Genomic DNA, 144,179 nt, shown 5'->3' with positions numbered 1-144,179 from the left:
AGGAAGCTTAGCAGCGTGCGGATCGACCAGGGCTCGGGCTGGACGTGGACAGGTGTGAGGAAGAGTCCTAGCCATTACGGCAGTAGGGAAAAGAGCCCATGAACGATGGGACTCTTCCCAAGCCAACCGAGGATGCTGATGTGTGTGAGAGGAGTCACGGCCCCGCCATGGTGGTCAGGGCTGGGCTAGGATAGGTCTAAGGGTGGTCCAGTGAGGGTCGCGAGGGTGAGGGCTCAGGTTGTGGTTCGGGCAAAGGGTCTTTTTGATATAGAGTCCATAGGCACAAGATGAAGAACTCGCACAGGCTCTTGTTTTTTGTGCATGAGGTTGCAGCGGGCTAGGGGCTGGTTCAAGGGGTCAGGTCAGGGTTGGTCAGTAGGGTCCATAGGTGGTCTGGGAAGAGGTTGGCTCAAGGTGTCTCGAGCATGGCTCGATGAAACCGAGATTTGACTCGAGGTTATTGGCTAGGGTTCGGTTTTATGGAGTTAATAGCCTAAATGGTCGAACCATGGTCCACGAGGGTCGATTCATGGTTCACAAGGGTAATTTAGGAATAAAAAGTCTATGTTTAAATTTTGGAATTTAATACTAAAGTTTGAATTAATTCGAGATTAAAACGTTCTACGAATTAATAATTATGGAATTAAATCAAAAGCCATGAATTTAAGCTAAATAAAAATATAAGAAATTTAATTTAAGCTTAAAAAATTATTTGGGATGGTCTAGTGTCAACTAAAGTAGAAAAAGTCAAAATCGAGAAATTTTACGTCAACGGGTAAAACAGTTATTTTACACCTAAAAATTAGTAAACGTCCTGACAGTGCCCTGAATGCTGTAAATAATGATAATATGCTTATTTTAAATGTGTATGGAATTGTATTATGAAATGATAATACTAAAAGATATGTTGCATGCTAGGTTTAAAAGAAAAATGATTATTTTATGTTTGAATTTCTACAAGTGATGAAAATACGAAAAGTTGAAGGAGGTGACGTAATTGTGACTAATACAATGATACAATGATTATGATGATATGTAAGGCCAATGCTCAGTTGATGGGTGAGAGTGTCGCTGATGTCCCCACCGCCCAGTACTGTGGTTACACGTAGATGGATCCATCGACCTTCAGCTGATACGAAAGTCACAATTAACGATCTGAATTCAACAAAAAGGAAAATATATACGTATATGATGAAAAAGAAAATGTTTATGATGAAAGAAAAATGTTTAAGTTTATACATGTTCATGAAATATTATTTTACTATTGCATGTGAATATTTATGCATTACTTGTTACCAAGATTATGGTTTGCTGAGTCAATAGACTCACTAGGTTTGATATATGCAGGTGAGCATGATAGTGATGTGGTTGAGAGACTTGATGTTTGATCTTGCTGGACTGAAGGTGCACATTACCCGAGGACCAACGCTAGTTTTTCCTTATTTATGATTTAAAGTTTACGTTAAAGATTTTAATATTTTTATGATGCTTTTTGAGTGATTTTTTAGAGGATGTTAGAGTTGGCTTTATTTTGAGATATTGCTAAGTTAGGTTTGGTAAACGATGACGATTTAATGTTTTAAATTATTTCCTTTGGATTTTTAAATATAGTTTGTTGTTCTATTTTTAAAATGGTGAAATGTTATTATATGTGTATTAGTGCATTCGGCCGAAATTATTAGATAGGAAAAAAAAATTTCTAGTATTTTTAAGAAAAACGAGCAGTGGACATTTCATTCACGATTCGTTTTAAAACTTGGACCGGGTTACCGGTTTTAACCCGAATCAACCAGAACCTTAACCAAACTTTTTCAAATTTTTACCACACCTTAAACACACCCTACCAGACCCTAAACAACCAAAACCAGCCCAATTACGACCCTCTAAAGTGACTAAGTGGCTGCTGGAAAAATCGTCACCTTGCAACTTTCAAAACCCTAGGGCCAAACCATGAGCTACCCAAACCTATCCCATTCTAGACTAGACAAGCCCTGAACAGACCACCTTAGGACCATGAACAAGCCATGGACCCCTTCCTGGATGACCCAACCATGACCAAGCGATGCTGCTAGGCGTTTAACATGATTGGTTGGGTACTATCAGACTTGAGTTCTGACGTTCTTGTTATCAAGGTGTTGATAAGTAAGAATGGAGCAATTGGGGTATGCTCATATAAGGACATGTTTAGTCCGAATCACATGGAGATGTGAACCCACGGCTAGTTGTATCAATGAACCATTGAGGGCCACACAAGTACTAGCTTTCTAGATCCCGTTGAGAAGTAAAAATAGTTTAAACTGTTGAACGGCTTATAAAGGAGTTTATAAGCGTAAAAAATTAGAAGTATGACTTCTATAAAGGAGAAATTAGTTCAATGTGTTGAACGGCTTATAAATGAGTTTATAAGCTTAAAGGAAAAATATAAGTATTACTTCTATGAGAGAAATGTAAATTTTAATTTATGGAAGTGTTCCTAAATTAAAAGTTGGCCAAACAAATAATATATTTGAAAATTGTGATTTTCATAAACATTGTTATGGACTAAATTAAATTAATTCAAGTGTTGAACTAATTAAACACTAGTGGGCCTAGTAGAGTCCAAATAATTAAATTAATTCAAGTGTTGAATTAATTAAATAATATTGGGTCTTGTAGAGCCCAATTAAAAATAATTATTAGACTAGTGGGCTTGAGTAAAATCAAGCAATGGTTAAATGGTCTCAAATGTGTTTGGACATTTAAATATAAGTCCATGGGCTTCGTAATTGTTACAAACCCAAATAGAAAGGCATGCAAGGGAGGTGAAAGGTTGGGAGACAACTTTTTGTATAAACAAGGCTTGGCATGCAACTTTTTTACTTTAACTTTTCCCACAACCAAAAAAAAAAATGTCTCTCCTTCTCTCCTAGCATGAATAGTGGCCGAAAATAATATTTATCCTCTCCAAATTTTTTGTTCTTCAATTGTTGAAGAAACACTACACTTCTCAAAGAAAAATCCTCTAATTTTTCTAGTGCAAAATTAGAGTAGTTCTAGCTAGTTGGTGGTGGGCCTAATTTGAAGGAAAGATTCAAGAACAAGGAGAGCTTGTAGATAGTTTCTACAATTGAAGAGCTAAGGTGTTTACACCTTAGTTGGAGCCATACATCAATCCTTGTGATTGATAGGTATATTCTCTCAAACACCCTATGTATGATAGTGTTTGTTTTTGTATTTGCTACACAATTTATTCATGGTGGCCGAAATTTCCTTGTAAAATTTCGATTTTTAAACTTCCGTTGCGCTTCCGGTCACCGTAACCGATCCTCTTTCAATTGGTATCCGAGCTATGGTTACGATTTTGTGTAGCAACTACAAGATATTATATTGAGATCGATTTCTAACCGCATGAGTGTAATTTTTGCAACAAAAAACCGAGGCATTTTGTGAGGTGTTTCGGGCAGCATGTTGCTGCCCGTTTCGGGCAGCTAGGGCAGCCAGAGGGGCTGCCCGAACAGCCCCTATATTTAAAAAAAAAAAAAATTGTGGCCGGAATCTGGCGACGGAGCTCTGGCGACGGCGATGACGACTAGGGTTTCCAAAAGTGTTTTGGATTATCAAAGTGTCATGGGCCTTGAGTTGTTGGGCCATTGGATGGCCAACATATTTGTGAATTTTAAATGGGCCAAAATGTTTTTGGTGAAAAATAAGTTTTTGGGCCCTTAAGTTTAAAATTACAAAAGTTGCAAATTTTTCTCATAAAATAAATAATTGAAGTTGGACTTTAATTATTTATAGTAAATGATTTACAAGAAATTCGGTTATAAATAAATTAATTAGAAAGTAGACAAAGGTGTTTGTCTACTTTGTTAATTTAGTTTATAATCGTGGCAGTTAGTGATTGGATCAAGATATATAATATTAGATCAATTAATTTATTGTGATAATTAATTGATGATGTATGATATGTGATATTATGCATGAAGGATGATCAAAAGCCCAAGCCCAATTTGCTAGGTTTATGCTAGGATATTTTATGTTGAATGATTGTAATAATTATCAATTTATAAAGTGGGCTTGGTTTATGGCCCGTTCCCACCCCCATGAGATGTATCCCTATTTTCCATGGATATTTATTTGTAAATATTAGTATAGTGGATTATCAAGATTGGAAGATGGTGGCCATGATGATTATGAAAATCGAAGACATGTAAATATTGGAAGCTTATGTAATAGTTGCATTTGCATCCCGTGCATTTCCCTAGAATTGGACCTAGGCCCGTGTTTAGCTCACACGGTCCGTTAGTATTGGGGCGATTGATCATCCTTGTTTGTTTACTGTTTATAAAATATGCATGATATGTTATAAATAATGAGTATGTGCGTTATTATTATGATAATAACAAAGTTGCATGAATCCGGCAAACATACGATCAAACATGGCAAACTTTTAAAATAAAATTAATGATGAGACCTTTCAAAATTAAAAACCATCATTTTGAATAAGATTCAAAATTAATATCAAGCCCGAAAAGGGGAATTATAAATTTGTTTATAATTTTCTTGTCTTCCATCGACAATGGGTGCATGATGAACGCTACCCGTACTCGGGGCTCGGCTCATATTATTGGGGGAGCTTTGGGTGCCGGAAAGCTGTGACATCCATTGACATGGTGATGTGAACTACGTGGAACTCCCATGATTTCGGCTCATATTATTGGGGGAACTCATAGCGACCGTCCATTAAGGTTCAACATCGATGGGTAAGGCTTGACACGTGAAAATGAACGACGTCATATTATTGGGTCCTAATCAAACGTGAGACAAAAGTTTGCGTAGAGGATTGCATTGTGATGCAATTGGAAACTATCTTTTAGGAATTGTGATTGGCTGATATTATTCGGGATCATAATTCGCTAATTGGACCTTACGTACCTACTGAGGAAAGGAGTTTCCCGTTTTCACTAGAGGGTAGTGAAAGATGTCAAAACAGTGGGAGCAAATATTTATGAAGTAAAAGTCCAAACTTCATATCTTACTAAATATTTTAAAATAGTCATCAACATTTATCTGTTTTTTACTTTTCAGTACAAATTGACAATGTCTTCGATTCGCAATCCGATATCCGTAATACTCGACAAACACATATCAACTGGACCTAATTACCTCACTTGGCTAAGAAACCTGAAAATCGTCTTGAATTCGGAAAGGGTAGCACATACACTGACTGAGTCGCCCCCTGTTGAGGCTCCGACTAACTGCACTCCTGAGGAATTGCAGGCTTACAAGGAATTGTGTGACCATGACTTGATAGCCAGGTGTTATATGCTGACTTCTATGAATGATGAGCTGCAGAGGCATTTTGAGGATGCAAAGAGTGCTGCTGACATTCATTTGCATCTCAAGGAGCTCTTTGGTGAGCAGACACGGCCTCTTAGGCATGCTACCGTCAAAGAGCTGATCACTTTGCGCATGCGAGATGAGGCCTCGGTCCATGAGCATGGCCTGAAGTTGATTGGGCTCGTGGACAAGCTCGTTGGCATGGATCTGATCTTGCCTTCGGAGTTGACCACCGACGTGTTGCTGTTATCATTGCCTAGCTCATTTGATCCTTTTGTGGTGAACTTCAACATGAACAAGATGGAGCCGACCCTTGAGGAGTTGGTGAATATGCTTGTTACGTTTGAATCAACCATCAAGAAAGAGAAGTTGGTTTTTTATGTGGGTTCTTCATCTGGTACGAAGATTGATCCACATGGGAAGGGAAAAAAGCGTTCTTTCCAAGATCCCAAGAAGAACGTGCCCTTGTTGAGGCAATCTCCGAATCCCGTTGTGGCAGCCATACCAGTTAAGGCTGACAAGACTAGTGATGAATGTCATCACTGCAAGAAGCCTGGACATTGGAGGCATAACTGCAGGGAATATCTTGCCCAGAAGAGTTCTGGAAACGGTATGTTCTAAATTGAAGTAAACATTTCAATTAACTCTACTTCTTGGGTATTAGATACCGGTTGTGGTTCACATCTCTGTAATGAGTTACAGGTGATGGGAAGAAGTAGGAAGCTTAAGGAAGGTGTGACCTTCTAGAGGATGGGCAATGAAGCAAGAGTTGCTGCCAAGGCTATTGAATATGTTTACTTATTGTTGAACATAGTTTTAAGTTAATGAGATTTTTTTTTTGTACCTAATTTTGTGAAAAACATTGTTTCCATTTCTATGATGATAAAAATGGATATTCTTGTTTATTTTGCAAAGGTGTTTGCAACATTTACATGAATGAATGTTTGATTGGTACTGGTGAACTTGAAAACGATCTCTATAACTTAAAATTGAAAGATATTCCATTAAATGTCCATTCAATGGCAGACACCATATGAGATATGGATGAGCCTCCCAAATATTCTTATCTTAGAATATGGGGAGCCCTGCTTATGTAAAGCAGGTAGTGGGAGATAAATTGGATAGTCGATCCATTTTATGTTTCTTTGTGCGATATCCAAAGAATTTTGTTGGATATTATTTCTATCATCCCAAAGAAACAAAGGTGTTTGTTTCTAGGAATGCAACTTTTTTGGAAAAGGAAATTTCTATTGGATAGAAAAGGGGAGATGATAGAACTCGAAGAGGTTCGAGAGACACCCACAATTATAGAACCCACACCCGAAGAGCCAAGAGAGGAGATACAAGCTCCTAGAAGATCCGAGAGAGTCTCGAGACCACCTATAAGGTATGGTCTGCTTCTTGAAGAGGGCCATGATAAGCCTATCCATGGATGTGATCCAAGGACCTTCAAGGAAGCATTATCTGATGCCGATTCATCCAAGTGACTTGAAGCGATGGAATCTGAGATGAATTCCATGCATTCAAACCAAGTGCGGAATCTCGTGGATCCACATGAGGGAATTGTTCCCATAGGGTGTAAATGGATTTACAAGAGTAAACTTGGGGCGGATGGGAAGGTATTGACCTTCAAGGCGCGATTGGTGGCAAAAGGATATACTCAAAGACAAGGAGTTGACTTTGAGGAAACCTTTTCACCAGTTGCAATGTTCAAGTCTATAAGGATATTGCTAGCCATAGCTGCATGGTATGGCTATGAGATATGGCAGATGGATGTCAAGACAGCCTTTCTTAATGGGGATATTAAGGAAGAGATTTACATGTCTCAAACCTGGAGGGTTTACATCTATCGGAAGTGAGTATATTGTATGCAAACTTCAAAGATCTATTTATGGTCTAAAGCAGGCATCTTGGAGTTGGAACCTCAGATTAGACAGTACAATCAAAGAGTTTGGTTTTGATAAGAATCTTGAGGAACCCTATGTGTATAAAAAGGTCAGTGGGAGTGTTGTGACATTCCTGGTGTTTTATGTTGATGACATTCTAATCATTGGGAATGATGTAGGAATGTTGCAATCAACTATAATATGGTTAGCAAGTAAGTTCTCGATACAGGACTTGGGTGAAGCATCTTTTGTATTGGGAATACAGATCTATAGAGATAGATCAAGAAGATTGCTTGGTCTCGCCCAGTCCACATACATTGATACCATCGTGAAACGGTTCTCGATGGATGAGTCCAAGAGAGGACATCTACCAATGTGTCATGGTGTGTCCCTATCCAAGTCTATGTCTCCCAAGACTGATGCAGAGATAGCGGAGATGACAAGCATTCCTTATGCATCTGCGATTGGTAGCATCATGTATGAGATGATATCTACACGTCCTGACGTGGCTTTCGCACTAAGTGTAGTGAGTAGATATCAATCAAACCCCGGTCTTCCACATTGGAAAGCTGTGAAAGACATCCTCAAGTAGTTGAGAAGGACCAATAAATTGTTCTTGGTCTATGGGGTGGAGAACTGAAATTGGAAGGCTATACCGACTCTAGCTTCCAAAACGATTCTGGGTTTGTATTCATGCTCTATGGTGTTGCTGTCTCTTGGAAGAGTTCCAAGCAAGACAATACTGTGGATTCCAGCACAGAGGCCGAATACATTGCTGCATCAGATGCAGCAAGGGAGGCTGTTTGGATAAGTAATTTCGTCTAAGAGTTGGACGTCATTCCAAATGGAGTTGCTCCTCTCCCGGTGTTGTGTGACAACACGGGAGCTTTAGCTCAAGCAAAGGAGCCAATGTCACATCAGAAGTCCAAACATGTATTGAGAAAGTACCACATCCTCGGAGAGATTGTGGAAAGAGAAAGAAGTGTCTTTTGACATAGTCGGCTCCGCAGATAATGTTGTTGATCCACTAGCTAAGCCTTTACCTGGACCATTATTCGAGATGCATCGTGAATCAATGGGTTTGAAGCATATGGGTAGTTGGCTCTAGTGCAAGTGGGAGATTGTTAGAGTAGGTGCCCGTCGAGCCAAGTGTTGGCCGAGTGTTCACAATGAAACTTTATGTATAAGCAATCTTTATTTTAATAATATTTGAAATTATTGTTTTGGCAAATCTTTATCTGTATACCCATGCTAGTTGCATAGATAAAGACCTTGAATATACAAATAGTAGAAAGAATATGAGATGCTCATATGATGAGTATCATGAAACTCATATTTGGAATACTGTATATTCTAAACAGTTCCTAGTCGATTCAGCCGCCGCTAAGAAGGATATAGGCCGCTAGAGTTCGAGACTAGTATCTGCGATGTGAGTACCATGTTTCATTGGTAGGGGACATTGTGATGTCCAAGCATGCAGATAGGTGCTCCTCGTAGAGTGCACTGAACAACCCTCCATAAAAGGACTATCCAAGTGGTTCTCACTTAACGAGTGGAAAAGTCCTAGTTTATGGTTGTACACCATTAGTCCTTATGACCCGGGACAACATTGAGACTCTATGTGCTAGAATTACACTTTGACTTGTTTACCGACTCTCATGGGGTCATCAGGTGGCAAGGTTGGGTGTTCTGTCGAAACATATAGGAGTCGATGCATTGTAGTCGGGGATTCACCGCTTACCTTCGGGTATGGATATCCTATGCGTTCTCATGTATATGTTGGTTGAAATCTCTTATCGAGTATGGTGGTAATTATGAAAGGGATTTCATAGATTACACCATCGATGCAACTACGACATGACACATAGTATCGATTCATTGACAACTCTCGATAAACCAATGGTTGTCGAATCGGTCGGGATATATGAGTTGAAGGGACCGTACTGTACGCTAACCATAATAGAATGGTTTTTGCATGCACTATCATTTGATACCTAGGGAATCATGTAAGCGATGCTGCTAGGCGTTTAACATGATTGGTTGGGTACTATCAGACTTGAGTTCTGACGTTCTTGTTATCAAGGTGTTGATAAGTAAGAATGGAGCAATTGGGGTATGCTCATATAAGGACATGTTTAGTCCGAATCACATGGAGATGTGAACTCACGGCTAGTTGTATTAATGAACCATTGAGGGCCACACAAGTACTAGCTTTCTAGATCCCGTTGAGAAGTAAAAATAGTTCAAACTATTGAACGGCTTATAAAGGAGTTTATAAGCGTAAGAAAAATTAGAAGTATGACTTCTATAAAGGAGAAATTTGTTCAATGTGTTGAACGGCTTATAAATGAGTTTATAAGCTTAAAGGAAAAATAGAAGTATGACTTCTATTAGAGAAATGTAAATTTTAATTTATGGAAGTGTTCCTAAATTAAAAGTTGGCCAAACAAATAATATATTTGAAAATTGTGAATTTCATAAACATTATTATGGACTAAATTAAATTAATTCAAGTGTTGAACTAATTAAACACTAGTGGGCCTAGTAGAGTCCAAATAATTAAATTAATTCAAGTGTTGAATTAATTAAATAATATTGGGTCTTGTAGAGCCCAATTAAAAATAATTATTAGACTAGTGGGCTTGAGTAAAATTAAGCAATGGTTAAATGGTCTCAAATATGTTTGAGACATTTAAATATAAGTCAATGGGCTTTGTAATTGTTACAAACCCAAATAGAAAGGCATGCAAGGGAGGTGAAAGGTTGGGAGACAACTTTTTGTATAACCAAGGCTTAGCATGCAACTTTTTTACTTTAACTTTTCCCACAACCAAAAACAAATGTCTCTCCTTCTCTCCTAGCATGAATAGTGGCCGAAAATACTATTCTTCCTCTCCAAATTTTTTGTTTTTCAATTGTTGAAGAAACACTACACTTCTCAAACAAAAATGCTCTAATTTTTCTAGTGCAAAATTAGAGTGGTTCTAGCTAGTTGGTGGTGGGCCTAATTTGAAGGAAAGATTCAAGAACAAGGAGAGCTTGTAGATAGTTTCTACCATTGAAGAGCTAAGGTGTTTACACCTTAGTTGGAGCCATACATCAATCCTTGTGATTGATAGGTATATTCTCTCAAACACCCTATGTATGATAGTGTTTGTTTTTGTATTTGCTACACAATTTATTCATGGTGGCCGAAAATTCCTTGTAAAATTTCGATTTTTAAACTTCTGTTGCGCTTCCGGTCAACGTAACCGATCCCCTTTAAGCCCCAAGCAAGCGGTTTCACGCTCTTTCCCCGAAAATACCAAAACCGAACCCTATTCGCCCTCAATCTCCACATAGCCCGACACCAACCATGCACGAGCTGCTCCAAGCCGTGACTCAGACCCACCATGGTCCACTCCACGACCCTGGAGCGTCCCTTGCACCGCTACCCTCACCGATCGTTCGATCGAGCCTCAACCTACCCAAACACGAAAACTCGATCGGACAACTAAAAAGGCATGAACCAGCCTCAAGCTCGACACCTAAAAACCTACTGTGGAAGCTCATTCGAACTCCTGATCTGGCAGCAAATTCTCAACCGAATATGAACATGATGTTCATGAAAGCAAGAAACAGAGTTCATGGAGAAACATATGAAAAACCGATATAAAACATTAGTCTCGACATATAACGTGCATAATCCATTCAAAATACGTATTATGGTGTGAAAGACGGGAAAAGAAAGGAATTGGTCGCGCCTTTGCAAAAAAAACGAGCACCAGAGAGACAGAGAAGGATTTTTCTTGAAAACTTCTAAAGGATTCTCGAATGGCTGCTGATTTTCGAAAGAAAAATTGCTACTGATGAGAGGGAGGGAGCAGCCGAACCAATGGGGAGTAGGTTTAAGGTTTTGATGGTAGGTTTACATAAAATAATTAGTGTATATTGAGCCTTAATTAAAATATTTAAGTTTAAAAGGATTTTAGCCCCATTATACAATAAAATGAACCTGTCTATCCCAATAACACTCTCAACAAATATTTCGTTTAGGTACGTTTTTGAAAATATTGCCCGAACTCTCAAAAATTCCTCCAACTCGCTGAAATTTGTGTACCGGTTAAAATACGACCCGGCAAGTAAAAATATCCTACCAAGTCTCATTTTCAAAAATCACACTTAATTACACCATATATTAAATAATTAAAAATAAATATTTGATAAAAACATTTTTCCTGATTATCCACGATCTCCGTTCCTCGTTCGAGGGCGAAATACAACTAAAAGCCCTAATGCATGAAATATTAATAAACCATTAAATGACTTACATAATAATGCAATAATCATGCCTTTAAAGCTTATAATAATTAGACACATATTTTAGTAAAACCCCTAGATTGCATGCAGTCATATTACATATAGAGTTTGGCTTCATAGTCGATTTTGGGTTTTTTCCCGTAGGTTGGCGCCACGGTGCTACACTGCCAGCGTCAGTACTGTACAAGTATTTTGCAATATTTTGTGGATATTGCTCATCTTGGGGTTCCAGTAAGTTACACTGACATGTCTGTGGTTATAAATCTTTTTAGGTGATTAAAACATACGATTATGGCGACTTAAGGTTAAGTTGACTAATTATTTAAATTTTTGGAGGTTAAAATAACTTAGGGTATTTTAGGATTTATATTTGATAGAGGATCTTGAGTTAGTTAAATTGATTTTTGAGATCGAGAAATTTTTTATTTTTGAGATCGACCAAAAATTTTTTTAGTCAATTGGATTAAGTATGAAATGAATAAGTGAGCCTAAGCTTTACAATAATCAAGAATAAACGAATTTCGAGGAAAAAAATTAAGGGGGAGAAATTTTAGTGCCCAAAAATCATTACACGTAAACCACATATATAATTTAATAGGTTAATTAATTTAATTGATTTAAAAGAACTAAATGGTGAATTCCATATGTTTAATTTATTTTAAATATTTATATGTTTATTTTTATGAGATTTAAATGCATTTCTTGCGTTTGAGATTTTCAGGCGAATATTTGATGTTTGGCCGTCATTCGGAGAGCGGAGACGATTAAGGCGATAAAACTAAATGTTATATTTTATTTTAAGCCAAGAAAATTATTTATTTTAAATGATTATGAATTGTAGCATTTTAAAGTTCAATTTAAATTATTAGACGATTTATAAGATTTTAAGCGCTTTAAATGTAAATTTGGAATTTGGGGATTTAATCCTTACATTTGGTGTAAAATATTTTTATAATGAATTTATGCCTTAATTAAATTATTTAATTAGTATTTAATTTAAATTAAGATTTTAAGTACTCTATTTAATTATTTCGAAATTTGGAGATTTTAATCAAAAATTTGGTACTTGAATATATTATTAAATTTTTGATTGGGTCTAAATAATTAAATTAGTATGAGTTTAGCCTATTAATTTATTTTATTAGGCTTTTCCTAACCTAACTACTTATATAAATTACACACACCTACACCTAAACACACATGCGCTAACACACACACATACACGTTACTTTTGGAGGAAAAGCTAGGGTTGTGCCTCCCTTGGGTAGCAGCCTTTTGAGCACTCATCTAGCAATATTCTGGAGATTTTGGTGACTTTTTCTCAAGAAAAACGTCGAGGAATCGTCCTCCATTCATCCTCCACGTACCCTCGCGCCGGTATTTTTTTATTCGAGCGTTTAGACGCAAAGGCATGTCTAAGATTTTCTTTTACGCATCGATCTCATCATATTATGTATTTTTATGTATATTATGAATGAAAATTCATTCGTTATGTGCAAATATTGATGTGTTATAATTTAAATGATTTCTGAAAATTTTGAGTCACAAAACCAACCATTTTCTGTCATTTCGATTCTTATGGTTTATAGGTCCATTTTCTAGAAATGTTTTCAACATATGATTTGTAGCACTATGTGTTATCTTTGAATCAATAGCAAATTCGTAATTTTCTTATAAGAAACAAGGGAGATATGATTTTTATCGTAAAATCGCACAAGCTGTGAAATTTATGTTTCACAAAACCCGTCATCCTCTGTTATTTCAAATTTGGTGACTTATAAATTTGTTTTTTGGAAATGGTTTCAACATATGAATTGTACTACTCTGTGTTATCTTCGATTCGATAGCTAATTTGTAGTTTTCGGATAAGAAACGATGGAGATATGATTTTTATCGTAAAACCGCTGAATCTGTGAAATTTCTGTGTCACAAAACCCTTCACCCTCTGTTATTTCGAATTCTGAGACTTATAGGTTTGTTTTCTAGAAATAATTTTAAAATATGATTTGTAGCACTCTGTGTTATCTTTAATTCGACAATAAATTCGTAATTATATGATAAGAAACGAAGGAGATATGATTTTTGTCGTAAAATCGCACAAGCTGTGAAATATCTATGTCACAAAACCCGTCACCCTCTGTTATTTCGAATTCTGCGATTTTTAGTTTGGTTTTCTGGAAATTTTTTCAACATATGATTTGTAGTACTCTCTGTTTTCTTCGCGTCGATAGAAAATTCGTAATTTCTGATTAGAAATGAGAGAGATATGATTTTATCGTAAAATCGCTCAAGTTGTGAAAATTTGTGCATGTTTTACACGTTTTCTCAAGTATTGGTTGCAGGCTTCGTTCGGATCTCCCTGATCTTTGTTTATGTGGTTGGGGCAGCATGTCCAAAGTGTTCCAACGAAGCCCTCGTCGTTTTTAAGTATGATCGACGTGCAAAAATATTTTTTTTAAAGCATGACTAGGGATTTATGATTATGAAATTGGAAAGCGGTAAAGCATGACTGGGGACCTCTCCACCCGGTAAATTATGATCGGTGATTTATGTATGTGGGAGTGGAAATCCGGTCGAAAGGCTATGGTGATCCCTGCCAACCCGGTACTGTGGTTTAGTCTGATCAGGCGATTTATTTTATGGGCCACTGGCTTTGAGACATATTTCTACGCAAAATTATGTATGAATATGTATCATATGATGGAAGAACTTTAATGAAATTGATAGGATCGGTTATCACACTAAAAGTGTTTAGAAGGGGGGGTTGAATAAACACTCACACTTAAAATTTTTCTTTAAGAATATTTGAGTTCAGTTTAGTGACAAACTGAAACTCGGAATCTTGTTGGTCAATAACAATCAGTTAAACTGGAGTAGTTGCGGAAAGTAACTGACTGAAAGATAGAATACAAAAACTGAAAGAAATATGCAAGAGTTGTTTCTGGATGTTCGGAGAATTTAATTACTCCTACGTCACCCCTTATATCACAAGGATAGGATCTAAAAGACTTTGATCGAGTACAACACTTGTACAGACCCACTTCAGTTTGGACTTACAACTACCTAAACTGAAACTCTTAGTTATATACAATGTTTTCAGTACGTAACTGATATTAGCACAATTGAGTCTAACAACTTTTAGAGAGTGCTAATAAGCTCAGATTGTAGCCTTGATTTCTACGACTAATTCAAATGCGAGTGAGCTGAGATTTTGACAGAGTAACAGCAAGCTTAAGATTGAATGATTGTCACTTACTTCATCTGTTGTTCTTCAGTTATATTTATACTTCTTTTTCAACGGTAACTTTGATATGCATTTGAATTCTAGTATCCGTTGATTTGCCACTTCATCATTCTTTGGGCAATGTTCTCTTCATTGATTGTGATACGGCGTCTTAATTGCAATAGCCGAAAACACATTGTTCTATGTTGTAGTGATCGAGGTACGACGCTCTTGTAATTTGTTTGTCTCCTTTGGTCTTTCCCGAGATGTCTTCAGTTGAGAAGCTTTTAAGACACTCTGATCAGTTTCAACTGATCACTTTACTTTGTGTCAACTGTCTTCAGTTGCCTAATATGCTTGTGCGCATCAGTTGATTCATATTTTTTTAATTGATTGATTTACGTTTTGTCAAACTCCAGAATCTTGTTTCCAACAGAAATTGTTTATGCGGCTATGGCACGTCTATGTTTATGTATGCTCAGCTTTTACTACGTACGCGCTACTTTTCAAATGCATGAATTTTATTAATTTGTAGATTATGCATGTTGATTCTTTAGGCTCACTAGACTTGATCGATGTAGATGATGATGCTTTTGAGGAGGCAGGAGGTGCTGACTAGTGAGCTTGCTCAGACTGTGCAGTGCAAACTTGAGGACCATTATTGTTATGAAAAGATTTTATACACGTTAAACTTTTTAATCTGATTTTATTTATTCCAAATTTTGTAAGCAAAAAAGTATTTTCAAATGCTCGTTTTGGATAACGCTTTTACACTAGTGATGAATGATATTTTTTTATGCCATGAAATATTTTGTACTTGGATTATTTTAAAGAATTTAGTTGATCATTTTATTTAAATTCAGAAGGCAGGAGTTTACTATTCAAATAAGAAAAAAAATTATTTTCCGCAAATTTTAAAGTAGTATTAGTTATTTTAGCACGGGATGTTACATGAGGAGACTGGAGGCACTGAAAACTGAGTAGACGGAGTTGGTGGTGCACTGGATAACCCGAGGACCTGGCGTTTTTCCACATAATATGTTAATGAGACATGGGTTTGAGTAATATTGTAGGGTCCAAAAATTAAAACGATGTAATCCAACTGCATGTAAATCTAGGGAATATGAAAAATGAGTAATTAATTGATTTAATTACTTAATTGATTATGTGACATGCATGATTATATGTTAAATAAGATTTATTTTTCATGACGCATAAAACTGTATTTTTAAGGATTATTCAAGTTGCGATCGAGGGACGGAGACCGAGGGCTGAAAAACATAAATGTGTTTATTAAAAAATTATTTTTAATTGTTTGAAATATGCGTGATGCTTTTTCATATTTCTGAAAATAAGAAGTTTTGAAGTGATTTTTTATGCCGGGACGTAAATTTTATCGGTGTTGGTTTTTCAAAAAAAATACGAACTTAACTATCCTAAACAAAATAATTTAATTATTTAACTTAAGATTATTGGGCCTAATTTGAGGGCTTATTAGGCCTAAGACTTGATTAGTAAATAAATGAGTATATAATATATTAAACCCTTTCTCCCACCCACATAACACACGGCCACACACTTTCAAACAAACTCAAACTCTCCCCACCCCCTTATACATGATACACACTCAATACATGAAGAAGGATTTTCGGAATTTCAAAGGAACATCAAAGACATCGTCTCTCTGTCATCGTTCTTCAATTGCCAACAGTTTCTTGTGCGTTTAAAACGCAAAGGCATGCCATACATCTCCTTTTCTCGTCTATCACATCATAATATCGTTTTAAACATCGTTAGTATGAAAAGCATGACTTTCATGTTGTTATTTTCGAAATATAATTCATGCACGATTTATACTTATGAATTTTGGTTCGAAATAATGTTCTATATACGTGAAGGGGCTGCGATGATGTTAAGTAATGATCAAACAAAGGTTTTACACGAATTAGAGTCATAGACACACTACAAACTCACGACAATCACACAAGAATCAAACTGTAAGTGTTTTTGCAGTCTTGGAATCATGGGGTTCAGTTTTCTTGTATAGGGGCTGGCTGGGTCTTGGCTTGGGGTTAGGGCTAACCAAGGACTTGGTTGAGTCGAGGGAAGAGTCTTAGCCATGCTAGGACTCGAGTTAAGGGGTGGGGAAGGAGTCCTAGCCACGCTAGGATTCCCATCCGAGAGCTACATGAGTAGCGCGTAGGGTTCAGATGTTCGCGCAGGGATGTTGGCACGGTTTGGGGTTCAAGGGCTGGCTAGGGCGAGTCTTTAGGGTCCCAGGTAGGTGCATTAGAGGGTTCAGGTGCTGAGGCATCGGCTAGGTTCCTAAGCTCATAAACAAAGATTCCATGCAATATGGATCTCTCGGCAGTTGCATGATCTAGGTAAGGAAGTCACGTTTTCGAGTTTGGTCGGATCCTATGAGTTCCAAGGGTCCAGCAGGTTGTCTTAGGGTGTTGGTCAGGGTTTGTACTAGCTTGGCTCGAGGGTGGCTCATGGGAATCCAGCCATGGCTCGGGTCCAATCTTTAAGGGTATATTAGGGTTTCTTTTTGAGAAATTAATTGAAAGATGGCTCACATGGGTTGAGTCATGGTTCACGAGGGCTAAAATAATATAAAAAGACTAAGTTTTGAATTTAGGAATTTTATATTAAAGTTTGGAATTTTTCGAGATTAAAATGCTTTCATAACGACTAAGTTCAAATTAATTAAAAAGCCGCCTTGTTTTTAAGCTAAATAAAATTATGGGAATTTCATTTAAGCTTAAATAATTAATTGGGACATGTTAGAGGAAATGAAATCAAGAAAAAGTAAAAAAAGTTAAATGACACGTCCAGGGATAAAACGGTCTTTTTACACCTAAAAATTAGTACATGGCAGTGCTCTGAATGCGGTTTTTATGCTATTATGATTATTTTAAATGTTTATGAAATGTTACATGATTAAATTATGATTTTTAAATGTCCGTGGTTTTTTTATGATTTGAGGTTAACATTTAAAATATATGTTGCATGCTTGGTTTCAAAAGAAAAATGGTATTTGTGCATGATTTTATAAATTTGCGAAAATATGAAACGTTGATAAAAGTGAAGTAATTGTGACTAATGAGGATATGATTGAGGATAGGCCAAGGCTCAGTTGACGATTTTATGTCCCTGATATCCCGCCGCCCAGTACTATGGTTTCATGTAAATGGATCCATCGACTTTTGAGGATTGAGGAAAGTCACAATTAACGATTTGAATTCAATAAAAGAAAGGAAAATTTTTATGATCATGATAAAAGGTTTTATGCTATGTTATGTTTGAGAAAAAGGAAAAGGTTAAGATTTATGTTTGCATGTCATGAAAATGTTATTTTTACGTAAAAGTATTTTCACTGTTTCTTGTAATTTTTATACATATTATTTTTTTTAAATATTATGGTGTGTTGAGTCTTTAGACTCACTAGGTGTGATGGATACAGGTGATGTTGAGGGAGGTCTTGATGGTTGACCTGACTGGACTGAAGGTGCACACAACCCAAGAATCAGCGCTTCTACTTTTTTCGCACTTATGATTCATGAACATGATTTATTTTAAAATATTTTTAAGACTATTTATTTATGTTTTTGAGTGGTTTTTGAGAGGATGATACTTTTCACGTTTATTGCTTTATAGGTTGGTAAAACAAACGACGATTTCGGGTTTTGACTATTTCCTTTGGATTTTCAAATACTATTTGGTTGACATTTTACATTTAAATGATGCAAAATATTTTAATAAAATATTTTTATGTATTTTTGAGGGTTGGCCATTGCATGTTAGAAAAAAAAAAATAGTACTTTTTAAGCATTAAAAGGGCAGGCGTTTCAGTTGGTATCAGAGCAAAGGTCATGTAAAGGGTTGTGCCACCATCAGCGCCAGAAAGATCAGACATCAAGCCTCAAATTTGTAAGTTTTTACATGCTTTATATGATTCAGTATGATGTTACCTGCATGACGACATGAGTAATATGTTTACGTTTCATGTTTACTAGCTTTTGAGTATATATGCTTTCTATGCTTAAATTTCTAGATGAATAAGGATATGTCACATGAATAGAAATTTAGTTTTTAAATGCATGTTGGTTACGTTAGGATTTGGAAAACGTTCCGATAAATGCCTCCTAAACGTGCCCCTGTTAATGAGAATCCAGCCGAGAACAGTGTGAACCATCAAGGGAATTCACCCCCACCACCGCCTCCAAGGGATGCTGCTACCCGTGCTTTGGAAGGGATGGCTCGTCTATTTGAGCAACAGTTATAGCAGCAGCAGTTACAACTGCAGTTACATCAGTAGCAGTTACAGCAGGCACCTAGGCCACCACATGATATTTATGATCAGTTCCGAAAGCTAGGGCCGAAGGAATTTTCTGGCACTACCGATCCTTTTGCTACTGAGAGATGGATACATTCACTTGAGGTACACTTCCGTTATCTGAATATGTGGGATGCGGACCGTGTGAAGTGTGCCACTTACCTGTTTAGGGAGGATGCTTCTTTATGGTGGGAAGGAGCCGCGCACGGTGTTAACTTTGCTATTATCACTTGGCCTCAATTCAAGGAGATTTTCTATGAGAAATATTTTACTGTTGTTGTTAGAGGGCGACTAAGGAGAGAGTTTATGAGCCTTCGTCAGGGAGACTTGACTGTTGCGGTTTATGTGAAGAAATTTGATAGGGGTTGTCACTTTGTACCCCTTATTGCCAGGGATACTGCTGAGAAGCTTAGACACTTCATGGATGGTCTACGACCTACCTTACACAATAATGTTATGATGATGCATCCCTTGGACTATGCTACTGCTACCACTTGTGCATTCAGGTCTGAGAAAGATTTGAGGGACATTGAGTTTGAGATTCAGTGCAAGGGGCAACAGAACCATAATAATAATCAGCCAAACAAGAAACAGTATACTGTTCCTCCTATACCTCAAGGGCCTCAAAAGCCCCAAGGTCAAAACAGGAAACAAGGACAGCAAAGGCCACAAAATCCTGGAGCACCACAGCCTGCTGAGAGGAAACCATGCAAGGAGTGCAATCGCTTACATCTTGGCAAATATGAATGGGGGACATTCAAGTATTTCTACTGCAAGGAGAATGGGCTCAAAGCTGCTGATTGCCCGAAGATGAAAGCACCTATTGTGGGACGAGCTTATGTTATGAATGCTGAAGAAGCTGAGGAAGAAGCAGACACTACGCTTATCACGGGTAACCTAGTCATTTAACCTTCTTATATTGCTTATTATTGCATGAAATGTTAAATTGGTTATTATAATTGAATTGGGAACAAGATTTAACCTAGTGGAAATTAGGTTGCATATTCTACTTAGTCGGATTTAAGGCATGATTTTAGAAACCGTAGAAATGGGTAATGAATTTTGTGCCTTATTTTATGTGAAGGATGAAATAATTCCAAATAAAAAGTTTTGGGAAGAAAATCATAATTTAAGGATTTGAGAATTTCGAATTTTTTTGGGTCAAATGGGCAATATTCGAAATTAAGGGACTTCATTGAAAACTTCGAAATCTTGAGGACTTAAATGAAATTCTTGAAAGTTAAAGGACCAATTTGCAATCAACCAAAAGATAAGGGGCTTTAAGGCAATTACCGAATTCTTAAGGACCATGATGTAACTATCGAAATTTAAAGAGCTAAAATGAAAATTTTCGAAAATATGAGGGCCAAATTGCAATTATCCAAAAATTTGGGGAATAGAATGAAAATTTTCGAAGAGTTGAAGGGCAAAAATGCAATTTTTCAAGAAGTGATTAAGTTCAACACGCAATCTTCACATAACCTTGGGAAATTAATGATAGAAATTCTTTAAGCTTCAACACGAAAAGATTTAAAAGATGTTTTTGTCGCAGGGAGGGTTATCATTCAGAGGGTAACTACCTATGCTTTGCTAGATTCGGGAGCTACACATTCATTCATATCTGAAACCTTCATCAAAAGACTGAATATTACTCCTCTAGATATGGGTATGGGTTTCAAAATTTCTATTCCATCCGCGGATCAAATGCTCACCTCTAAAATTGTCAAGAATCTGGAGCTTCGTTTATACAAAGATGTGGTGCGGGCAGATCTTATCGTGCTTACTATGCCTGGATTTGATATTATACATGGTATGGATTGGCTATCAGTGAATGGAGCTTCGATTGATTTCTGACAGCGATCAGTATCTATTAGACCAACTAGTGGTAAAGCTTTTGTCTTCGATGCGGCAAGAAACAAGCAAAGGCCGCACATTATCTCTTGTCTATGTGCGAGGAAGATTATTAAGCATGGATGCCAAGCTTTTCTAGCATGTATCACTACCGCACATGCATCTATCAGTCAGAAGTTAGCAGATGTTGATATTGTCAGAGATTTTCCTAGAGTCTTTCCCGAAGACGTTTCTTGCATTCCACCCGATCGTAAAGTGGAATTCTCTATTGAACTAATGTCGGGCATTGTTCCTATATCTAAATCACCTTATCGTCTAGAACCTGCTGAAATGAAAGAATTAAAAGATCAAATCCAAGAGTTGCTAGACAAGGGTTTTATTTTCCTTAGTTATTCTCCATGGGGCGCACCTGTATTATTTGTGAAGAAGAAAGATGGTAGTATACGTCTTTGCATTGATTATCGAGAGCTTAATAGGGTCACTATCAAAAATAAGTACCCACTGCCAAGAATTGAAGATTTATTTGATCAGTTACAAGGAGCATCGATATTTTCTAAAATTGATCTTCGTTCTGGTTACCATCAATTGAAATTGAAAGAGGCAGATGTTCACAAGACAGCGTTTCGTACTAGATATGGGCACTACGAGTTTATGGTCATGCCATTTGGGTTGACCAATGCGCCTGCGATCTTCATTGATCTAATGAATCACGTATTTCAGCCGTATCTGGATCAGTTTATTATAGTCTTCATCGATGATATCTTAATCTATTCCAAGAGCAGAGAGGAGCATAGTCGTCATTTGAAGACAGCACTGCAAGTTCTACAAGATAGAAAATTATATGCAAAATTCAGCAAGTGTGAGTTTTGGCTTGATCGAGTGGCTTTCTTAGGCCACATCATTTCTAATAGTGGAGTTGAAGTGGATCCAAGTAAAGTTGAGGCAGTAAAAAAGTGGCTAGTACCGAAGAGTGTTACCGAGATTCGCAGTTTCTTGGGACTAACTGGCTATTATCGCAAGTTTATCTAGGGATTCTCATCTATTGCAGTACCTTTGACATCTTTGACTAAGAAGAATTTTGTAACGTACCGTATTTTGAACTACTTGAAATTTGCAGAAAAATAAAAATTTTCTTAAATACAAAAAACTTTCAATTTTCGTTCATAAATCAATTGTTCATCCAAAAATATTTGCATTAAAAGAGATCACCAATAAAATTTGCTAAAGAACAATACTTGTTTAAACCTTGTAAACAAAACGTGAAATCAGAGTAATTGAAACATTGCATAATTTCTTAAAAACATGGGCGGTCATCGGGTTTAGCCTCCTGCTCAGCCAAGCCGGCTCATTGGTCCCCACCCCTCGTCTCCTCAAAGTCATCATCACCTGCATCGATCAAGTCTAGTGAGTCTAAAGACTCAACATGTATAAACTGGTAATAACAAGTATTACGTATAAAACCACATGCATCTTTAAAATAAAACGTATATACTTGAACTTGAACGTAATAGCATAAACATACTTGAAACTTGAACGTAGTAGCATAAACGTACTGGAAACTTGAACGTAGTAGCATAAATGTAGGCGTGCCATCATCATAAAACTTTTTTTAAACATACTTGAGCATACATAACATCATTTTGTATGGAGATATGTTTCAAAGCAAGTGACCAATACATAAATGCACCTGATCAGACTAAACCACAGTACTGGGCTGACAGGGAAGATCCACTACCACATACATGAGATTCGCGTTCATAATTTAACGAGTGGATTGGTCCCAGGTCATACTTTACCGCTTTCCAATCCTGATCTAAACACATTCATAATTTAACAGGGTGGATTGGTCCCTGGTCATACTTTATCGCTTTCCTATCCCATACATAATTTGGTCACAAGACATTTAGTATACCTCAAAAACTTAAAAGTATTTCCTTTGCACGTCGAACATACTTACTTAGTGTTGAGGGATTCGTTTGATCTCGCTTGGGGCCACTTCTGCACATACTAACAATAATTCAAACACTTATCTTGCATAACTTAGACGTATAGTCAAGCTCACACCCAAAAGTGACAAAACGTTCTAAACCTCTCGAGACTTGACCTCGTTTAATCATCGTAATAAATCATAACATCAAACCCCAAAACAATCACTAAAAAAAGGAATTTTTATTTTTATTTTTATTTTTTTTATAAACGACACAAATAAACTGCACTCCAAAACAATCACTAAAAAAAAGGAATTTTTATTTTTATTTTTATTTTTTTATTGAATTTCAAATTTTTTTTATAAACAACTCTCCATGTCGGGGTCCGTGTAGGTACTGGAAAATCGAATTTTTGAGGAAAAACTGCACGGACCCCGTGCCAGGGTCCGTCTACAGGTCCGTGTAGGTGCTGGAATCGCGAACCAACGAAGAAACACTACACTTAAGGCATATTCCTCCTAACTCGATCATACGAACCATGAACCAATGCTTCGAGACCCATCCTAGGATACTATAGCACTTATTCAAACTCAAGAAAATGCCCCAAAACAAATACGCATCACAAAACAAATACGCATCACACTTATAGCACACTGTCAAATCGAAGGTATCAAAAAGTTATACGTTTTATATGTTGAAAGTGTTTCACGAAAACGAACGAAAAGTCGTAGTATTTAAAATGACAGCAAATTTTGAGTTTTCAGATCTGAAATCGTTTCAAAACCGATCCAAAAAATTTTTGCTCAAACTTTTTACCACATACATGGATTTTTACGCATAAGAAACATAAAAACAAATACTATGACGAGATCGATGCATAAACGAAAGAATATACATGCCTTTTGATATTTAAAAATACCGTAACGACGATACCAAAGCGGGAAAGATGCGAGAGACGATCCAGGACGAACGTGGCATGATTTATCTTGAAGAACAGGGCGAGAATTGCTGAAATCTTTGAAGGGAGGGGGACGGCTACTGAGTTTTCTCTATGAACCCTAGGTTTTTGCTCTCAAAAAAATTCTGAATTGATGGAATAAAAAGTGTGTGTATGATTTAACGTGTATGTGTGCGTGTGTTTTTAATAATTAGGGGATAAAATTGCTTAATTAAAAAGTAACCACTAATTAAATGTTAATCAAACACTAAATTTACTAAAAATCAATTAATTAAAATAAAATGCACATGTACTAAATCTTTAAAAGTTTAAAAAGCATAAAAATCACCTAATAAATAAATTAGGCTTTAAAAATGCTAACAACTTAATAAGTCATTCAAAATGCCCCATTCATAACTTAAAATAAAATACCACATTTTAAAATTGCCAAAATCCTCGCCGATCTCTTTTCCTTGATCCCGCATAGAATAATCGCCTGAAACATGAAACTCGAGAAAAAATTTAACGTACATCGCATAAACATAAATAATTTAAAATAATGTAATTTCATAAATATAATGGCCCGAAAATTCGCGTTTGAAAATTTGCGAAAAAATTTAAAAAGTTTCTTTTGAAAATAATTAAAATGTCGCATTCATAAAATAAACTGATAAATCAAGTTTAATGTTCAAAATAGCAGCGGAAGAAATTATTGTTCGCAATATAACAAGTTAAAGTAATCCAACAACTGATAAAAATGTTTGAGCATAAAAATTGTAAATGCTGTAAATGAGGTCCTCGGGTTCCACTACTGCCGACCCAAGCTAGCTCACTGGTCCCCGCCCTCGGTCCCGACCTCATCAGTACCTACAACAATCAAGTCTAGTGAGTCTAAAGACTCAGCATGCATATATCGTAAATAACTAGTAAATAATATAATAAAATTGCATGGGAGTAAAAATATGATGTCATGAGGCATAACATGAAAATAACTTATCATGAGCAATTATAATACTTGCATAACTGAACTGAGAATAATAGTGAAAAATTTTGCTCCTTGGAGCCCTGTAATGAAATAGCATGTAATAATTTTCTTGTGAGATTATGGTCTGCGCAAGTGGTCCCTGCACTGAACTGAACTGAACTGAACTGACCGGTAAGTGACCACTGAGTGAAGTGATGATCGTCTGATCAGACTAATGCCACAGTATACTGGGTGGAATTGAACTGAACCGGTAAGTGACCACCGGATGATACAATGATCCCATGATAGTGAAATGACCACAAGCAATATCGCATAAATCTCAAAAATGAATATTTTATATTTTTATGCACGTAATATAATCAAATGACATAATTAAATATCCTGTATTATTTTACCACATGGATTGGATCGTTCCCAGGCTCGCTGCGACCTAAATTTAACATGAAAAATATGAAAATCATTTTCTTGACGAAACTTTGTAATTGATACCAAAACGAGACAATTACGCACAATGACTTCGTATTTAATCATGACTCCTTGCCAACCCGAACCAACACCGAACCATCATTTAGTCATGATTAAAATACACTTAAAATGATGAAATAATGCTCCAAAAATGGTAAGAGCAAAAATTTTGGTGAATGGAGGCCAAAACATGAAACGCTCTTTCGATAGTCAATTTGGCACATCGCACCATAATTTCTTGTACGACCTCTAAACTGATCCGAATCACAAACGGCCAAAAACATGACCTTCCCAACTCAATGGGGCACTGTTCAGTCCAAGGCCATAGGCTAAAAGCCAACCAAGAACTCGAACGAGCCTCCGAACCGAAGCAGCAAGTTGCTATCCAGAAATTCCAGCAACCGCACCTGTACTTACATCGCTTCGTTTGCGAGACTATTGGCCATTGGGGCTTGAACCACCGACCAGAGCCTCTTCCCAACATCCTAATTTGTGGCTTGAACCATGGCTAAGGACCCTAGGCCAACCACAATCCTACCCAACAACTAGGACAACACCAAGCTTCAACCGAGAACTCAAAATCTGTACTGTGATGTTTCTGAAATTTTATTTTGTTGTTGTCATGCATCATACCAGTGGCCATTTGGTTGAATATGGCTTGATCTAGACATCATGGGGTATGGTGTGAACCAGGGCTAAGGGCCATAGGCCAACCAAGGTCCACTCCAAACCACCAAAACCGAGGGAAAAATGCAGAAATGAAATGGGGATCGAAGGGGTTGTTCTTGTTTTGATTTGAAAACCGATTCCACCATGGACCAAGCCTCAAAAGGGCGACTTGGTCATGTCCTAGACATGTCCAGGAGGGATTATAACCATGGCTACAACCCATAGGGCAGCCAAGATCAGAAACCACACCTTAGGCAAGAAAACAAGAATCGAATCATGCAAAATCTGCACTATGGGAGTTGCTGTCCATTTCGTCTTGCTTGCGGCGAAGAGACTCCAACCAATGGACCAGAACCTCCCTAACACATCCTATTTCATGTTTAAAAGCAGCCTTGAGCCCCTGGGAATCGAGCCAACCACCTGAAAACACCAATAACCAGCAAGCCGTAAGAGCACAAGGGGAGGTCCAAAATCTACATGTTCTTTGTCTGAAATTTCTTGATGTATTTCGGCTTTTACTTCATGATTCGAGCACACATGATGTTTTAAAATAATAATATGACTTGATTGAAGAGTCAATAAAAATATAAACATGCCTTGGTTCGTTTTGAAAGAAAAACGAACGAAACGACGACGCGGCGCGAAGGAGACGGAGTGATCTTCTTGTTCTTGCTTCTACTCAATTTTCTCTCTTGTTTGCTATGAAGCTCATGATTTTAGCTTTGAATCCTCTCTGAATTTTGGTGGTGAGGAGGGGGAATGATGGTTAGGAGAGATGGAGGGGAGTTGCAATATAAAAAGGATTCAAATGGCATGACTAAATCTTGCTCCCTTTTGAATTTGAAATAGTTTGATATCAAATATTCTTGGAGGGATTTAGGAGGTGCCAATGACCGATTCTACCATGTCATCTCAAGGCTAGGATAATGATTTATTATTATTAATTAATGGTGATTAATAAATGATAAGATTATCATGCTAATAAATGACAAGGAAAGGGTCAAAGGTGGTGAGTTGTCAAAGAATTGTTTAATCACCTAAGGGGTGGCCGAAAATTGCAATAAAAATGGAGGAGAAATATTGCTTAGTTAGTGTATTTTAAATTTTTAGAGCCTTACCTATCTTTTAAATAATTTAGTGAATTAACACATTAATTATGGAACCTAAATGAACTTATTTCCTACTTACCTCAAGTTACTTAAATAATTCCTTAAACCTCCTTTTAACTTAAATTAATTTAATAGTTAGCTAAAATAAACTCTGGGAATGTTTTTCTTAATTTTAAATTTTATCTCAAAACTCCAACTCTAATCCGGCCTCAATGAATTAACTGAAAAGATAAAAATTAAACTACTGCATAAAATAATTAACTTTAAATGAATGATTTAAATACTCATGCAATAAAATCATTTTAATTTAAAATACTAGAATTATGCATGGCTTATACATAGTCTAATTTACGGGTTCTATAATAAATCATGTATCTCAAAAATCATTTTAAACTTGATTAAATAATTTAACAATTAAATAAATGCATTGGTTTTACGTGTACTGATTTTGGGCTCTACAAATGCGAAGTTTATTTGGGGATCCGAGTGTCAAGACAGTTTTGACAAGTTGAATCAAGCCTTGATTTCAGCTCCAGTGTTATTTATGCCATCGGACAAGGGGAGTATGTTCTTTATACCGACGCTTCTAAACTTGGTTTGGGTGCAGTTCTGATGCAAAATGATCTAGTTATAGCTTATGCGTCGAGACAATTGAAAATTCACGAAAAGAACTATCCTACTCATGATCTTGAGCTTGCAGCAGTAGTTTTTGCACTTAAGATTTGGCGACATTACTTATACGGGGAGAAGTGTAAAATATTCACCGATCATAAAAGTTTGAAATACTTCTTCACCCAAAAAGATTTGAACATGAGACAGCGTAGATTGCTTGAATTAGTAAAAGATTATGATTGTGACATTAGATACCATCCAGGAAAAGCTAATGTAATGGCAGACACATTGAGTAGAAAGGCGGCATTTATCACTCAATTATCACTCCAAAGACCGTTGCAGTCCGAGATACAATGGTTTGAGCTTACAGTTTATGCTTTGGGCGAGGCCCCTAATCCTGCCACACTATCGGTACAGTCGACTTTGAGAGATAGAATTCGATATGGGCAGTCTACTGATGAGCAGTTGCAAAAGTGGAGAGCTAGAGATGAAGCCAAGGGCCGGAAGTTATATTCTGATGTGGATGATATAGTTCGATATCGAGATCGTTTATGGGTTCCTAGTGATAATTCTTTGACATATTTTATTATGAAGGAAGCTCATGGCACACCTTACTCCATCCATCCGAGAAGCACGAAGATGTACAAAGATTTGCAGTTATATTTGTGGCCAGGAATGAAGAGAGACATTTTGAGATTTGTATCCGAGTGTTTTACTTGTCAGCAAGTTAAAGCAGAGCATCAAAGACCAGGGGGAAATTGCAGCCACTCCCTATTCCCGAGTGGAAATGGGAAAATATCACTATGGACTTTGTTGTGGGATTGCCGAAGACTATTAAGGGATTCAATGCTATATGGGTGATAGTGGATCGTCTTACGAAATCAGCACATTTTCTACCTATTAAGACGAAATTCACCATGATTCAGTATGCAGAGTTATATATTCGAGAGATAGTTCGTCTGCATGGGATTCCCGTGTCTATTATTTCAGACAGAGATCCGAGATTTACGTCATCTTTCTGGAAGAGTCTGCATGCAGCGATGGGGACCAAGTTATTATTTAGTACGGCATTCCATCCTCAAACTGATGGTCAGTCTGAAAGAGTATTCAAATTTTAGAAGATCTACTTCGAGCATGCGTTATTGATTTCCAAGGCAGTTGGGAACCAAAATTACCTCTAGTGGAGTGCACCTACAACAATAATTTCCAATCATCTATCGGGATGGCTCTTTTTGAGGCACTTTATGGAAGAAAATGTAGATCTCCTATTCATTGGGATGAGGTTGGGGAAAGAAGAGATATTGGTCTGGATGTGATTGAAGAAACTGCCGAGCTTGTAGTCAAAATTCGTGATAGAATGAAGACTGCACAAAGCCGACAAAAGAGTTATGCGAACAAGAGACGAAAAGACTTAGAGTTTGCAGTGGGAGATCATGTATTTGTGAAATATCACCTATGAAGGGTGTTATGCATTTTGGCAAGAATGGCAAGCTTATTCCAAGATTTATTGGTCCGTTTGAGATATTGGAGAGGATTGAGACACTAGTTTATAGAGTGACATTGCCACCGACGCTTTCTAGAGTTCACAATGTGTTCCATATTTCGATGCTGCGGAAGTACATGTCGATTCCATCACATGTACTAAATTATGAGCCTCTACAATTAACTCCAAATATTACTTATGAAGAAAAACCTATCCAAATCTTGGCAAGACAAGAAAAGAGACTGCGAAACAAAGTCATTCCAATGGTCAAGGTCAAAGTGGTTGAATCACTCGGAAGAGGAAGCTACATGGGAAACCGAGAGGGACTTGAAGAGTCGCTAACCAGAACTATTCGGTAAGTTCTAATTTCGAGGACGAATTTGAGGACGAAATTTTATTTAAGGGTGGGAGAAATTGTAAGGTTCAAAAATTAAGACGACATAATCCAACTACATGCAAATCTAGGGAATATGAAAAATGAGTAATTAATTGATTTAATTGCTTAATTGATTATGTGACATGCATGATTATATGTTAAATAGGATTTATTTGTCATGACGCATAAAACTGTATTTTTAAGGATTATTCAAGTTGCGATCGAGGGACGGAGACCGAGGGCTGAAAAACGTAAAATGTTTTTATTAAATAATTATTTTTAATTTTTTAAAATATGAGTGATGCTTTTTCATATTTTTGAAAATAAGGATTTTTGAGGTGATTTTATACACCGGGACGTAAATTTTATCGGTGTTGGTTTTTCAACAAAAATACGAACTTAATGGCTACCCGGCTAATAAATTCACAAACTATCCTAAACAAAATAATTTTATTATTTAACTAAAGATTATTGGGCCTAACTTGAGGGCTTATTAGGCCTAATCCTTGATTAGTAAATAAATGAGTATATAATATATTAAACCCTTTCCCCCACCCACATAACACACGGCCACACACTTTCAAACAAACTCAAACTCTCCCCACCCCCTGATACACGATACACACTCAATAATTTAAGAAGGATTTTCGGAATTTCGAAAGAACATCAAAGCCATCGTCTCTCTGTCGCCGTTCTTCAATCACCAACGGTTTTTCGTACGTTTAAAACGCAAAGGCATGCCATACATCTCCTTTCTCGTCTATCACATCATAGTATCGTTTTAAACATTGTTAGTATGAAAAGCATGACTTTCATGTTGTTATTTTAGAAATATTATTCATGCACGATTTATACTTATGAATTTTGGTTCGAAATCATGTTCTATATACGTGAAGGGGCTGCCATGATGTTAACTAATGATCAAGCAAAGGTTTTAATCGAATTAGAGTCGTAGACACACTACAAACTCACGGCAATCACACAAGAATCAAACTGTAATTGTTGTTGCTGTTTGGAGTCATGGGTGTAATGCCCGATATTTTGATTTTGTTAATCTGAGATTATATATTATGAACTGATATGATTATAGACGGGCCATTCCGAAACCAGATTGGGCAAAACATATGAATTATGCTATTTTTGGATAGAAATATTGGCGCCCGAGCGGTAGATGTTCAATAAAAATATGTTTTGGGCAGAAGGTGCGGCGCCCGAGCGGTAGTTTAACACCGCCCGAGCGCCAATTGAAACTCAAGAAAATGAGACACGTTTCTCTAACATGCAAGCTGTGTGTGTATATATATATATATATATATATATATATATATATATATATATATATATATATATATATACTTTTAACCTTCATTTCCGTCAGACGAACAAAGGAAAGGAACGAGAAAGATTGTAAAATCTTTACGCCTTTATATTTTGATTTGTCCATTAGATTTTGAATCTGACTTCAATACTATGTTCCTACCAACGAGAGCTTCAACTGGACGTAAGTTTTGTTACGTTTTGTTATCATTTGAAATTATGATACTTCCATAATCGGATATGATTCATATATGGTGTTTCTGATATGTTAGACATCGTATAATAGAAATCGGATTGAAGAACGGATACCGTATAGAATTGTTATGATTTTCTGAGTTGAATTGATTGAGATGTTGTGGGGACCCGGACGCTAATCATCTTCTTAATCATCTTTGGGATTTAAATATATATTAAGATAAAACAGGGTCTAAAAATTTTTCTTTTTAAAATACAGTGCGGAAGGTAATGGCAATCTACATAAAATACATATCTGTATAAAACTACATCTCAGTAGAAAAGTACAATACTGTACAACCTAAATCTAAGGTTCAAAAACTAATTTCAAGTATTAAAATCAAATCTACTCTAAGTCCGGAATCACCACGCTAAACTCGTCTTCTCTCGTCGTCTTCTTGACCCTGATCCTGCCCCACCTGTTGTCATGCACACATACAAAACAAGACAACAGCCGGATAACTCCGGTGAGAATAAATCCCAGTATAAAACATGGTAAACATGTATATACACATAAGGATTCATGGAACATGCTGTCATGAATAAAAGCAAAGACAATAGTAATAGATTTCATCATCTATGAACTCTCATCTAACTAAACATGCAATTCAAATCAGATAAACATGCATGTAAATAGTCTGAATCATGAAACATGCTGTCATGATTGAAAGTAATAACAATAGGTTCCATAGTCTATGAACCCAATTCATCTACGCATGTTGTTCTAATCAAATCATGTCTAGACTTGACTCAACTATAACTCTAGGGATCCCGGGGTGAATAAGACGTCACTGGCTCTCACCTACCCAACCACTCGGGGCGACTGTACGTCTTATTCCTAGACTTCGGTCCGAGCTGTATCGACGGCTGGCAATAGGAGTAATGGCTACTCCTAAGTTGAGATACACCGAACGTCTAGAAGTCTGACAATGGCTGTCAAGACTTTCCTATCTTAAATGCAATGAATAACAATCTGTAAACAAAGCATAATCGTATTCATAACTGAATACCACCATTATCTTACATGCTTGAATACAATTCTATAATCAAAGCATAATCAGGTAACAATATAAACAATAATCTAGTATGTGATTTTCATTGGGAAACTCAAATTAATCTAATTTGAGTTATGCTTCCCGAATATCACATGAATTATACCTTTGTCGTCCCTGTCTGATGAAGACGATGTCTCCAATCTGTCCATATCAAGTCTGAAATGAGAATATCGAATACACTGTATCAGTGACTAACTCAATACACAATCATGTTCTGATCAATACTCAACTCTGTATATAATCTGATCAATATCGAAACAGATACAATCTAATCCATATCAACAATATCACAATACAATTGAATTCATTTCTGAATCTAAACAATCTGACTCAACTGATGTTTCAACGGTACACAATACAGTCTTGATAACCCCAGTCAATTCAAACATCACAGATATAATACTGGAACTCCTAATCTGTGTCAATAGAATTCATACTCTGAATACTAACACAATTCTGATATCAAAATATCAATCAATATCTTTCACAATTCATAACAATTGCATAACCAGTCTATTCTGAAATCTGACTTCGATTATACAATTTATATGGTAGCAGAAACACCATATCTGAATCATATTAAATTCTAGCAACATCATATTCTCAAAACATCTCAAAACGTAACGAAACTTACGTCCTTGTGTAGCTATAGAAGGGAGGAGCACGCTACCGTGTTCGAATTTGAATTCTGATGCACGGATTCCTCACAAATCAATTTAGAACCTCACGAAGACAAGTTTTCTCTCCAACCTTCGATTTCTGCTTCTTCCTCCTCTGAAAGACACGAGTTCCACTGATATATATACTACATGCAAAGCTGGGAAACGTGGCTTATTTCTTCATGCAACACGCATGACCGCGGGTGCGGTGAGCGTAGCAGCGCGGGTGCGCTCAAGCGGTGATCTATATCCAAAATGTTCGAAGCAAAGACCGCGGGTGCGCTGCCTACAAGACCGCAGGTGCGGTGTCATCAGCGCGGGTGCGCTCCATCTAATACCGCAGGTGCGGTGTGGCTACGGGCTTTGCACTACATTTTCTGCACACGCACCGCGGGGGCGGTCGTGCTAGCACCGCGGGTGCGGTCGTGCAAACTTCTAAATTCTAGTTTTCTGATCATGCCACACCTGGTTTCTCAAGTCTTTCCTTCCCTCATTGCATGTCATGCATTCTCATATCTTCCGAGCCTCCCGTTAATGAAGATTAATAATCTTGGTTTAACAATTCTATAATTCTCGGGCATTACATTTCTCCCCCTCTTAGATCTGAGTTCGTCCTCGAACTCATAACAATCAATTCAGAGATATCAGAAGAAATGCATAACAGATTTTAATCAAAACTCAATATCTGATTCCAGTCTGGAATAAGAATTCACTAAGTATAATGTCATAATACTTTTCCAATTCCTTCTGACATAATCAATCTTATCTTACTGGCTATACAACATCCGTATATGTCAATCCATAGTCTATAATGATCTAATACAGCCAACCATCGTTAAATCTGCTGCTCTCGATCTAGGACATATTCAATCCTCGACCTCAAATACCAATCATCATCATCCGATGTTGGTTTATAACATCTGTTCTTTCTGAACTATCTTCATCTTCTTTCGAATTTTCTTCAAAAGAAATTTGTAGTATTCACCGTATACTGTCTTGTCTATAACTATCTCATTACCCATCTGATAAGCTGAGAGTTACTGTCACGCAGTGATAATAAGTCATATCAATTAGTGCTAACATCCAGCATCACAGTTATCTGGATATCTTCCAATATCTGGATAATACACTCTGACTGTCTGGCAATCTGTGAATAATCTGCAAAATAACTTATGGTATGGTCTGCCATAATTGCAAACTTAGTCAAAATCACAATCTGATATAGTCTACTTCTACATTCTAGTCACTCTGACTATGTTCTGACATCAATCTGTGTCATTTGGTTCTGTTTGTACATCATCTTGTACAAACTGATAGATATAGATTGAGAAATCTGTCAATCATAATCATATCATATCATAATCTAAAGAGAATGACGGTAATTTCATTACAAAAGCCATAGAAATGTACTTCCATTTCTATTCAGAAATATACAAATTCTGTAATAATCTTCTGATTTATATCTTTCTGGCTTCTTCTGTTAGCAATTCAGACTTATCAGTACAATTTCTGCCATAACTGCTCTCATCTGTCTATAACCCAACTGTCTGTTCGAATATCATACATTCTCAGTCACAAACATGACAACTGAAGTCACAACAGCGCATTTCTGACCTTATCTGTGATTTCAACTTCGAACTACTGGCATAAACAAATCAGTTAATAACATAATTTTAAAGAAGAAATACCTACCTGGTATTCGGCTCTGACTATCAATATCAAGCTTTTGATGTACAATTCTGACACATCTGACAACCCAAGATAATCAGTCTCATACAAAACGCAAAATCACATATCTGTTACTCTACTTTGACTACTAAAATCTAGTTCTGAACATTCTGAGCACATTTCTGAATAGCTGTACCTTTCGAAAATAACTCTGATACAATTGAACTGTATATATTCTCAACGGTTCACAACAATCTGTATCATATACGGATTCAAAACACAGTAATATCAAATCAGATACAAAATATCAGTAACCTATACAGATCTAGTGAGTTCAGCGAACTCATAACACAATGATTTCTGATAAATATCTTCATGTCATTCTGATCAACTGTTATATCGCATCTGCAACTGAAATAGGCTCCCAAAAACAATATAAGATATCTCAAATACTGGTTTAGAGCAATAATAATACTCAGCAGATATAAAGCAACAGTCGAATAAAATACTCTGCCAAATCGGACAAGCTACATCTTTGACATTTCTGACATTTCTGGAATTTCTGATCTCTCTGATATCGATATTTTATCAATCATTGATTGCAATCTCAACTGTATCAAAATCAATCTGTATACTAACTTCAGATAATGCATATTCTGAATACAATCTGTTTCAAGCAAGATTCTTATCTGAACAATTTCTGTATACAATCATTACAGTTCTCTGAATGTTCAATAAAATCTTCAGGTATTCTATTCAATCAATCAAATGCTGCAATTATATCAAAATCTCATAGATATAACAAGCATAGAATCATCAGAACATCTTTGAATATACTGACACATACCAAAGAGAAACACTAAATCAGATGTAACTCCTGGTCAGTATTCTTCTACTGATATTTCTAATTCATTCTGTATCATTCTATACACTCAATATCATTCTGTACTAAATTCTAAAACAACAATCAGTATCTGATCTGAATTCAATTCTGAAATCTATCTTTCTGATATAAAGCAATTCTAAAATCTTATCTAGGCAAGCATCAGCCAATTCGTATATCATTGGCAAATCTGCCAATGCTAGGCTCGTTTTCAGTGGATCTACTGAATACATAAGGATGCAATCTGCTCCTTTCTGTACTAATCGAGTCATGTACAATACAAATATTAAAGGAACTCTAAATCTAGAATCCTTACTGTGGTATTTCCACTAATCAGTCAACTCTGATCTGAATCTTACCATTTCTGGAATAAGTTCTACAATATTTCTATCTTTCTGTACTTGTTTATCATATAATTGTCAATAATGCATTCAAATTAGAAACACAAGTACCTCACACTCTATCTCGATCTCATTCTTATCTTACTGTAGTAGACAACATATACAGAAATCTCTGATAATAACATTTTCCTTACAAGTAAGGGAATCAATACTACAGTATAATCAGATCCAACATATAATGCATATCTCCATGCAACTCAGTCACAGATACTCATAACGAATGCATTAGTACATATCAATACATATGCAATATAATCATAGAGAATAGTACCTGTTGTAAATTCTGGGTAGGTTCCTCCATTAAACTCTGTTCCCTAAAATCTTCAGGAACGCTTCTGGGGACAGACTTTAGCAAAGTGTCTCGACTGTCCACAAATATTGCATCTACCAGTCACTCCCTGGCATTGCTCGATAGGGTGTCTCCCTCCGCAACTCCTACAATACACTCCAGTATGGCTTGGACTGGAACCACTTGAGCTAGAGGAACCACTTCCTAACTTCTTGAATGGCTTCTTTCGAGCTTTTAGCATCTCTTGCTTCCCACTCGTACTGCCGTGATCATATCGAAGAGGGGATTGCTGTGTCTGAAGTGGCTTCACACACAACCTTGTCAATTGTCTAATCAGACTCGCCTCCGCTCTCTTCGCTTTACTCAAGATATCAGCAAAATGGTAAGGTCGCTGCAAATTCATAAATGCAACTACTTCCGAATTCAACCATCTGATGAACTGATTCACTATAGCTTCATCATTTCCAGCTAAATCAGGAGCAAAACGCAGTAAGGAAGAGAATTTAGCAGCATATTCGTCAATATTCAATTGACCTTGGCTCAAATTCTCAAACTCCGCTTTCTTGTCCTCTCGGTAGGAAACTGAGAAAAATATTTGATAGAATTCAGCTTTGAAGACTTCCCACGTGATCACAATACCACGTTGTGCTAGTACTCCTTTAATAGTAATCCACCAACTTCTGGCAGCATCTTGTAACTGGAGGAATACTAATTTAACTTTCTGTTCATCTGTACAGTCAAGTAGATCAAACAATATTTCTAGGTCGTCTAACCAGTCCTGACAATCTGCAGATGTCTCGATACCACTCAGAATCGGCGGCTGAAATAGCTGAAGTTCTGCCAACTTTACTTCTATCTGAGTTTCTGATGTATCTATCTGTTCAGAAGAAGTACTACCCCTTTCTGGACGTCTCCGAGGTGGTATATCTGAATATTAAACAAATCAATACACAATCTGTATAATCTGTCTCAGCCCTCCTCTGATCATATACCTCTGATTCAGACTCGGTTCTGATTCAGTCTTGATAATTACATGCTGTAGTCAACTCAAATAACAAACAACATGTAATAGGGAAAGCAATAAATCATGCTAGCACACATAATGTAAATCAACATTGCAATAAATCTCATGCTAGCAATCACATGCAAGGAAAGAAAATTCAATCTACCCCGCTCATTTTCTTATATCTCAGTTTAAAGAATCTATCAACTCTGACTATCTCAGTCTAAAGGATCTATCGCTCTGATTATCTCCTCCTAAAGGATCTATCGCTCTGATACCACCTGTTGTGGGGACCCGGACGCTAATCATCTTCTTAATCATCTTTGGGATTTAAATATATATTAAGATAAAACAGGGTCTAAAAATTTTTCTTTTTAAAATACAGTGCGGAAGGTAATGGCAATCTACATAAAATACATATCTGTATAAAACTACATCTCAGTAGAAAAGTACAATACTGTACAACCTAAATCTAAGGTTCAAATACTAATTTCAAGTATTAAAATCAAATCTACTCTAAGTTCGGAATAACCACGCTAAGCTCGTCTTCTCTCGTCGTCTTCTTGACCTTGATCCTGCCCCACCTGTTTTCATGCACACATACAAAACAAGACAACAGCCGGATAACTCCGGTGAGAATAAATCCCAGTATAAAACATGGTAAACATGTATATACACATAAGGATTCGTGGAACATGCTGTCATGAATAAAAGCAAAGACAATAGTAATAGATTTCATCATCTATGAACTCTCATCTAACTAAACATGCAATTCAAATCAGATAAACATGCATGTAAATAGTCTGAATCATGAAACATGCTGTCATGATTGAAAGTAATAACAATAGGTTCCATAGTCTATGAACCCAATTCATCTACGCATGTTGTTCTAATCAAATCATGTCTAGACTTGACTCAACTATAACTCTAGGGATCCCGGGGTGAATAAGACGTCACTGGCTCTCACCTACCCAACCACTCGGGGCGACTGTACGTCTTATTCCTAGACTTCGGTCCGAGCTGTATCGACGGCTGGCAATAGGAGTAATGGCTACTACTAAGTTGAGATACACCGAACGTCTAGAAGTCTGACAATGGCTGTCAAGACTTTCCTATCTTAAATGCAATGAATAACAATCTGTAAACAAAGCATAATCGTATTCATAACTGAATACCACCATTATCTTACATGCTTGAATACAATTCTATAATCAAAGCATAATCAGGTAACAATATAAACAATAATCTAGTATGTGATTTTCATTGGGAAACTCAAATTAATCTAATTTGAGTTATGCTTCCCGAATATCACATGAATTATACCTTTGTCGTCCCTGTCTGACGAAGACGATGTCTCCAATCTGTCCATATCAAATCTGAAATGAGAATATCGAATACACTGTATCAGTGACTAACTCAATACACAATCTGTTCTGATCAATACTCAACTCTGTATATAATCTGATCAATATCGAAACAGATACAATCTAATCCATATCAACAATATCACAATACAATCGAATTCATTTCTGAATCTAAACAATCTGACTCAACTGATGTTTCAACGGTACACTATACAGTCTTGATAACCCCGTCAATTCAAACATCACAGATATAATACTGGAACTCCTAATCTGTGTCAATAGAATTCATACTCTGAATACTAACACAATTCTGATATCAAAATATCAATCAATATCTTTCACAATTCATAACAATTGCATAACCAGTCTATTCTGAAATCTGACTTCGATTATACAATTTATATGGTAGCAGAAACACCATATCTGAATCATATTAAATTCTAGCAACATCTTATTCTCAAAATATCTCAAAACGTAACGAAACTTACGTCCTTGTGTAGCTATAGAAGGGAGGAGCACGCTACCGTGTTCGAATTTGAATTCTGATGCACGGATTCCTCACAAATCAATTTAGAACCTCACGAAGACAAGTTTTCTCTCCAACCTTCGATTTCTGCTTCTTCCTCCTCTGAAAGACACGAGTTCCACTGATATATATACTACATGCAAAGCTGGGAAACGTGGCTTATTTCTTCATGCAACACGCATGACCACGGGTGCGGTGAGCGTAGCAGCGCGGGTGCGCTCAAGCGGTGATCTATATCCAACATGTTCGAAGCAAAGACCGCGGGTGCGCTGCCTACAAGACCGCAGGTGCGGTGTCATCAGCGCGGGTACGCTCCATCTAATACCGCAGGTGCGGTGTGGCTACGGGCTTTGCACTACATTTTCTGCACACGCACCGCGGCGGCGGTCGTGCTAGCACCGCGGGTGCGGTCGTGCAAACTTCTAAATTCTAGTTTTCTGATCATGCCACACCTGGTTTCTCAAGTCTTTCCTTCCCTCATTGCATGTCATGCATTCTCATATCTTCCGAGCCTCCCGTTAATGAAGATTAATAATCTTGGTTTAACAATTCTATAATTCTCGGGCATTACAGATGTGATATCAGATTTGTATTATTATTGATTATGAGTTGAGGAAATTGATATCTGTTGATGTGTATTGCTGGGTATATTGAGATTGTGCAGTTATGCCGTGGAAACGGAATTTGATTCAGTTATGATTATATCCCGTATTGATCTGAGTTGTATATTGATATGATATTCTCGATATTGTCATTGTCAGATTGAGTATTGATAGATTCAAATCCGAGACTTCGACAGAGTTAGATCGACTGAAAGAAATGTATAAATCAATGTTGATTTGGGATTGCACAAATCGAGTTCGATTTGACCTGAGTTTCCCTAAATCACATACTTTTTTTCATTGCATTGATATCTGCAATTATGAATTTGATATGTGTGGTCTATTGATTCATAGACAGAGTATGTATTGAGTCATAGGCTGATTTGCCTAGTCATTGGCTGATACGCCAAGTCTTCGGTTGATTCGCCAAGACACTGGATGTTTGGTTTATATCGATGTCTCTTAGGAGTTGATTCATTCCTATCGCTGAGATTCGATATATGTGACAATATCCAGGAACCGAGATCCCAAGATTAGAGATGAGTCGAGTCTGAGATGACGAGTCGCGAGTGATTTACAGTGTTATATCATTTCATGTTTTCCGATTTTGATACATGTTATTGATATGTGGTTCATGCTTTTATATATGCTTTTATATGACTGCATGTTTACATTGCTTATATTGGGATTATATTCTCACCGGAGTTATCTGGCTGTTGTCTTGTTTGTATGTGTGCATGACAACAGGTGGGGCAGGATCAGGATCAGGACGAGGATGAGAAATTACAGTTAGCGTGGAGATCCGGGCTTAGAGTGGATTGATTTCAGTACTTATGTAGTGACTGGATTCTAGATTGAGAAGAACATATGTTGTACAAGATTAGTACCTTTGTATGGATATGTATATCGGATCGAGTACATTACGTTTCCGCAGTTGTTATTTTTTAAAAAAAATTTATGTCCCACATTTCTTAATTTTTATATTGATCCTTAATAATAATTAAGAAAACGAATTAGGTTCGGATCTCCACAATGGGGTTCGGTTTTCTTGTATAGGGGCTGGCTAGGTCTTGGCTTGAGGTCAGAGCTAGCTAGGGACTTGGTTGAGTCGAGGGAAGAGTCTTAGCCATGCTAGGACTCAAGTTAAGGGGTGGGGAAGGAATCCTAGCCACGCTAAGACTCCCACCCGAGAGTTACATGAGTAGTGCGCATGGTTCAGATGTTCGCGCAGGGAAGTTGGCGCGGTCTGGGGTTCAAGGGCTGGGCTAGGGCAAGTCTTTAGGGTCCCAGGTAGGTGCGCTAGAGATTGGTTCAGGTGCTGGGGCGTCGGCTAGGTTCCTAAGCTCACAAACAAAGAGTCCATGCAATATGGATCTCTCGACCGCTGCATGATCTAGGTAAGGGAGTCACGTTTTCGAGTTTTGGTCGGATCCTAGTGGGTCGAGTCATGGTTCACGAGGGCTAAAATAATATAAAAAGACTAAGTTTTCAATTTAGGAATTTTATATTAAAGTTTGGAATTTTTCGGGATTAAAATGCTTTCCAAAAGACTAAATTCGAATTAATTAAAAAACATTGTTTTCTAGCTAAATAAAATTATGGGAATTTTAATTTAAGCTTAAATAATTAATTGAGACATGTTAGAGGCAATGAAATCAAGAAAAAGTCAAAAACGTAAAATGACACGTCGAGTGGTAAAACGGTCTTTTTACACCTAAAAATTAGTAAAGGTCATGATAATGCTCTGAATGCGGTTTTTATGCTATTATGATTATTTCAAATGTTTATGAAATGTTACATGATTAAATTATTATTTTTAAATGTCCATGGATTTTTTATGATTTGAGGTTGACATTTAAAATATATGTTGCATTCTTGATTTAAAAAAAAAATGGTATTTGTGCATGATTTTATAAAGTGGTGAAAATATGAAACGGTGATGAAAGTGAAGTAATTGTGACTAATGAGAATATGAGGATATGATTGAGGATAGGCCAAGGCCCAGTTGACGATTTTATGTCGCTGATGTCCCCGCCGCCCAGTACTATGGTTTCATGTAGATGGATCTATCAACTTTTGAGGATTGATGAAGGTCACAATTAACGATCTGAATTCAATAAAAGAAAGGAAAATTTTTATGATCATGATAAAAGGTTTTATGCTATGTTATGTTTGAGGAAAATGAAAAGGTTAAGGTTTATGTTTGCAAGTCATGAAAATGTTAGTTTTACGTAAAAGTATTTTCACTGTTGCTTGTGATTTTTATACGTATTATTTGTTATAAAGATTATGGTGTGTTGAGTCTTTAGAGTTACTAGGTGTGATGGATGCAGGTGAGATTAAGGGACGTCTTGATGGTTGATGTAACGTCCCGAAAATTTGGAAGTCCACGGGAACCACATGCATACAACTTATTAAATTTTTTGGTATTTTATTAAATTGTTTTAAAGCAGTAAATGCATGTTTATTTCATTAATTATGTGTTCAATTATTTTTGTGCATTTTATACATAATTCATGCATGATATAATTTAATTCATGAAATTTATGCTTTAAGATTTCTAGATGCATTTCACGTTCGAACGAGAATCGGAGACCGGAGAATTTTCAGGAAAAAACTATTTTATTACATGATTAATTTTTATTAATTAAAATAAGATGTTTTAAAGGTATTTTTCAAGAATTAGGATTTATTGGGTATTTTTACCCGCATGATTTTATTTTTAACAGTACGCAAATTTTATCGAATCGGGGGACGTTTTGAGGTTTCGGCTAATGTTTTCAAAATCTTTCCAACACGAAATATTTTTCGGGAGTACGTTTGGACTTAATGGGCCTACTTTTAAGCTTGTTGGGCTTAATTAGATTTTAAAACCTCTAATCGTTATTTTAAAGCCCATTATCTATGTATCTATTTAATTAACTCTTAAGTACCCATTAATCTAAACCTACCCCACTCCGATAATTGAACCAGCCGACACCAACCACTCATATCCTTTTCCCATCAGTTTCCTCACAAGCAACCTCAAGGCTTCATCGGTCTCACCATTTCTTCAAAGGAAAAATCATCCCGGGTCTCCATTGCATCGTTCTTGTTCTTCAATCGTTAAGGCACGCATGTATCACCCTTTTCTCTTCATACACGCTAATAGTATACTGATCTTTATGAAAATTCATGAAAGTTTATTGATCCAGCCTTGTACATGCACGATTTTCGGTTTTTCTGTGAGTGTTTGCATTTTTCGGTTGTTGCTCATAATTTTGATGATATGTTGTGCAAAGGGCTGCCATTTTCTTACTGAGAAGGGGCTGTGTGAAGTGGGTTTAGTGCTGTCAATATTGCTGGATATCTCGATCTGTTCCTGTTGGTGTGTAGGGTCGATGGTGTGGTGGCTTAGAGTCACGTTTTTTGGTAGGGAATGGGGGAGAGGCCGAGCCGACGGTGTGAGGGCTGAACCAAGCCTTGGACCAGGCCCTGCTGGGTTTGAGACACGGTTTAGTGAGGCTTGAGCCATGCTGAAAACAAGGGAACGATCGAACAAGCTAGGGAGAAGCATTTTGGTCTCGGTAGGAAGCTTGTTGCGTCTTCTTAATTCCTAGTGGTTGGGAGCGTGCAGGGGGTCACTGGATTGGTTTTGTTAGGTGCATGAGGGTCTGATCGAGGTCCTTAGTAGGCTGGTTCATGGCTGGAGAATCGATTTAGCTTGGGACGTGAGTTGTTGGGAGATAAATGCACATGAGGTGTGGTAATGGGATAGGACCGAGAGTTACTGTCAAGTTCTGAAAATTTTCAGCCATGGATTAACATCTTAATGACATGGTTTTGGGACCTATTAAGTTTTTTTAAAATATGGTAAAAAGTAGGAGAAAATTTGGTTAGATTTTGGGTCGATTCGGGTTAAAACCGGGACCCTGGCCGAAGTTTTAAAACGAATTAGATAAGTTGTGTTATGGGCTCAAGTTTACGTCTAGGAATGCTTATAATTACGTTTTTGGGACATTTTAAGGAGTTTGGTTAGTTTCGGGTCAATTTTAGAAGTCTAGGGGTGAAACGATAATTTTCGGGTTTCCAAGGGCAAAATGGTCATTTTGCACCCGGGGTGAGATTTTGGTCTTGGCAGCGCCCTATGCACAAATATATGATATTTTAAATGTTTATGCATCGTTTTTATGATTTCTACTCAATTATGATAAATACGTTGTATGCTTGGTTTAAAAGAAAAGTTAAGCATACGCATGTTTTCTTAAGTGATGAAAATGATGATATTTTTTTGAATGATGGGAATTGGTTGTGACTGACGATGTATATGTATACGATGACATGAGATATGATGAGCTGAGGCCCGGGCTCAGTGGGCGGGTAATGCTGTCGCTGATGTCCCCCGCCGCCGGGTACCACGGTTTTTATAGATGGATCCATCGATAGAGCTGATACGATAGAGCTGATACGAAAGTCACAACTAATGAACTGAATTCAATTAAAAAGAAAATGTATACGTATATGATGACATGAGATGACATGCTTTAATACGATATGATTTTACACGACACGTTTAAGTATATGATAACATGCGATGACATGTTTTGACACGTATATGATGATATGAGATGACATGATTTGACACGACATGATTTTATAGGACATGTTTATAGTCATGTTTCAAAGTTCATGAAAGGTGTGTTGGCATTATGATTTTACACGAAACTTTTACGTATATGATGACATGAAATGCTTTAATACGATATGATTTTACACAACACGTTTACGTTATGCTTTTAAAGTTCATGAAAGATATGTTGAGTATGATATTTTTCACTGCTGTGTGCTATGTATATGTACTTGTTATTCCTGGTACAGGCGTGTTGAGTCTTTAGACTCACTAGGCGTGTGTGATGCAGGTGAGCTTGATGATGAGGGGACTGGAGGTTCCGAACTCTGAGTAGGCAGACCTGGTGCGGTGACATGACCCGAGGACCACATGTTTTCCGCATTACGATTTATGAGATTGAGAGGAGATGAATATTTTCATACGTTAATGATTTTAAATATTTTAATGTTAAAAATAAATATGATTATTTTAAAGGATGAATTTGATTATTTTTAAACGACGCTATTTTTATGGTCGAATATTCTGGACTGAAGGTGCACACAACCCGAGGACCAGTGCTTCTACTTTTTCCGCACTTATGATTCATGAACACGATTTACGTTAAAAGATTTTTACGACTATTTATTTATGCTTTTGAATGGTTTTTGAGAGGAGGTATTTTTCATGTTTATTGCTTTTTGGTAGGTAAAACAAATGACGATTTTAGGTTTTGACTATTTCCTTTAGATTTTCAAATACTAGTTGGTTGACGTTTTACATTTAAATGATGCAAAATTTATTTTAATAAAATATTTTGAAGTATTTTTTAGGGTTGGCCATTTCATGTTAGAAAAAAATAAAAATAAAAAATTTTAGTACTTTTTAAGCATTAAAAGGGCAGACGTTTCAAATATGGTTAAATATTTCGAAAGGTATTGAAATCTTGTTACGTTGTGGGCTCGTCAGACTTCTGGTATCTGTTCGAGTTTCTCTTTTAAATCAGTAGATCGGGAGGTTGCGTTTTTAATTGATCGTAGTTATTTTTATTCACAGATTGAATAAATTTTTAAAATGTATGGTCGACTGCTTTTATTCGCTTGCATGTGTATGAGTACTTTTCGATCATAACTTTAAAAAAAAAATGTTTCAATAAATTTTTAAAACGCCCAGATGCTACATTACCGAGCCTCCAAAAGTCCTTGTTTTTGTCAAAAATTGATTATCGGTTTAAAATCGACTCGACACATAAAAACACCTCAAAAAGCATCATTTTCGAAAAGACAATATAGAATATACCATATATTAAATAATTAAAATATTTGTTTAATAAAAATATTTTTTCTTTATGGTCATGGTCTCCGTTCCTCGATCGCGTATCGAATAACCTTTAAAAACACAGTTTTATGCATCCTAGTAAAAAACTATATTTTAAATATGTAAAATCTTTAATAAATGCAATTAAAATAATTTAATTAGTCTTTTATTATTCCTAGATTTACATTTAGTTATATTATGTTATCTTATTTTGTACTTTACAGGTGATGTATGGTATTTATAATTACAAAGAATATAATTGTCCATAAACCGTGGGATTGGACATATACCATGAACCTCGTTGCTTTATGTTAGATTAATGCAGTAGGCCATAAACCATGGTATCTAGAACATGCCACAAATTAAAATTATAAATAAATCTGTATAAATATTTAATATAAAAATACATAAACCGATTATTTATAACTTATTGACACCATAGTCTCAAATTCGAAACAAATCTTGGATTCTGAAGCCAAATATGATTAGCGTATGTTTTCGTGAGACAGTTTCATAAATTTATGTTCGTGAGACTGCTTGATCCAATCTATATGTAAGGTCCAAAATTAAGACGATGTAATCCAACTGCATGCAAATCTAGAAAATAGATAATTAATTGATTTTAATTGCAAAATTGATTATGTGATATGTTTATATGATGTTTTAGTAGTTTTTCTACTTTAATGCATTAAAATGTAATTTTAAGGGTTATTTGAGTTGCGATCGGGGAACGGAGACCAATGGCTGAAAAATGGAAAATAATTTTTATTAAATTATTGTTTTTAATTATTTAAAATATAGTTGATGTTTTTCTTATTTTTTTGAAAATAAGGAGTTTTGAGGTGATTTTATACGACGAGGCGTAATTTTTATCTATGTTGAATTTTCAACAAAAATACTAACGTTTTGACAATTCAAGCAATAATTTCACAAACTTTCTTACGCGAGATGTTTTAATTATGCATCATTGGGCTTAATGGGCCTAATGTACCATGATAATGAGCCTAGTCTTGTACACTTAATAATTAGCCACTATTTAAAGTACAAAACCTACTTCATAAAAAACACAAACTCACACCCCACTCCCCTTAACCCTTAAAACTCCTTTCTTTAATAATACACAGCACACAAAAGGAAAAACCAAGGGAAAAGCATCGGCTTTTTGTCAAGTAATTTCGCCTAAGGCTTCATGTCATCTTTTTTCGATTCGTCAACGTAAATTTGTGCGTTAAAAATACAAAGGCACGCCATATTCTTTCTTTTACTCATCCATCACACCATAGTATTTATTTAATTATTTATTGCATGAAAAACAAGTTGCACTTTGATATATTTCTTTTTTATGCAAACATGAACTTTTAAAGCATGTTTTTTCATCCAAAACATGATTTATATGTTCTTAAGAGACTGGCATGATTAGGGTAAGGATCAAGGGTTGTTTTACACGATTTTTAGAGTCTTAGAACACACACAACATGCTGAACATGTTGAAGAACAAAGCTGGAACCTAAACATGTGTTGTGTCTTGGGGGCTCAGGTTTAAGGGTGTTTTGTTGCATGTCTTGGCACGGCTGGTACCAGGGCTGGCTTGGGTCATGCTTGAGTCAGGTAAGGAGTCCTAGCCACACTAGGACTTGACGGTCACAGCTGGGGAGGAGTCCTAGGCTAGGACTCCTCCCGAGAGCCTTCGAGAAGGGCTGCGCTCGTGCAGCAGCGCGCAAGGTTTAAGGGCTTGGCTAGTGGGCTTTGAGCTGGGCTAGATTGAGTCAATAGGGTCCTAAGAGGGTGCACAAAGGTCTGGTTCAGGGGCTGGTACAGTGGCTAGAGTCTTAGGCGCATATCAAATAGTCCTTGTGCATGTAGGTTACTCAGTCGTTGCTTACATCTGCTCTTGAGGCTTTGGTTCGAGCTTGGGGTCATGTCCTAAGGGTGCTAAGGGTTCAAATGGGTCCATGGTAGGGCTGGTTCAAAGTTGGCTCAGGCAGGCGTGAAAGTGGCTCGATAAAAACGTAAGTATGGCTCATGGTTGGTTAGTTGGCACGAGACTTAGGGTTTTATTTCTTTGTTTAAATTCAAAACATGGCTCACGGGAGTCGAGTCATGGTTCACGGGGGCTAAATAAATATTAAAATTCTAAGTTTTAAGTTTGGGAATTTTATAATAAAGTTTGATTTAATCCATGTTTAAAACGCAGTAATATGTTATAATTAAAGAATAAATTGAAAAGTCATCGATTAAGCCAAATAAATATACTAGAAAATTAATATAAGCTTAAATAATTATTTGGGATGATCTAGAGTCAACGGAATTAAGAAAAATGTCAAAAACGTGAAATTTTACGTCTAGGGGTAAAGCGATAATTTTACACCCGAAAATTAGTAAATGTCATGGTAGTGCCATGAATGCTGTAAAATATGTTAATACGTTTATTTTAAATGTTTATGAAATTTTTTGATGAAACGATAACGTTAAAAGACATGTATGTTGTGTGTTTGGTTTAAAAGAAAAACGTTATATGCATGTTGAATTTTTATAAGTGATGAAAATACGAAATGCTGAAGGAGGTAAAGTGATTGTGACTAATATGATGATATGTCAATATGTTGGCCAAGGATCAGTTGAAGGGTGAGAGTGTCACTGATGTCCCTGCCGCCCACTACTATGGTTACATGTAGATGGATCTATCGTCCCAATACGAATACGAAAGCCACAATTAACGATCTGAATTCAATAAAAATGAATACGAATATTAATATGATGAATATGAATATGTTTATGAGGATATGAAAATATTTATGTTTAATTTATGCATGATCATGAAAATGTTATTTTATGTAAAAGTATTTTCACTGTTGCATATGACATGTATACGTATTACTTGTTATCAAGATTATGGTTTGCTGAGTCTTTAGACTCACTAGGTGTGATTGATGCAGGTGATTATGATAATAATGATAATGGAGGTCTTGATGGTTGACTTTGCGAGACTGAAGGTATACATAACCCGAGGACCAACGCTAGTTTTCTACACTAGTCTTATGTTTATGATTTGTGGTTTTTAGGATTATGTTAAAGATATTTTTACGACTTTTATTATGATTTTGAATGGTTTTTGAGTGGTTGTTAGTTTTAGCAATTTTGCTAAGTTAGGATATGCAAACGATTGACGTTTTTATGTTTTGAACTATTTCTTTTGGATTTTTAAATATAGTTGGTTTATTATTTTTAAAATGGTGTCAAAAATATTTTATACATGTTTATATGTGTTCGGCTGATTCATGTGAGGAAAAAAAATTTCTAGTACTTTTTAATAAAACGAATAGTGGACGTTTCAGTTGATATCAGAGCAATGTTCTTGTGAAGGGTTGTGCCACCATCAGTGCCGGGAAGCTCAGTCGTCAAGCCTCAAATTTGTATGTTTACATTCTTTATATGATTTATATGATGCTACCTGCATTATTACATGAATTATATGTTTACGTCGCATGTTTAATAGCTTTACGAGGGTACATGTTTTATATGCTTAAATTTGCTAACATGAATTAGGATACATCGCATGATTAGAAAACTTAGATTTAAATGCGTGTTGGTTATGTTAAAATTTGGAAAACGTTCAGATATAATGTCTCCTAGACGCGCACCTAGTACTTATAGGAAGACAGAGACTACTGAGGATCGTAATGTTAATGCACCCCCACCTCCTAATGGGGATGCTGTTACTCGTGCATTTGAGGGGATGGCTCGTTTCTTCAAGAAGCAGCTACAACAAGCTCCTATGCCACATCATGATATTTATGATCAGTTCCGGAGGCTAGGACCAAAGGAATTTTCTGGCACCACGGACCCGTTTGCTGCGGAGGCATGGATTCGAGCACTTTAGGTGTATTTTCTCTACTTAAATATGGGGATGCTGATCATGTGAGGTGTGCTATTTACATATTTAGGGATGATGCTTCTTTATGGCAGGAAGGAGCTTAGCACGGTATCAATCTTGCTACACTTACTTGGTCTCGATTCAAGGAGATATTCTATGAGAAGTACTTCACTGCTGATGTTAGAGAGCGATTGAAGAGGGAGTTTATGAGCATCCGTCAGGGAGACTCGACTGTTGCTGAATTTGTGAGGAAATTTGATAGGGGTTGCCACTTTGTACCTCTTATTGCGAGGGATGCTACGGAGAAGCTTAGACACTTTATGGATGGTCTACGACCTACTATACGACATAACGTGATGATGATGCGTCCCTTGGATTATGCTACTACTACTACTTATGCATTTCAATCTGAGCAATCTTTGAAGGACATCGACTTTGAGATGCGGCGCAAGAGACAACAACACTAAAATAATTCTCAGCCAAATAAAAAGCCATACTCGGGACCTCCTAGATCTCAAGGGCCACCAAAGCCCCAAGGCCAAGTAAAGAAGCCAGGACCACCAAAGCCAACACAACCTGGAGCACCGAAACCTGTAGAGGGACCACCGTGCAAGAAGTGCAATCACCAACATTATGGACAGTGCGTGTGGGGTACTACTAAGTGCTTCATATGCAAGGAAGAAAGGCACAAGGCTGCTGATTGCCCAAAGAAGAGAGCACCTACTGTGGGTGCGAGCTTACGTTCTGCATTCCGAGGAGGCTGAAGAGGAGGCAGACACGACCCTTATCACCATTAACATAGTAATTTAACATTTTTATATTGCTTTTATTGCACGAAATGTTAAATTAGTTATTAGAATTGATTTGTGAATGAGGATAACCTAGTGGGATTAGGTTGTATGCTCTATCTTAGATGAAATTAAGGAATGATTTTAGAAACCATAGAAATTGGTATTGATTTTGTGCCTTAATTTATATAAAAGATACAATAACTCCAAATAAATTTTTTATGGCCAAAAATTGAGAAGAATCCAAATCAAGGACATATAGGAAGTTTCGAAATTTTGAGGGTCTAATATGTAATTTCCGAATTTTTGGGGCAAGAATACTAATTCTCGAAAATTTAAGGACCAAAACGAAAAAATTTCGAAAATATGAGGACCAAAATGTAATTAACCGAAATCTAGGGGTTAAATTGTAATTTTCAAAATTTTATGGACTAAATTGGAATTTCCAAAAAGTTCAGGGACCAAATTGTATTTACCAAAAATTCAAGGACCAAAAAAAGTAATTTTCAAAAATTGAGGGACCAAAATCATAATATCCGAAAATTTAAGTGGTCAATTTGCAATATTCGAAAATTTCTGGGGAATAAAATGAAAATTTCAAAAATTTGAAGGTTCATATGACAATTAATCAAAAATTAAGGGGGGAAATTAGGAATTGTCCTAGGAACAATAGCATCCAATCAATCTTCTTCATGAAATTTTGGGAAATAAATGTTACAAATTCCTTAAGCTTTAACACAAATAAGATAAAACGTTTTCGCTGCAGGGAGGATATTCATTCTAGGTGTAGCTACCTATCCTCTGTTAGATTCGGAAGCTGCATACTCTTTCATATCCGAGACTTTCGTCAAGCGACTGAATATTATTCCTGAGGATATGGGATTGGGATTCGAGGTTTCTATTCCTTCTGGTGACCAAATGATCACGACCAGTATTGAGAAGAATCTGGAGCTTCTTTTATATAAAGATGTGGTTCGGGCAGATCTTATTGTACTTCATAAGCTTGAATTTGACATCATACTCGGTATGAATTGGTTATCAGCGAATGGAGCTTAGATTGATTTTTGTCAGAGATCAGTGTCTATTCGACCGCCTAATGGGAAATCTTTTGTCTTTGAAGCGGCGAGGAACAAGCAAATGACACACATTATCTCTTGTCTATGTGCGAGGAAACTTATGAGACGAGGATGCCAAGCTTTTCTAGCATGTGTCACTACAGCACATGCTCCTATCAGTCAGAAGTTAGAGGATGTTGATATTGTCAGACTTTCCTTGTGTCTTTCTCGAGGAAGTTTCTGACATTCAACCTGACCGTGGGGTGGAATTTTCTATTAAGTTGATGCCAGGCACAGTACCTATATCTAAATCACCTTATCGTCTAGCACCCGCTAAATGAAAGAATTAAAAGACAAAATCCAAGAATTGCTAGACAAGGGTTTTATTCGCCCTAGTTACTCCCCGTGGGGCGCACCGGTATTATTTGTGAAGAAGAAGGATGGTAGTATGCGACTCTGTATTGACTATCAAGAGCTGAATAGAGTTACCGTCAAGAAAAAATATCATCTACCAAGAATTGAAGACTTATTTGATTAGTTTCAAGGAGCATCGATATTCTCGAAGATTGATCTTCGTTCTGAATACCATCAGTTAAAAGTGAAAGAGACGGATGTTCATAAGACATCGTTCAGATCTCGTTATGCATTATGAACTTATGGTCATGCCATTCGGTTTGACCAATGCGCCAGCGATCTTCATGGATCTCATGAATCGCGTATTTCAGCCGTATTTAGATCAATTTGTGATGGTCTTCATTGATGATATTTTGATTTATTCGAAGAGCAAATAGGAAAATAGTCGTCATTTGATGACAACACTGTAGTACTGCAAGATAGAAAGTTATATACAAAATTCAGCAAGTGCGAGTTTTGGCTTGATAGAGTGGAATTCTTAGGCCACATCATTTCTAGTGACGGTGTTGAAGTTGATCCAAGTAAAGTTGAGGCAGTGAAAGAGTGGCCAATACCGAAGAGCGTTACCGAGATTCGCAGTTTCTTGGGACTAGCTGAATATTATCGCAAGTTCATTCAAGGATTCTCATCTATAGTGGTACCCATGACCGCCTTGACAAAGAAGTATGCCAAGTTTAATGTATGGGGATCCGAGGGTCAAGACAGTTTTGATAAGTTAAAGAAAGCCTTGATATCAACGCCAATGTTATCTATGCCATTGTGGCAAGGAAAGTACGTTCTCTATACCGAAAGTTCTAAACTTGGGTTGGGTGCAGTTTTGATGCAAAATTACCGAGTTATAGCCTATGTGTCGAGTCAGTTGAAAGTTCATAAGAAAAACTACCCTACTCATGATCTTGAGCTTGCAGCGGTGGTTTTTAAATTGAAAATTTGGAGGCATTACTTGTATTGGGAGAAGTGCAAGATATTCACCGATCATAAAAGTTTGAAATACTTCTTCACCCAAAAAGAATTGAATATGCGACAGCGAAGATGTCTTTAGTTAGTGAAGGACTACGACTGTGACATTAGCTACTGTAGTGGCAGACACATTGAGTCAAAAAGCAGCAGTTATCACTCATTTATCACTTCCGATACCATTGCAATCCGAGATACAGCGGTTTGAGCTTACATTGTATGCTAGGGACGAGGTCCCTAATCTTGCCACTTTGTCAGTACAGTCGAATTTGAGAGATAGAATCTGTGAGGGACATTCTACTTACGAACAATTGCAAAAGTGGAGATTGAGAGATGAAGCAAAGGTCCAGAAGTTATATTCTAAAGTGGATGGTATAATTCGTTATCGAGATCGTTTATGGGTTCCTAGTGACGACTCTTTGTGAAACGCCTGCTATTCGTTTTCTTAAAACGTGCTAGAAATTTATTTTTTAAAAACCTCACTTAGCATCGGCCGAACCATAAAATATTTTTGACATCATTTTAAAAATAAAACATCCAATTTCCATTTAAAAATCCAAAGGAAAATATTTTAACGCATAAATCGTCAACATTTTACCAACCTAAAAGCATTATTTGAAAAGTTTAGCCCATACTAAACATCTCAAAATCTCTCAAAAAGCATAAAATAAAATGTCGTAGAAATCTTTAACTTGAAATCGTAAACTTAAATGCAGAAATAGAAGCGCTGGTCCTCGGGTTATGTGCACCGACAGTCCAGCAAGTCACTCGTCAAGACCTCCAATATCATAGTTATTTATATCACCTGCATCATACACACCTAGTGAGTCTAAAGACTCAACATGTCATATTCTTGATAACGAGTAATACGTAATACAGTTAACATATAACAGTGAAAAATACTTATATTTAAAATATCATTTTCATGAAGATGCATAAACATTAAACAATAACATTTTCCTAAACATTTTCGTGATGCATAAAAACTTTAAATATAAACATTTTCTTGAACTTAATCATATCATCCTCAACATATTCATATTATCATCAGCATATACGTGTTCCTTTTTCCTTTCGTTGAATTCAGATCGTTAATTGTGACTTTCGTGTTCGTCTACGTCTACGTGTTGGGCGATGGATCCATCTACATGTAACCACAGTACTGGGCAGCGGGGACACCAGCGACACTCTCACCCGTCAACTGGGCCTTGGCCTTACGTATTAACATATCATCGTATACATCTACATATCCGTATCCAAGGAAACACGATCGTCGGGCTCCCACTGGGATCATAACCCTCACGAAATTTCCAACATATCATCGTATTAGTCACAATTACTTCACTTCCTTCAACGTTTCATATTCTCATCACTTTAAAAAAAAATTAAACATGCGTATAACGTTTTTCTCTTAAACCAAACATGCAACATATCTTTTAATTGTCCATAATTAAACCATAAAATCCATAAACGTTTTTAAAAAAATACCATTTTAACATATAAATAACCATGAACATTTAAAGTAACAATTTAACATTTTAAATCATAAACATTTGAAATAAATCTTTCGTCCTAAAAATCCCTAAATATAAAAAATTCCATCAACATTTAAAATAATCATATAAAACCCCATAAACATCCATAACCATTGAAAATAATCATATTAGCACATAAAACAGCATTTCGGGCACTGCCATGACGTTTACTAATTTTTAGGTGTAAAATGACCGTTTTACCCCTGGACGTAAAATTTTATTAACTCTAACGTATCCTAAATAATTATTTAAGCCTACATTAATTTTCTCATTTTTTATTTAGCCTAATTCGATGACTTTTAAATTAATCTTTAAATGTGACGTATTAATGCGTTTTAATCCCGAATTAAACCAAACCTTAATATAAAATTCCCAAATTAAAAACTTATACTTATAATAATTATTTAAGCTTAACCCTAATTTTTCATGATTTTATGAAGCTTAAAACTAAGCTTTTCAATTAACTCGCTAATTAGCGTTTCGTGCGGCGATTAAATTCTGAATAAATCCAAAACTCGTTATTTTGATCCCAAATTTTAAACATAACCTTTTTATGATTTATTCTACCCTTACAAGTCGTGAGCTACCCCCGTGGACCCTTGGAATCAATTTTTGTTCTTTAATTTTCGAAATTGACACCCTAACAAACCCACCGAGCCATCTCCCAATTTACTCGAGCCACGCCCGAGCCACCTTGAACCAAAACCTACCCAACTCACCTACGGACACTACTGTGCAAGCCCAGCCCGTAAAACAAGCCCTAGCCAGCTCAAAAAGCTCCTGGAACTTGACCCAAAAATCTGTGGTGTTGTGTGTGTGCTTCCTTGTATGTCTAGGACACCTAACCCAACTAGGGCTCTTCCAACCAAGCCCCCACTGAGCCCACACGACCCTAACCTTCCCTGGACCACGCCTAGACTCGACCCACACCAGTCCCAAGCCCTGGAACACATGCACAAGCCTCCTGAATCAGAAGCACACCTGCGCCACTTCCTTCTACCTCACGGGTTCCTCTTTTCCCTCGAGCCAGCAGCGACAAAGCCACTCCAGCACATAGCCCGACCCTAGACCATCTCCCTTAGACCCCGTAGGACCCCCTTGGCTCGCCCCCAGGCCAGCCGTGAGCCACCTTCATCAGTAAGTTCAGAGACTTGCTCTCGCGCGAGGAGTCCCTTCTGCATGGGACTCCTCCCCAGCTGCGCTCCAGGGATCCTAGCCCTGCTAGGACCCTTCCTGACCCTGACCCACAACCATAACGAGCCCCCCCTCAGGACCTGGTCGAGCCCTCATTCCCCATGCTTAGTGATCGAGGCAACAAGACACATACATGCCATTAAATGTAGGTTGTTCCAGCTTCTGTTTATTCACGTTTGCAGTTATTTAGTGTGTTTCTAGGACCCTAAACTTTGTATAAATCATCCTTAATTATATCCTAGCCATGACAGCCCCTTAAGCAACCACAAAAACATGTTTTTGGTGCAAAAATCAAACCTTAAAAATCACTTTTGATGCATGAACGAAAATAAAACAAAGTGTCCCTTCTTTTTCATGCAATTTGAAATATAAATGCATAATATGGTGTGATGATGAGTAAAGGGAGAATATGACGTGCCTTTGCGTATTTTACGCACGAAAAACCCGTTGACGATCGCGAGGAACGGACGAGAACCGTGGCTACAAACTCCCTTAGCTTTCACCGAAGGTTTCTTCTCAAAATTTATGTGTGTGCCGTGTGTTTTCTCAAGTGTTTGGAAGAGTTTTGATGGCACAAAATACTGAAAGTGGCGTGAGAGAGTTGGCCGAATGGTGTGTGGGGTTTGTGGTGGGAATTACTTATTAAATACCTAAAAATCAACTAATTAGGCCTTAGGCCCTTTAAGCACCAATTAGGCTCATTAGTCTTAATTAGGCTTTAATTAAAATATTAAAATAGTTTTGGTAAAAATAAGTTTGTGAATTTAATAACCGGGTTGCCAAAAAGTTCGTATTTTTGTTGAAACACCAACACCGATAAAATTTACGTCCCGGCGGATAAAATCACCTAAAAACCCCTTCTTTTCAAAAATAAGAAAAACCCACAATCATATTTTAAATAATTAAAAAAATTTATTTAATAAAATCATTTTTCTATTTTTCAGCCCTCGGTCTCCGTTCCTCGATCGCAACTCGAATAACCTTTATAAATACATTTTAATGCAACCATGTAGAAAAATATATTTTAAACATGTAAACATGCACATCATAATTAATTTATGCAATTAAAACAAGTAATTTAAATACAAGAGCATTTAATAATTGCATGCATGTGGTTTTCGTGGACTTTTAAATTATTGGGGCGTTACACTTTGAGGGATCTCATTATGAAGGAAGCTCGTGACACACCATATTCCATTCATCTGGGAAGCACGAAGATGTACAAAGATTTGCAGTTATATTGGTGGTCAGGCATGAAGAGAGATATCCTGCGATTTTTATCTAAGTGTTTGACATGTCAACAAGTAAAAGCCGAGCATCAGAGGCCAGCGAGAAAGCTTAAGACACTTCCTATTCTCGAGTGGAAATGAGAAAATATTACGATGGACTTTGTTGTGGGATTGCCGAGGACTATTAAGGGGTATAATGCTATATGGGTGATAGTGGATCATCTTACGAAATCAGCGCATTTTCTACCTATCAAGACGACATTCACCATGACACAGTATGCAGAGTTATACATTCGAGAGATTGTTCGTCTGCATGGTATTCTTGTATCTATTGTTTCTGACAGAGATCCAAGATTCACATCATCTTTTTGGAAAAGTTTGCATGCAGTGATGGGGACCAAATTATTATTCAGTACAACATTACATCCTCAAACCGAAGGTCAGTCCGAAATAGTTATTCAAATTTTAGAGGATCTACTACGAGCTTGTGTCATCGATTTTCAAGGAAGTTGGGAACCAAAATTACCTCTAGTGGAGTTCACCTACAATAATAGCTATCAATCATCGATTGGGATGGCTCTTTTCGAGGTACTTTATGGAAGGAAATGTAGATCTCATATTCATTGGGACGAGGTTGGCAAAACAAGAGAATTGGTCCGAACTTGATAGAAGAGACCGCCGAGCTAGTAGTCAAAATTCGAGATAGAATGAAGATTGCACAAAGCTGACAGAGACGTTCTGCTGACAAGAGACAAAGGGACCTAGAGCTTACAGTGGGAGACCACATATTTGTGAAAATAGCACATATGAAAGGTGTTATGCGATTTGGCAAGAAAAACAAACTTAGTCCAATATTCATAGGGACATTTGAGATTTTGGAGAGGATTGGAAACTAACCTATAGAGTGGCATTGCCACCGATGCTTTCTGGACTTCACGAACCGGGGCAACAACGGACTTATTAGAGCGGTGATGACAACATTTACCACCAGTTTTTTCTACCGCTTTAATTGGTCCTAGCAACGGTGGCAACAAGTGCGCGTGGGAAACCGTTGCAATATTTATAGGAGCGGTGGAAAACCGCACCTACAGGTCAAATAAACCGTTCTGATAGCTTCTTTTTTTTGTAGTGAAAGTCATTCCAATGGTCAAAGTCAAGTGGCTGAATCACTCGGAAGAAGAAGCTACTTGGGAAACCAGGAGGGACTTGAGGAGTCGCTACCTGAAGCTATTCCGTAAGTTATAATTTCGAGGATGAAATTTTATTTAAGAGGGGGAGGAATTGTAAGGTCCAAAATTAACACGACGTAATCCAACTCCATGCAAATCTATGAAATATGGAAAATAGTTAGTTAATTGATTTTAATTCCTAAATTGATTATGTGATATGTTTATATGATGTTTTAGCATTTTTTATACCTAAATGCATTAAAATGTAATTTTAAGGTTATTCGAGTTGCGATCGAGGAACTGAGACCGGGGGCTGAAAAATGGAAAATAATTTTTATAAATGATTTTTTTAATTATTTAAAATATGATTTATGCTTTTACTTACTTTTGAAAATAAGGAGTTTTGAGGTGATTTTATACACCAGGACTTAATTTTTATCGGTGTTGGATTTTCAACAAAAATACGAACGTTTTGACAACTCGGCTAATAATTTCAAAAACTTTCCTACACGAAATGTTTTAATTATGCACCATTGGGCTTAATGGGCCTAATGTACCATGCTAATAGGCCTATGCTTGTACACTTAATAATTAGCCACTATTTATAGTACAAAACCTACCCCATAACAAGCACAAACTCACGCCCCACTCCCCTTAACACTTCAAACTCCTTTATTTCATAATACATGACACACACAAGAAATGTCAAGGGAAAAGCATCGGCTCTTTCTCAAGGAATTTTGCCCAAGGCTTCATGTCATCATTATTCAATTCGTCAACGTAAATTCGTGCGTTAAAACCGCAAAGGCACGCCATATTCTTTCTTTTACTCATCCATCACATCATAATATTTATTTAATTATGTATTGCATGAAAAACAAGTTTCACTTTGATATATTTTTGTTTTTATGCAAACATGAACTTTTAAAGCCTGGGTTTTCATCTAAAAACATGATTTCTATGTTCTTAAGGGGCTGCCATGATTAGGGTAAGGATCAAGGGTTGTTTTACACGAATTTTAAAGTCCTAGAACACACACAACACGCTGCACACGTTGAAGAACAAAGCTGGTACCGAAACTTGTGTTGTGTCTTGGGGGCTCGGGTTTAAGGGTGTTTTGTTGAATGTCTTGGCACGGCTGGGACCAGCGGTGGCTAGGGTCGTGATTGAGTCAGGGAAGGAGTCCTATCCACGCTAGGACTCGAGCGTCACGGCTGGGGAGGAGTCCTAGACCCGAGAGCCTTCGAGAAGGGCTGCACTCGTGCAGCAGCGCGCAAGGGTTAAGGGCTCGGCCAGGGGGCTTTGGGCTGGGCTAGGTTGAGTCACTAGGGTCCTAAGAGGGTGCACAAAGGTCTGGTTCATGGGCTGGTCCAGTGGCTAGAGTCCTAGGGCATATCGAATAGTCTTAGTGCATGTAGGTTACTCGGCCGTTGCTTGCATTTGCTCTTGAGGCTTCGGTTTGAGCTTGGGATCATGTCGTAAGGGTGCTAAGGGTTCACGACAGTCCAGTGGAGGGCTGGTTTGAAGTTGGCTTAGGCTGGCTCGAAGGTGGCTCGATAAAAACGTAAGTATGGCTCATGGTGGGTCAGTTGGCTCGAGACTTAGGGTTTCTTTCTTTGTTTAAATTCGAAACATGGCTCACTGGTGTTGAGTCATGGCTCACGAGGGCTAAATAAATATTAAAAGTCTATGTTTTAAGTTTGGGAATTTTATAATAAAGATTGATTTAATCTTGGATTAAAACCCAGTAATATGTTATAATTAAAGATTAAATTGAAAAGTCATCGATTTAAGCTAAATAAAAATACGAGAAAATTAATGTAAGCTTAAATAATTATTTGCGATGGTCTAAAGTCAACGGAATTAAGAAAATTTCAAAAACGTGTAATTTTACGTCTAGGGGTAAAACTGTAATTTTACATCCGAAAATTAGTAAATGTCATGGCAATGCCATGGATACTGTAAAATATGTTAATATATTTATTTTAAATGTTTATGAAATTTTATGATGAAACGACAATGTTAAAAGACATGTTGCGTGCTTGATTTAAAAGAAAAACGTTATATGCATGTTTAATTTTTATAAGTGATGAAAATACAAAATATTGAAAGAAGTGAAGTAATTGTGACTAATACGATGATACGATGATATGTTAATATGTTGGCCAAGGCTCAGTTGACGGGTGAGAGTGTCGCTGATGTCCCTGCCGCTCACTACTGTGGTTACATGAAGATTCTATTGCCCTAATACGAATACGAATACGAAAGTCACAATTAACGATCTGAATTCAACGAAAATGAATACATATATGAATATGATGAATACGAGTATGAATATGATGAATATGAATATGTATATGACGATATGAAAATGTTTATGTTTAAGTTATGCATGATCATGAAAATGTTATTTTACGTAAAAGTATTTTCACTGTTGCATGTGATCTGTATACGTATTACTTGTTATCAAGATTATGGTTTGCTGAGTTTTTAGTCTCACTAGGTGTGATTGATGCATGTGATTATGATAATAATGATAATGGAGGTCTTGATGGTTCACTTTGCGGGACTGAAAGTGCACATAACCCGAGGAACAACGCTAGTTTTCCGCACTGGTCTTATGTTTATGATTTATGGTTTTTAGGATTATATTAAATATATTTTTACGACTTTTATTATGATTTTGAGTGGTTTTTGAGAGGTTGTAAGTTTTAGCAATTTTGCTAAGTTAGGGTATGCAATCGATTGACGTTTTTATGTTTTGAACTATTTTCTTTGGATTTTTAAATATAGTTGGTTGGTTATTTTTAAAATGATGTCAAAAATATTTTATACATGTTTATATGTGTTCGGCCGATTCATGTGAGGAAAAAAAAATCTAGTATTTTTTAAGAAAACGAGTAGTAAATGTTTCACTATATCTACCATGAAAGTAATAATTTGAAACAAAAAATTATTTTTTAATGAATCAAAACGAATATGATCCAACTAATTATATATATATATATATAATTATAAAAAATTAGTTATATATATAATTATAAAAAAAATTAGTTATATATATATAATTATAAAAAAATTAGCGCAAAATAATCTAATATCTCCTAATCTAATGTTATTTGGCGACTTTGCCAGCCACTTTGGCACACCCTGGAAAACGATTGTTGTCCGTACATTACCAGAATCTTTCTCCGGTTTCCTCTCGGACTGCCACCCCACAAACTCTCCGCATTTTGACTTTTTCCCTTCTCCCCTGCATTCACTCCCGCTCCCACATTTTCCTTGATCCCAATACCAACAACATTGATGATTGAATTTTTGCCAAGGAGAAAATCACCCCCAGCGCAAGCCCATCTCCGGAAATGGACGAACGTCTAGAGGAAGATGATAAGACGGCGTTGGAGGAGTTGTCTCTGGCGCCGCCGCACCGAAAAGCCCACTCGTACAGCCACCAGCTGAGAACAAACACCGGAACCCACAAGCACCGCCACCACCAGGTCCGCAAGCATAGCCTCGATGAGAATCAGATTATGATAAACCATGTCACCAGTAAGAACAACGTGTATAATGACGGCGACGTTAATTCTTCTGATGAAGATGATTTTTTTCCGTATTCCACCGGTAGTGGGAATTCTGGTGGTGGTGGAGTCGGGTCTGTGAGCGAGCGTCACGTAGATTATATTGGTTTGAGCCAGAGGATTGAAGGAATCGCGTTGAGAGATGGTGGCGCGTGTGATGAAGGCCAGAGGCTGCCACAGCAGCCGCTGCCAGAGTTTGTGGGGAGTGGTGGTGACGTGGGAGTATTCAAGGCGCCTACCAGGGCGGCTGTGCACCCTTCCCGGCCAACATGTTTGGAACTCAGGCCACACCCCTTGAGAGAAACTCAGGTAGGATTCTTTCATTTTTTTTCCATTTTTCAATTTTAAAGTCTTGAAATGTTCTCGAAAGAACAAAGCAAGAGGGAAGTAGAAATTTGTAATATTTTTCGTTCTATGTATTGATTTCCTTGACTGCATCCCTTCGGAAAAGTATGCACAGTGCTATTCCAAACTCGATGGATATAATACACGCAGTGATGGTGTGAATCCATAAGTGTTTCTTATGGTAAGTTAGGATTTATCTTCATAAAAGTCCTCATAGAGAATTTTTGTCTCCACTTAAGAATCATGGGATCCTTTTTCTTGTTCAAATGATTTAAATATTCCGTATCCTGTCAGAAATCTAGTTTCAAAGCTACTATACCTATCAAATTTTTGAAGAAGCATAGAAAGTTGAAACCTTGACACTAGATTTAGCATATATGAAGCCTCATGAAATTTGAGAATTATAACTTCAATGTAACAATATAACTTCACAAGAAAAAAACATGTACAAATGGTTTTTGATTTGTGTTAATTTATTGTTGAAGTTCTGTATGGACCGACGTCGTGTCAATATTTGAGGAATCATGTGTGGTGTAGTAAACCCTTGAAAAGTGGTTGATGTCTTGCAGGTTGGAAAGTTTTTAAGAACAATTGCTTGTACAGAAACACAATTATGGGCTGGGCAAGAATCAGGCATCAGAGTATGGTACTATTCTGATGCATATAAGCCTGGAATCGGGACAGGGGGGAGGGCACGGAGAGGGGATGAGGACGCTGCTCCATTTTATGAATCGGCAAATACATCGCCGGCAATATGCTTGATGGTTGATCATGGGAGTAAGTTGGTTTGGAGTGGGCATAAAGATGGTAAAATTAGATCTTGGAAAATGGAACAGAATTTCTCAGACGAGACAGCTTTCAAAGAAGGTCTATCTTGGCAGGCACATCGAGGACCTGTTCTCTCCATGGTGATTTCTTCTTATGGTAAAATCCTATCTCTAGCAAAATGTTTTCTAAATTCGCATTAAACAATGATGGTTATTGTATCATTTAGTGCATGGGAAATGGTATCTTTTAATCGTTTGTAAAAAAGTGTTTGGTTGGAGAAGCCAAAGAACCAAATGCACTTTTTTCTTAAAAATAATATTGTTTTGTTACGAAAGCAATTTTAAAAAATCACTTATTTAAGTGCTTTTTCAGAAGCAGATTTTTTTGTTTTTGGGCTTTATTTCTTTTTAAAATGAAAACAAAAGCACTCTTTGCATTTATCCAAAGGTTGAAACCATTATGCCCTTTTTAAGAAAAATACTTTAAGAGTTGGACTTAGTTTAGTGCTTTTTTAAGTTACTGTTTTTGTATCCAAACTCGCCCTTGCGAACTTAAGTTCCTTATATGCTTAATTTGTTTGCAAAATTCCTTGTGCTGACTTATTGCTTCATGCAGAACTTGAAATTAGTTTGAAACGTTATTTCTTTTTGAATCTTGTCATAATGTTTAATTTGTTAATCTTTATCAATCTTGACATGTCCTTGGTTGTTAACTTATTTTCTTTTTGGTTCCAGGTGATATATGGTCGGGATCTGAAGGTGGTGTTATAAAGTTCTGGCCATGGAAAGCCATAGAAAAATCTCTCTCTTTAACTTTAGAGGAAAGACATATGGCCGCGTTGTTGGTCGAAAGATCATTCATTGACCTCAGAAGTCAAGTCACAGTGAATGGTGTATGTAATATATCTTCCTCAGATGTGAAGTGCTTGTTATCTGACTATGTCAGAGCTAAAGTCTGGGCTGCTGGATCCTTATCTTTCTCCCTATGGTATATTCAATTCCGAAAAGGAATTTCTTTGTTATGTCTGACTTGTGGAATCTCCACATTATTGGACAAATTTTATATTTCCATTTATGTTCAGCAAATTGTTATTCATACGATAATTGTTTGGTGAATCGTAGGGATGCTCGGACAAGAGAACTTCTGAAAGTATTTAACATAGAGGGTCAAATTGAGAATCGTGCCGACTTGTCATCAACCCAAGACCAATCAGTCGAAGATGAGATGAATGTTAAGTTTGTCTCCAAGTCTAAAAAGGAGAAATCCCAAGGGTTTTTGCAGCGCTCTCGTAATGCTATAATGGGTGCTGCAGATGCAGTTCGCCGTGTTGCAACAAAAGGAGCCGGGGCTTTTGCTGACGAAAATAAAAAAACAGAAGCAATAGTTCTTACAGCTGATGGAATGATTTGGACTGGATGTTCAAATGGCTTGTTGATCCAGTGGGACGGAAATGGCAATCGTTTACAAGATTTCACTCATCATCCTTGTGGTGTTCTGTGCTTTTGCACTCACGGGGGAAGAATATGGGCTGGCTATGTAAGTGGCATGGTCCAGTTACTGGATCTTGAAGGAAATTTAATCGCCAGTTGGGTTGCACATAATGGGCCAGTTATAAAATTAGTAACAGGAAATGGTCATGTTTATAGCTTGGCAACTCACGGGGGTATACGTGGATGGAACATCTCATCTCCAGCGCAGATTGATAACATTTTACGTCCAGAATTAGCTGCAAGAGAAGAATTGTATACAAGACTTGAGAATGTTAGGATTCTAGTTGGCACGTGGAATGTCGGCCAAGGAAGAGCCTCTCATGATGCTCTTATGTCATGGTTAGGTTCAGCAGTTTCTGATGTTGGTATTGTAGTTGTTGGGCTGCAAGAAGTGGAAATGGGTGCAGGTTTCCTTGCAATGTCAGCGGCAAAAGAAACTGTAAGTAGTTAATGGGTTTCTTTTTATGTATATACATTTACAATGTCTAGATCTCGAGGAGAAGCAAACAATTAAAGCTTGAATATCTTGCTTGGAAAATGTTATATACATTAAATCATCATAGATTTTTCTTATGAATTATATTTTTCACTTACTCTAATTACTATTTATATTTTAGGTAGGACTTGAAGGCAGTTCAATTGGGCAATGGTGGCAAGACCACATTGGAAAGGCTTTAGATGAAGGGTCAACATTTGAACGCGTAGGGTCTAGGCAGTTGGCTGGCTTGCTTATAGCAATCTGGTACAATTTTATCTTGTGCATTATTGAGCTCTTACATTGTATTGTTTGTGCCAAAAAACACTTGCCGATCTTCTAAAGAAAGGATTTTTTAAAAAATTGATAATATTATAGAGCGTAATTTTGATCTGTACTGGTTTCATTCTAAGGGTGAGAAAAACGCTCAGAACTCATGTTGGGGACCTGGATGTTGCAGCAGTAGCATGTGGATTAGGCCGCGCAATTGGTAACAAGGTACTGTATCTTTTACTCTGTCAACTTTTCAATATGATCACAAGTAGAACTCAAAATATTTTTGTGGTTAAATTGCATTGATATTCTCCTCTCCATAGACCCTAAGATTTCTTCTAGATGCAGAAATGTCATTTTATGTCTCAGCAACTGCAACAATAGTTTGATCCCACTTGAATTTGATATTTACACCCCTTCCTATTTGTCAAATGTATTAATACTATCAGATTAATCAAAAGTTGAAAAAAAAGTAAGTAAAAATCAGGTTATTCTCATAAATTAAAATATTGAAATATGAAATGCAAGTCATATAGATAACATTTTTAAAACATAAAGCTATTTCAGTAATTCAATTAGCAGATAGAAGGTATATGTGAAGTTGGCATTGTTAACTATCCACTCTGAAATGTTTTTGTTGCAACCACAAAATATGCTAATATATCAACTATAATTGACTAAAATAAAGATGAATGTAAGCTGTAATATGATGGCATAAATTGAAAATAAGGTTACAAGAGGTAATCCTCTGTACAAGGGAATTCAACTCCCCCCATAGCCAAAGCTTTTCCCTAGCACAAGCTACTCTCAAAACTTGAACAAATTAACCGAATGAGTTCTAATCTCCTTCCCCAGTACATTTTATTTATCACTCCCCCATTTCTACTTTCTAGATTCTTCCAAGAATCAAATTTGGCTCAATATTCTTGAAGCCCATAATAATATTCAAGTACACGACAGTTTTCATCTACTTATTAATTTAATTACATAGATAAAAGTCCCCAAAGCTTCTCAGAAAAAATCATATTGCTTTCATATGTTCGGATAATAATGTTTATGGAATCAATTGTAAGATCTAATTCCTTGTTAATAATTAAATAAAATAATCTTATTTTTATGAACTGTATTGGTGACGTACCAAAGAGATGAAAAATATCTAAGCTGCTCATACATAGTATATCGTATAGAAATACATAGATATTTTGTCGATGTGTTTGATATATTGATGGTATATGTGGCTAAATCTGACATGCAGGGAGGTGTTGGTTTAAGGTTGAGAGTATTTGATAGGATCATATGTTTTGCAAATTGTCACTTTGCTGCACATTTGGAAGCAGTTAATCGTCGTAATGCTGATTTTGATCATATATTTCGAACAATGACTTTCACTCGGTCTTCAAACCTCCTAAACAATGCTGCTGGTATGCCGCGAATCCTGTTTTTGTCTTGCTGTATTGTCTTCTCTACATATTTATTCTGGCTGCTTTATTCTTTTGGCTTGCCATGGATTGCCTCTGTTGCAGCTGGTGTCTCATCTGCTGCTCAAATGCTTCGTGGTCCTAACGTACGCACATAAGATTATTTAGTGAATATATTTTTGTTTCCCAATTGTATTCTTTTATTTATTATTATTTTTAATGATAACAATAGGTCGCAACAGTTAATCCTGATGAGGGAAAGGGAAAGCCCGATCTTGCTGAAGCTGACATGTTCATATTTTGTGGTGATTTTAACTATCGCCTTTTTGGAATATCTTACGATGAAGCAAGAGACTTTGTTTCCCAAAGAAGCTTTGATTGGCTGCGAGAGAAAGATCAGTTGCGAGCTGAAATGAAAGCTGGTAGAGTCTTTCAAGGAATGCATGAGGCACTTATCAGATTTCCTCCAACTTACAAGTTTGAAAGAGGAAAATCTGGTTTAGGAGGTATATACATTTCAAAGAATTATGTCTCTTTTACAGCCAGTTTTGATGAATTTTGCTACTAATTTACGTGCTTAATCTGATTCACAGGCTATGATTCGGGTGAGAAAAAAAGAATCCCAGCTTGGTGTGATAGAATTCTATATAGAGATAGCAGGGTTGCTTCAGGACAAGAATGCAGTTTAGAATGTCCTGTCGTTGCTTCCATACTGTTGTGGGTTACATGGATTTAATTATTACCTTCTTCTTCTTATTTATTTATTTATTTATTTATATATTTGTTAAACTTTGTCTATTTCTTGATCTTTTTCGAAAAGGTACGATGCTCGTATGGACGTGACTGAGAGTGATCATAAACCTGTACGATGCAAGTTGAATGTGGACATTGCTCATGTTAATAGATCAATAAGGAGACAGGAATTCGGAAAAATACTCGAATCCAACGAAGCAATCAGATCTAGCCTTGAAGCACAGCGGTTTGTTCCAGAAACAGCTGTCAGCACCAACCAAATCGTGCTGCAGAACCAAGACACATTCAATCTGAAAATCACCAATAAAAGTGGTGAAGACACTGTAGTTTTTCATATCATCTGTGAAGGTCAATCCAGCATCAGAGAAGATGAGGTCCAGTCAGATTTCCGCCCAAGAGCTTCCTATGGTTTACCACTCTGGCTCGAGGTAAACTCTTAAATTTTCTACAAATTAATATATTTTTATCAAAATAGGATTTTGTCTCACCTACATAAAATCTGTGGGTAATTACTTGTGAGGTTGGCAAAGGTCAATAGTGACGGCAATAAATGCATTGATTTACTGGGCATATGATTGTCAAAATAAGCCGCAAGAAAATTCAGAAGAAAATAACGCGTTTTTATACGCGTCTTCCCACGTACAAGATGCTCTATAAATAGTGTTTCTCCTTTCACTCTGAAATCATCCTTTTTTTAAGTGTTCCCTCTTGAGGGTTTAGTTCTATAATATTTTTGAGGTGATTTGTTATCCTGTATTAAGATAGTGTGTTTTCTCTATGGAAACACAGTGAGTGTGTTGTACACCATAAAATATTATAATAGAATTCTTTTCATTTTGCCCGTGATTTTACCCTAATAATTTTTAAAGGATTTCCACGTAAATCTCGGTGTCTAATTTATTCTTTATTTTCATATTTATTATCTCAAATTACCGCACGTGAGACCAAGTATCAGAGTCTTGGCTTAAATTTCTTAAAATTCTAAGTATGTTCTGTGGTTCCAGCCTAGACTGATCTTCCATATTAGAAAAGTTTTTTTTTGAGATTTTTTTATTAAGGCGGGATTATTTTGTCGAGTCTAATAAATTGTTGTAGACATAATGCGGGCATGTACGAGATAACAAAGTTCAATGGAAGCAATTTTATGCTATGAAAAAGAAAGATACAATCAATTTTAAGAAATGAGAATTGTTTGGCGCCTATTGGAGATAGACCATTGGAAATTACAGACGATGGAAAGTGGAATGAGATGAATGACAATGTTTTTGTCAATTTACACATGGCTATAGCAGACTAAGTATTGTCAAGTATCTTTGAGATAAAAATGGCAAAAGTTATCTGGGATACTCTGACAAAGATGTACCAGGTCCGGTCGCTACACAACATGATTTTCCCGAAGAAAAAGGTTTTATACTCTTCATATGGCGGAATCCTTATCGATGACCGACCATATCAAAACACTAAATATTTTATTTGTCTAACTCACTTCTATGTGACATAAAATAGAGGAAAATGAACTTGCCGAACTTTTACTTCAATGTTTACCAGATTCATATGATCAACTTATCATCAACATTACCAAAAATATTCTTATAGGCTTTCTAAAATTCGACGATGTCTTAATCGCGGTTTTCAGAGAAGAAATCCGGCACAAGAATAAAGAAGATAGGTTGGTAACTTCGAAGCAGACATGGGCTTAGCCGATGATAAGAGAAATATTTATGGACCGTAACTCCAGTGGGAGCCAAAGACGAGGTAGAACACAGTTGAGTAGTAAGAAGAAAAATATTTACTGTTTTAAATATGACGGTAAAGGGCACTTCAAGAAAGAGTGTACGAGTATCGACAAGAGTTCTCAAGGAAATGTGGCCAGTGCTTTAGACGGTGGTGAAATATTATCAGCGAAGCAACAACAGTTGCAGAAGGCAGACATAAATTTTGTGACACATGGATTATGTATTCAAAAGCGACGTGGCACATGACGTCTCAGAGAGAATGATTTGATCATTATGAACCAGTCTCAGGAGGATCTGTATTAATGAGAAATGATCCTGCCATGTAAATCACTGGGGTTGGTATTATCAAAATAAAAATGTTTGATGGCACTATTCGCACCCTACAGGAGGTACGACATGTGAAGGGACTGATGAAAAATCTTGTCCTTAGGGCAATTTGATGACATTGGGTGCAAAACTCGTATCGAGAACGAGATCATGAAAATTGTGAAGGGTGCGCTTGTGGTTATGAAGGTGAAAATGGTTGCTACAAATCTGTATGTAATTTTGGGATAAATACAAAAAGAGTTGAAACTAGCTGTTGCATCAATTGGTTTAGGAGAGAAATAACAGTATTATGTCATAGAAAGCTCGAACATATATCAGAACAAGAGAATTCTCTCAAAACGGAAGCTGCTGCGAGGACTTACAAAAGTGTCACTGCCCTTTTATGAGCATTGTGTTACTAGTAAACAATACAGATTAAAGTTTGGTACTTTTATTCCCAGAAGCAAAATTTTATTGCAGCTGATTCATTCGTATGTGTGGCAAGCCCAGTTGTATCCCTCATTGATGATTTCTATAGGAGATGTAGTACGGTGTATTCAATCAAGAAGAAATCAGATGTTTTCCAGATCTTCAAAGAATTCAGAGCGCAGGTTGAACTTAATTCAGAAAATAAAATCAAGTGTTTGATGACTGAAAATGGAGGAGAATATACCAGTGACGAGTTTGATGCATTTTGTCAACATGAAGGCATCAAAAACAATACACGACGGCTTACACACCTTAACAGAATGGAGTGGCGGAACGGATGAACAAAACCTTGTCAAGGTTGTAAATGGCGGGAGGCGGCGGCGGGGCGGTCGGTGACCGCCTACCGCCTCGGCCGCCTAGGCAGTGCCCAGGCGGTGCCTAGGCGGTTGAAATTTTTTAAGTAATTTTTTATAGATAATCATGCAATATAATCATTTTTATGTAAAATGTGCAATTAAATAATGTTTAAGCACAAAATATAATATCATCTAGATAATGTTCCAACTCCGGTTGTTTATCTTTTTCTGCCATTAATCTTCAACAATAAATCAATAATAAAATAATAAATTAATAATAGTAAAAAAATTGATTTTTGAAATCACAAAATCTGAAATCTTATAAAAAAAGTATGATAAATAATAAATATGCAATGCTTAACCTAAAATCTAAATATTCTGACTTCCGGCGGCGGCGGCGAGCGGCGGGAAGTGGCAGATTGTGTGTGGACTGTGGTGGTTGAGAGTTGAGAGTTGAGAGATGAAGTGAAAATAAAAAATAAAATAAAGAAAGAGGTGTGTTAGGGTTTTAATATTTAAAACTAGTTGACTTTGACTTGGTTTTAAAATTGTTGACTAAGTTTTAAAAATTGTTGACTAGGTTTTTTAAAATTGTTAACTACTGCCTCGCCCGCCTGCTGGCCGCCTCGCCCGCCTCGACCGCCTGCTCGCCGCCTCGACCGCCTGATGGCCGCCTCGACCGCCTGATGGCCGCCTCGACCCGCCTACTCGCCGCCTCAACCCGCCTCGACACCCTCGACCCGCCTCGACAGCCGCCTCATGCATAGGCGGTGCGGTCGAGGGCCGCCTACCGCCTAGGCACCGCCTAGGCGGCCGCCTCGACCGCCATTTAGAACACTGAACCTTGTTGGACAGAACAAGAGCTATGTTGAGTAATGCGGGTCTAGACAAGTCATTTTGGGCGGAAGCAGTCAAAATTAGTTGTTATATTATCAATCGTTCTCCTTCAATGTCGATTGATCTGAAGACTCCGATGGAGATGTGGACCGGGAAACCGACAGATTATTCTCATTTGCATATGTTTGGAAGTCATGTGTACGTTCTGTATAATGAGCAAGAAAGATCAAAGTTAGATTCAAAATCCAGAAAATTTATCTTCTTCGGATATGTTGATGGAAATAAGGGGTATCTCTTGTGGGATCCTACTGTTCACAAGCTTATCATCAGCAGAGATGTTATCTTCGAGGAAGATAAAGTAAAGAGAGATAAAGATATACTGAATTCAGAAACTATTATATTTCAGGTGGACAATAAGACGGACGAATGTCAAATTTCTTGTGAAGCAGTACCAGAGCACGAAGAACAAGAACATGTTGAGTCTGAACCTTGTGGATGCTAGCAATGCATGAAGAATTGGAGGCATTAGACAAGAATAAAACTTGGGATCTTGTTACACTACCACGAGGGAAGAAAGTCATTGGTAACATATGGGTTTACAAGATCAAGCGTGATGGCAATAACCAAGTGGAGCGGTATCGTGCTAGATTTATGGTAAAAGTGTATGCTCAGAAAGAAGACATTGACTTCAATGAAATATTTTTTCCTGCAGTTCGGCTTACAACAGTCAGAGTAGTGTTGGCATTGTGTGCGGTGTTTGACCTACATCTAGAAAAACTAGATATGAAAATGACATTTCTTGATGGAGATCTTGAAGAAGAAATTTATATGCTCTAGCCAGAATGTTTTGCGGAAAAAAGAAAAGAGAACTTGGTTTGCAGATAGAACAAATCTCTGTACGGTCTCAAACAGGCACCGAGGTGTTGGTACAAGAGATTTGATTCCTATATCACGAGTCTTGGATACAACAAACTGAGTGCAGACCCTTGTACATATTTCAAGAGGTCTGTGATAATTGTATCATTTTGCTGTCGTAAGTGGAAGACATGTTGGGAGCAGCCCCAACAAAGATCGAGTCCAAAGATTAAAGTCACAGTTGGCTACAGAATTTGATATGAAGGACTTGAGACCAGCAAACAAGATTTTAGGGATGTAAGTTCACCAAGATAGAAGTAACAAAAAGATTTAGCTTTCTCAGAAAAATTATTTGAAGAAAATCTCGCAACGCTTCAACATGCAAGATAGTAAATCAATTTCGACCCCTCTTCTTTTTAACTTCAAGTTATCCTCCGAGATGTGTCCTAGTAGTGAAGTAGAGAAGATGAAGATGTCTCGAGTATCATATGCATTAGCAATGGAAGTTTGATGTTCGCTATGATCTGTACAAGACCGGACATTGCTCAAGCAGTGGGAGCTGTTAGTCGGTATATGATGAATCCTGGACGATAGCATTGGGGCATGGTTAAGAGGATCCTTAGATACATTAAGCGTACCTCAAATGTTGCATTATGTTATGGAGGATCATATTTTACACTCAGGGGCTATGTCTATTCAGATTATGCAGGTGATCCTGATAAGAGGAAATCTACTACTGGTTATGTGTTTACGCTTGCAGAGGGAGCAGTAAGCTGAGTTTCAAAATTGCAAACAGTTGTGACGTTTTCTACAACGAAGGCAGAATATATGGTAGCTACTCAAGCTTGCAAGGAGGCAATATAGATTAAAAAGTTATTGGAGGAAATCGGGTACAAACAACATAATGTTCCTTTGTTTTGTCACAGTCAGAGTGCCTTGCACACTGCAAGGAATCCAGCTTTTCATTCCAGGACTAAACACATTGGAGTTCGATTTCATTTTGTTCGGGAAGTAGTAGAAGAAGGAAGTGTCGATGTGCAAAAGATCTATAAAGATAACATAAGCTGATTTTCTGACCAAGCAAGTGAACATTGAAAGGTTTGAGTGGTGTAGATCCTCAAGCGGCCTAGCGGAAATATAAGCAGCAGGTAGTGACAAGATTGAAAGGATGTGTGGAGATGTGTTTGATTTTCAATCAAATCTTCAAGTGGGAGAAATGACGACAATTAATTATGAGATTGGCAAAGGTCAACAATGACGACAATAAATGAATTCATTTAGTGGGCATATGATTGTCAAAATAAGCCACATGAAAACTCAGACGGAAATAACGCGTTTTTATACGCGTCTTCACACGGACAAAAGGCTTTATAAATTGAGCTACTACCCTCATTCTGAAATCATTCATTTTTCGATTTTTCTCGCATCTGATAGCATTTTAATACTTAGTTCTATAATACTTGTGAGTTTTGTTCTCCTGTATTAAGAGAATGTGTATTCTCTTTGGAAATATAGCGAGTGTGTTGTACACCATAAAACATTATATTGGAATTCTTTTCAGCTTGCCCGTGGTTTTTATCCTATTGATTTTTAAGTGTTTTTCACGTAAATCTCGGTGTCCAATTTATTCTTTATTTTCATATGTATTATATCAAATTACCACACGTGGGACCAACAAAATCTCGGATCCTATTTGACATCAGTCTAAATATATCAATCTTTTGGAAATTTTCACAAATAAGCTCATGTTGTTACCATTCCCTTTGTCTTTGTACATAATTATTTAGGTGATACCTGGAGCTGGAATGATAAAGCCGGATCAAGTAGTGGAGATATCGATACATCACGAAGAATTCCACACGTTGGAAGAGTTTGTCGACGGCATCCCACAGAGCTGGTGGTCTGAAGACACCAGAGACAAGGAAGTGATTTTGTTGATAAACATAAGAGGCAGCTGTTCAACTGATACAAAAATGCATCGAGTGCATGTACGGCATTGCTTCTCTGGAAATTCAGTTCATCCGGATAAAAAGTCTAATGCTTCCTCAAGACATGGACCAAGTTCCAACCAAAAAATCACTCCTAAACATGCTGAGAATGGGTACCCATAGGTGTAGATTTTTAGATAGTTTTGGTCTTCATTTTCCTTTTTACCACAAAGTACATAGTTATTCATTGCGTACATAGTTATTCATTGCCATCTTTTGCTAACGATTGATAGTCATATAGAAAAAAATTCAATACCTTTGTGTGCATCTTTTTTATATGATATGCTAAAGCCTTCGATTGATTTTGTGAAAACTAGGACAATAAGTTCTTTTAATGCGTTGGTATGAAAATTAAACTAGCCAATGATTGTTTCAAATGTCATTTGCCAGTTTAAGGGAAATATTTTTGGCATTTTATCTGATAACTTGTCGAATTTTGATTTCCGTATGCTAACATGGATTTTTTTACGGTTTTGGTCGTCTTTGGATGGAGCTGCATAATTGGCACGGCAGAAACGTAACTAGAAATTTTTAATATGGTGGACAAAATTTATTGCATATATGTTAAAGCAATTTGTAAAACATTATCTTAAATTAAGAGACAAAAATGAAAATTTTTAAAACTATACAGTAAAAAAAAAAAAAAGAATCTTATTTTTAAGTCAAGACATGAAAATTTCAATTAAGTCATATGATTAAAAAAATAATCGACATGGAAATTGAAATATATTATTGCAACAGTGCTTCTCCAAAAATTCAAATCTAGTCTTGTGACTTTGCAATTGAAATTCGTAAGATATAGTACTTGAAATATATTCGTGGATAATTTGGGTAGGTACTGAGATTAATTCGATTATTTTGAATAATTTTCAAATAAATTTTATATGATTCTAAATGGCAGTAATTCGTTTTAAATAGTTTATAAGTAGTAAGTTCAACAAAACCAACTCCTAGTATAAAATCCAAAGATACACATTCCTTCACAGGACGGTATTAATATTTTACATCGGAGAAACATCCCTCGTATGATATCTTATTTACAGACAATTTTCGGGTAAAATAACACCGAGGACGGTACTACCACCAATGTTGTTGCAAGATGATTGTGCCTTGGTTGTGTTCAAATAAGTGAGTTTTATGTCTTGTAATCTGATGGCAGTGCATGGATTGGTAGGGCTACAATCAAATATCATGGCTACTTGTGTTGCTGATGTTCCTTGGATGTTTTCATACGTGACTTGCTCTATTTTAATTCCAGAACTCTGACACAATTCAAAAATTCACATTAATCAGTTAGAAGAACGAACAATAATATGATATAATAAGATCATTATTTCACATTCCAACTTGTTTAATCTATCTATCAGTATATATGTCTGACATTTTCAGTATCTTGATTTTGTTACAACTGAGTCACGAACTTAATATGTCGTCCGAACGTAATATAAAAGCTTAATGTTATAACGTTCGATTGTTTTTTTTCGAAATGTTAGGTGAAAGACAACTGTATTTGGACGACTCACATGTCAAAATATATTTGATGATTAAGTTTCTAAAATATTATTATTTTAAAAGTTGGAAACATCATGTAATGTATGTACTACACATCAAATATAATAAAGGGATAAAATTTTTTTTTTTTTTGAGTGATAAAAAGTTAAGTGTAGACATTAATGAAAATCTAGAAGAATATTAAAAAAAAAATTATGTGAAGCAATAATATTGATAAACATTTTATAAAAAGAAAAATAAAAATAATTTGTTGAATTTGAAGCATACCTGCCCAGGGCAGTCATAGTTGTGAGGGCAGTAATTCTGGTCAATAATAATTGGGTTCTCGACATTCTGCATAAAGATATTTTGATAAGTGACGTTTCTGACAAATCCAGTACTGGGCCTAGCCCAAGTCTTAATCCGAAGCCCATTATCTGATCCATTGACCACTGAATTTGTAACTGTTATATTTTGAACACCTTCCTCCTCAAATTTTCGGCCCAAACTTCCAATACTGGAAAACAAATCATAATAATTATTATTAATACACATTCTTCCTCATATATGAGATAATTACACCTATCCATGATTTTTATTCTATTAATAAAAAAACTCAATTATATTTGTATTTTTCTTACATTAAAAAATACTATCAGTCAAGCTCAAAAACTTATTCATCAACGTTATCGATGCCAAAATCTGTAACAAGTCATGATTCTACAAGTTAATTGGTTGGTTTGGCTCGACTCGACAATTACCTGAAACCGTTTCATATGAAATGAATTACCTAATTCCATGTCCGGGACCACATCGTATCTGGTCGATCCACAAGTTCGAGGAGCCCGGCCCGATCGATATACAGTCATCGCCGGTCGATATATTGGTGTTTCTGATGGTAACATTAGTCGAGGACTGGACATGGATGCCGTCAGTGTTGGGGCTCCATTCTGGCGCAGTAATACTCAGATCACTGACGCTTACATCGTTGCAGCTATTGATCACCACGTGAGTCAGTTGGCTATTGATCGAGGTTAGGCCTTGGAGTTGAGCATCGTTGACCCAATTCAATGTTATTGTCTGAAAAGTCAACCTCTACGTATTTAGAGTTTTAAGAGCTACAATTAGGGATGAGCAAAATATTGGTCAAACCGAAAAACCGAAAAAATTTAGAAATTCGGTTCGGTTTAATCGGCTTAATCGGGTTATTCGGTTTAGAAATTCGGTTTAATCGGTTTATTCGGTTCGATTCGGTTTTCTTGGGAAAAAAATCGGCTAGACCGATAAAACCGAATATATATACATATATATATATATATAATATATATGTTGGGTCTCAAATTTGGATAGGATGCATTTTTATTTCTACTGGGCTTTTTACATGATGGAAAGTTGGAAACCCAATTCTATTGAAATAAACCCAACTATTGGCTCCGTTTTCTTAATTGATCAAACTTAGGCTAGGTGAATTGATTATCTCTGTATATTTGAATAATGTATTAAATTCAGTTGTAGTTTTGTGTAAATATGTTTAAAAAGTTTATTTAATAAAAAAATCGGTTATTTCGGTCGAAAACCGAAATAACCGAATTTTTATCGGTTCGGTTTTCTCGGTTTTCCTTTCAAAATTCGGTCGGTTCGGTTTTCCAAAAAAAAATCGGTCGGTTCGATTTTCCAAAAGTTCGGTTCGATCGATTCGGTTCTGACCGATTGCACACCCCTAGCTACAATAGCCGTAGAGTCAACTTGCTTTGGATACTACAAACTGCCAAAGGAAGATACCATTCCCGCATATAAAAACATTGTAATTAATATTTATTTTTGTGCGGTATTGAATCATGAGATAATTTTATAAAATATGAGTGAAAGTATATTTTATAAAAAAAAAAAATTACTCGATATATTAAATTGTGGATGCAATTTTAAAAACACACTGTTGTTTTTATGGAAAAAGGGAAAATATAGAATTGTAAGTGAACTTTGGAATTTAGTTTTAATCACTTTGCGTTATAAATTATAATATAAAATATAAAGTATGTAAGTGCATACATATAAAACCGTCCCCAAAAAAAAAAAAATCCATAATTGTATATAAAAAACGCAATTAAAAAACCTCTGATAAATAATTCAATAAAAAGTGTGAATATTTCTATTAAATTTTAAAAATTTCAATAACTTTTTTAAAATGAGTCAAATCTTACTTAGGGAAAACAATAATATGTTTTGTAATAATCAACCACGATCCCAAACTAATGGCGGATGGGGCAAAAATTTAATAAACCATGTTTATAATTTTTGAGATGACACGAAAATATGATATTAATCCAAATTAGAAAATCTTGAAAATTTTCACATTAAAATTCGTCACATATAATAATAATAATAATAATAATAATAATAATAAACAGACAAATTTACCCTTGCTCCAACCGTACAATTCTGACCTGAGATCCTGCATGCCCAAAAACCATCACCCTTAGCATCAAGAACTCCTCCAAGGATCGAAAGCCGATCGACCTTAACAAACAAAATCCAGGAACTCGAATTTCCTAAGTCTTGATAATCATTCGGAGCCACAAGAGTCCCGTCAATGCGAACCATTGTCGTATTCTTACATGGACCTCGAAACTCGACTGCTTTGATCAGATAAAGCCCTTGAGGCACGTACATCGTGGACATGCTCTTATCGCCGCATGCCAATGCCCAAGCGCTATGGAATGGTCCAGTTGAATCGGTCGTCCCACCCGGTATGGCACCAAAGTCCATCACATTGTAAGTTGATGAACCTTGTCCATTACAAATTTGGAAAGGTAATAGGATGCAACAAAGGAACAAAATGCAAGACACCAAGCTGGAAACCATTGTTTTTTTCCTTCAAAATTTCATTCTAGTTCTGGACAAAAATATTGTGAAGAAATAAGAGTCAACCATATATTTACGTTGCACGAGAATTATATATATTCAACGGTTATTTCAGTTTTCAGTTATAGCCTAATACTTCAGGTTCATAATTCAGTACCCTATATACCATATATTTGACTTGTAGCATATAAAATACAGTAAAGTAGCTATAAAAATAAGGCATGCTAACAACATTTCAACTCTAGTGTAGCTCGACTTTCTATAAATAATATAGGAATGTGTTGAAAATTATAAGTTTTAGAGTTTGACAAACTGATCAGTAACCGAACTGAAGACCAGAATTGAACATTAACTGAACTGAAAGCACGTAACTGATATCAGAACTGAAGAAGACTTATCAGAATGAAATGGACCAAGTAGAACTGAAGTAAATAAACTAAAGTTCTCAAAAATATTAATAAGTTTCAAAACTGATGATTTGAAGATTGACAAACTGACGGATACAGAATTGAAGAGCAGAACTGAATGTAAAGTGATATAAAATAATTGAAATATTCAAATTGAATCTAACAGAGCGTTCAAACTGAAAGGACGTTAGTTAGAACTGATTATCGAGTATAGACCAGCTGAACTGATCATGCGATCAGTTTGCCTCCTCATCAGTTAGCCACGTCATCAATCACAAGTTTGAATCTCAACGGACAAACTGACATTCCTTACCTGAACAGATCAATCTGCGCACAACAGTCTGATACATCGTACCATTGTCAGAAAAGGATGTCTACACATGGACTAAAAGACGATTCAACGGATATTATTCATTAAATACATTCAATGTGACTGTTGGAATCGAAGACTATATATAGCTGAAGAGTTTGGTTGTGGAAAAGGTTAACATTATTACGAAAAACAATAACAACGAGAACAATCAGTTTTCAAGCCAGTTTCGATTCATTTTCAAGCATACATCTAGTTTCACTACAACAAAATAGGCATTCAACAACACATCAAAAACAATGATTTTTTTTTTATTAAAACTGTTGTCTTTTTTCTTTGTACAACGGTTTCAACAAAAACCGTTGTCGTAGCCTAAAAAAACCCGCTCATAGACAACATTTTTTTTTTAAAACCTTTGTCTTTGATGCATCTACTAGAAAACCATTGTCTTTTAGCGCTTTTTGGGGGTCAAATAACCGTTGTCTATTATTCTGTTTTTTTGGACAAACGACAACGGTTTTTAGAAAACCGTTGTCTTTTAGCGTTTTTTTGGGGGTCAAAGTAAAACCGTTGTCTATTTGCGTGTTTTTTAGACAAACGACAACGATTTTAGAAAATCGTTGTGGATTAGCATGTTTTTTTGGAGAAACGGCAACTTTTTTAGTGAACCGTTGTGGATTAGCGTTTTTTTAGAAACGACAACGATTTTAGTGAACCGTTGTTAAAATGGCGATGGTATAAACAAAAACCGTCGGTGATAGCCACAGTTGTTAAACCGTAAACCGTCGCTAATTTAAAATTGCGAAATTTAATTAAACCATCGCGATTTTTCAATTAGCGACAGTTTTTTAACCGTCGCTATTTTAAAATTTGCGACGGTCGTCGCCAATAGCGAGGGTCTTTTTATAAACGTCGCTAATAGCTACAATTTAATAAACAACCGTCCCTAATAGCGACGGTTTTTGCTTAACCGTCGCTAATGAAAACAATCTTTGCTAATGTAAAACCGTCGCAAATTGTCTGTAAATACTCGCATTTTCGGTCTATTTTCCTCCACACTTTCCACATCTACAATACATTTTCCTCTCTTGTACGATTTTAGTTTCGATTTAGAGTAAGTTTTTTCGCTTCAATTCTTAGTAAACTTCTAAGTGTTTGTCAAGATCATGAATTTTATTATCATAGAAAGATAGTAAGTTTTTTTGTTAGATTTATTAAATTATAAAAATAATTTTTTATTTACTTAAAAAATTAAAGACGAATTATGTCTAAACCATCGCTAATTAGCGTCGGTGTTTTTTAAACCGTCTCTAATTAGCGACGGTTAAGTCAAAAACCAACGCTAATTAGCGACGGTTGAGAATAAACCGTCGCTAATTTTATTGATGGTTTTTTACTAAGCCGTCGCTAATTAGCGACAATTAAAGTTATACTGTCGATTGTACGGACCATGAACCGACACCCCAAGACCCATCCTAGCATGCCATAATATCGAACTAAATTCGCACAAACACCCAAAGCAACGACATCTACCCTATGACACATACAATTCCAAAAACGTGGCAATTGACACCAACTCGTTTCCTACGACTTCTAATGCATTCGAATGCCTATCGACACTAAACGACATATCAAATAACATCTCAACATCATACTAAGCATACCTAGACGCAACAACGATCACCCGTTGATCCCTAACGAACCCTGCAACAAATAAACTTCAAGAACGAATCAATACATAATTTCCTGAAAAATGCAGTTTGAGCAGTCCCACGAAAAATCTCATAACTCATTCAATTTTTATCTAAATATTTCGAATTTACTGTCAAATCGAAGGTATCGAAAAGTTTTATAATCTTTATGTTGAATGTTTTCTCAGAATCGTGACTGAAAAATTGCAGTATTTAAAAAGACAGTAAAAACGAGTTTTCAGATATAAAATTATTTCAAAACTGGTCCAAACCATTTTTCGCTCAAACGACGAACGTCACACATGAATTTTTTACGAATAAAATATAACACAACACATAATATGACGAGATCGATGCAGAAATAACAGAATATACGTGCCTTCGATATTTAAAATACCGTAACGACGATGCCGAAGCGGAGATGGCGTGAGGATTGATCCGGGACAAACGTGGCGCTAAAATCTTGTAATAAAATTCACGAAAAGTTGCTGGAAATTTTCAGAGAGAGGGGCGGTTGCTCTTGGTTTTTAGAACCCTAGGATTTTCTCTTTCAAAAAAATATAAAATCTGAGTGTGTGTGTGTGTGTTATACGGTATTTAGTGTGTGTTTGTGTGTGTGAGTGTGTGTGTGCGTTTGTTTGGGTAGGAAATAAAGGAGAATTTTTCTTAATTACTTCCTTAATCAAAATAATTAAAGTATTATCTCTCTACTAACCTCTAATTAAAACCCTTAATTAAAATAACACACACCAAATGCTAACTTTAAAAGTTTCAAATGCTTAAATCACTAAATAAATAAATTAGGCTTTAAAATACCAACAACTTAATAAATTAATTAAAATGCCCCAACCTCAACTTAAAATAAAACACCACATTAAAAATCGCCAAATCATCACCGGTCTCTTTTCCTCGATCCCGCCTCGAACAATCGCCTGAAACATGAAATTTGAAAAAAAAACATTTTAACGTGCATCACATAAACATTAAAATCATGCTATTTAAATAAATCATGCATCACTAAAATCATTTCAAACTTAAATAAAATATTTAACAATTAAATAAATGCATGAGTTATACGTGTACTGAATTTGAGCACTACAAAAATATATCAATTAAGCGCATCGGAAGTTGCACCAATAGAAAATATGATAACAAAAATACAAACTATTACATTCCTATAAACAGTTTTTACACAAAAGCGTCCCAAAAACCAGCAAATGCACCAAGATATATTTTGCAAATAGGTTCCATTAACACAGAGATTTTTAAGAGAGAATCCCATGAAAAAAATGGGGAAGTTAACATAGGTAGTTTATCACACAAAAAACACAAGTTTGCCACCAAATAGCATCAAATCCTCTCTGATAATTTGTAATACAAACATCAAGGTGACAAGGCCATTTGGGCATGGAGAGGGCAAATATTTACATAAATTTACTTCTTTTTTAAAAAACTTCCTTTCCCTTTCTTGGCCTTATTTTTGTTGTTCTTCTTTCCTTCACTCGAGTTTGTGTCAAGCACAGTTGATAAAAAGTCTTCTAGTCGAGGTCTTCTGGACTCCAAGCTCTTCAAAAGTTCTCCCATCTCAGACAAGTCTTGACCAACCAAGTCACTGCATTAATGCCAGATCATCATTACCGTGGTATCAATGAGTTCATGAAAAGACTGTGTAGGACAAAATATGGAATAATAAAATATTTTGTGTGTTTTTCAATGTGTAAGTGTTTTCCAATTGGTTCCGACAACTAACCACGTAGTTAGCGAAGATGATAGCTTCTTCAATTCCTCGATGGTGTCTTTGACTTCACACATGTTCTCATCTGTTACACGAGAAGGAGATTCTTGCTTAGTTAGCTGAGACACTGCAGCTGCAAAGAAGTTCATATGCTCCTGTACCTGAAAATATTGCAAATTTACGAAATCAGAAAATCCTTATCAGCAAGAAGCCATGAGATAAAAATCATTTTAGAGTTACCTTATTTTGTAGGCCAATGACTTTCAAATCTCTCTCATTTTCACTTCTATGAGACTGTAACATGTCCGATATGTCCTTGAGAAATCCCCACTTCATTTGGAGGTCAGTTTTTGGCCTCCATTCTGAAGGTTGAACAGCAGGTTTCTTACCTTGATTTCGACCAACTTGAGGAGGAACACTGCCAGACTCAGTTGTTCTTGGAAATAACACATTAATTATGTCATTTTTGCATGAAAACAACCTGAGGTCCAGAAAAATGACATCAGGAGACACAAACTTGAAATTATTTTCTCTGAAGCTAACAAGCACAACAGGATCCTCAATAGCTTTCAGTGCTGCAGCAACTGTCGCTGCACGTGATTTAATATTCCTCTGTCCACATAAGAGAGCATCATAAAATTCTTTTTGCTGATGGGATCTTATTTGAGGTCTGCGCAACAGCTTAAATAGTTTATTAAGGGGCTTTTCAGAGTTCAGATACGCCAAACATAGAATCACTACCAATCTTTGTACTAGCACTGGAAAATAGTAGTCATAATCGATGTTTGAAAGCCTAATCCATTCTCCTGTGTCAACAATGTTTTCGTAAAGAAAATGGTGAACCACATTGATTGTGAAATCAATGATGCTTTCCGTGGAGGATCCCATGTCTGTATCTAAATTGGCACTTGGATTAGAATCCGACTGTAGGCATACAACCCACTCTACAAATGATGATTTTGAGGTGAAAAAACAGCCACGAGGGTGAGGTGCTAGAATCAAAAGGCGCTCCAAAAGATATAAGAAACAATTTGGTGATATATAGTTGGGTACCCTCCAGTTGGACATATAAGTTTCTTCAAGAGCTTTGACAAATACATGACTCAGAGATTCCGTGGAGCTGCTTGATGTAGAATTATGCAAACTTCCTGATTGTATGATTCCATCCCCTAAAGTGGTATCAGGAAGAACTTGTGGTGCCAGATTGCTCGAGGCAGACGCCATTGGAGATTCCGGCTTAATGATGTCCCCAAGGATCTCGATGAATGCTTTCCAATACGAGTTTTTAGGTAAACTTTTGGCCATCATCTCACAAAGATGGTGTTTCGGCTTGCCAGACCCTAGCCAAATCATAAACACTTCTCCAATCTGCCCATAGGTAAGATCACAGTTTTTGCTGATATTTAGAGAGAGGACTTCTTCCAGTAAAGTCTTTGAAATTTGGGTCTCCCGAAGAAAGATCATGTTTGCTGATAAAGACTGTCGAGGGTCTAGGGGGAAAACAATTTCCGAGTACTTGGTAGATAGTTGCAAGAATTCCTGTAGTTTTGAGTGTTCAGATTTATTCACGTCGAGAGTTTTTGGCTCAATCAAGGACTTAGTTATATCAAAAATGAAAGTTAGGCATATGCCTTGGCAGTATATGGACGAGGGTTTCACCACAAACAATGAATGAAGTGCCTCCAAAACTCGAAGTCCGACAGAAACCAACTCTTGGCGCCAGTATTTTTGTGTTGCTGACACAAAATGCCGAGCATGAAGAGTTGCCACCTTTCTCTTCTGATGCATAAATGTCTTATGCACATTATCAACCCATTTAGCATCATGGTTCATCAAAAGACAGGTGACACTTGAATCTTGCAACAACCTCACACCAAAGTAATGCAAACAGAACTCTATGGTACCTTTAAATTTGTGGGTGTCGCCTATTTCCAGATAATCAAGACATTCTATGATCTCCAAAATGTTTTTCTTCCACAAGTCCCAAATATAAACAAGAGTTCTGACGGAGACTTGGTTCATCAAAATTTTTGCCTCCCAACCACTTATTAGATCAACTGGCAATTCATGATCCAATTCATATTTTGCTGCATGTATTCCAAAATGCACGTCTAGTAGTCTTCTACAGGAGAGAATTTCAGCTGTGCGATTTTCATCTCGTTTCGAAGTAACGAAACATCGCATCAAGTCATCCAAGTTCATACGCTCGTGTGACAAAATTTTGATATCTGTACAAATGGATGCATGAAAATTTCCCGAAACCTTCTCGGCAAAGGAATTCAATTTACTTAGGAGTTCCTCCTTCTGAGGAAATGACTTCAAAGGCCAACCTTGGGTTGTTGATGTCCATATAGAGTTCGAAAGAACGTATGAAAGGATGAGCTTGGAGGAGCCGGCCAAATTCCCAGCCTTCGCAAGCAGATCAACCTCAACAAGAATATCTCCCATCAGCTTCACAACATCTGCTGCCTCTTCAAAGTTTCCAGACTCTTTCTCCAAAGTTAAAAGCTCTTCAAGGCAATCTAAAGACCTCAAGAAATTGCGTTTGGATTCCATGGTACCAAAAGCTCGAATAAATTTCATAAACAATAGATTATTCTTTTTGCTATAATATTCCAAAGCACCACTTTCTAAAAACTCCTGCGCGATTTTGTCAATCTCCTTTAGTTTAGTCATAATTTCAGCATTACAAGGTGCTTGCTGTCTCCAGAACTCTATGTATTGCAAACCCATATCAAAAAGTTTTCCTTTAGTGCAAGCTGACAAGCACTCGATGAACAAATTTCCCTTGGCACACACATCTGCTGCAGCGTCATAGCACCCAGCTAATGTGAAACAGTCACCGGCTTTTCTTAACTCTGATGTACCACATTTGTGGAGGTAAATCATTCCTGGAGAATGGTTTTATAAATATACATCATAACAGCAAAAATTCAACAACAAAAAAAGATCGAGTACTAGAATGGGAAATTCAACAAAGCAAAAGGTGATTGCTTCACTAAAACTGTATCCCGGAAGTTGGATATGGTAGATTTATTGGTAGTAGATCAGGAGGACATAAAACTCTCATACCTGCTTTTTCATATTCCTTCAAATCACAGAAACATTCAGCTGCAGAAGCAGCTCTTCCAATTGAATCAAATAATTCTGCAGCCTCTCTAATCATTATGCGTGCCTCCGTGGGATTCGGTATGCGAACAGCTGATGCTCTAAGCCCAGAAGCCTTGGCTCTTTTCTCCCATGTTGCTTCTCCTGCTCTTTCAAAGCACGTGGTTGCCATCTCGTAGTTTTTTTCCCAAAAGAGCTACAAAAGCACAATATATCAACTTCGCAAGATAATGGAATAAACGGACCCAAAACATGGTGAATAGAACCCCAACCTTGATTCCCTGTGATTTCCACTCCTCTGGACTGCTTGCCCTTGGCATTCCTTCGGCAAGAGAATCATCTAGTTTCCTAACTAGCACGAGACCCAATCGCTGCCAGTAGTTAAACATAGGTTTGGAGATCTCTGCATTGTTTTCGCAGATCCATAATCTTTGTCTCGTTCGTGTGATTGCCATGTATAATTGCTTCAGTTCGGAACACAAGATACTATGTTGCCACAGGCTAAAACTTGGAAATGACTTTGCAAAGTTTGGATCTAACAGATCTTTTTGCTTCAAGAACTCGTACAATACTCTCCACTGACTTCGTAGAGGTGAAGAGCCAAAAAAGTTGTATAGCAGCACATCCTAGCATTCAAAATTAAGGAATAAAATAAACGAGGAATGAAATGAATGTGAGTTCCATCAAAGACACTTGTTAACAAAGATCTTGATATATCCAAGCAAAAAATTATAGAATTCAAATATAATCATCTGGATTACCTGAAATTCAAGGCCCTTACACTCTATTATAGTGAGAACCAGAGCTTGACTACCGATATATTTAGAAATTTCCTTTCTCGCTGAGTCATCACGAACTAATATGACTTGCTCAGCACCGAAACCTACTGGTTTCTCACTCGCACTTCCGCTGCATCCAAAGATTGTGACGATTAAGCTTTCATTGCCGTCAGGCTCTAGTACAATGGGTGACTCACCATGTATAAAACTGGTCTCAGGAGCCAATGCATCCACAGATTGTGGGAAAAAATGGTAAAGAAGATCAATGACACTCTGTGCTAATCTAAAAATTCCAGTATGAGCATGAAAAGTCTGGCGCATTCTAAAAATATCTGATACAAGGCCTTTCTCCTCTCTTACTGCTGATGAAGAATTTTCGGATTTCATAACAAATTCATTGTAAAACAAAGATCGAATATCTTCAAAACTAAAGTCAATCCCTCTGGCAAATGTTTGTACTGTATCGCCAGAAAAAACAAATCCTTCATCAACATTTTTGCAGATATGTCTGAAAAGAGCAATTTGACTCATACTAAGGTCATGCACTTCATCAAGGTAGACAAAATCCATTTTGTCACCCGCTAAATTCTCCTTCCCTAGCCGAATATGTAAGTCAATTACAAGATCAGAAACATCAAACTCGCCGCGCTCCATCTTCATTTTCTCGTAGTCCTGATATATATCATAGATTAGCTTTCTCTTATTGGCACTTAAAATGGATACCCTGCTCTTGGATAATGAAAGATAGTCCTGCCTGTTTCTCTTAACATCACATGCTTTCCCTGTTTGTAGACCACCTTTGATATGAGACATAATCTCAGTAAACACTAGACAAGGATCAAGGTTTTTTGTTAGCTTTGTAGGGATATGTGGCCAATACAAGGACGAGAAACGGTCATAAGTAACCTCGTTTTTCTGCATGAGAGTCTGGAGAGCAATGGATCTGAAACTTCTACCTTCATAATGAGAGGAATCTTTTACATCGTAAAATCTCTCAAAATATGAATTGCCCAGAGTACCATCAAGCATCATTAAAAATTTATGAAATGTGATAATAAGCGGGAACTTTTCGGGTTGAATGCCAACAAATGTGTCTGGAATATCTTTAAATTCAGCCATTTCTTCTATATCATCAGTATCAGTGAAACTGCTATTGGCAGAAAGGTCTTCGCTGGCAAAACTGTACAAAAAATATGCAAGAATGATACTGGTGACTTTAATAGAAGTAATACTTACAAAGTCACTGGAGCATGCCAGTAAAACGAGAGGAAGATATTTTGGTACTAAGTAATATCTTTAAATTCAACCATTTACACTTAGTTAAGATTAAAAAAAAAAACAAGTTATGGCCAATAACAAAGAGCAGGAAATGGAAGATAGGACAGGCGTCCTCGAGTTTTGCACTTGTCGAGTTTATTTTTGACTAAGACTTGACACAAGTTTTAAAAATCATCTCGAAAAAACAAAGTTAAGATTAAGATTTCTTCTATTACTATACTAGCATGCCATCTACAGTAAAAATCAAATCGATTCCATTTCTATCAGTTCCACTAAAATCATATGAACAACAAAACGTGCAGCAGGATTTACAGAAATATGAATGAAAGGAAAACACAATGACAAAGCCAGTTTCAGAATACAATGCACCTCTTGAGCTGAGCCACGTGTCGTTTGACTGCATGACAAAGTTTTGGACTCACGGTGACAAATAGCTGACGCAAGGTGGATTGACCCTGGCACTGAGAGTCATCAACTGAAGCAATGCAGTACCGCTGTAGCTTCTGGAACAGCTTCATAGTCAAAACTGGTGTCGTTCCAGTGCCGGATCTACCTAGAATGAAGCTGCTTCTAGGAAACATTATTATCTCTCGCTCTTCTTCAGTGACTTCAAATGGGAATTCAGCTTCTCCACCCTCGTGATCAGAAAGCAAATGCTTGATAGAACCGGAAGACAGGGAGTAAAATTTCATTAAAAGAAAGCTTTCACTCAACACGGAATTTTGAACATAACTTCTGCTATCAATGGCCGAATCCATGCTGCATTCCGTGCCATCGAGATTCTTAAATCGGACAACAACATCAGAACTAGACCAAACCTTTGGTACTTCCAAATTTCTGAAACAAAAGTCAATTTTGTAGAATTAAGTTCGTTTACGAAAATGTCAAAAATGGAACCAACATGAAATGAAAAAACTAGTGCAAGATGTACAATCAAAACCCACAAGCTTGATTTTGAAACTGATCTAGCACATGGTTACCATTTCTTGTACAAAATAGTAAGCAGATCACAGAACTTAAATATCTAACACAACAAAATACAACCAAAACGGCATACCCCTCTATGCGTTTTTCCTTGCAGCGATAAATAAAATCGTCTGTCTGCATGGCAAATATTATATCAAGTGGTTTCAACAATTTTGGGATCTCCTCCGGAGGCAGTATGTCCCAAACTCTCAGAAATTGTGTCCAGATGGAGTCCTTCATTATACCAATGGAGCACAAAATATAGTATCCTTCGACTTTGAATTGTTTCACAACACACGAAGAGCTCTTGCATCTCAAATCCACTTCAATGTTCTTGGGTCGCCACCCATTGGCAAGCTTAAGCAATTTACGTACGACCAACTCCTTTATGCGTGATGATTTCAGTTTTGCGAAAGATTTTCGGAAGTTATCACTGAATGTTACCTGAAGGATGGAAGATAAAGCATGACGGAAGAATCTTTCTTACCGGTACAATTTGTTTGCCTATACAAAGTTAATACATGAAAGCAGAGTTTTGGTGATGGAGACTCTCTACTAAATTAATGCAGCAAATAAATTGTCAGTAGATTCCATGAATACTTTTTGTTGCCAACATTTGAAACAAAAATATTCAATAAATAAATAAAATAATCATGCTTGTCAAGTTTATTTATATAATTAAATTAATTAAAACCATATAAATATATACAAGAAAATTGAAGAGTTAAAAAAAGTAATATAAAGAAGTTCACAAAATTTATCAGTACTGATTTTTAAAATGAATATCTGATATAATTTTATTGTTGGAATTTTTGGGGCTATAACTGTAATTATAAATATTTAGATGTCAGTCATAAACTAAATGATGATCGATGCATGCGTCTGTTGTGTGGGAATGCAAATCAATTAACTACTTTGGTTCCAAGAGTTTCATGATTTCAATTTGTTGACATTAATGGTCAATGAGTAGGGATGTAAATGAATCAAACCGTTTGCGAACTATTCGAAGCTCGGCACGATAAAAAGCTCGTTTGAGTTTGTTTGTTAATCATATCAAACCAAGCCCAATCTCGATTTTGAGCTTGAAAATTTAATCAAACAAAACTCAAGTCTAAGGATATTCGGCTCGTGAGCTCGCAAACATGTTCGATAATAGGCTCGTGCAAGCTCGAGCTCGGCTCGTTTAGGTGGCTCGCAAACATGATTTTGGAATGTTCAATAATATACTGATTTATGTTTTTTTTTAGGTCTGATTTGTGTCGTTTTGGTTATTTATGAATGAATTTACATTTTTATATCTGATTTAAAATTAGTTTATAGATATATTTAATTTTTAACAAGCTCGATTCAAACTAAAACTCGAGCTCAATTATATGCTTATCAACGAGACGAGCTCAAGTCAGGCTTGTTAAACATACTAAACGAACTATTAATGAATGAAGCTCAAGCCTGGTGATACCCCTATAAGGGCCCGGGTCATGGATGACCCAGGAAGTTTCATTGGGTAGCCCGTATAGAAACCAAGAGGGCGATTATTACCTACACGACTGGGCACTTCATGCATAGCCGGGTCTTTACTTACCTCCCGGGCAGCTAGGGACCGGGCTTTCATGCTAAAGCCGAGGGCTCAATACCCGAGTAACTTACTTAGAGGATCTTATAGATTATAGGGAAGAAAGCGACTGGGCGGGAAGTCAACGTCTTTAGCCTGAACGTATCCCCGAAAATATTGAGAAGAAAGGGACTGGACATGCAGTCAACGTCCCTTATTCTTGGAGTACCCACGAAGCTATCGGGAAGAAAGGGACCCGACAGGCCGTCAACGTCCGAGGGTACAAGTAGTAGGTGAGCACACGCATCAAGGTAACCCTAGCTTCCCCTCCTATAAATAACAGGTATAATTTTCATTTACAGGGTCTAGAATCTCTTCATTCGCAAGCATTCATACATATTTACTCAAGTTTTCTTCCTTGACAACCCTGCTGACTTAAGCATCGGAGTGGTCACACCGGACACCCCTCCGGCGCCCATTCACGAGTTCCTTTCATTGTTTGCAGGTCACAGTGGAAGCCATTTACCTTGTTCAATTTCCTAAACAACACTATAAATTTTTGATTTGATCCGGTGGAGCACCCGACCCTGCTCATCCATTTCATCCGGATCGTATCATTGGCGCCGTCTATGGGAAATTGAGACTAAGGCGTTGATATGGCTCACACGAGGAAGACTAACCAGAATAATTCCCGGGTTCAAGGAGCCGACGCAAATCATTCAAGACAAGAGGATGCTCCCCCTGATCTTATTACTATGACTCCAGCGGAGTTGGATAAGCGTATTAATGAAGCTCTAGAGAAAGCTATGGCTAGGCGGGAAGCTTCCCACCATAATATACCACTCGAGAAGGAACCAGAAAAAGAGCAGGAGCAGCAGCAGGAATTGAGGGAGGAGGAGAAGAGGGGAGAAGTGGAGGAATCCTCTGCTGGATCTAAGTCACCAACGATAGTCGAGGAGATGTTGGAGTTAAAACAGAAAATGAAAGTCTTGGAAGGACAGCTGGAAAATCGTGGAACTTCTCGAGCGTCTGTCAAGGGACGCCCGTTTGCCGAGGCAATTATTCGGGAACCTCTTCCTGGAAACTTTAAATCTGCTAAAGTAAGGGCGTATGATGGAAACGAGGACCCGGAAGAACACTTGGCCAGGTTCGAGAATATGGCTATGCTGCACTGTTACACCGATAGGATCAAGTGTAAAGTGTTTTTGACTACGCTGGTGGACTCAGCTCAGAGATGGTTTGATGGGTTGGCTCCATTGAGTATTAAATCATTTGAGGATTTTCAGAAAGCCTTCTTACACCATTTCAGCAGCAATAAGAAGTATAAGAAAACTGCTTTCAGTTTGTTCGAGGTGAGACAGGGGCCGGAGGAAAGTTTGAGGATGTATATCAAGAGGTTTAACAAAGTGGCTTTGGATGTGCCTACTTGTGCTGCAGAGACAAAAACTACTGCCTTCACTCAAGGCTTAAAAGAGAGTGAGTTTTTCAAGTCATTAACGAAAAAAGTGCCTGAAGACTTTGAGGATTTGCTGTCTCGGGCAGAGAAGTATATCAACATGGAGGAAGCCCAGAAACAAAAGAGGGAAGCCATCAGGAAGGAAAGAGGGGACCGGGCACCTAAGCCCGAGGAGAGAGGACCACGGCGGGGTAATCCAGAGCACTTTTCCCCGCATGTGCCTCTGAAAATTATCCGTGAAAGAGAAGTGCAGGAATGCAGTAGGGATCCGGTTCCCAGTCATCAGCTGTCCCAACCCGAGAAAAATGGATTTTGCACCAGGCATGGTGTGTGTCAGCATAGCACCGAGAATTGTAAAGTTTTGAAAAGAAGTTATGTCCCACCCACCAATCAGGGGCACGACCAGTACACCAAGAGGTCGAGAGGTCCACCTTGGACCTCCCGGCCACCAGTACCTAATGCTCGAGTAGACTCAAGAAACAACCCGAGAAACGATATGGGTAGGAATAGGGAGCCAGAACCCGAGAAGAGGAGCCCTTCGTCCCCTGCTGCTGGACTGATTAAGATGATATCGGGAGGATCTACCGATGGGGATTCAAATCGGGCCAGGAAATCAAGAAGTAGGCGGGAGTGTCTGGAGGTGGAAGGATCTAGGAGGAACGAGGCCGTGATCAGCTTTGGCCCGGAAGACCTAAAGGGAATAAACATGCCCCACAATGATGCTTTGGTTATCCAAGCCCGGGTGGCCAATTACGACATTCTGAGAGTCTTTGTGGATTCCGGCAGTTCAGTCAATGTTATTTTCAAAGATGCCTTAGTGCAGATGGATTTGCAAGGGTTTAAGTTGGAAGTTGTGGAGACTGCCATTTTTGGTTTTGCTGGACATGCGGTTTATCCGGAGGGAGAAATTGTTCTGCCGCTCACTCTAGGCTCCCAGGACATCAAGAAAACGGTCATGACCACCTTCACCGCGGTGGACTCCCCATCATCTTACAATATCATTCTGGGGAGGCCGGCCATGAATGAGTTGAGGGCAGTAGCATCTACTTATCATCAAAAGATCAAATTTCCAGTGGGAAGCCAGGTGGGAGAAGTTCGTGGAGATCAACCCTCTTCCCGAAAATGTTATGTGGAAGGTATCCGGGCAGATCAAGGCAAGTCGAGAAAGGAGGGGAAGAAAGCCAGGGTGGAGTAAATTTGGAAGGGCGGAGTGAAGAAAGGAGAAGTCCACTTTGTGGCAGAGGAAGAGCAGGAAGCTGTGGAGATAGGACCAGGCCAACAGATCCGGGTGGCCCGAGACCTCGATATATCCACACGGGTCAGTTTACTTAAATGTTTAAAGACTAATATTCATGTGTTTGCCTGGTCCCAGCAGGAACTAACAGGGATTTCACCCCTGATATCTGAGCATCAATTAAACATTCTCCCGGGAGCTCACCCGATCAAACAGAAGAAGAGACACTTTGGTCCCGAGAAAGACAAAGTTATTGATGAACAGGTGAAAGAGTTGCTGCAAGCCGGCCACATCCGGGAGATACAATTTCCTACCTGGCTCTCGAATGTGGTGCTGGTACCCAAAGCCGCCGGGAAATGGAGGATGTGTGTTGATTTCCGGGACCTCAATAAAGCCTGTCCAAAAGATCATTACCCATTGCCCCGGATTGATCAGTTGGTGGATTCCACCTCAGGCTTCGAACTGCTCAGTTTCATGGATGCCTATCAGGGATATCATCAAATTCCTTTGGCAAAAAATGATCAAGAAAAGGCCAGCTTTATCACCTCGGGAGGTACATTTTGTTATGTTGTGATGCCTTTCGGGTTAAAAAATGCAGGGGCCACATATCAGCGTTTAATGGATAAAGTCTTTGAGAAGCAGCTGGGAAGGAATCTGGAGGTTTATGTGGATGATATTCTGGGAAAGTCAAAGGAGGTGATGGATTTTATTGCTGATTTGGAAGAAACCTTTACCACTTTGACATCTTATGGAGTCAAGCTCAATCCTACTAAATGTATTTTCGGAGTCAAGAGTGGTAAGTTCTTGGGCTTTATAGTGACAGAGCGGGGAATCGAGGTCAACCAAGAAAAAGTGAAGTCCGTCTTATGTATGCCTTCTCCCCGATCTGTCAAAGAAGTGCAGAAGCTGACCGGGAGGATTGCCTCTCTATATCGGTTTATATCTCGGTCAGCCCACAGAAGTTATCCTTTCTTTCAGGTTCTCAGAAAAGCCCAAAAGTTCGGATGGGATGACAAGTGCGAGCAGGCTTTCCAAGATCTTAAAAAGCATCTGGCCGAGCTCCCAGTTCTGGTAAAGCCTGAGCCCGGGGATAAGTTGTTTGTCTATTTATCCACTACTGAATATGCTGTCAGCTCTGTTTTAATAAAGGAAGAAGGCTCGGATCAAAAGCCTGTCTATTATGTCAGTCACGCTCTAAGAGGTCCCGAGCTGTGGTATAGTGAAGTGGAGAAGATGGCACTGGCTTTAGTTGTGACTGCCCGGAAATTGCGGCCTTATTTTCTATCACATCCTATTATCGTTCTTACTAACAGCCCGCTTGGAAGAATTATGACTCACTCTGAAGTATCCGGGCGGATGATCAAATGGAATGTGGAATTGGGGGAATACGATATTGAGTATAAGCCCCGGGTGGCCATAAAAGCGCAGGCTTTATCCGATTTCCTATCTGAGATGATTCAACCTGCTGAGGAAGAGAGATGGAGGGTGTTTGTAGATGGGGCTTCTTGCCTGGTTGGATATGGAGTCGGAGTCGTGATAATCTCCCCATCGGGAGAAAAGATTAAATTGGCAGTCAAAATTGATTCCCGGGTAACAAATAATGAAGCAGAATATGAGGCTGTTCTAGCCGGCATCCGAGCTGCCCGGGAAATTGGAGCGGCCAGGATTATATTGTATTCCGATTCACAGTTGATTACTCAGCAGATCAAAGGCGTGTATGAGGTCAAGGACGACAAAATGCTCAAATATTTGCATCTCATCAAAGCCCAGGCAGTCGTATTTGTGGATTGGAGCATCGAACAGATACCCCGAGAAGAAAATGGAGAGGCTGATGCCCTAGCAAAAATGGCTGCTTCTTTGTCGGAAGACAGCACCCGGGAGGTTTTGTTTGTTTCCCGAGTAGTTTTAACTATTGAAGAAGAGGAAATGTTGACAATACCCGAGGATTCTTGGATGACCCCTCTGATCAAATTCATCCGGGACAATGAATTGCCCGAGGAGAAAGCTCGAGCACAGAAAATAAAAAGACAAGCCCCCAGGTTTGTTCTCTTAAATAATATCTTATACAGGAGATCATTCCAGGGACCATTATTGAAGTGTTTGAGCGGGAAGGAAGTGATTTATGTTCTTCAAGAGATTCATGAAGGATGCTGTGGTGAGCATTTGGGGGGAACATCTTTAGCTCGGAAAACGATGCTAGCCGGGTTCTGGTGGCCGACTCTTCACCATGATTCGGCTCGAGTGGTCCGGACTTGTGAAGGCTGTCAGCATCATTCAAACTTTCAACACAGCCCAGCCACTCCTATGAAGCCTATTTGGGCATCTTGTCCTTTTGATCAATGGGGTATGGATATAGTCGGTCCATTTCCGGTTGCTCGGGCTCAGAAAAAATTCTTGTTGGTGGCTGTGGATTATTTCTCTAAGTGGGTGGAAGCCGAGCCCTTGGCTAAAATCACCGAGCAAGAGGTTTTAAAATTTTTATGGAAGAATATAGTATGTCGCTTCGGCATACCCCGGCGATTGATCTCGGATAATGGGAGACAGTTTCAAGGAAAGGAAATAACATCTTGGTGCCGGGAAATGAAGATCACCCAGTCCTTCACTTCTGTTGCGTACCCTCAGGCCAATGGGCAGACAGAAGTTGTAAACAGAATCATTGTGCAGGCTTTAAAGACCAGACTACAAGGCAAAGGAAAGGACTGGGTAGAAGAATTGTCTAGTGTACTATGGGCATACATGACTACTCCCCGGGTACCTACTCAAGAAACTCCGTTCAGCATGGTATATGGATCTGAGGCCATCCTTCCTGTTGAGATCGGTCAAACATCTGCCCGGGTAGAATCTTACCCGAGCAACAATGAGGATAGCCGTGCATTGGAACTGGATCTATTAGAAGAAAAGAGGGATCAAGCCATGATCCGGATGGAAGCATATCGAAACCGGGTCATGAAATCCTACAACAAAAGGGTCCGAGTTCGAGACTTGCAGATAGGGGACTTGGTTATGAAGAAGGTTAATCCAGCTGGGGACGTGGACAAGCTCGAAGCTCGATGGGAGGGGCCTTACAAAATCATTAGGAGAGTTAGTTCAGGATCTTTTTACCTGGAAGATGCTCAGGGTAAACTTCTTAAGAGACCTTGGAATGTACTTCATTTGAAGAAATATTATGCTTAGCCAATGTACAGATGTAATTTTCACTTTGAAGAAATAATAAAGGATCGCTTTCCTCATACTTTTGCCTACTATAAGTGATAATGCGGAAAACTGAGGAGACATAAGCCCAGGATACTACTCCCTGGCTCGGGGCTCCGTACCTCGACCATCCCAAAGTCCCGGGACCTGTTCCCCGGCCTAAGGTTCCGCACCTTAGTCTTACATAAGCCCAGGGTACTACTCCCTGGCTCGGGGCTCCGTACCTCGACCATTCCAAAGTCCCGGGACCTGTTCCCCGGCCTAAGGTTCCGCACCTTAGTCTTACATAAGCCCAGGGTACTACTCCCTGGCTCGGGGCTCCGTACCTCGACCATTCCAAAGTCCTGGGACCTGTTCCCCGGCCTAAGGTTCCGCACCTTAGTCTTACATAAGCCCAGGGTACTACTCCCTGGCTCGGGGCTCCGTACCTCGACCATTCCAAAGTCCCGGGACCTGTTCTCCGGCCTAAGGTTCCGCACCTTAGTCTTACATAAGCCCAGGGTACTACTCCCTGGCTCGGAGCTCCGTACCTCGACCATTCCAAAGTCCCGGGACCTGTTCCCCGGCCTAAGGTTCCGCACCTTAGTCTTACATAAGCCCAGGGTACTACTCCCTGGCTCGGGGCTCCGTACCTCGACCATTCCAAAGTCCCGGGACCTGTTCCCCGGCCTAAGGTTCCGCACCTTAGCTCTTCATAACCCCAGGGCACTACATCCTGTTAAGTGTCCGTTCGTTCCAGGCATTTACATCACAGATATCCATTTAAAGTGCGGAAGGCTAATACCCGCTCACATAATTTGGTATCTTAGTTAGTTCTCAACACTTGGAAAACTGTGAGATTTGTTAGAACAAGAATATCCTGATCATATAAGGATCGAATGCGAAATTCAGGGAGGCTGGATAACAATTCATTCGGGTCCGGGAGACAAATCATCCAGGCGTGACATCTCCTCTACGGGATATTTGAAGGCTCCGATGCTATCATACACCATGAATTATTTCGCACCAATCGGGACAGCGAGTGAGACTCTAGCCCGACTATTTTAGGGATGGGTGGTGATACCCCTATAAGGGCCCGGGTCATGGATGACCAGGAAGTTTCATTGGGTAGCCCGTATAGAAACCAAGAGGGCGATTATTACCTACACGACTGGGCACTTCATGCATAGCCGGGTCTTTACTTACCTCCCGGGCAGCTAGGGACCGGGCTTTCATGCTAAAGCCGAGGGCTCAATACCCGAGTAACTTACTTAGAGGATCTTATAGATTATAGGGAAGAAAGCGACTGGGCGGGAAGTCAACGTCTTTAGCCTGAACATATCCCCGAAAATATTCAGAAGAAAGGGACTGGACATGCAGTCAACGTCCCTTATTCTTGGAGTACCCACGAAGCTATCGGGAAGAAAGGGACCCGACAGGACGTCAACGTCCGAGGGTACAAGTAGTAGGTGAGCACACGCATCAATGTAACCCTAGCTTCCCCTCCTATAAATAACAGGTATAATTGTCATTTACAGGGTCTAGAATCTCTTCATTCGCAAGCATTCATACATATTTACTCAAGTTTTCTTCCTTGACAACCCTGCTGACTTAAGCATCGGAGTGGTCACGCCGGACACTCCTCCGGCGCCCATTCACGAGTTCCTTTCATTGTTTGCAGGTCACAGTGGAAGCCATTTACCTTGTTCAATTTCCTAAACAACACTATAAATTTTTGATTTGATCCGGTGGAGCACCCGACCCTGCTCATCCATTTCATCCGGATCGTATCACCTGGCTTGATTAATATGCTAAACGAGCTTTTAATGAGCCGAGCTCGAGCTTTTCTCGAGCTCAGTAATTTCAATAGAAACCGAGCTCGAGCCTGAAAATAGGAGCTCGAGCTCGAGCCTCAAACAATTCTAAATAAACCAAAGTCAAGCTTGATACTGTTTGGTTTGGTTTGGATCGTTTACATCCCTATCGCTGTCTGATATTAAAGCCCTCATTTTGCCTCAAAATTTTATTTCAATTCATTAAGTTTAATCTTTCGGGTAAAAATATTTAATTTAATTATTTTATAGTACTAGATTTTTTTTAAAAAAATTTCATGGTTATATTAATATTTCATATTTCAAATGAAATTTCAATTTTATATCACCAAAATGACTAGTATTAATATTTGTTATCTCCGGGACAACTTGTTGGACCTTTATTTCAACGATGCAGATGAGGAATACTAATGTGGTGCTAGCTTGCGAGGATGGACGGTTCGTGGAAGATAGCACTTATCCGAGTCATTTTAGTTTTTCGCAAAACAGATTCTTTTTAATTGCTTTATTTGTCGCGAGGAATATGTTTATGCTAGAACCTTAATAAATTTGTTTGTTCAAACTTCAAGAATATGTTGAGGAGTATTGTTTGCTTTTGACAAGTGAGGATAGGATGTTTTTTTATTTTCTATTTTTTATGTTAGTGGAGATTATTACGTATTGTATTTTGAAGTGATATTTTGTGAGATGCTACTGAAATTTTATGCAAAAAATTTACATTTGAAATTCTTGGTTTCACCCATTATGTTTAAAACAAAAACTTTCTAGGACGTTTCAACTAAAGTGTCCATTTGACGAGCACCTCTAATGATAAGGTCTAGAAAAGAAAGAATGAGACTGCTAAAGGTTCATATGCAAAGAAATACCAGTAAGATAAGGACAAAAAATATTGTTTCTTCGGTGACAAGGATGATCATGTAAATAAAAATGTCCTAAGTAGCATGCCGTGCATGCGAAAAAGGTATTTTTTAAAATTTGGTATGTTCTGAAATAATTTTAGCTTTATTTGTGAGAACCCAAATTTTTGGGCATGTAATTAATTAAATATAGACATGTATAAGAATTTATTTTCTAGTTTTAATAAATTTGAAAATATTAAATAATACATGGTATTGGAAATTTTATGTCAATAAATACATGAGATTCAAAATTCAGTACAAACCATGTATTAATTTCGAAATAAGACTGAATATCAATCAAATTGGAAGGAAATATTACATACAAGACAGTTTTTCTCAAGAAGGAATCATATCAATAATTATGGAAGGAGTATCTCGATATTTATGGAAGGAGCATCTCCCAATTTTGGAAAGAATATCAATCAATTATGGTAGGATTTTCACTTCACCCCTATAAATAGGAGAGACCTCTCATTCAGAATTTACACTGTAATTTTCGAAATTTCCTCTCCAATTTTCGAAATTTTCTCCCAAAAATTATGCACAAGTCATCAAAATTCTGTCCAGGTTCAGAAATTCGTTTCTCTCTCCCGGGTGCCTGGAATCCGATCTCAACCGTTCAGAATATGATTTCATGTGTTTTGTACAACATATTCAAATTTCAGCAAAATCCAACGGTTAGTTTTTTGTTTATAACCTTTGCAAGAAAACTGCTTAGATTTTAGGCGAGAAACAGCATACCTACGGTTTTTCGTCAATAATCAGGTTAAAACGACTTCAAACTCGATCTCCACCGCTCATAGTTTGGTTAACGTACTTGTGAACGTACTGTAAAATTTTGAGTCCGATCCAACGGTGCAATAAGGCGCAGTGAATTTACAAGGTGACTGATTTTTCGGTAGAGGTGCTGTTGCGTTTTCGAAGCATAATTCTTCTATGATTTCCGAGTTCTTCACGTTTTCTTCCAATCTAAGGTAAGTGGGCTTGTTTTAAAGATTAAATGTCGTTATGCATGTTTCTTTGGTTTTTTGAAAATACGGTCGAGTACGTTCTTCTTCTACTACATTCTTGTGTTTGTTGTCATACGGTTTTGGGCACTGTGAGGATTCAACTGGATATGGGTGGGAATCCCAACCATGACGTACCCTTACGCGGTGGGGGACATAACCGCTATACGGCCTCGCCCCCTTAGAGGAGTAAAAATTAGGGACTGATATCAGTAAACCATAGAAAGTGGATGAATCTCAGGGCTGGTAAATGTTATGCATGTGATATGAATGATGTTATGCAAGTGCAAGTCATGTGATTTTCGAAATTATGCATGTTGTTATATTGTGCTCGAACGGCCCCCACTTGCTGAGTATTTCCCAAAATACTCACCCCTTACTCTACCATCCCCAGATAAATCAGAAGAAGAAATAGAGAAAGAAGAATCGGACACCAGTTTTTGGACTGATAGTGGACGCATGAAGAATTTTAATTATGAATAGGTTCTTGTGAGTTTTTAATTCAAGTTATAAACGCTTCCGCATATTTTCATCATTTTAAGAATCTATGTTGTAAAGACAATCTTTTGATTGATTATGAGTAATAAACTGGTTTTGGTTTATACTGTACTACGAGGCTTGTTGTTGAGCAATTATGTGATTGTTGAATAACGCCGGTGTCGACTAACTCCGGTCTCGGGGCGTGACATTATTACCTAGAAACACTTGGTGGTTAGATTCAAGTGCTAATACAAACACGAGTATTCCAATGAAGAGCCAAGTAATACTGAAAGTTACATTTAGTAGATGATGACAAGTAGGTCGAAGTGGAAGCAATATGGCATACTAGATTGTTATTAAGCACAGGTTATTATTTAGACTTATGGATTCTTATGTTGCACCATCATTTAGACGGAATTTGTTTTCTGTTTCTAGTTTGGAAAAATTAGTTTACAGTTGTTCATTTGTAAACAATCATTTTATTTTATCTATGAATTCTAATATTGTTGGAACTAATTCACTTATTATTTATGACAATTTATATATGCTTGATATAAATGTTCTTATATAACCAAACTCTAAATATAGAATCGTATTGTACAAGCGTAAATTTAATAATAAAAACTTAGGTGCATTATGATGCAAACGATTAGGACACATCTCTAGAAATAGATTTGAGCGACTTGCATTGGAAGGAATTTTAAACTTCATCCATTTTACAGACTTAAACATTTGTGTTAAATGCATCAAGGTCAAACAGTCCAAAAGAAAGAAAGAAAGTGCATATAGAGCCACAAAAATAATGGAATTGATATTTGTGGACCATTTCCAACACCTTCCCCGAAATATTCAATAATATTTTGTCTCATTCATTGATGATTAATCTAGATATGCATACATGTTTCTTATTCATGAAAAATAAAAAATTTGGATGTTTTCAAATCATTTAGAGCTGAAGTCGAGAATCAACTAGACGAAAGAATTAGAAAGTCAGATCTGACCATGGTGACGAATACTACGATGAGACTGATAGTTTAGGTGAACAAAATGTCCAAGACCTTTTGCTCAATACCTTCCATAATACAAAATGTCAGGCTCACCAAGCATGAATGGTGTAGCTAAATGACGAAATCAAACTCTTAAGGATATGGTAAAGAGCATTGTCAGCCATTCAACTTTACCAGAGTCATTTTAGGAAGAAGCACTAAAAACAAAAACTTATATTCTGGATAAAGTACCAACTAAATCAGCTATCAAAACACCTTTTGAGCTTTGGACATGCCAAAATTCAAGTCTAAAATATTTTCATATATGGGGATATCCAAATGAGGCTAGACCATATCGACCACATGACAAGAAAATAGACTCTAGAACAATCAGTGTCTATTTTATTTGGTATTTTGAGCAATCATGAGACTATAAATTTTATGATCTCAAGGTAAACACAATCTTTGAGTCGGAAATTACAATATTTTTCGAGGATATTGAGTTTGGGAGAAAGAATAAGGTTGAAGATTCTATCTTCGAGGAGGAATGTGTTCCTACCACTCTTCCAGAATAAATGGTTCAAATTCCCACCATTGACAAGAAATATAAGAACAAGACATTGTCAAGTCAACTTGATATGAATCTGGTCGGGCATGACGTTCTATATCTTGCAATTCGAAGCTTCAAAGAATTCGGCATGCATAGCAATAAAGTCAGGAGATATTTCAATTCTATCAAGTGCTAAATTATGAAGAAGATGCTGAATCGAGACTCCGGACCCGAGAGCCACGCGCTAGGGCGGTCAAATATTACTGTCCCAGCGCCAACACCACTGTCCAGAAGGTGAAGTCCAGAAACCTCCACGCTAGGGCGGTCAACTATACCGCCCCAGCGCGCCCAGTCCAGAACATTCTATATGCATGAATAATTTCCTAGTTTAGAGTCCAAATTAATTAGGCAACTAGATTTTTGATTTGGTTTTGTAAAAAGTATATACACGAATTATATTCATTGTAATGAATTAAGAATTAAACATTGAGTTTTAATAGATTCGTGAGTTTTTCTCTCAATTTCAAAGCTTGGCTTTGTATACACCTTTGTGTGTTTCTCAAATCAAACTTATCAAAGTTTAACACTTTGTGGTGTTTGTCGATTATTCTTCACTCGGATTGTCAAAAACGAGTTCTTTGAAGGTTCTCTTGAGATCGATTGTTATCTTCGTTAATATTTGTTGCTAAGTTCTTCATAATTTAGAGGTGAATATTACACAATTACTTGATTCAAAAATATCGGGACAACACAACATTTTTTTTGTTTCATCGAATCGAGGGTGTGACTCCGTTTTCGAGTACGTTTGATTTTCGTGATCGAAGAATCGCATCACAAGTCCCAAGGGAACAAACTCAACAGCCTCAAGAACCAATGTATGAAGAACAAGTGTCTTTGCGGAAGTCCACTAGAGAAAGGATGGGTGCTATTCCGGATCATTGCATAGTGCTACTAAATGAACATGAGGAAAATCCAATCAACTTTTGTCATGCCATGCAAGATTTAAATTATCAAAAGTGGGTCAAGGCAATGAGTGAGGAGTATAAATCAATGCAAGATAGAAAAGTTTGGGAACTTGTCCCTTTACCAGAAATTGTGAAATCGATTGAATGTAAGTGGATTTTTAAAACAAAACGAGATTCAAACGTTAATGTGGAAAGATAAAAAGTACTTCTTGTACTATACTTAAAAGTATGAACTTGACTTTAAAGACACCTTATCTCCATCTTCATCTAAGGACTCTTTTAGGACAATCATGACACTTGTCGCACTCTTCGACATGGAACTTTATCAGATGAATGTCAAGGCATCTTTTCTCAATGGATACATTGAGGAAACAATCTATATGCATAACACTTGCTGTTTGAGATCCAAAGAATACAATTTGCAAATGATATGTGTTGTTTTTGCATATATTATTGTGTCGTTTTAATCCATTTTTGCATTAGTTTATTGTGTTGAGTCCACGTTTCATTTATTTTGGTCATAATTTATGCATATAGGTCGCCAGCCCCTCACATCGGTTAATTGATTTGGAGGAAAATGGGCCTGAAAAGATAGAATTAAAAGAGAACCAAAGTTGGACATAAGAAGTCGCAATAGAGCGGGCATTTTCAACCGCCCTAGTGCGAAGGCATGAAAATTGAAAAGCTGGATAATGAACTTTGCGCTAGGGAGTACTTTATTACCACCCTATGGCATCCGGATGAATCTTATAGGATGCAAACAATGGAAATCACGTTAGGGAGGTTAATTTCGACTGTTCAAGCACGATTCGATATGGAAAGATTTGTTGGATTATTTTTTTCCTACTTTGATGTATTTTTTGATGCATTTTTGAGGAGTAGCCCTAGAATTCAATATTATTCATCAGATTGAAAAGAAGCACCATTACAAGAAAGTTTTCAAAGCGAGGGAAGGGGCAGAGCACAAGAATTCAACCGAAGAACAGGAAAACCATGTTTTTTCTTCTTTTATTTTAGTTAGGGTTTAGGGGATCCTACCCTCAAACATCTATGCTTTAATTTCATTTTAAATATTGAATTTTATTCTTGAGCATACTTGATTATGTTATTGATTTTTATTTGTCTTTGGAACATGATCAACTTCGAAGTGATTTTTTATGTTATAATTGAGACCGAGATGGGATTTTACAACAAGATAGGTAATGTAATTCGTAGATCTACAACTTAATAGATATATGAGATTGGATATATGTTGATCATCATAGTCCAATAGGTCGAAAACTAGATAATCTATGATTCGTTAATACGATTGCAATTGTTAAATAACATAAGGAGACTTGATTACTGCATTTTGTTAATTAGATAATATAATTCGACAGAGTATACTGATACACTAGGGAATCCAGTCAAAATAATGACTTATTAATTGAAATTCAATCACTAGAGAAGATCAAAGGGTAGGAGAACCGATATCCTAAAAACTGTTCGTTCATTATTTTAATTTATATTATTTATATCGTGTTTGTTAAACTCTTTATTTGTCTTTCAATTTAGTTTATCAATTAATTCACTTTTTGTTCTAATTAATTAAAGAATTGTGTTTTAGTAAATTCTTCTAATCAATCTTCGTGGGAACGATACTTGTACTTTGTACACTATATTATAACTTGACTCGCGCACTTGCAATTTATTCGAAAATAAAATATTTATTTTCATCGGGAATTTTATAGTGCGAGAAAAGTTTGATCAAATTTTTGGCGCCACTGCCAGAGATTGAAATTGACAATTTTTTCTTTTACTTACTTTTTTTGCTGATTTTTATTATTATTTATTTATTATTTAACTTCATTTATGTGTGATCTAACAGTTTCTATTATATTTTTGTTGGAATTTTTCTTTTGTAATGATTCGAGTTGTTCCATCAACAAATATTCACAATATTTTCCCAGCAAGATGGAGAGATATTTTACCGAACATGAAATAGATTCAATAAGCAAGCAAACACCTATCGCATCATAATTTTTCTAAATATTTTCTTTACTGAATTTTCTTTAATGTTTTAGATGCAGTGAAACGAATATGGATAATTAATGGAGCTCTGGCAACTGGTAGTCCTGTATTTAGCCTCAATTATAATGAGACGATACACTTGTTTAATGATATGACGAATTTTGACTACAATCAGTATTGGTATCTTTCACTGTAAAGTTGAAGCCACCAATCGCCCCCAGAAATTAGTTGCCCATAGTTTATGAACCAACCGTTCGATTATCAAGACGGGGATGAAGATAGTTCCGAATTAATCATGGATCAACTCAAGGTTATGGTGGAAAAATACATGGAATTTTTTGAAGAAGCTATATAAAATCGGCTTCAATTGGAAGAAGTTTCATATGAAGATGAGCCACCAATGAAGTTGGGGGATGAGGAAGTTCCTGAAACTATCGGTTTGAGTTCATCGATAGTATTTTCATACACACATCAACGAGATCCTGCTCTTCCTCCAACACAGATTTCAAAAGATTTTGTTCTCTGTGAGTCTACACCAATATTCATTTCCCATGTTTATCATTATTTATGTAGTGTCGTTGAATGTGTACATCAAGTTGCCCCTCACATCAGTTACTTGATTTGTAGGAAAAAAGGCTTGAAAAGATGGAATTAAGAGAGAATTGAAGAAGTTGTATAAAAGAAGTTGCGCTAGGGCGGGCATTTTCGGCCTCCTCAGTGCGAAGGCAGGAAAAGTGAAAAGCTGGAGTAGTGAACTTTGCGTCAGGGCAATAATTTATTACTTCTCCAGAGCGTCCGATGAATCTCCGAGAATGTGGTATTGAAAGATTTGTTGGACGATTTTTTTCATACTTTGATGGTTTTTTGATGCATTATTGACGAGCAGCCCTAGAATTCGATATTATTCATCAATTGGCAAGAAGCAGCAGCCGCAAGAAAGGTTTCAAAGAGGGAGAAGGAGGAGAGCGCAAGAAGTCAAGCGAAGAACAAGAACTCAACATCGTTTTCTCTTATATTCTTTTAGTTAGGATTTAGCGGATCCACCCTCAAACATTTATGTTTTAAATTCTTTTTAAAGTTTGGATTTTATTCTTGAGCATATTTGATTATGTTATTGATTTTTATCCATCTTTGGAGCATGATAATCTACAATTTACATAGATATATGATGTTGGATGCATGTTGATAGTCATAGTATAATATTTTAAAAGCTAGAGAATTCCACGATTCATTAGTGTAGTTTAAATTGTTAAATAATACAAGGGCACTTAGTTATTTATTTTGTTAATTATATTAATATAGCTCGACAAAGTGTATTGATGAATTATGGAATCCCGTTAACAACAGGGTTTATGAATTGAAATTCAATCACTAGAGAAGATCAAGGGGTAGGTGAACGGATATCCTAACATTGTTCATTCAATATATAATTTATAATATTTATATTGTGTTTGTTAAATTCTTTTATTTGACTTTCAATTTTGTTTATTAATTAATTTATTTTTCATTTTAGTTAATAAAAGAATGATTTTTGAGATAAATTTGTCTAATCAATCTCTATGAGAATGATACTCGTACTTTGTACGCTATATTATAACTTAAATCCTGAGAACTAGTGATCATATGCTCACATATGAGAGGTCAAATAGTCTTGAGATTATAGGATATTTTGACTCAAATTTTGCGGGATGACAAGATAGCATGAGATTCACTTTAAGCTATGTCTTTATGTTGGCCGGTGGAGCTATATCTTGGAGAAGTATCAAACAAACACTGACAATTTCTTCCGCCATGGTAGCTAAAGTTATAGTGTGTCATAAGGCATCTAATCATGGAATATGACCGAAGAATTTGTCATCGGGCCACGTATTTTGGAAAGAAATGAAAAACCACTAACATGGTTGTGTGAAAATAGATTAGTTGTATTGTATTCCAATAATAATAGGAGTTCGAAAAAATCAAAGAAAATCAACATCAAGTGGAAAATTTTCGATAGAACACCTAGGCACAAACTCCATGATAACATATCCTTCTACGAAGGGTTACAACTCAATGTTTTCAATGAGCACACTACTCATATGAATGTTACTCAGTTTGGTGAAGTCTAAAGATAATTGCACAAAAATTCACTACAAACTATGAAATTTGATACCCTTCCACAATCTTATTATTATATGTGCGATTTCTTGAGAATTGAATAGATTCAAGTATTTTGTGTTGAAATGCTTCAACCTATTTGATTTCTATATATATATATATATATATATATATATATATATATATATATATATATATACTTTTAAATAATATCAATATAGTTAGAAGAATAATGATCCACCTTTAACAGTTTCGTTAGCAGGGAAGTGTAGTCTATATGAATAGTTTTATTTCTAATTTTAATTCACTTGTTAGAATGTATCAAAATTTTAAATTTCTTAGGAAATATTTATTTGAATTATTTATTATTTAATAAGACTATTTATTTGGTATGAAATAAAAAAATCTGTCATAATAACAAATAAATTATATAATATAATTATGTCATTAATTCAAACAAATAAGGAGAGAACTAAAGGTATATTTATTGTAACCAATATTTAAATATTACAAGTAAATAATATTTCATAGTAAACAAGCAAATAATTGAAGAAGTCATAGTATTAAACTGTTTTGTGTTAAATGATTTATTAAATTTTCGTAGAATTTGAAATAAATCATTCAAACACATAACAAATATGAATTACGTTTTTGATAATTTGATAAAATATTTAATAGTTGAAAATATAAAATAAATAAATTTTTTAAAATAAATAATAGAACCTTGTTGGTCCCACGTGTGGAATTTGAGATAATAAAACCCGAAAATAAAGAATAAATTGGACACCGAGATTTACGTGGAAAACCCCTAAAAATTATTAGGGTAAAAACCACGGGCAAGATGAAAAGATTTCCACTATAATATTTTACTGGTGTACAACTCACTCACTGTGTTTCCAAAGAGAACACAAACTCTCTTAATACAGGAGAACAAACACCTATCAAATATTATAGAACGCACTCAAATATGTGTATACTGAGAGAGGAACTCAGAATGGGATGATTTGAAATGAAGGAATGAAGCTCTATTTGTAGAGCCTCCTGACCGTGTGAAGACGCGTTAAAAACGCGTCTTCTATTTCTTTACGAAACCTGCTGCAACTTGTACGCATCTTCAATCTTCAAATTTAAATGAAACACGTTTATTTCATTTAATGGTCCCCCCCTTCAATTTATGCCGACATTTCTCCCACTTGGAGATTTGATTGAGAATCAAACACATCTCCACACATCCTTTCAATCTTGCCATTACCTGCTGCTTACGTTTTCGCCATACCACTTGAGGATCTACACCACTCAAACTTATCAGTGTTCACTGGCTTGGTCAGAAAATCAGCTATGTTATCCTTCGTATGGATCTTCTGTATATCCACGCTTCCTTCTTCTACTACTTCCCGCACAAAGTGAAATTGTACTCCGATGTGTTTTGTTCTGGAATGAAAGGCTGGATTCCTTGCGATGTGCAAGGCACTCTGACTGTCACAAAACAAAGGAACACTCTCTTGTTTGTGGCCGATCTCCTCCAATAACCTTTTAATCCATATTGCCTCCTTGCAACCTTGAGTAGCTGCCATGTATTCTGCCTCTGTTGTAGATAACGCCACAACTGTCTGCAGTTTTGAAACCCAGCTTACTGCTCCTCCTGCAAGTGTAAACACATGACCAGTAGTAGATTTTCTCTTATCAGGATCACCTGCATAATCTGAATCGACATAGCCCCTGAGTGTAAAATCTGATCCTCCATAACATAATGCAGCATTCGAGGTACCCTTAATATATCTAAGGATCCTCTTAACAGTGCTCCAATGCTCTCGTCCAGGATTCGCCATATACCGACTAACTGCTCCCACTGCTTGAGCAATGTCCGGTCTTGTACAGATCATAGCGAACATCAAACTTCCCACTGCTGATGCATACGGTACTCGAGACATCTCCATCCTCTCTGCTTCACTGCTAGGACACATCTCAGAGGATAACTTGAAGTTAACAGGAAGAGTGGTCGAAATTGGCTTACTATCTTGCATGTTGAAGCGTTGCAAGATTTTCTTCAAATAATTTTTCTGAGAAAGCCAAATCTTTTTGTTACTTCTGTCTCGGTGAACTTGCATCCCTAGAATCTTGTTTGCTGGTCCCAAGTCCTTCATATCAAATTTCCTAGCCAACTGTGCCTTCAATCCTTGGACTTGATCTTTCTTGGGCCTTCTACCAACATGTCGTCCACATACAACAGCAAAATGATATAATCATCACCGGACCTCTTGAAATACGTACAAGGGTCTGCACTCAATCTGTTGTATCCAAGGCTCATGATATAGGAATCAAATCTCTTGTACCAACACCTCGGCGCCTGTTTGAGACCGTACAGAGATTTCTTCAACCTGCAAACCAAGTTCTCTTTGCCTTTTTCCGCAAAACCTTCTGGCTGGAGCATATAGATTTCTTCTTCAAGATCTTCATGAAGAAATGCCGTTTTCACATCTAGCTGTTCTAGATGTAGGTCAAACACCGCACACAATTCCAGCAACACTCTGACTGTTGTAAGCCGAACCACAGGAGAAAATATCTCATTGAAGTCAATGCCTTCTTTCTGAGCATACCCTTTTACCACCAATCTAGCACGATACCGCTCCACCTGGTTGTTGCCATCACGCTTGATCTTATAGACCCATCTGTTTCCAATGGCTTTCCTTCCTCGTGGTAGTGTAACAAGATCCCAAGTTTTATTCCTGTCTAAAGCCTCCAACTCTTCTTGCATTGCTATCATCCATAAGGATACATCCGAGCTTTGAGTAGCCTCGTGGAAACTCGATGGCTCATCATCCTCTGATAATAGACAATATGCAATGTTGCTTTCAGTGACATAATCTGAAAGCCAACCTGGTGGTCTTCTGTCTCGAGTTGACTGCCTCACATTGGAAATCTCAGACTCAACATGTTCTTGTTCTTCGTGCTCTGGTACTGCTTCACAAGAAACTTGACCTTCGTCTGTCTTATTTTCCACCTGAAATATAGTAGTTTCTGAATTCGGTGTGCCTTTGTCTCCCTTTACTTTATCTTCCTCGAAGATAACATCCCTGCTGATGACAAGCTTGTGAACAGTAGGATCCCACAAGCGAAACCCCTTTACTCCATCAGCATAACCCAAGAAGATACATTTTCTGGATTTCGAATCCAACTTCGATCTTTCTTGCTCATTGTACAGAACGTACACAGGACTTCCAAATGTATGCAAATGAGAATAATCTGTCGACTTCCCGGTCCACATCTCCATCGGAGTCTTCAGATCAATCGCCACTGATGGAGAACGATTGATAATATAACAAGCGGTTTTGACTGCTTCCGCCCAAAATGATTTTTCTAGACCTGCAGTCCTCAACATAGCTCTTGTTCTGTCCAACAAGGTTCTGTTCATCCGCTCCGCCACTCCATTCTGTTGAGGTGTGTAAGCCGTCGTGAACTGTCTCTTGATGCCTTCATGTTGACAAAATTCATCAAACTCGTCACTCGTATATTCTCCTCCATTGTCAGTCCTCAGACACTTGATTTTCTTTTCAGAATCAAGTTCAACCCGCGCTTTGAAATCTTTGAAGATCTGGAAAACATCTGATTTCTTCTTGATTGGATACACCCAACATCTCCTAGAGAAATCATCAATGAACGAGACAAAGTATCTCGCTCCTCCTAGGGATACAACCGGTGCTTGCCAAACATCCGAATGAATCAGCTCCAATATGCTTTTGCTCCTGGCAGTAGAAGTTTCAAACTTTAATCTGTGTTGTTTACTGGTAACACAGTGCTCACAAAAGGGTAGTGACACTTTTGTAAGTCCCGGCAGCAGCTTCCGTTCTGAGAGAATTTTCAACCCTCGTTCTGACATATGCCCGAGCTTTCTATGCCATAACACTGTTAATTCTTCTCCTGAACCAATTGATGCAACAGCTAGTTCTGCCTCTTTGTGTGTTTCTCCCAAAAGTACATACAGATTTGCAGCAACCTTTTCCGCCTTCATAACCACAAGCGCGCCTTTCACAATTTTCATGATCCCATTCTCGATACGAGTTTTGCACCCGATGTCATCCAATTGCCCCAAGGACAAAAGATTTTTCGTCAGTCCTTTCACATGTCGTACCTCCTGTATGGTGCGAATGGTGCCATCAAACATTTTAATTTTGATAGTACCGACCCCAGCGATTTCCAAGGCATGATCATTTCCCATGAATACAGATCCTCCTGAGACTGGTTCATAATGATCAAACCATTCTCTCCGAGACGTCATGTGCCACGTCGCTCCTGAATCCATAATCCATGTGTCACAAAATTTGTGTCTGCCTTCTGCAACAGTTGCTGCTTCGCTGAATAATATTTCACCACTGCCTGAAGTACTGGCCACATTTCCTTGAGAACTTTTATCGATACTCGTACACTCTCTCTTGAAGTGCCCTTTACCGCCACATTTAAAGCAGTAAATATTTTTCTTCTTACTTCTCGACTTTGATCTACCTCGCCTTTGGCTCCCACTGGAGTCACGGTCCATGAATCTTCCTCTTATCATCGGTAACGCCTCTGCCTGCTTCGAGGATACCAACCTATCTTCCTTATTCTTGCGTCGGCTTTCTTCTCCGAGAACCGCAGTTAAGACATCGTCGAATCTTAGAAAGCCCATAAGAATATTGTTGGTAATGTTGATGATAAGTTGATCATATGAATCTTGTAAACTTTGAAGTAGAAGCTCCGCACGTTCATTTTCCCCTATTTTATGCCCCATGGAAGTGAGTTGGGCAAATAGAGTATTTAGTGTATTGATATGGTCGGTCATCGATGAGGATTCCGCCATCCGAAGAGTATAAAGCCTTCTCTTTAGGAAAATCATATTGTGTAGCGACTTGACCTCGTACATCTTTGTTAGAGTATCCCAGATAACTTTAGCTGTTTTTATCTTAGAGATACTTGACAAAACTTCGTCTGCTATAGCCAAGTGTAAATTGGCAACAGCGTTGTCATTCATCTCATTCCACTTTCCATCATCCGCAATCTCCACCGGTCTGTCTCCAATAGCCGCCAAGCAATTCTTCTTTCTTAAAACTGCTTGTATCTTTATTTTCCACAGCATAAAATTGCTTCCGTTGAACTTTGCTATCTCGTACCTTCCCGCCATTATGTCTACAACAATTTTAGTAGACCAGACAAAATAATCCCGCCTTAAATAAAAAATCTCAAAAAATCTTTTCTGATGTAGAAGATCAGTCTAAGCTGCAACCACAGAGCATACTCAGAATTTTAGGAAATTTTAAACCAAGGCTCTGATACCACTTGTTGGTCCCACGTGTGGAATTTGAGATAATAAAACCCGAAAATAAAGAATAAATTGGACACCGAGATTTACGTGGAAAACCCCTAAAAATTATTAGGGTAAAAACCACGGGCAAGATGAAAAGATTTCCACTATAATATTTTACTGGTGTACAACTCACTCACTGTGTTTCCAAAGAGAACACAAACTCTCTTAATACAGGAGAACAAACACCTATCAAATATTATAGAACGCACTCAAATATGTGTATACTGAGAGAGGAACTTATCAAACAAATACTAATACCATACTATTAACAATGCTAATGAATTATCTATATAACCTAATTTAGTCAAGTAAAAAGTAACTCCTATGTTTTCTTTAGCTTCTTCCAGTTAATCGACCTTCATGATTCCTTTAAATATTTATTTATACCTTTTAATATTCTATATATGTTTTGTATGTAAAGTTTTAGTGTAATGTATGTAAAGTTTTAGTGTAACTTATAATCAATTAAAAATGGATTTTGTGTGATATAGTCATTGCTTAAATTTGTCTTCTGATGAAGTAGGATTTCTAATAGTTGATCAAAGAATATTCAGTTTTTTCTCAAATTTTTAAGTTGTAAAGAGGATTTCTCTGAGTTGTTAGTATTCAATCTTTCATTTTCCCCTAATTATTGACAACTTTATATAAATTAATTTGTAAGTTTTATACGAAATAGTTTCTTTAGAAACTAAAGATGAATTGATACTGTAACGATCAAACATAATTTTTTAGACAATTATACTAATTTTCCTACTTGAAGGCAACTCCTACATCATTAGTTTGCTCAATTAATTTTTTTAATGCCTTTAAACGTTTCTTCAATCTTTAGTCTTCTCTGAATTGTTTTGCAAAGTTTCTTTTAATTATTGCCATTTCTAAATAATTAATAGTTGGTACTTGTGAAAAAAGTTGATTTCTATGAGTTATTACATGAATCTGTCTTTCATTTTCTCCTAATTATTGACAAATTTTATTTGAATTTCTTTGTTCATTTGATGTCAAATAGCTGCTTTACAATAAATTAAAGGTAAATCGATATAGTCATTATCAAACAAGATATTATAAACAATTATATTAATTTTCATGACCAAAAGTAATTAATCATATCATATCACACAAATGCATGAACATCTAGTAATACTTCTCCATGACTCACATGTCTAAAATAATAAACTTAATTGTGAGTTTGAATGTAATTAATAATGAATTAAATTAATTATATAAGGCAATAATTTATTTGTGGAATAGATGAAAACGAAAGGAGTGAATAGACTCAAATAAAGTGGAAGGTATAACCATGGGAGCTAGGGGAATAGATAAAATTAATTTCTCAATTGATTTAAATTATTATGATTATAATTTATGCTGGAAGGAATGCAAATTTGATTAGATTTTTACGAGTTCTCGCGTAATAAAAAATTTTGATTAGATTTTGTATATATCTCCCTTGATTGATATCACTATTGGATCAGATAATATAAAATCTGCCAGAATCAACAGTTGAAATTTCTTGTATAAAAAAATGCTGCCTAAGACAAAGTACGTACCTTCCATCTTGTATTTTTAAAAATCATATCATCAAGTTCTTCCAACTCTTTCGTTGCAGTTCTAACAGTTTTGTCAATGTCACGATCATCTTTCCAAGTATAGAAACAATGCCGGCGCTTCGCGTCGACTATCAATGCTTTCCAAACTGATTGGGCTTGACACAAAGTTCTTTCATCTCCTAAGATCCAGAGACAATGACTGGAAGAAATATATAGAACCCACAAGCATCAAATTTTTGAGGTATCATTGAAAATTAAGAGATCAAAATTTTGCGTGATCGCATACCGAGCTCTCGTCAGGGCGACATTAATTCTCTGCAGGTTAGACAAAAAACCAATTGATCCACTTTCATTAGACCTTACAGTTGATATGATAATAATATCTTCTTCTCCACCTTGAAACCCATCAATGGACTTCACCTTAACCTGAAACCTATGGCGGTTTCTGCAGTTCTGTTTAAGCGTTTGATCAATTGCCGCGACTTGCGCAGCATAGGGTGATATCACACCAATGCTTGGTTTCTCTTTTGAGCCACTCCAAGCTATTAATATTAAAACATAAAAGGTTCCAATTTACAAATGAGAATAGTGAGTTAACTCACTGTCCATAATATACTCTTCACGCAAGACTTCATGTCACTTGCTAAAAATCAAAAGATTATAATAATTGTTAGAGTACGTTTTTGGCGAACCAACTTGTAACTTGGGTTTTATTGACTTTTATTTAAAATAATACTTTATAGTTTTATCCAGTTACAACATTTACCTTATTTGTAAATCAATGCAAGCTGAATGGATAAAGCCCTTGAATATATTATAATACCATGAGGTATATCTCGTAATGTAGATCATAAAATTCATTTGAAAGTGTATTATATATTGAAACTCATTCCTAGATAATTTAGCCATTCAAAACAAGGTTAAAGGTGGCTTGAGCCGAGATAACATCTATGATGTAAAAATCATACATCATATTTCATTGGTAAGGACATGAAGATATCTATTCATATAGATGAGTACTTATTGGATGAGGCACTGAACAATTGTCTTTCAGACTTTCCAATTGGTTATCACTTATCGAGTGGATGAGTCTGCAGTTATGGTTGTACATCATTCGTCATTTGACTCGGGATAATATGAAGGTTCTACGTACTAGCACTTGATTCGTTTACCGACTTCACGAGGGTCATCAGGAGGCGATACTTGTTGTAGTTTCGACATATATAGGAGCCGATGCATTGTATCGGGGATTCACTGCTAACCTACGGGTGTTGATATCATATTTCATTTGATAAGTTAATAGTGCAATAAATATTTGGTCAGAGTAAGACATGTGCATTATAGAAAAGTGTTTCCTTAGTTTCACATACGACACCACCATGATTACTCAAAGATATATCACATTGTTATCGAATTCATTTACAACTCCTGATACACCAATGATTGTAGATTCGATCGAGATATATATGTTGAAGAGACCGTACTGTATGCTAACCATAACTTACTGATTATTGCAGACATTGTCAGTGATACCTAGGGGATTATGGGATGATGCTACTAGACACTATTGTCATTATTTGATGGGTATGATCAGAATTATGTTCTAATGTTCTTGGTCAAGAGGTTGATGAAAATAATGTGACTAATTAAGTTAAGCTCGAATAAAGACAAGTGATTTCCTGAATCTCATGAAGTTGTAAACCAATGGCTAGCAATATCTCTGAATCATTGAAAATCACACAAATATTGGATTCTAGCGGTATCTCTGATCCAATAGAATAAAATCTAAACCCGAGAAGGCTAGTTTCAACAAGCTTGCCCTAAATGCAGAAGTTGCAGGTAGCCTACAATAAGCTGATAAGATAATAGTCTCTTATCGAATTACAGGATGTTTACAAGCTTATACTCAGTTATGGTCTGTAATGCAAAGTTCTATCCTCAAAGGCATTGAGAAGCCACTGGTTCACAAACGGAGTGTTTTCGAGTACATAATTCTATACCTGGAGCAGGGGATTCAAATACCCCTAGCACAAGTGTTAAGTCGAGATCATCCCCAGATTAGTCGAATGGAACAAAAATTGAAACTTTAGATCCTTATTTCGAGTCTTCAAGTCAACTCTTAACCTCGGGGATTGAAGAGGGAAATATCAGCCTTAGACCTAATACAGACAAGGGTCAATATAAGGTTGATATTAATGAAAATACTATTTCTCCATTTCAGGTGTATCAACATAACTGGAGAAATTAAAAACAAGAATAGGCATTAACCCAACAACCATCAGAGTTGATGTATCAGGAAAATATCCCAGGGAATGGATGAAACCAAATTTATATCCAAAGGAGGTAAAAGCATGGTATGAATTCGGGGCTCTTGCCTCGGTTTGTACTACATCACCCAGCTTCCCAGAATCTCAGGTTTACCTAAATGGATCCAGGAAGTTCTTCATGAAACATGGGCAAACAATGACTTTTTGTCTAGAGGAGACATTATGGAGTTATACTTTTTCAGTACAACACCAGAACCACAATGAAAAGACTCTCATGAAGCCTTTCAATTTATCAAGCTAAGGAGGCCGAACACAAATGTTTAAAAATTTATCAAAGATCCTCCATCAGAAGAAACACTCCTTGTTGCTTCAATAACTGAAGATGACATCTCTACTAGAAAAATGACATCTCTACTAGAAGAACATGGGGTCTATGGGTCTGTCTAACCGAGATGGCAAAGTCATGTCTCCATTTAAGTTTTATCATAATTCAATAAATGGATCGTTCCTGTTAAATACTATGACAGGAAAAACAACAAGCTTTGCAAAAGAATTATTTGAAAAGAAAAAAATCCTCTGTGGAATAGCAAGCTGCCGGGAAGCAAAGAAACTCGACGAAAATTTTGTAACATAGCTCATGTGGGAAGATGGTCAGAAAATATCTGTCCAGAATGCCAGAACTAAAAGGAGCCAGAGTTTGGCAAGGGCTTTAGATCCAGATCGGACCGGAAGATCTTGTAGAAACAGGACCAAGTGGTGAAAGATCGCAGTCACGTTTTCCTCGGGAACACCAAAAGTCTAAGATTCCCCGACAAAAGTAAGTGGGCACGTGATTTACCCACTGCCCCAAAAAGAAAGGACCACCAATAAAAGATGGAAAATTACAAAAAGACACTGGATTCCTTATCCCCGAAGAAAAGGAAATCTAAGAAATAGACAAAAGACTTGGACCCAATTACACCTATAAATAAAGCTAAAATGGGAATAAGTAAAACTCACAAGACTAATATGGAATTTGGAATCAAGGAAATGTGTGTTTCATATCTCAGGGTTTCCAAGAGACATATTAAAGTAATAAGAGATCAGCTGAATATTTTCCAAGATCTTTATAAAAATTAAAAAAAGAGGAAATGAAATCTCAGGAGATATAATCCAAACACATATCTACTGGTCATACCACGGCTTCTTATCCCTCTCATGTATTATTTACAAATTGAACTAGTTTACTATACACCCTGAGATAGGAAACAAAACAGGGTTGCGCTAGGTGCTGTTAAAGGAATTTGCGTCAGGAACTATATGTTGCGAGTGTGTGGTTAGCTTTTGAGGATCAATCTGTAAAACCCGGTGGATATAACCCGACGATACTCCGGTCAAAAAGATAAATGTTCAATTTATTATACGAAATCATGATGGACCATTTATTTTAAAAAAATATCGATCATGTGATCATGGTATATAGGCTGGAAACCTTGTGTAGATGCATGCCTTTAAATTATATGCCTTTAAGAACAGGCTCGATAGGTAAAACAATGTCACATACCAAAATTATGAGGATTGAAGATATTTTTGGAATTTTAAAAAATTGGGGAGCTCAAACAACGATATGAAGGGATGGGGAGTAAGAAAAAAGTTGAGTTTGGAGATATGGATTTATTGCAAGTTTGTCCTTGGATTATTGACTAATGGTGTATTCAAATTATTAATTTATTTTTAATTATTGCAGTTATTGATAAGTTTACAACACACATGATTTAAGTGATAATATTTGATATTATTTTATAATATATGATATTATATGATATAAAGATGATCAAAAGTCGTGGCCAATTTATTAGCTATATGTTATGAAATTTTATATTGTTGTGTTTAATTATTTGATAATCATTAACGTGGGCTTGTTTTTGGCATGTCTCACATCTTAAATTTATATCCTAATGTGCCCTAGAAATTTTAAATATTATATTTAGTAGGGTTTCAAGATTTGAATATGGTGGGTCCAGATCATCAAGAGATATGAATATCGAAAACATGTAAAATACTTGAAGCTTTTATAATATTGCATTTGCATCCCTGTATTTAGGTGTTGGACTTGGGACCCATTTATGGCTCTCACAGATCACATAGCTTTCGGTTATCGATCAAATTTTATTATTTTCATGTTATATATAATAAACAATCAGTATGTGCATTATTATTATAATAACAAGAGTTGCATGGATTAGGAAAACATACAAACAAACATGATATGAGATTTTAAATTAATGATGTGAAACATTTCAATTAAAATCCCTCATTTTGGAAAAGATTCAAAATTTATATGCCCATAAAAACAGAAATTAAAGTAAAGCTTGATTTTTTTGGTATGATGAACATTATCCAAGTGACTCTCTAGATCATATTATTGGGGAAGCTTGTACGCTGGAAAAATGTGACTTTCACTGACATACTTGATGTGAATAACGTGGAATTCCCACGACTTCGGCTCATATTATTGGGGACGGGGTGGTCTCATGACGTCCATTTACGAAGATTTGACATTGATGGTTCGAGCTATATAAGTGAAGAAAAACATCATCATATTATTGAGCCTTTATCAAATAAGGGAATAATTACGTGAGGGTTGAAAGGGGTTGTATTGAGCTCTGTATTTTTGAAATAATGATTAATTGATATTATTCATAATTATAATCTATTAATTGGGTCTTACGTAATCACTAAGGAAATATGATTTCCTGTTTTTATCAAAGGATGGTGAAAATGTCAAGATAGCGGGAGATAATTTATAAAAAATCCATATTTTATGTATTATAAAATATTTTAAAATAGATGACAATGATTATTAGTTTTCATATTCAGTATATTTGCGATTTCGTAATGCAATACATTATCCACAATAATCGATCAACACAAGATAATAGGACCAAGCTATCAAGATTGGCTAAAGAATTAAAATATTGTTCTGCTATCGGAAAAGAGATGACATACACACTTATTAGGTCTCTTCCAAAAGAGGTACCTGAAATGTCAGTCTTGCTGAAGTAGAAAAGCTTGAGAAATAGTTGGACCATAATTTACAAGCTACGTGTAATATGCTCGCTTCTATGTCAAATGAACTACAAAAGAAGTTTGAGGAAATAATGAATGTTTTTAACATTCGAATGCACATGAAAGAGTTTTATGGTGCTCAAACTTGTAAAGTGAGGTACACTACTATCAAGAAGAACATGATTACATACATGCAAGATGGGGCCTCAGCCCATGAGCATGGTGGACGGACATATGATTGTGCTTATTGAGAAGGTGATGAGCCTGGAATTGGTGATTCCAAACGAGTTCCATGATGACATCATCTTGTTGTTACTCATTTCCTCAATTGACGGGATTGTGGTGAACTTTGATATGAATAATATAAAGGATAATCTTGAAAAGCTAGTCAATATTCTTATGATCGAGGCTACCGTAGATAAGGAAAAAATTGTTTTCTTAGTGGGATCATCATGTGGGACTAAAAAATGAACACAAGGGAAGGAAAGAACCCTTTTGTCCCTTCAAAAAAAGCCCAATAAGAATTATACTCTGACGAATTATTAAAGGGTACAATGTTTTTTGTCATTGCAAGAAGTTTGAACATTGGAAAGTATCTAGACTAGAGGTGGTCTGACAATAGCTAGATTTCAAAAAATATGATGATATTTTATTAAACAATGTCTAAATTAATTCAACAAAAAAAAAAAACAAGATAGTATAAACCAATTACACTTATGACACGCTAGACTATGACATATTTCCTAAAGAATTATGCACAAGTTAGTGGGAGAGGGCATATTTGATTTATAAGACATAAACTCTCTTAACACATGTAAGTCATGTGTGAAAGAAAAAATGACCAAAGCTCATTTCCTAGGAAAATTGGAATGCACACATGACCTATTCGATTTTATCCATATATATGTGTGTGGCTCGCTAAGTGTTAGCACCAAATATGGACAATCTTAATTTATTACCTTTGCTAATGGCTATTCGAAGTACGAGTATATGTATTTAATTAAATACAAGTCTGAATTCTTTGAAAAGTTTTGAGAATTCAGAGCATAAGTAGATATACAATTTGGAAAAAGTATTAAAAAACTTCGATCTGGACAATATGGAGAATACATAAGTACTGAATTTCAAGACTATCTTAAAGAGAATGAGATTCTCTCATTGTGGACTCCTTATGCCACACCACATTAGAATGGTGTTTCAGAACGCCGCAATTGAACTTTGATGTACATGGTTCGATCTATTTGAGATTCACTGAATTTTCTTCATCTTTTTGGAGATTTGAGCTAGAAATTGCAACAATGTTGTTGAATAATGTCCATAAAAAGGCAGTTGATAAAACACCATAAGATATATGGATGAGAAAGCCTCTCAAATATTATTTCCTAAGAATATGAGAATATCCTACTTATGTGGAGAAGGCAGTGAGAGATAAATTTGATAGAAGAATCAATTTGTGCTATTTTGTAGGATATACAATGTACTCTGTTGGATATTTTTCTATTATCTCAAAGAAATAAAAGTGTTTGTTTCAAGAATTGTCACTTTCTTGGAAAATGAGTTTCTATTAGATAGAAAATGGTGGATGATATACCTAGATGAAATTCGAGAAACACCAATTTCTGAAATAATAGAAACCATGCCCCAACAACTAGTCGAAGAAATACATGCTCCTAGGAGATCTGAAAGAATCTCAAGTTAATCAATAAAATGAGCATGCTTCTTGAAGAGGGCCAAGATGAGCTCATTCCTAGATGTGATCCAAGAAAATTCAAAGAAGAAATATCTGATGTTGATTTATCCAAATGGCTTGAAGCCATGTAGTCCAAGATGGACTCCATGTATTGGAACCAAGTATAGTCTTTGGTAGCTCCACCTGAGGGAATAATTTTCATATGATGCAAATGGATTATAAAAAAAACTCAAATGGATGTGAAGGTAGCGACCTTCAAGGCTAGGCTAGTAACAAAAAGATATACTCAAAGACAAGAAATTGACTATAATGAAACATTTTTTTCCAATCGCAATGTTTAAGTCCATTAAAATATAGCTAACAATAGTAACATGATATGAGTACAAAATATGACATATGAGTGTGAAGACAGTGTTCCATAATGGTGAAATTAAGGAAGAGATTTGCAGGTCTCAGCCTGAAGGAATCACATCAGTAGAAAGTGAGCATAAAGTACGCAAAATTCAGAAATCTATTTATAGATTTAAAACAGACATCGAGGAGTTGGAATCTCAAATTTGATAACACTATCACAGTGTTCGATTTTGTTAAGAAGTCTGAGGAATGTACAAGAATGTTAATGGGAGTGCAATGACATTCTTAGTATTTTATATTGATGACATGCTACTCATTGTGAATGATATTAGAATGTTGCAATCAACTAAAATATGGTTGGCCAGTAAATTATTCATGAAGGATATAGTGAAAAATCCTATGTATTAGGACTACAGATTTATAGAGATAGATCAAAGAGAATGTTAGGGCTTACCCATTCGGCATATATCGATATCATACTAAAAAGATTCTCTATGGAGGAGTCCAAGAGAGGATATCTTTCAATATGTAATGGCGTGACTCTATCTATGTCTATGTGACCTAGGATTGATGAGGAGATATAAACCATGACACAATTGGTAGTATTATGTATGATATGATATCTACTCGATCTGATATAGCCTTGGCACTAAGTGTTGCAACCAGATATCAATTGAACCCATGTCCATTGCATTGAAAAGCCATGACGGATATTCTAAAGTAATTGAGAAGGACTAAGAATTTGTTCATAGTCTACGGGGTGGATAAATAAAATCGGAAGCTTACACTAACTCTAGCTTCCAATTAGATATGGATGCTTCAAAATCAACCACTGGATTTGTATTGACGCTCAATGGTAGTACTGTCTCTTGGAAAAGTTCCAAACAAGACATCAAAGCAGATTCAATCACTGAGATCGAATACATAGCTGCATCATTTGCAAGAAAAGATGGTGCTTGAATGAAGAATTTCATCCAATAGTTGGGTGTCATTCCTAACAGATCTGATCCAGTCTCGATACACTGCGACAACACCAGTGTCGATGCTTAATAAAAGGAACCGATGTCTGACCAACAATCCAAATATATACTAAGGAAGTTACACATCATCTGGGAGATAGGAAGATGAGACATATCAGTAGAGGGAGTCAACTCTGCAAATAACATTGTTGATCCACATACGAAGTCCCAGCCAGGACTATTTGAGAAGTATCGTGAAACAATGAGTTTGAGATATATGGGTAGTTAACTATAGAGTAAGTGGGAGATTGTTAGATAATGTGCCCAGCGAGCCAACTTGTAACTTGGGTTTTATTGAATTTTATGTAAAAACAATATCTATTTTAATAATATTTTTCGGTTTTTATCCAATTATGACATTTACTTAACTCGATACTAGTATATACGATATAAATGTTATGTTTCTCTGATAAGCGCATAAAGATGTCCATCCATACAGATGCGTGCTCATTGGATAAGGCATTGCCCTATCTCGGGCTTTCCAAATTGTTGTCATTTATAAATTAGATTAGTCCAGGGTTATGGTTGTAAATGATTAGTTATTTGACCCAGAGAAACATCAAGGCTCTACGCAATAGCACTGCATTGTCATCGGTGGTGAGATTGTATGTAGATTTGACATATGTAGGAGCCGATGCATTGTAGTCGGAGATTCACCGTTCACCTACATTGTGCATATCCTACGTGATCTGATGAGTTAATAGTGCAATGAATATCTGGCTAGAGTAAGACATGTGCATTATAGTAAGATATTTCCTTAGTAGCACATACGATGCCACTATACATCACATCGTTTTCGAACTCATTTGCAACTCTCGATATACCAATTGTTGCAAATTCGACTGAGATATATGTGTTAAGATGTTGTGAAAGTTAGATCGACTGTTAAATTTGTAAGAAGAGTGAAACTGCTTAATTTAGTGAAAGTGTTTCAAAATAGGGAGCTTCCAAAAATGAGCTATTGGAAAAATTCACTTTTCAGTACAATAACGAGATTTGTACTCTCATCACATCAATGTTGTCTGATCGTCGATCAAGTTAATAATGAAATCATAATTATTTAATTAGTAAATTTAGAATATGTTAATTAAATATTAATTAGTAGTTTCAACTACTATGTTAAATTCCAATAAAATATTCTAGAAAGGTCTATAATTAATTAATTAAACAATAGTTATTTAATTATTTCACGTATTGTGAAAAACTGAAAAAAAACTAGATGAGATTATGACTCATCATGGATTACTCTATAGGATTGGAGAATCATAATACAACTCTAAATAATAGGGGTTCAAGTTAAATAATGAAACATAGTGGAGATTTTTGACAAGGTGAAAATTTCTAATAAGAATCTCATTAGGATTCAATCTGAAGAGTTTCATTATGATTCTAATTTAGAATCCTCGTATGATTCTAACTTAGTCCATAAAAATTAAAATTATGACAATGCATGTCATATTAAGATGCTAGACTTTTTTTTTTCTTTTTTCACAACTCTCAAAATCGGCCCTTCCCTTTTCAAAGTAACTCTTGGCCGATCACTTCCACACAACCACTGACCCGCCGTGGTTCCAGCGTTTCCGGCAATCTCATCTCAACGAAAATTTCTTCTATGTTTTCTAGTATGAATTAGAAGATAAATCCAATTTTTCAATCTTGGACCTAATTCGGATATGGAAAAATGATGATTAATCTAGTAGATCATTCGTACAGATTTATAAGAGGACTACTATCTTAGCTTAAAATTCAAAATAATTTGGTGTCAAGTGTCTTAAAATGCAAAGACAACAACTTTAAATATCCTATGCAGTTATTTGAATCATTCGAGACCTAAGAATATTTTGATTGTCAAAACTAAAATTTACTTAAAATTTTTAAACTTATGCGAACTCTTGGGCGCGAAAAAACCATACACCAACTATAATAAGCTAGAGTTCATATGGTTAAATAATTTAGACCAACGCATGCATGTTTTGAACTGACACCAAGTCACTGTGGGAATTAGATTATTTGGAAGGTCTGTTTATTTTTTCTTCAAGTTGATAGATTTGAAATCCTACGAAAGGGCCTCTAATCTCTTTCAAAATCAAAGCAGATTACTTAACATGCCAACAGATTGCTCCGAAGGTGAAAGACATCAAATATTTGCTGATAAACATACCTTGGAAGAGTTTTTGCAAAATTTTCAATACCACTTCTACCTCAACCATGTTTCTTTTACTGTGTCCAACGTGATTCACCTGTTCCTTTCCTCCAAGTATATTTATGAAAGAATAGGGACCAAACATTCTCCCTGGAAGATAGCACCTTTGATAGCTTTCATTCTGGACACTAGGTGCATCTGATATTTGGTTGTCATAGAAATTTGAATTCGGAAACTGGCTTATTGATGGATGCATTCTGTACTGTATATTAAGGAGATGCGTAGATTGACCTAGTGAGCTCAACCTTTCAAATAAACTTTTTCCAAATCCAGCTTCTTCAGATATCTATAAATTTAAAGAAAATATGTTAATCCAACAAACCATTAGAGGAAATAAGTAAAAGAAACAAACCAGTTGATATAATCTTTCCTATGTATGAGTTACCAACTTTACAAGGATATACTAACCTTGCTATGCATTAGTGCTGGTAGTTGCAATTGATCGCCAACCAGAATTGCGTGCCTCACATTTCGAATCTGAAGAGCTATAACTGATTCACTCTCTTTCACCTGAGCAGCTTCATCGATGACCACTACATTAAGTGGTTCCATATTCACTTCGTGTAGCCTGTATGAGGATGAAGTGGTGCAAAATAATAAAGAAGCCTTCTGGAAACAGAAGTCCGAAATCTTTCTTTTGCTCTTCACAGGTGGAAGGCTGAGTTTTGTGAGAGAAGACTGAATAGATCTTAGAGCAGATAAACACTCATTTCTCAAATGCTCGAAGGATGAGTGAGGACAAACCATTTCCTGACTTAAAAGTAAAACCTCCAATTCATCAGATGTCAAGCTGTATTCAAACAAAGTTTCAATAGAGTCAAGAAGGGACATAAGTTGGACTGCGTCCTGAAACTTCTGCCCAAGAATCCTTGGTAAATGAGTGACAAATGCTAACAAGGATTCTCTGAGTGGATGTGCTAAGTGTTTAAACCGATCTCTGACATACTCCAAACTTGTTTTGAACTCAGATTGCTGAATTTCAGCTTCATGATTTTCTTTGACTTTGCTTAGCTCGTTAGCAACATATGTATTATACTGAGAAACATAATCTTCAAGAAAATCAAGCATGGAACTGATCCAGTGCTTCAAACCAGTTAATGGTACCAAACATTCTACAAGCTTATTAACACGATAATCAAGGAAAATTTCCTCAATGTCAGAGCCAACTTTCAGACGGTCCTTATTCCCAAAGATGAGCATGTCTCCTAAAGGACAAGATAAAAACATCTCATGTTCATCTTGAAATGAATCTCTCAATAAGCTTGTCACTCTAGAAGCTAGTTCCGTGATTGCCACATTTGTTGGGGCACAAATGAGGGTTCTTATTTTCATTCTCAAGAGATTATAAAGCAAAACACTCAAGGTTTTCGTCTTTCCAGTCCCGGGTGGACCCCATATGAGTTCTACAGAAGTCCTGTGGTTACATCCAGTTCTAACTAGAGAAGCCAAAACTGCTTTGTTTTGTGATTCGTTCAACGGGGATGATATGGTTGATTCACAGATTACCTTCATTTGACTACGGAAATTGACTGGGCAGGACTCGCAATTGTCCTCATCCTGTTCCACACATACACATGTACAAATTTAAAGCAATTCGATTTTAAAAGAAGCAGAATTTCTCATCAAACAGCACCCACATGGACACATGAAAATTTGTGCTAAAATGAAAAATCCACATCCCAGAGGCAAAAATTGAACAACACATTGTTCAAGTAAGCACTTTGTATAAACCTTCAGAGTTCTTCTTTCAAATTTAAATCCACGTTTTACAAATAGTGTTGTGATTCAATCCTCCAAGAATGTTCAGTCCTTTCCACGAACAGTATTGGATCAAGAATGTGCGGACTTCTGTGTGTGCTTCACGAGTTGTATGAAAGATCTCTTGATGATTCAAAAACACAAGTGTAAGAGTAAACTGTACAATGCGACTCTAACCCATGAATTTAATGCCCTGTCAATTAACTGACTTTAACGGCTAATCAATTCAACTAGCTAAACCTCAGCTCCTCGACTCCTATACACAGTGTATCTAATATAGAGAACAGGACCAATCTTCAACAAATAGAATAAAGACAATACTTCAAGATTCGATATGTATATATATATATACATACACACAACGTATTTTCGGCAGTGGAAGAAATTCTTGAAAAATTACAGAAACTAATCAAATAACAGAAACATAGCAGGGGTGATCAGATAGCAAGGACCAGAGCAGTAATGTTGTTCTGACCATATATTTATTTGTTTGCAATGTATTTACCCCTTCAAATCAACAAAGTGACTTACCAACTCAGTCTTGCACAAAACTTTCTCAACAATCCTCATATTTTTACGCATGCGCAATGCATTCCATATTCTTCTGTTTGTTGACAAGTTCGCTAAGAAAACAACATAAAGTGATTTGCTTTGAATCTCTCCAAAATCAATGCCCATCGCAACTTTCACTTTGAAACCAGCTCTGTTCTCACCCTCTGATATACTTTTCACAGATGCAAAGGCGAATTCCAAACCAACATGGCCAAGGTTAGGATCAGATTCAGGTTTTGAATCTGACAGCAGAACAAAGTCACCAGGCAAGGTTCTGTAAGGCTCCCTCCCGCCATCGGTTATCGTGTTTCTCCAGAAATCGACTTCAACCAAATGTAAACATTTTCCATGTCTTAGCTCTGTTAGAGAAGTCACTTCAGCAAACGGAGCTTTGTAAATTGTTTGCATGGCTGAAGCAAGTTCAGCACGGGTTTCTTCCAGTAAGGGGAAGATATAAGAGCCGAGATATTCATCAGCACTTCCAAATGTCTCAGGAATTTCTTCCACCTTAATGGCAAATATAAAATTGTATTTAACAAATGACAAACGAAAATACTACCAAATTTGAAGATTTCCACATCCCTAAAGGGTAAAATTCCAAACATTCAAAATGCTGTGATAAGCTAAATCTATCTCACAATCAATGACATTTAATAGTAACGAACAGAGAAAAGGTACTTAAATCAAATTTCGTATGACTTATGTTGAGTTCTAATTAAAATCAATCATCAAAAAATAAGAATCGATCTTTACTGAATACTTAATGAACAAAATGATGCTTCCAGCAACGATCAAAGACCTGATTTTTGTACAGATTCTTATCTGATATTTCTTTACGAGACCATGAGAGCACCAAGTCAGTGAACTCATCTTTAGATCTCCTTCCCTTCATTGCCGTTTTGCACTCAGAGTTGTACCACCGATGATCACTTTTTTCTTCTATACTTCGAACAAAAACTCCGGAAAACTGAAACGATCAAAGAAAAACCATCTTAAAACTGCTCCATAAATCAAGATTCAATTAAAAGCTTAGTGGAAAGTTTTCCTTGAAGACGAAGGAACGTCGAAAGAACATGCACTCAAATAATGAAATATTATTTATTAAAGACCAAATGCTCTAAAACACAACGGAATAAAGGTGGTCTCGTTTGGTACGACGTAATGTCATCAACAGTAAATGAATAAGTCTTTGGTCAATAAAAAAAGAATAGAGTAATTGTATTATTGTACTATCTATCATAGACGACTTAGGACCATCGACAAAAAGCAACAACATTTGGGAGAAGGAAGAGTTTTAAAAAGGAAAGGCTGCTTTTCATACAACAGGAGGAAAATTATATTTTTGCTTTTTCCATGTATTATTTGTGATTTTGCTTCTTTTTTTTTCCATCAGTTAAATTTTAAGTTTAGTTCTTACTTTTTATTATTATTTTTATTTTGATCTTTTCCAACGTAAGATGTGCTACTATGAGTCGATATGCATGTGAAACTCACAAGTGTGAAATTAATAATTTCGATGAAAAATATTAAAATTGTCGAAAATTAAAAAAGACTAGTAAAACTAAATTTTGATAATATAGTGTATCCAATCAAAATTGTGAACAAACACTTTCATTGCTTGCCTGCATGTCTGTTCTAAGGTACTGGGAATGCGTGTATATATATGTTTATTTTAAGGAACTTGTACGTACAAGGCTTTTTTTAATATGGGGTGGGGTTTTTTTTTTTCTCATCGTCACATGAATTGGAACTCATAAATATTCTCTAATTAGAGAGATTTATGTTACATCACAACTTGAGTGCCATACATATAATTTTTTTAAACAATCATTACATATATACTTTTAGGAAAGTTATTTTATCGATCAAATAAAGAAAATTAAAAAAGGCAACTTAATAATAAATCCCTTGTTGCGACATCGTGTTTTCTCACTCAAGACGCAACAGAAGTTTAAAAATTTTTGCGTCTAGATAATCGAATCGTTGCTTGGGCGTTGTGTGTTTAGAAATATTCATAGGACGTTTAGAATTATACTTTTGCGTTCTTAATGTTGTACTCCAAACTATTCCGGTGTTTAGGCGGATATAGTGTTTCTTGTAATTCCCTACGAATGGGTCTTCAAATTTGATAACATAATTAGGTTCACGATTAGAAGCTAGTTTCCTCGTTTGGTTTGCACTAGAAAATCCAAATGATTTGTGCGTTGAGACTGTAATCTCCGAATTTCTAAAATACGGAGATGAAGCGGCGCGGTGGTGGAAGAAGGGAAGTGGCGGAAACTTTCAAAAACAATTTGTGAAGTGGTCGTGAGTTCCAAGAATTCATAAACATGGATTTTGCTTAATTGATTCTTAATCATTCATTAAAAATATAATTGATTCTTAATCAATAATTAAGAACTAATTTGCTTTGTGTTGCAAAATTTCTTCCAAACTTTCAAGTGGTGGCCGTGGGTTTCTTTGCAATTGAGGAAAGGAATTTTTGTGAAAATTTATGGTATTCAATTATGAGTACTGGTAATGTATATTTAGAAGTTGACTCTCAATCTCATTCAGTGCCCCTCAAAGATTCTAATAATTTCATTATATTGAACCTTTCATATAATTAATATATAATATATTTATTAACTTTTAATAATACATGATATGATAATATCATATACACATATTTTATATCACAATATAAAATATATATGTACATTAATTAACCATTATTTATTTTATAAATTAACTCATTGGTTAATTTTATTCTAGACCTCTCTAGAATTAAATTAACCAATCCCATTAGGAGTTCCTCTCCCACAAGGACTTTAATAATTTCATTATATTAAAACTCTCATATAATTAATATATAATGTATTTATTAACTTTTAAATAATACATGATATGATAATATCATATACACATATTTTATATCACAATATAAAATATATATGTACATTAACTAATCATTATTTAATTTATAAATTAACTCCTTGATTAATTAATTCTAAACTTCTCTACAATTAAATTAACCAATTCCATTAGGAGTTCCTCTCCCACAAGGACTCTAATAATTTATTACATTAAAACTCCCATATAATTAATATACAATTATTAACTTTTAGTAATACATGATATAATAATATCATATACAAATATTTTATATCACAATAAAAAATATATATGTACATTAATTAGCCATTATTTAATTTATAAATTAACTCCTTGGTTAATTTTATTCTAGACTTCTCTAGAACATATATGAGAATTTGTGCATGTTAGTACTTACCACTACTAGTACGATCATTTAATTAGTACATTCAAAATTCACAAAAATATGATTCCGAACTCATTATAACTGCGATCGAAGATCCGAGAGCGCCGATGTATCAAGGATACAAGTCTTGTTCATATTATGAAAATCGAAAATTTTGAAGATCAAAATTTTCATTTAACAAATTTGGAACTTACCATATATGACATTTACAATATTTGGCAACTGTCAGTTTTGTAAACACCTTTACTAAAACAAGCAGTTCTACTCTCCTTCCTTATCTAGCGACCATGCTAACTTCTATTTCTTCCATAATATGAAATCATCTCATAAATTCCTTTATAAGATTCATTTTTGATCTCCATAAAATATAGTCGTCAAATTCTAACTTCTTGAAATTTGACTATCCAAATGGGAACACATAATCCGATACTTGTGTGACCCTTAATAGTTCAGGGATACAGCTAGCTGTGTGTTCACATCTCCATGTGATTCAGGATAACATTCATTCTTATTTGGGTTTACCATAGTTAACCACATTCTTCATCAACTCCTTGATCAAGAATGCCAGAATTCATTTCTGATTACACCAATCGGATCATGGTAAGAGCATCTAGTAGCATCGCCCCGTTATACCTTAGGTATCACTGATAGTGCCTGAAAGAACATTTAGTCATGGTTAGCGTACAGTACGGTCCTTTCAACACATATATTGAAACGTCCACTACTCTTTTTTCTTTAAAATGTGTTAGAAATTTTTTTTTTCCTAAAGCATTCGGCCAAAACACTAAGCTTTAAAAATATGAATATTTTGCAGCATTTAAAAATAAACCTACCAACTATTATTTGAAAAAATCCAAAAGAAAATAATTCAAAGCATAAAGTCGTAAAACGTCAACCAACCTAAACTATCATTATTTCAAAAATAAAATTAACTCTAACATCCTCTCAAAATCATCACAAGTCACAATTACTCACCCTGACCCGTTACAATTAAAATACAGCGGAATTTAAAATTTTCTGGCAAATGGAAGGAGTTTCAAAATACATTTCATTAAAATCTTTACATCAAAATATTTGCAACCAAAATAAATACATGATCATTCAAATGACATAACAAAAATACAAAATATCATTCCTATGATCATGTCCAAAATGCCATCCTTCCAACTTTGTATGCATATGACCTCGGGCCACAATCACTGTCCTGGTCCGTCGCTCTTAGCTGCATCACATGAAAATAACTGAAATGAGTATAAAACTCAGCAAGTGGAACTCTTACATAGCAATGAACATAGTATACCCTTGTAAAACATGGCTTTAAAACATTGAATACCATCAATCTCTGAATCATAAATAACATAGCAATAACAATAACAATGAGATGGTATTTCTCTTTTATCTGGTATGGATTGATATCAATAGTAACTCTGTCTGTGGTGCTCGTATCCCAATCGATATAAACCAATAACTCTGAGGGATATAAGCCTATGGTCGTTGATCAACTAATTGCATGCAATCTCTGACTATATATCTATCAATCCATAAAACATTTAAACTCTTCCTCTTGGCATTTAAACAACACTTTGCAATCACTTACTCTTTTGTATTCCCTTTTCAATACAATTGAGACATACAATGCCTCCAATAGATATACAAGTGAATCAATACATAATTATGAAGCCAATGAAGGGAATAACACATTAAAACCTTTGTAATACAATACATATACATCATGTGAGCACAAGGGATGAAATTCCACTTACAAACCACAATAACACCTTGAATCTAACTCTTGGTACACCACCTACAACAATAATCCATAAATAACACCAACATCAACTCAATATCCAAGAACCCAAGTCAAATAATCCATTAAACCAACATAAACAACAAACCCAAATCATCTCTCTTCCAAAACCATGAAATATTCACACCAAAAGCTTACCTTAGCTTCCTAGCACCAAGGAGAACTTCAATCTCAACTCAAAAATCCAACTAGATCCAAGAATCAAAGGTAGGAATTGAAAGAAAATGAAGAAAACCCTTATTTCTAGAGAGAAAATCGAGATGGAGGAGAAAAGAAAGGGAAAAGTGAAGTCAACTTATCCAAAAAGCTACTAAATATCTCGACCATACCTCTACTGTTCATCACCGCGGGTGGGTGCGCTCTATCATTACCGCGGGTGCGCTGAGCTCACGGCACTCCACCAAAAATTCTGAAATCGATGACCGCGGGTGCGGTCCTGCAATCACCGTGGGTGCGGTCTACACCGCGGGTGCGGTACTAACATCACCACGGGTGCGGTGGCACTACGGGGAAAAACACCAAAATCCAACAATTACGACCGCGGGTGCGGTCCTTACACTGAGTGCGGGTGCGGTGCTGTCACGGCAGAAACAAAATCTCAAGCAACTAAAAGCTAACCGAAACTCTGAAACGAAATAACCAACACCAACCACACCTCAAGACAATAATAACCAACAATACTATGGCCCATAATCACAACTCTTAACATCACAAAACTTAAACTTAATCAAATAACCCAAATAAACATACAAAACTTAAACCGTACCGTATACCGGGCTCGGCTATTACAATCTCCCCTCCTTAGAGGAATTTCGTTCTCGAAATTGACGTCACTGCACGAACAACTCAGGATACTTCTCTCTCATCACGTCCTCTGGTTCCCACGTAGCCTCTTCGATCAAATGGTTCCTCCAAAGAACTTTAACGATGCCGATCTCTTTGTTCCTCAAAACTCTGACTTTGCGGTCCAGAATCTGAACCGGAATCTCTTGGTACGTCAAATTCGGCGTCAAGTCCAATGGCTCGTGGCGAAGAACATGGGAAGGATTCACAATATACTTCCTGAGCATCGATACGTGAAAAACATTGTAAACTCTGTCAAGATCTGGCGGTAGGGCTAACCTGTAGGCTCGATCACCAACTCTGTCCAAAATCTCAAAGGGGCCAATAAATCTCGGACTCAACTTACCCTTCTTTCCAAACCGCATCACACCCTTGAGAGGTGCTATCTTCAGGAACACGTGATCGCCAACCTCAAACTGCAAAGGTATACGACGAACATCTGCATAGCTCTTCTGTCTCGACTGAGCAGTCTTCATCCTCTCACGGATAACAGCAACAACATCGGCTGTCTGTTGGACCAACTCTGGTCCCAACATCTTCCTCTCACCAACCTCATCCCAGTACAAGGGAGATCTACACTTCCTGCCATAAAGTGCCTCATACGGTGCCATGCCAATCGTCGCCTGGTAACTGTTATTGTACGTGAACTCAACAAGAGGCAATTTGGAATCCCAGCTACCAGAATAATCAATAGTACAAGCTCTGAGCATATCCTCTAGAATCTGAATGACTCTCTCTGATTGACCGTCGCTCTGAGGGTGATAAGCTGTACTGAATGCTAACCGTGAACCCATAGCTCTGTGCAAACTCTTCCAAAACTCTGAAGTAAATCTAGGGTCACGATCAGACACAATCGACACAGGGAAACCGTGAAGTCTAACAATCTCTGCTATGTAATCCTCGGCATAATGATTCATGGAGTACGTCGTCTTGACTGGAAGAAAATGCGCTGACTTGGTCAATCAACGATAACCCAAATGGAATTATAACCTTTCTGTGTTCTGGGAAGACCAATCACGAAATCCATCGTAATATGCTCCCACTTCCACTGAGGAATCGGCAATGACAACAATGTCCCAGCAGGTTTCTGGTGCTCAATCTTCACCTGCTGACAAGTTAGGCACTGAGAAATGAATACGGCAATGTCTTTCTTCATACCTGGCCACCAGTAAAGTCGACGAAGATCTAGATACATTTTGGTGCTGCCTGGATGTATCGAATATGGCGCGGTATGAGCCTCTGTCAAGACGTCTCGTCGAATATCATCACCAACAGGAACACAAATACGACCTCTGAAAGTCACCAAACCGTCTTCATTCAATCCAAACTCTGAGTTACCCCTCTCCTCAGCTCTAGCTCTCAACTCTAACAACTGCAAATCAGTAGCTTGCTCTCTACGGATCCTGTCCGTCAACGTAGCCCGAATGACCAACGCTGAAAAGCGGGCAATGGTCCTCGGAACTACCAAAGAAATCTCCTCTTGCTGCAAGTCCATCAACAAAGGTCTCTGAATCATCGAACTCAAGGAAGAACTCGACTTACGGCTCAAAGCATCAGCGACTACATTCGCTTTCCCTGGGTGGTAACTGATAGTCACATCATAGTCTTTGACAAGCTCTAACCACCTCCTCTGCCGCATATTGAGCTCTTTCTGGGAAAACAGATACTTCAAACTCTTGTGGTCTGTGAAGATCTCACACTTTTCGCCATACAAATAATGTCTCCAAATCTTCAAGGCGAAAACCACAGCTGCTAGCTCCAAATCATGCGTCGGATAATTCTTCTCATAATCTTTCAACTGGCGAGAAGCATAGGCGATAACCTTACCTCGCTGCATCAACACTGCACCGAGACCCTTCTTCGACGCATCGGTAAACACGACAAAATCCTCTGAACCACTGGGCAAAGAAAGAACAGGAGCTGTCGTCAACTTATCCTTCAACTCTTGAAATGCACTCTGGCAATCAATGATCCACTCGAATTTCACAATCTTCCTCGTCAAATTGGTCAACGACAAGGCAATCTTGGAGAAATCTGAAATGAAACGACGATAATAACCTGCCAACCCAAGAAAACTGCGTACCTCTGGTACAGTAGTAGGAATAGACCACTTCTGAACTGCCTCAATCTTCGTAGGATCAACAACTATACCATCCTTCGAAACAACATGGCCTAGAAAAGAAATCTGATCCAACCAAAACTCACACTTCTTCAACTTGGCAAACAACCTCCTCTCTCTCAACAATCGGAGAACAACTCTGAGATGCTCGGCATGAAGCTCCCTGATCTTGGAATAGATCAAGATGTCATCGGTGAAGACAATGACGAAGCTATCCAAAAACGGCTTGAACACACGGTTCATCAGATCCATGAAAACTGAAGGGTCATTGGTCAGACCAAAAGACATCACAAGAAACTCATAATGACCGTACCTGGTCCGGAACGCCGTCTTAGGGATATCAGACTCCCTAACCTTCAACTGATAATAGCCAGACCGAAGATCAATCTTCGAAAATACAGTAGCACCCTGAAGTTGGTCAAATAGATCGTCAATCCGTGGCAACGGATACTTGTTCTTGATCGTCACTTTGTTGAGTTCCCTATAGTCAATACACAGCCGCAACGACCCATCTTTCTTCTTAACAAAAAGAACCGGAGCTCCCCAAGGCGAAGAACTCGGACGAATAAAACCCTTGTCCAAAAGATCCTGCAACTGCGTCTTCAACTCCTTCATCTCATTAGGGGCCATCCTATACGGAGCCTTAGAAATAGGAACCGTACCTGGAGCTAGATCAATAACAAACTCAACGTCTCTGTCCGGCGGCAAACCCGGCACATCATCCTCAAACACATCGGCAAACTCCCTCACAACATCGATATCATCAATATTCAACTTAATCATTCTATCCACATCCACAATCGAAGCCAGAAATACATCACAACCTCTACACATCAACTTCTCAGCCTCAAGACATGAAATAAAAGGAAGGACCAGCGAAGTACCTGCACTGGCGAGAACTCCTCCCTTAATGCCATCATCTGCAAAGGTCACCGTCTTAGCAACGCAATCAATCACTGCACGATAGGTTGATAGCCAATCCATGCCAAGAATAACATCGAATGCAACCATAGGGATAACAATAAAATCAGCAAAAACAACTCGCTCCTCAATACGAACAGGGCACGCAAAAACAATAGACGTCGGGCACAACACGTCCCCCGAAGGCAATAAAACATTGAACTGGAGGGGAATAACAGAAGGAACTATACCCAACGATCTCAAAAACAATTCAGACATAAAAGAATGAGTAGCACCAGTATCAATCAAAGTCGTAGCTACTCTGCCCGAAATCAAAATAGTGCTAGAGATCACAGAAGAATCATGGTTTATACCTTCTTTGGTCATCGAAAAGATACGACCCTGCAATCTATCCTTGCTCGCTCCCCTTGGACAATCTTTAGCAATGTGGCCTGCAGTGCCACAACGATAACAACTATGAGTGCCAAATCTGCACTCTCCTCGGTGATGTCTGCTGCACTTAGGACACAGCGGCTTCTCGGGATCAACTGGAACTGACGGTGGTCTAGGACTCGATTCTATCTTGCCCTTCCCTTTGAAACGATCCTTGCCTCTCTGATTCGAGCCCTGGCCTCTCTGAACACTAGCTTGATGCCTCTCCTGCCTCTCTCTGGCGATGTCCTTCTCGTCTTGTTCGGCCAACAACGCCTTCGACATGATCTCTTTGAAAGTCACAGCTTTGGACATGTTAATATCCCTCCGGATCTCTGCTCTAAGGCCTCGAATGAAGTGAGCGCCTTTGTCCTTGTCGTTTGAAGCAATATACGGAGCAAATAAACAACCTTCCTCGAACTTGAGAATGTACTCATCAACGTTCAAGCTCCCCTATCGAAGCTCCAGAAACTCTGTCACCTTCCTAGCTCGAAGTGCGTCGGGAAAGTACTTGTCATAGAACAAATCAGTGAACTCTGACCACTTCTGTGGGGACCCGGACGCTGATCTTTCTCATTAATCATCTTTGGGATTTAATAATCAGTTCTGATAAAACAGGGTCTAAAAATTTTTCTTTTTAAAATAAAGTGCGGAAGGTAATGGCATCTACATAATATACATATCTGTATAAAACTACATTTCAGTATAAAAGAACCATACTGTACAACAGTCTTTTAACTAATCTAAGGTTCAACTACTAAAGTTCTAGTAATAAAACCTACTCTACAGTAAGTCCGGAATCACCACGCTAAACTCGTCTTCTCTCATCATCGTCTCGACCCCGATCCTGCCCCACCTGTTGTCATGCACACATACAAAACAAGACAACAGCCGGATAACTCCGGTGAGAATAAATCCCAGTATAAAACATGGTAAGCATGTATAGAAACAATCTAAATCATAAAACATGCTATCATGATCATATCCAAAAGTAATAGATTTCATAATCTATGAAATCAAATCAAAGTAAGCATGCAACTCAATTCAGATAAACATGCAATTTAAATCAAATCATATAAACATGCTGTCATAACTGAAAGCAATAAACATGGGTTTCATAGTCTATGAAACCATATCTATAACACATGCAGTTCTAGTCAAATCATGTCTAGTCTCGACTCAACTATAACTCTAGGGATCCCGTTGTGAATAAGACGATCTATCACCTACTCTCCAATCGGGGTGACAATACCTCTTATTCCTAAACTACGGTCTGATCTATATCCACATCTACAATAGGAGACTGATCTTCCCCTAAGTTGTGATACCACCGAACGTCTAGAAGTTTGACGGATCTGTCAAGACTCCCTATCTTAAATGCAATGCATATAAATCTATAAACAAAGCAGTAGCATATCAGCATATAAACAAGAATATTCATGTCAGAATAAAACAATAATCTAGTATGTGATTTTATTGGGAAACTCAAATGAGATCTGATTTGAGTTAGGTCTTCCCAGATATCACATGAATTATACCTTTGTCGTCCCGGTCTGACGAAGACGATGATCTGTATTCAACTCTGTCCATATCAAATCTGAAATGACAATATCGAATACGCTGTATCAGTGAATAACTCAATATACAATCTGTTCTGATCAATATTCAATTCAGTATATAATCTGATCAATGTCTGAACAAGATATAATCTGAGTCATATCAATAATATCACAATCTAATCGAAATCATATCTGAATCTGATCAATCTAACTCAACTGATGTTTCGACGGCCTAACAATACAATCTGAATAACCCCGTCAATCTGAACATCACAATATAATACCAGAACTCATAATTTGTGACACTACAATTCATAATCTGAATACTAACACCATTCTGATATAGAATCTCAGTCAATATCTTCCAAAAATCATAACAATTGCATAACCAGTATATTCTTAAATCTGACTTCGATTATACAATATATACGGTAGCAGAAACACCATATCTGAATCATATTCAGTTCTGACAATATCTCAAATTCAAAACATGTCTAAACGTAACAAAACTTACGTCCAGGTGTAGCTCGCAGCACGAGGAACAATATACTGCGTTCAGATTCGAATTCTGATAGACGGATCTTTCCAAATCGAAATCTAAAAGGCGTGAGGATTTTCTGGAGAATTTCTCGTGCCTTTTGCTGAGTTTCTCTGAAGGAATCAACGTTTCATGCTCATATATATACTGCATGCAATTTCTGGAAACGTGGCATCATTTTTCAAGCAACACGCATGACCGCGGGTGCGGTCAAGACATGCACCGCAGGTGCGGTCGTGCAATGCCTATCCTGGCATTTCTCGAAAGCTCAGACCGCGGGTGCGGTCCTTCCAATACCGCGGGTGCGGTAATGCTACGGGATTGCCACCGCGGGTGCGGTCTATCTTGCACCGCAGGTGCGGTGTGGCTACGGGCAAAATGCTCAACTCTCTGTCCAGGCACCGCGGGTGCGGTCTTGTCTGGTACCGCGAGTGCGGTGATGCTTCGACCTTTCTTGCAAAAATCCACAATTGCATGACCGCGGGTGCACTCCTGTTCTGGGCGCGGGTGCGGTCTTGCAAACCCTATTTTCTCATGTCTTTTCTTCCATCATTGCATGTCATACTTTCTCATATCTTCTGAGTCTCACGTTAATGAAGGTTGATAATCTTGGTTGATCACTTCTATAATTCTCGGGCATTACAACTTCAAAGCTGAAACATCGACACCAACCTTAGTGGCATTCCACCAGATACGTGCAGCCTTTACCAACATGAATACTGCACAGCTGATCCTGTCTTTGTCTTCGTACTGGAGATGGTCGAAGATTGCTTCAAGCGCCTTGACCCACTCGACAGCCACTAACGGATCAGTGCTACCTGCGAACTCCGGTGGATCCATTCTCTTGAAAGCAGAAAAGACGGCATCAGTGCCAACTGCCTGAGCTACTTGGCCTCTCACTTGGCCTCTACCCTGTCCTGTTCTTTGCAATCGAAGCAGCTGCTGAATCTGCTCACTATGGACTTTGGCCTGCTCCTTAAGCAACTTGCCGAACTCGTCGACAACTCTCGAGGAAGAACTATCCTCACCCTCTGACGCCTTACGCTTAGGAGGCATACTCTACAATGTGCTCACAAAAGACATATCAATAAATAACAATGAATAGATGCAAAGAAAACATACCCGGACAGTTGAAAATAGACGAAGTCATATGCATTGGTCCGAAGAACGGTGCTCTGATACCACTAAATGTGACACCCTGACCCGTTACAATTAAAATACAGCGGAATTTAAAATTTTCTGGCAAATGGAAGGAGTTTCAAAATACATTTCATTAAAATCTTTACATCAAAATATTTGCAACCAAAATAAATACATGATCATTCAAATGACATAACAAAAATACAAAATATCATTCCTATGATCATGTCCAAAATGCCATCCTTCCAACTTTGTATGCATATGACCTCGGGCCACAATCACTGTCCTGGTCCGTCGCTCTTAGCTGCATCACATGAAAATAACTGAAATGAGTATAAAACTCAGCAAGTGGAACTCTTACATAGCAATGAACATAGTATACCCTTGTAAAACATGGCTTTAAAACATTGAATACCATCAATCTATGAATCATAAATAACATAGCAATAACAATAACAATGAGATGGTATTTCTCTTTTCTCTGGTATGGATTGATATCAATAGTAACTCTGTCTGTGGTGCTCGTATCCCAATCGATATAAACCGATAACTCAAAGGGATATAAGCCTATGGTCGTTGATCAACTAATTGTATGCAATCTCTGACTATATATCTATCAATCCATACAACATTTAAACTCTTCCTCTTGGCATTTAAACAACACTTTGCAATCACTTACTCTTTTGTATTCCATTTTCAATACAATTGAGACATACAATGCCTCCAATAGATATACAAGTGAATCAATACATAATTATGAAGCCAATGAAGGGAATAACACATTAAAACCTTTGAAATACAATACATATACATCATGTGAGCACAAGGGATGAAATTCCACTTACAAACCACAATAACACCTTGAATCTAACTCTTGGTACACCACCTACAACAATAATCCATAAATAACACCAACATCAACTCAATATCCAAGAACCCAAGTCAAATAATCCATTAAACCAACATAAACAACAAACCCAAATCATCTCTCTTCCAAAACCATGAAATAATCACACCAAAAGCTTACCTTAGCATCCTAGCACCAAGGAGAACTTCAATCTCAACTCAAAAATCCAACTAGATCCAAGAATCAAAGGTAGGAATTGAAAGAAAATGAAGAAAACCGTTGTTTCTAGAGAGAAAATCGAGATGGAGGAGAAAAGAAAGGGAAAAGTGAAGTCAACTTATCCAAAAAGCTACTAAATATCTCGACCATACCTCTACTGGTCGTCACCGCGGGTGCGCTCTATCATTACCGCGGGTGCGCTGAGCTCACGACACTCCACCAAAAATTCTGAAATCGATGACCGCAGGTGCGGTCCTGCAATCACCGCGGGTGCGGTCTACACCGCGGGTGCGGTACTAACATCACCGCGGGTGCGGTGGCACTACGGGGAAAAACACCAAAATCCAACAATTACGACCGCGGGTGCGGTCCTTACACTGAGTGCGGGTGCGGTGCTATCACGGCAGAAACAAAATCTCAAGCAACTAAAAGCTAACCGAAACTCTGAAACGAAATAACCAACACCAACCACACCTCAAGACAATAATAACCAACAATACTATGGCCCATAATCACAACTCTTAACATCACAACTAAACTTAAACTTAATCAAATAACCCAAATAAACATACAAAACTTAAACCGTACCGTATACCGGGCTCGGCTATTACAGTAATCATAAATCATAAACTTATTTTATTTGCGGAAAACTAGCGACGGTCCTCGGGTTGTGTACATCTTCAGCACAGCAAGATCAGCCATCAAGACCTCCATTAACACCAATCTCATGATCACCTTCAACGATAACACCTAGTGAGTCAATGTAGTGCCCAAATTCAGTACACGTATAATTCATGCATTTATTTAATTATTAAAGCATTTATTTAATTTTAAAATGAGTCTTAGTGGTGCATGATTTATTTAAATGCATTATTTTAAATTATTTACGTTTATGTGATGCACGTTAAAATTGTGTTTCGATTTTCATGTTTCAGGCGATTATTCGAGTCGGGAACGAGGAATAGAGGTCGGTGACGAGTTTGTCAATTTTTTTAAATGCGGTATTTTATTTTAAGTTAAGGATGAGACATTTTAAATAATATATTAAGTTTTAGCATTTTAAAGCCTAATTTATCGATTTAGGAGATTTTTTTTATAATTTTTAAAACTTTTAAAGACATAGCACTTGTGTGCATTATTTTACTTTTGGGGTATTAACCTTTTTTAGTTATCTTGTGACTTGTTATTATTTATTTAATATATCTAATTAGCTCTAATTAGCCTAATTGTAAACCCAAACACACACACACACACACCACTAACACGCACACACATTCACGTAAACACCCACACAAAATCATTTTCAGTTTTTATTTTATTTTGAGAGAGCAAAACCTAGGGTTCTTCCTCATTCAGCAGCCGCCCCTTCCTCTGATTATTGCCAGCGGGTTTTCGTCATTTTTGTTGTAAGAAAATAGTGCCACGATCGTCCTAGATCAAGCCTCACTCTGTTTCCGCTTCGGTATCGTCGTTACGGTATTTCAAATCATCAAAAGGCACGTATATTCTGTTATTTCTGCATCGACCTCGTTATATTATGCGTTGTGTTATTATTTATGCGTAAAAATACATGTGTGATGTGTAGAAGTTTGAGCTTAGATCACTTTTGAAACCATTTTGGATCTAAAATCACTTTTTTGCTGTCTTTTTAAATACTGCGATTTTTCGGTCGTGATTCTGAGAAAACTTTCAACATGAAAATTGTAGAACTTTTTGATACCTTCGATTTGACAGTAAATTTGAAATATTTGGATAAAATTGGTGAGTTATGGCGTTTTTCGTGAGACTGCTCAAACTGCGTTTTTCAGAAAATTATGTATTGATGTGTTCTTGAAGTTTTATCGTTGCAGGCTTCGTTGAGGATCAACGGGTGATCTTTGCTGCATATAGGTATGCCTAGTATGATGTTGGGTTGGTATTTGGTATGCCGGTTAGTGTCGATAGGCACTTGAATTCACTAGAAGGTGTAGGGAACAATTTGGTGTCAAATTCCATGTTTTGAGTTGTATTGTGTCGTAGGTTCGATATCGTTGCTTTGGGGTGTTTGTACGAGGTTGGTTCAATGTTAGGGTATACTAGGATGGGTCTCAGGGTTTCGGTTCATGGTCCGTACAATCGAGTCTAGAACGATAAGCATCGCATGTATTAAATTTTCGTGAGTTTCCAATCAACGCAGGTGCACGGACCCTTTCACGGACCATTACACGGGGTCCGTGCTTTTGTATCCTTCGAAATGTCATTTTTGCGAGCCAACATGGACCCTCACACGGATCAGGGCACGGGGTCCGTGTCTTTGTGTTGGAAACTAAATTCCGGCGTTTGAAAAAATATGAACCAACTGAAAATACGAACCAACTGGTCGAGTAAACTGAACTCAGCAACTGATCGAGTAAACTGAACTCAGCAACTGAATCTAGTAAACTAATCTACGCAACTGAAACGCAATTCAGTTATTCTCCTCGTCAACTGACAGATAATACATTCAGCTGTATGCTTTTAAGCTAAGCATCCTTCAACCAAACATGTATCGGGAAAGAACATTCAACCGACAAAGAGACATAGAAAACTGCAACTGAATGTGAAACGCCACACTTCAATCAATATAGCTTAGAACAACGCATTTCGGCTAAAGCAGTTGACACGCCGCATTACAATAAATGAAGAAAACAATTACCAAGGAATGATGAAGTGACAATCAACGGATACAAAGATTCAAATATATCTCAAGTTACCTTTGGAAGGGAAGCTTATAAATATGACAGAAGAACAACTGAATAAATATAGATTTCACTCCATTCAAAGCTTGCTGTTATTCTGCCAAAATCTTAGCTCACTCTTATTTGGTTTATTCGTAGCAATCAAGGCTACAATTTAAGCTCACTAGCACTTTGTAATAATCGTTAAATTCGATAGTGCTAAGATCAGTTACACACTGAGAACATTTTGTAATACTAAGAGTTTCAGTTTTTGGCAGTGATAAGTCCAAACTGAAGTGGGTCAGTAAAAATCTTGTATTCGATCAAAGTCTTTTAGTGGAAATCCTATCCTTGAGATAGAAGGGGTGACGTAGGAGTAATTGAAATCTCCGAACATACAGAAACAATTCTTGTGTATTTTCTTTCAGTTTCGTATTCTATCTTTCAGTCAGTTACTTTCCGCAACTACTTTAGTTTAACTGATTGTCATTGACCAACAAGATTCCGAGAATCAGTTTGTCACCAAACTGAACTCAAAATTCGAAAAGATCAGTTTTTAATTGTGAGTGTTTATTCAACCCCCCTTCTAAACACTCTTGATACGTTAATCGTCCTATCAAGTGGTATCAGAGCAGTTGAATCTTGTTCATGAATACTTTTGATCTATAAACTTTCTAGCATGACTTCATTCAAAAAAATTCATATGTTCTCTAGAGAAGAATTTGATGATTGGAAAATCAGAATGCAGGCTCATTTAGCTGCACAAGATGATGACATGTGGTATGTCATAATTGATGGACCCATGAAGATTCTAAAAACAAAAACAACAGTTGCCATAACAGAAGGGGCACCACAAAGAAAAGAAAAGCCTAGAGAGGAATGGACAACTGAAGATAAAAGAAAAACAAATCTTGATAATGTGGCTAAAGACATTCTGTACAAAACGCTGGACAAAGTAACCTTCAGCAAAATAAAGATGTGTAAGTCAGCCAAAGAAATTTGGGAAAATCTGATTCAACTGTGTGAAGGAAATGATCAAACCAAAGAAAATAAACTTAAGGTTGATGTTCAAAAGTTTGATAACATCAAAATGAAAGCAGGAGAATCAATGCACGAGTATGATGAAAGAGTAAGCAGTATCATCAATGAGTTAAATGCTCTTGAAAAAGTGTATACTAACAAAGAGATTGCACTAAAGGTAATGAGAGGTCTTCCCAAGGAATGGGATGTCAAGACCATGGCAATGAGGGAGTCCAAAGATCTGAACCAGATTGAACTTCATGATTTTTTTGCTGATTTAAAGGCTTATGAATTTGAGCTGCAGAACAGAGAAGGAGAAACATCTACCCCTGCTGCCACAACTGCTCTAGCTGCTGTCAGAACAGAACCAATCAGTTCAGTCGAGAAATCTGCTAATCAGTTGAGCAGTGATGCTATGTCATTGTTCATCAAAAAATTTGGAAGGTTCATGAGTGAAGAACCTAAAGGGGGGGTGAATAGGTTCTTTTAGGCCCTTTAGCGTTTTTAAAACGAGTTTGCAAAAATTGCAAGCGGAAGACTTGAGGGACAATCACAAATAAAATGAATGCGTAAAGTAAGTGCGTAAAATAAATGCGTAGTAAAGTAAATGCGTAAAGTAAAGAGGGATAGAGATGTTTATGGAAGTTCGACGAAGAATCGTCTACGTCTCCCCTTCTCGATGAGGATCGAGGTATCACTATATCGACTTGGCTTTAGGAGCTCCAAGCTAGCTTTTACAACCACGCCTCGATGCGTCTACTTGGCCTTGAGGGCTCCAAGGATAGCCACGAACTTTACAACCCACTCGAGAGTATTACTTTCACTCTTTTTCTACAACTCTTTTGATATTACAACTCTTTTAATCAACGCACACAAGAGATAGTAGAAAGCTTTGTAAGAGACAAGAGAGTGGAGTGGGATCGAATGATTGAAAATGCATCCTCAAAGGCCT

The 144,179-nt window shown here is 37.0% G+C and overlaps 4 protein-coding genes and 1 long non-coding RNA gene across 6 annotated transcripts; 3 read left to right on the top strand and 2 right to left on the bottom strand.

Moving 5' to 3' along the window:
• The first annotated feature begins 19,192 nt into the window (after window positions 1-19,192).
• Window positions 19,193-20,920, top strand: LOC140811203 (uncharacterized). The gene is made up of 2 exons (XM_073169073.1): window positions 19,193-19,958; window positions 20,619-20,920. The coding sequence occupies exons 1-2, from the start codon at window positions 19,193-19,195 to the stop codon at window positions 20,918-20,920; spliced, it is 1,068 nt and encodes a 355-aa protein (XP_073025174.1).
• A 21,030-nt stretch (window positions 20,921-41,950) lies between these two features.
• On the top strand, window positions 41,951-44,587 carry LOC140812415 (uncharacterized). Its single transcript, XR_012113668.1, has 2 exons — window positions 41,951-42,592; window positions 44,381-44,587. It is a non-coding gene; the product is annotated as an uncharacterized lncRNA (long non-coding RNA).
• A 16,139-nt stretch (window positions 44,588-60,726) lies between these two features.
• Window positions 60,727-73,508, top strand: LOC140811930 (type I inositol polyphosphate 5-phosphatase 12-like). Of its 2 annotated transcripts, XM_073170060.1 has the most exons (12): window positions 60,727-61,486; window positions 62,092-62,446; window positions 63,025-63,277; window positions 63,412-64,219; window positions 64,398-64,522; window positions 64,669-64,753; window positions 65,784-65,949; window positions 66,052-66,092; window positions 66,179-66,452; window positions 66,540-66,663; window positions 66,767-67,127; window positions 73,006-73,508. In XM_073170060.1, exons 1-12 carry the CDS (start codon window positions 60,962-60,964, stop codon window positions 73,327-73,329), a joined length of 3,441 nt encoding a protein of 1,146 aa, XP_073026161.1. In that variant the 5' UTR covers window positions 60,727-60,961; the 3' UTR covers window positions 73,330-73,508. The 2 variants fall into 2 exon arrangements, with proteins under 2 accessions (XP_073026161.1, XP_073026160.1); XM_073170059.1 differs by having other exon boundaries at window positions 65,784-66,092.
• A 611-nt stretch (window positions 73,509-74,119) lies between these two features.
• On the bottom strand, window positions 74,120-77,596 carry LOC140811619 (polygalacturonase). The gene is made up of 4 exons (XM_073169617.1): window positions 77,116-77,596; window positions 75,488-75,777; window positions 74,986-75,214; window positions 74,120-74,468 (listed from the first exon to the last, which is right to left on the bottom strand). Exons 1-4 carry the CDS (start codon window positions 77,557-77,559, stop codon window positions 74,244-74,246), a joined length of 1,188 nt encoding a protein of 395 aa, XP_073025718.1. The 5' UTR covers window positions 77,560-77,596; the 3' UTR covers window positions 74,120-74,243.
• A 3,517-nt stretch (window positions 77,597-81,113) lies between these two features.
• LOC140811618 (uncharacterized) lies at window positions 81,114-126,935 on the bottom strand. The gene is made up of 14 exons (XM_073169616.1): window positions 126,648-126,935; window positions 125,828-126,355; window positions 123,947-125,095; window positions 123,497-123,824; window positions 113,244-113,499; window positions 112,958-113,156; window positions 87,925-88,277; window positions 87,237-87,704; window positions 85,572-86,769; window positions 85,083-85,436; window positions 84,775-85,006; window positions 81,943-84,593; window positions 81,718-81,863; window positions 81,114-81,579 (listed from the first exon to the last, which is right to left on the bottom strand). The coding sequence occupies exons 1-14, from the start codon at window positions 126,738-126,740 to the stop codon at window positions 81,402-81,404; spliced, it is 8,133 nt and encodes a 2,710-aa protein (XP_073025717.1). The 5' UTR covers window positions 126,741-126,935; the 3' UTR covers window positions 81,114-81,401.
• Between the last annotated feature and the right edge of the window lie 17,244 nt (window positions 126,936-144,179).

The sequence above is a fragment of the Primulina eburnea genome, chromosome 14, assembly GCF_022965805.1.
Source record: "Primulina eburnea isolate SZY01 chromosome 14, ASM2296580v1, whole genome shotgun sequence".
Taxonomy (NCBI): domain Eukaryota; kingdom Viridiplantae; phylum Streptophyta; class Magnoliopsida; order Lamiales; family Gesneriaceae; genus Primulina; species Primulina eburnea.
The sequence above is the reverse complement of the archived record's forward strand: the minus strand, read 5'-3'. Positions and strand labels throughout refer to the sequence as shown.

Excerpts from the sequence above, each read along its gene's own strand:
- LOC140811203 (XM_073169073.1), top strand. The coding sequence starts at position 19,193 with ATGTGGGATGCGGACCGTGTGAAGTGTGCCACTTACCTGTTTAGGGAG. Across the intron at positions 19,959-20,618 it reads AGACACTACGCTTATCACGG|GGAGGGTTATCATTCAGAGG; the intron begins GTAACCTAGTCA and ends TTTTTGTCGCAG.
- LOC140811930 (XM_073170059.1), top strand. The coding sequence starts at position 60,962 with ATGGACGAACGTCTAGAGGAAGATGATAAGACGGCGTTGGAGGAGTTG. Across the intron at positions 62,447-63,024 it reads CATGGTGATTTCTTCTTATG|GTGATATATGGTCGGGATCT; the intron begins GTAAAATCCTAT and ends TTTTGGTTCCAG. Across the intron at positions 63,278-63,411 it reads TCCTTATCTTTCTCCCTATG|GGATGCTCGGACAAGAGAAC; the intron begins GTATATTCAATT and ends GGTGAATCGTAG.
- LOC140811619 (XM_073169617.1), bottom strand. The coding sequence starts at position 77,559 with ATGGTTTCCAGCTTGGTGTCTTGCATTTTGTTCCTTTGTTGCATCCTA. Across the intron at positions 75,215-75,487 it reads GGTCCCGGACATGGAATTAG|TATTGGAAGTTTGGGCCGAA; the intron begins GTAATTCATTTC and ends TTTGTTTTCCAG. Across the intron at positions 74,469-74,985 it reads ACTATGACTGCCCTGGGCAG|AGTTCTGGAATTAAAATAGA; the intron begins GTATGCTTCAAA and ends GAATTGTGTCAG.
- LOC140811618 (XM_073169616.1), bottom strand. The coding sequence starts at position 126,740 with ATGAAGGGAAGGAGATCTAAAGATGAGTTCACTGACTTGGTGCTCTCA. Across the intron at positions 125,096-125,827 it reads TTTTGTGCAAGACTGAGTTG|GATGAGGACAATTGCGAGTC; the intron begins GTAAGTCACTTT and ends TGTGTGGAACAG. Across the intron at positions 88,278-112,957 it reads TTAAAAATACAAGATGGAAG|GTAACATTCAGTGATAACTT; the intron begins GTACGTACTTTG and ends TCCATCCTTCAG.